This window comes from Girardinichthys multiradiatus, chromosome 13, assembly GCF_021462225.1.
Source record: "Girardinichthys multiradiatus isolate DD_20200921_A chromosome 13, DD_fGirMul_XY1, whole genome shotgun sequence".
NCBI lineage: Eukaryota > Metazoa > Chordata > Actinopteri > Cyprinodontiformes > Goodeidae > Girardinichthys > Girardinichthys multiradiatus.
The window spans coordinates 2,477,044-2,608,246 of record NC_061806.1 but is presented as its reverse complement, the minus strand read 5'-3'; the positions used below and the strand labels follow the sequence as shown (position 1 = coordinate 2,608,246).

Here is a 131,203-nt window from a genome sequence, read left to right as displayed (position 1 = left end):
CAGTCATTTTCTACCGCTTATTCCATAGTGGGTTGCGGGGGAGCTGGTGCCCATCTTCAGCAATCTATGGGCGAGAGGCAGGGTACACCCTGGACAGGTCGCCAGTCCGTCACAGGACAACACACAAACAACCATGCACACACTCATTCATACACTGGAGGGTAATTTAGAGTGACCAATTAACCGAACAGGCATGTCTTTGGACTGTGGGAGGAAGCCGGAGTACCCATGCATGCACGGGGAGAACATGTAAACTTCATGCAGAAAGAGCCCTGGCTGGGAATCAAACCCAGGACCTCCTAGTTGCAAGGCAACAGTGCTACAAGCTGCGCCACCGTGCAGCCCCGTTTTTTAACGTTCTTTTCCAAAATGGATGGATCAACATGAAGCTTCAAAAGCAAATGCTTCAACAAAGGCCATGTATAATCTTGGTTGAATATTGAGTTGGGTTTTCAGCTATTTAAAATATGTCCATATTTAGTTTGTGATTAATAGCAAATTAATGTTGGACCACTTGTTTGCTGAATATTGGACCATTTGCATGTTGTTGGACGTCACTATGCCTTTCCAACGGCATCGGCCATTTTGTATCCAGGACAGTCCGCTCCTACATATCCCGTCGAACACTACGACTGATATGACGGGGCGCCCCAAGTCTGACGTCACAGGACGTTATATATGAAGGCACCCAGTTTGAACATACGCTTTTCAGCTGGAAACCGGGTCCGGTTACCAACATCTGAAGCATCACCTGGAGAAGAATCCCGAGTGGATCTCATTTATTCTCTCTCGTTGGCCAACGAAGAATTCACAAAAGAGGTTTCTGGACTAAGAAGGCCAGAAATTTCACTTTGCCGATCGAAGACATGAGTTTAACACGTATCTAAAAAACCACGGAGTTTCAAGGAGCCACCATGTTTTGTCCTAGTCGACTTTGATGGTCAGATCATATTTTCCCTTTCGCCAAGGAGGCCAGAGGACGAAGATTGACCGCTTTTCCTGAAGTTAACTGTGGACGCACAGTAACTTACAACTCCCCCCTCCATTCGCTCTCGACTCCGCTGAGAAAGAAGACAATGACAAGTAAAGCCCATCCTTTATTTTTATTTCTTTCTTAGAAAGTCTGGGCAGGGTACAGGAGGTTTTAGTGCGATGAGATTCGCCATTTAATCTAATGTGTTCTGAATGATGTGCATGTAACCCTTTTATTGAAACTTTGATGTGCCGTGTTTGACGTCTGGAGGCCTCTGCGCTACCCAGCTTTGTGTGTGTTTTGCGGGATTATTTACCACCTGAGAGTCAGCGCAGATGCGCTGTGAGACTGGACTGTTAAAATAACCTCATGGTGAAATTCCCCATTTTCTTTGTCTTCAACCTCACTGCTTGCTAGCTTGCCACCAAAAGTTTTATAACTCTTTGTCTGCTCAAGAGTTGGGGAAGGTTTTATGACCGAGTATAACTGAGTTACAGTGGAGCTGCGCCCCCACCTCCACTCACAACCATTTCCTTTTGTCATATCATTTTTGCCATAACTGCTAGTTGATCCCATTCGCACCCACTGCTGTTTTGCTTTATTTTTGTTCAGTTAGATATTTTACTCCTTTTGTGTAGATTTGTGAAGATTATTAAATCGGAAGAACGGATTGTATCAGGCTGTGATTTAATAAATATTCACATAGATAAAGAGAAGGCGTTCTGTGTTTATTTTGTGCAAGAGTGATTCGTCAGTCAAGATAAGGTTAAAAGTTCCAAACATTTCAGCAGAAACGGTCGATTAAACAGTGACATATCTGGTAATAGTTATCAATTATTACTGAGTTTTTAACGGTTGTAATTATCAAAGGCGTTGAGCCACAATTACAACACCAGAAGACATCTCTGGTCTCGATTCATAAATGAGGATTTTGGTTAAGAAATTAATTTTGTCAAATCAAGATTTTTAATTATAATTATTGATAAGGATTAATCAATCAATAATCATACTTCCAACATTAATATTACATATTTTTCATCTAAATGTATCCTGGAATATGTTGTAGGCATGCAACAATAACTATTACTGTCCACAAAAGAAACTGTTGCTGCCAGCTCTAAAATATTTCCATGTGTTGTAATTATTAATATGAATATATTATTTACAGTAATGTTTAATATTAACACTTTAATATTTTATTAAATAATATTCCAGTCTGTTAAGGGTTGTCCTGTGAATACCAGCCCAATAAGGCGGTGGTATTAGGACAAAATAGAAAAGGGTTAGCCAAGCTCTGACATTATTGAACAGCATAAATTCTGTACACAAACGGAATGAATTCACACAATTTCTTAAAATACAAGAATTTATTAACCAAAAGAAGTCAACTCAAAGTCAAACATATTTCAATCAACAAACTCTTTACTATTCTAAAACAATCCAACTAATCTACCAAGCAGAATTAAAGAATAATGAAGACTAATGGGCTATGTACAATATAAACAAGTTGATTAAAGATGATTGATAATTATGACCAAAAGAGTGATGCAACATTACCATGCAATGTTTATGTTTGAGAACCAAGGATTATCTTGAAGAATCTGGAAGTGAAGTGAAGTTAGTCTTGGAACTAACTTAGGCAATAATCAGTAAACGTTTAGACAACCCTTCACAATGCAAGATCAGATAAAATAATATTTTAATAAAATGTTTCAAATAATGATCTGCTGAATAAAACCAGTCTGGATGACTAACTCTCAATGGTGTTTAATTAGCTGCCTTTATTAAAATAATATTTAAGGAAATATTATTTTGAATAAGAACCAAATCTTTAAGAAATGGGCTTAATTGTGTTACTTATCAAATTTAGCTAAATAATATTTAGGGAAATATTATTTTACTAGATTGAAAATTAACAACCGTTTTGCATAAATGATCTTTAGCAGGCAAGCACATGTTAGCTGTTAGCGGTTAAAGCTAATAAAAAAAGCTGATAGCTTATCATCAGAATCAAACACATACCTTTAAAATACCATTAATGAAAGGGTTAAAATGCATAAGCTTTGACGGCGTGTGACGGCCGATCTTCTGTGTTTAAAATCACCCTTTAAATAAAGTTTGTCTTAACTTTAAAAAACAAAAACACAAACAGAACACAAACTGAGCACATGTGCTGAGCAGATAATCTGGTAGCACTAAGATGGCTGAGTTTCAACACAAACAAAACCAAACATCATAAAACGAAAAATGTTTAGATTATTTCATTCTAAACTACTTCTCTCTGCCCAAAACACAACCTCTTACGTGAACCGTTCTGAGGAAAGTTGTCCGGGGCGACAAAGTTTAGGAAAGCGTCCACAGTGAACAAAGGGTTAACTGCAGCAAACCTTTGTAGCTGTGGGGTGGGGGGCGGCTCGTTCCTTCGGTTGGCCGGCCAAACTGCAGGTTACTGCTGTAACCACGGTGATGCGGTCCCGTTGTCCTTCCTTCAGACCGGGAAAACTGCTCCACTCGGCATTGTAGAGACAGGGTCTCTGCTGGGAACTCTCTGGAACACAGTTTGCTTCTGTAGACCTCGGAGAGAAAGGCAAGCAGCGCTTGTACCTTAATTACCCCCGTTCATGAATGAATACCGGATACACAAACAACAATTAATTCCTACTTAACTTAGTGCATATGATCGCTGGATCGTATGACACTCTTGAATCCAGTTTGAAGAGTTATGTCTGTTTGCCAACAAAGAGACATTAGTGCGCTGTGTCCCTCCGTCCAGTTCCTCTGGGGACCTGCGTGGAAGAGGTCAGACTGTTGCAAAAGTGAAGTCCGCTGTTATTCCCCGTTTCTGGCTGTGCTGGAAGTAGGTAAATGCGATTTATTTTGAAATTCCAGAAAAATTTGTACTGGCCATTCATTTTGTACCCATGGCTGTGGTCCCAACACATGTCTATAATTGGCTCTGTCCACACATTTCTCGATATAGTCCTCCTTTTCATCAAATAAAGACTTTGGGAAAGCATGGTCTTTTCTTGGATGGCTTAGATGTTGCTGGTTCATGCTGTTCAGGCCTCTGCCTCTCCTTCAGCGAACCAATGATCAAGCACCACACCTCAGCCCTCTCTGGTCAACTCAGACACTTAATGTTCTTTAGACTCGGATCAAATGGTGTCCTGTTTCTCCATTTCTGCTTTGGAGGTCTCCTTGAATTTTACCATGTATGCTGGGTCACCCTTGTTGACCCACATACATACAAGTTGTGTAACTTGTTGACCTGCAACAAGTTACACAACTGTGGCAGCACCACTGAGCAGGAAACAAACTTCTCTTCTCTCAGGAGTTCAGTTATGTACCTGCAGTTAGAGAAAAGCACATCAGTGACTTGTTACATTCATGCACAAATATAGACAACATACGGACTTCTAACCCTTTAAACACAAAGGGTCTGATCTTCAAAGATCCCAAATAGTGGTTGCTAATTTGTGTGTCCCATAAATAAATTGCACATGCAATAGGTGGGCCTGTTGCGTGCGATCTTCAAAGATTGCAATGCGTAACAGGTGCAGACCGCCCTATTTAAATGAGGAACCTGCGTGTGCTGCTGGATGGAACAAGAGGAAAAGTAAACAGATCCTCTGCTGTGTTGCTAGAAATATGCAGTGGTTGTTACGCAGCATCATTATAAATGATCCAGTTGCTGATTTTTTTCCTTCTGTTCTATTCGGCCTTTGCTTTTCTGGACTGTTAAAGTTAGTTAACTTTTGTTGTGGTGACAAGATTATTTCTCCAATCTTGCTCGACGAAACTTGCAACAAATTGCCAATCAATATTAACAATGTAACAGACAAACTGTTAATTTATTACAGGTTTGCCTCCCTTGATCTTTTAATTATTTTCAGAGACTCACCGGGTTCTTTTGTTTTTTTGAGAGTCTGTGTTTGAAGAGTTCTGAGTTTATCATAAACAGCCACAATATTTAAGCCTGAAAGTAATATTAGCAACATAAAAATAGTTTGTTGTAGGAGTTGACAATCGGTATATTATAGCTTTGCTAATTTTAAAACATTACGTCACATAACTGTCCTGCAAATAATTTAAATCTAATATGTACATTTTATGTACATAAAAATAAATTATTTTCCAATGATTTTATTGAATTTGTTTTGTTTGTTTTGCGTGTGTTTGATTGTTTAAATTGTTTTGTGGTGACACAAAATATTTTTTTACGGCATAAACAAATCCCTCCCTGGCATATGTTCACATTCAAAGAACATAATCAAACTGATCCAGCTCCAATTGCTCTACAATGACATAACGCTATTTTTCACCTGCTAAGAAGTGATTTTAGCATCCAGTTTTCAAATGAAAGATTTAATCTGCCTTATAATGTCTTTAGTTCTTTCCTATTAATTATATTATCAACATCAAAGCACTGTGGGTCTTTTGCATGATGTGTGATTACAGGCTGTGTGCGCTTGATCAGTTATGTGCGCATTTTGCCATGGTCAGGTTTGTGTGTTCAGCAGATGATCACTGACAGCAATGTTACGCTGGAATGATGTTGAATAAAGTGTTGCAAGGGGCTTTACCATAGAAATATCATGGCTTTTGTTTGTGATTGGCTCCAAATCAGAGCTTAGATAATCCTACATAGAATCCTCTATTATTGTCTATTTTTCATATTTTTATTATTGACAACCCAAATCTGTTGTCACATGTACAGAAGATTCTCTCTCCCTGTCATCTGTCATTCTATCGATGCCTCCTTCTGGCCAAAGTGACAGCAGACATTTTTGCGCCCTAGTTAGCACCTGAATTTCAAACGTGCTAAATTCACACACAAACATTGCGCCGCAAACCGTTACATGCTTTGAAAATCGCAATGCGAGTAGTAAGAGATGAAATTTCCTCCCATGAATTGGCGCGTCTGGGTCATTATCATGTGTTCTGCATATTCATGAAGGCAGATACACTTAAAAGTTTGTGCCCGAAGTTCTGCTTCTTTTGCATGCGCAATCCGATTACCACCTCCTTTGTAGACCAGCATTGCGCACGCAAACCTTTTGAAAATTAGGCCCTAAGACTCAGACATATTCTTTCATGTCCACTCAACCAATTTATTGGCTTGTAAGGATTATGATTATTAATTAATTAATATTCATCAAGAATTATAATTTAAAATCATAATTTGAAAACAATTAATTTCTTAACAAAAATCATTACTTACGAATAGAAATCAGAGATATCCTCTGGTGTTGTGATTATGGGCTCAAAGCTCTTTAATAATTACAAATTATTAACCAAAACCACCAACTGTCACTGTTTATTCAACCGCTGAACTTCGACCTTGTTTTGACAGATAAATCACTCTTGCATGAAATAAACAAAAACGCTTCTCTCAATTATATATATGAAGATTTATTGAAGCCAAATAATCCTGATTTACCATTATTCTGGTCCAAAAACCTTCACCTAATTAACAAGCACCATTCTACACAAAGGGGGCAAAATTGACTACCTGACAATAATAATGAAGGAAAAATACATGCGCATTTAGTGTCTATGAAGATCAAACCAGCAGTTTTATGGACAAAATGTACAATTTGGGTTAAATGGAAAGAGAAGTCCTCCTGGGCTGTTGATGTCTCGATTGCAGCCCCAAATCTCAAACAAAGAGTCATAAACTCTGAGGCGGGAACTCAGTGGAAAATCTCCAGCAATAAAACTGGAACAAAGAGTGGTCAGGCGAGGCCCAGACCGCAGTTGCTTTAAATGAAAAACCTTTAAAAGTCCAACTTCTAACTCCTGGCTGATTTGGGATCAGCCGGACAAAACATTAACCACGCACAATTCAGCAGCCAAAACACCACTCAGCATAAAACACTTCAATCAGTATTGCATGCAACAAATTAATACCTTAAATTAACTACTGGTGATCCTACATCACCTTAATTCTTCTTCACCCTGCCCAGACCTCTAAATGCACCTATCCGGTTTAATATGAAAAGAACAAAATCACTTTGACATTGATTTCTTCTCTCCACCGGTTGAGAAGGGGTCAGGTCTGAAGAAAAATGAGGGGGGAGGGTCACGCATCCGTGATCATCTCAAGGAAAAAACGGTAAACTTCTCATCTGTCCAGGAGGGGAAAATATGAAGAACCGTTAAGTCGACTGAATCAACAAGGAGGAAACTCATCTCCTTGGAAATAAAACCTCTGTGGGTTTTCACCTGCGCTGGGTGTCGGCAGGGTCTTAGATCGGTATATGAATCTTCTGACCTTCTCGTATCAGACAGATTTCCAGCTTTCAGGCTCTTCCGGGAATGGCCTTGTGGAGCAAGAGTTCGCCTGCCTCTGTCCTGTGAGATACGCGGGAAATGGCAACTAAACTTGATTTCTTGCGGGTTTTACAATCCCAGTTGATGTCAGAGCAGCGACGTCTGTTGAGCTGCGCTTGTCAAAATGCGCAACCAAAATGAAATGGATGACTCCAACAGGCTCAATGGAGGCTACACGCGTCACAAGGCACATGCTCAAAGAGTAGCTGCCTAATCCTAGCCTGCTATCAGTGGTCAGTGTGTTGACTTTATGTTCAATGTCCTACTCTCTGGCTCCTTGAATGAAGTGCTCAGTGAACATGTTGGTGAAGTGCCTCTTCAATCTTCAGCCAGAGCATGAGACTGATTCAAGATGGCGCCGACGATGTGGTAGCCTCAGAGTTCAGCTTTCTCTTTGTTTTTGTATTTTGTGTGTTTTTATGTTTTTCGAGCCACAGTTGTGTGGTCTCGGGCCACAATCCTGTGGTCTCATTCAGTAGAGAGGAACTTCTCAACATCAGAGAGTCCTCTCTTGGGTTTTTTTCACCATCTTTCATCGATCCGAGGTTCACTGAGATCCTGGCGAGTGGAGCTGCGGCTCTATATGGGATTCTGCGCCGAAAACGGCGGAGAGGAAAGCATGCTGGCGCGCTGGTAAAGCTCCGCAAAAGAGGACTTCGCACACCACTGCCTTCAATCCACCTGGCAAATGTCCGCTCTCTCAACAACAAGATGGACGAGCTGCTTCTTCTCACCGGTAAAAACACGGACCTCCGCGGATCAGCGGTTCTCTGCTTCACCGAGACATGGCTGAGTGAAAACATCCTGGACCGTGCACTGCTGTTGCCGGACTTCCAGCTGATCAGAGCGGATCGCAGCGCGGAGCTATCGGGGAAGAAGCGAGGTGGCGAAATCTGCTTTTATATAAATGAAAGTGGGTGCAGAGACGTAAAAGTACTGGGGAAAACATGTAGCCTGGATCTGGAGTCATTTTCCATAATCTGTAAGCCGTTTTATTCACCGAGAGAGTTTTCCTTGTTTATAATAATTGGCTCATATTTTCCACTGCATGGCTGCACTTCTGCTGCGGAAAAACATCTTGCTGAGCTGATTACAGACGTGGAGAAAAAATACACAGACTCTTTCATCATAATACTGGGAAATTTTAACAGCGCAAACCTCTCAAATGAACTCCCCAAATACAGACAGCATATTAAGTGTCCCACCAGAGACAAAAACACACTGGACCATTGTTACACAGCTTTAAAGGACTCATATCATGCTGTTACCAGGGCTGCTCTGGGTTTTTCAGATCATTATCTAATCCACCTCATCCCAACCTACAGACAGAGACTAAGGGCTTCCAAACCCAAGGTTCACACTGAGGAATCAAAGCAGATGCTACAGGCCTGCTTTGAATGCACAGACTGGACTGTTTTTGAAACTTCAGCCACTGACTTAAACCAACTAACTGATGTGATGACATCATACAGCTCAGGAATCTGTGCAGGGAAAAGGAAGAAGCTCACAGCAGTGGAGATTGGGCGCGGTACAGGCAGGCCAGGAACAGACTAACAAAAGAGATCAAAGCAGCTAAGAGAAGCTACAGTGAAAAGCTGAAGAACAACCTTTCTACTGGTGATACTTCGGCTGCATGGACCGGTCTGTGAAACCTGACTGCCTACAAGAGCCCCTCCACAGGAGCTGCTGGTCATCTTCTACACGGCCATCATTCAGTCTGTCCTGTCTTCATCCATCTCAGTATTTGGCTCATCCACAAAACAGGACAGGTTCAGACTGCAACGAATAATCAGGTCTGCAGAGAGAATAATCAGAGCTGACCTTCCCTCCATCCAGGACTTATACAGGTCTAGGGTCAAGAAAAGAGCTGCTAAAATCTCTGCAGACCCCACACACCCTGCACATAAACTGTTCAGAGTTTTACCTTCAGGCTGTCGCTACAGAGCGCTGTTCACTAAAACCAGCCGCCACAGAGACAGTTTCTTCCCCCAGGCTGTTTCTCTGATGAACATTCAATAGAGTACAAAACAACAACATACAGATGTTGCAAATGCACCTTTTTTATTATATATGTGAATATTGTACATTGTAAATTGTAAATTTGTATATTCTGTAATGCAAAAACAACAACCAGAGAGCAAAGTGTACCGGAGTCAAATTCCTTGTTTGTATGTACGAACTTGGCAATAAAGCTGATTCTGATTCTGAAGTTTCCCCTCTTGTCCAAAATAATGTGTGGTTACCTCGAGGTAGCTGAATAGTTACAGAAGCCCATTATTCCCTGGTTAGCCCCACAGTGCTTGTCCCCTCCAATGCTTATCTCACTTTGACTTTCTCCTCTTGTTATAAGCTCTCAAAGATATTTCATATGTGTAGTCAATGGATGCTATATATATTATTTCAAGTAAATCATCCTCCTTCACAAAGTTAATCAGCCAGCAAGCTGTAGCCAACCACCATTTGTTTGTTGGATTTTTTTATGTGTCCTGACTGGCAGAGTAGCACTCAGAATTGTTGTCTGAGTGCCAAGAAGAAGACCAACAGATTTACTTTCACAAGTGGAGCATTACGGTTAACACTACATTGTTCCACTTGATATACACTGCTCAAAAAAATAAAGGGAACACTTAAACAACACAATATAATCCCAAGTAAAGCAACACTGATTGGCAATCAATTCTATGGAGAGCCATTTAATTCAAAATTAAATAAATAAATAAATACTGCTATTGATAAATTATTAATAAATATTCCATGAAGTAAATAAATAAATACTTAAGTAAATAAATCTTTAAGTAAATTAAATAAATCTTGAAATGAATTAAATAGAAAGGTGCCTATTAAATAAAATGTATATATATAATTAAAATAAGATGAACATTTCTATAACATAATTATTTTGTTTTATTTCATGGGGATATTTATTAATAATTTATCAATAGCTGTATTTATTTATTTAATTTTGGATGAAACGGCTCTCCATAAATTTCACATGCTGTTGTGTAAATGGAATAGACAACAGGGGGAAATCTTTGGAGATTAGCAAGACACACTCAATAAAGGAGTGGTTCTGCAGCTGGGGACCACAGACCACTTCTCAGTACCTCTGCTTTCTGGCTGATGTTTTGGTCACTTTTGAATGTTGGTGGTGCTTTCACACTCGTGGTAGCATGTGGCTCAGGTAGTGCAGCTCATCCAGGATGGCACATCAATGCGAGCTGTGGCAAGAAGGTTTCCTGTCACTGTCAGCGTAGTGTCCAGAGCCTGGAGGCGCTACCGGGAGACAGGCCAGTATACCAGGAGACGTGGAGGAGGCCGTAGGAGGACAACAACCCTGCAGCAGGACCGCTACCTCCACCTTTGTGCAAGGAGGAACAGGAGGAGCACTGCCAGAGCCCTGCAAAATTACCTCCAGCAGGCCACAAATGTGCATGTGTCTGCACAAACGGTTAGAAACCGACTCCATGAGGATGGTATGAGGGCCCGACGTCCACAAATGGGGGTTGTGTTCACAGCCCAACACCGTGCAGGACGCTTGGAATTTACCAGAGAACACCAGGATTGGCAAATTCGCCACTGGCACCCTGTGCTCTTCACAGATGAAAACAGGTTCACACTGAGCACATGTGACAGACGTGACAGAGTCTGGAGACACCGTGGAGAGCGATCTGCTGCCTGCAACATCCTTCAGCATGACCAGTTTGGCAGTGGGTCAGTAATGGTGTGGGGTGGCATTTCTTTGGATGGCCGCATGGCCCTCCATGTGCTTGCCAGAGGTAGCCTGACTGCCTTTTGGTACCGAGATGAGATCCTCAGACCCCTTGTGAGACCATATGCTGGTGCGGTTGGCCCTGGGTTCCTCTTATTGCAGGACAATGCTAGACCTCATGTGACTCGAGTGTGTCAGCAGTTCCTGCAAGATGAAGACATTGAAGCTATGGACTGGCCCGCCCGTTCCCCAGACCTGAATCTGATTGATCACATCTGTGACATCATGTCTCCATCCATCCACCAACGTCACGTTGCACCACAGACTGTCCAGGAGTTGGTGGATGCTTTAGTCCAGGTCTGGGAGGAGATCCCTCAGGAGACCATCTGCCGTCTCATCAGGAGCATGCCCAGGTGTTGTAGGGAGGTCATACAGACACGTGGAGGTCACACACAATACTGAGCCTCATTTTGACTTGTTTTAAGGACATTACATCAAAGTTGGATCAGCCTCTAGTGTGTTTTTCCACTTTAATTTTGTGTGTGACTCCAAATCCAGGCCTCCATTGGTTAATAAATTTGATTTCCATTGATGATTTTTGTGTGATTTTGTTGTCAGCATATTCAATTTTATACAGAACAAAGTATTCAATGAGAATATTTCATTCATTCAGATCTAGGATGTGTTATTTGAGTGTTCCTTTTATTTTTTTGAGCAGTGTATATTAAAAAAAATAACTTTATTGGAAACTGTTTTGGGATCATTTCCATTACAATGGACACGGAGACAGAAACACAAAGGAAAAAAAAAGCAAGAAAAAGAGAGAGGTTGGGCAAAAAGAAAAAAGGAAGAGAATGAGAGAAGAATAGAGGAGAGAAAGAAGGATGAAAAGAATACAAGATACTAGAAGAGTGCTTCTACACCTACAGAAGCATGTGCAATGACAGCAATGTTACCTAAAAGTGCACAGTACTCATAAATGCAAGATTTATTTGGTGGTTTTTATGTGTGGCTCAATATAGAATATCTGTGTATCTTTTAACACCTTAAACCAAACACCAGTAGGTGTAAGTGTGAGCGTACTTGTGTATATAAGGTTGTTCCATAAAAACATTCAATAGCAAGTGTGAGGAGCCACAGACATACTCTCCTAGACCCGAGATAGACACAGAAGAGATCTAAGCCACAGACATCCATAGCCCCTCCCCCATAGCACAGGAACCTCGAGAGGACCACCACCGAGACCACCACAACCCACAACCTCCCCAGAGAAGAGCAGAGGAGAGCTCTAGAGGAACAACCAAGTAGCCACTTTGCAGAATCCCCATGGAGCTGCAGCGACAAGCCCACAGGCCCTGCTGGCAGCCATCTATGCCGGAGCAGATCCAGCCATGGACCCAGAGACCCGAGACCCCGGGGCACATTATCTCCCAAGCAGAGGGCCAACAGAGCCAGGGGGCCCAGGCCCCGGCGAGCAGCTACCGGGAGTGAGCCGGCACACACCAAAGCACCCAGCCCCTGATACCGAGAACCACCAATACACCAGTTGGCAGAGACACCAACCACCGACAGGGAGTGTGGCGGGGAGGAAATAGGGACCACATTTAATGGAGGGCCTAAGCTTATCCAGGAGACCGAAGACCTAACCTGACACAAAAACAGGACAGTCACAATCACACACTCCCACCCTCATACCTACACATAAAAACACTCACACCCAACATAGTACACTCATTCACACCGATACCCCAGAGGGGCATCTAGTCCCCGGACCCAGGAGGTGGTCCCCTTCCTTCAAGATGGGACAAACTCACCTGGCAAGAGATCCTCGGCCGGCAGCACCCACCCGGGGCTAATGGTCCCCACCATGCCCTCACATCCACACAAACACACCACATAACCGCTACTGCAACAACAGACCAGGGAGAAACGCCAACCAGCTTAGCTCCACCGCCACAGCTCAGCCAAACCAAATGCTGCTGACCACACATCCATAAAGAGGATTATCTTTGACATCTCTGTTGAAAGCGTTGAGGATGGGGCTCGACATCAGCTATGTGCTTGGCCAGCAGGTGATATTTAAGACACTACAGTGGCAACTCAGGTCAGACAGCAAATACAAATAACTTTGGTCTTGTTCAGAGAACAATCTGGCAGAACTTTATAGCTAAAGTTTCTGTTAAAAGACCGTATCCTTTATCCATTTCTGCTACACAACTACAATGTTATTTCTCCGTCATATCCTGATAACATGGGATAGCTAAAGGTCACCAAGCCTGTTAGGATGCTAAGTGCGCATCAAAGAAATTAATAGAATAGAATAGAGAAGTCTTTATTGTCATTGTACTGAGGGGTAAAACAAAATTGGGGGTGCTCACGCTGAGCTACCATACACCACAGTTAGGACAAGAACAGCACAAGGGACAAAAACAAAAAAACAAAAAATTACACAAGGCATTAAGGTGCCGTTAAAGCTGTTAAAAGGAATTTGCTGTGATGCATTATTGCGTTAACTTTGACAGCCCTAATATTGACCAGTCCTTTTTAAGATGTTTCTGGCATTATTGGGTTTTGTTGAACAGTAATTTAACAGAAAAGAGGTGGAAGAGAAAATATTAAGACATACAGGTCAGGAATCAAACCCAGGACTGCTGTGTTGAGGACTATAGTCTCCAGACATTGTGTGCCTGCTCTACTAACAATAAACAATAGTTTATTTACTTAAACTGGTTGGTTTATGTATGAAAGCTGTGTAGAAAATTAAATACTATGCATAAACTATGTATAAAAACCAGCTCAGCTTCTATACATAGTGTATAAACGTTTTCTTCTCCCTCTTGAGGTCAGAGCCGTCCCAGAAGCTTAAAATCAACCACCTCTATCCCTTCCAAACCCAGTGTTGCTGTATGTTTGTGATCATTGTCCTGCTCCTTCATTAATCCATCTACTTTGTATAATGCAGTTCCTCTCACAACAAAACAGTTCCACAGCTGATGCTGCCACCATCTATTGTTTCATAGTTGCTACAGTCCGTTTAGGTCTAAAAGCCTCACATTGACTCCTCCTTACATACTTTTTGTCATTGCGAGTACCTCAGTATATTGTTTGTATATCATATCATATAGTTAGGTTGATCCTCTGTGGTTCCTGGGTTGGTTCTGAACCATCTTCCTTTCATCTGAGGCAACACTTTTGGTCAGATGGTTGAACCTTCCACACAGTTCAGTGTTCCGACAGGAAGATGATCCCAACTATACATCAAAATCAGTTTTGGGAGACTTACAGTAAGGTTCCTGAATGGCTTTCCCAAAGCCCCTGCCCTGCTGAAGGTTTGTGTACTATGAATAAAAGTTGGTTGGTTTGGGCGTGGCGCTGGTGGTGCAGGTGGTTAGGCGTGTGACCCATGTACAGAGGCTTTAGTCCTCCTCGCAGACTGTTGGGGGACCAAATCCTGGCCAGCTGACATTTTCTGCACCCCTTACCCTGCTCTTTCCACAACATTTCCTGTCTCATTACTGTTAGAAAAATAAAGGCCGCAAGAGCCTAACAATATCTTTAAAAGCTGGTTTGTTCCGAGGAACAAGAGACTTTGAACAGTGTGCTGAAAGATCCAGCTGTATGTATGTATGTATATATTTCACCCTGTATGTATCCCACAATGCATTTAAACTGCACCAAATTCTTGTTTCTGAATTTCATTTGAGTTGTTTGTTGCATCATCATAATTCCAACCAGGGGGAAAAAAAATTTTCAAATGTATTATTAAAACTCCAGAATTAATGTGACATCGATGCCCATGATAGGTGTATTTAGGGCTGTCAATTACTGCCCTACTGCAGCATAATGAGCGCTGTTTGTGACTTCAGGCAGACGGAGCTGCAGTTAAAACTGCAGAGGAATGTAGGCTTTAAGTGTTGCTGTTTATCCACCAGAGGGCAACATGTGAACTGGAATCCACACACTTTCCTTCCATGTCTCCGTCTACATGCACACAGCATTCTTTCTTTCAATTTGTGTCCATTGGATTTGAAAATCCTTTTTTTTAGTGTGTGTGTGTGTCTGTGGGTGTGTGTGTGTGTGTGTGTGTAAATCAAGCAAACATTGCATATCGTCTACCTTTAGATGTCTCTCAAGCTCTTTGCAGGCTGTGCTGTGTAAACTGTGCTATTAAATGGAACCTCGTTAATCAAATCTGCATGAGTGCACTCAGGTTGCCATGGCAATAATTATCAGAGCTGCCTAATTAACTCTCAATTGCTTAATGATATACGACCCTCTGAACTCCATCGTTTTTTCCCTCTAATCCGAGGTGTTGTGTTTTTATTCTTCCGTTTTCTCTCCCCAGCGTTAACCCATGACCACCAACATAATAAAAGCTACGCTGAAATTAAATTCAGCACCACATCATTTCCTGTCAGCCCACGCCTGTTCCCTTCCCCTTCCCGGAGCTGGATCGAATGAGTTGCTCTGAATGCCAAACTTGTGTAGCTTATCGTGTGTCCGGGCCCGTACGGCATGTGTGACTTCCATGCTTTGCCTTTTGCTGTGACCTTGCATGACAGCTGACTGAAGGTTGGGAGCAGCATTCCTGTCGTCCCTGAGCAGCCAGGCGAAACTATCCGAGTCATGGGGAAGACGGGGGAAGGGTACCTGGTGACACCCACCCAGCCTTCTTCTGTCACAGCTGGCTCTCTGAGCAGCCTCCTGTCAGCCAGGAGCCCCCTTGCTATATCATGTCCACACCGGTCCAAGTTTGTCTCTGTTCACTTGTCATACTTTGTACCTGAGATGGAGAGAGGACCAGTGTTCATATTTGGATATTTATGTCCCAAAGCATCCCACTGTCTTTTGTTCTGAAATAACTCATAAGAGTTAAAATCTTACAGTTGAGTATTTTTTTTTTTGAAGCCTGCCCGGACAGAACAGATTACTGGACTTCAGTCCTGGGTAGTTTGATTGATTCATTGATTTATTTAATTTTTTAGTCTGTGACACAATTTACAGAACACATGTAAACAAACAGAGATTAAGTTTAAAACCAGTCACATAAGTTAAAGACCATAAAGTGTAGACAGAAGGGTTAGCTAATTATGCCTACAACATTTTACAATCACTTTAACAGGTTTGCAAAGGATCCTAACCTTTGTCTGGTCTGTAGGTGTACAAGATTTGTTCAAAATGGACAATTTTTTCAAGGTCTCTAACTTGGCGGTTTCTTTTTTTTAATCAAGGAGTGTATGTGCTTTCTGCACAACTGCTTTGTATGCACCACTGACGTTCTTCTTTTTAAGACTAGGCTTAAAGCTTTCCTTTTTTGATAAAGTTTATAGTTGCAGTGGCTTAGGTTATCCTGAGCTATCTCTGTAGTTATACTTCTATAGGCTTAGGCTGCTGGAGGACATGATGACCCCTTTTCCCCACTCTGGTACATTCTCCTACTACTTCCCAATTTCGCATTATTTGCAGTTATTTCAGCTTTTACCTTTAAGATCTCTCTTTTATTTCTCTTCACAGAAGCTACATCTGGCCTGGTGTTCTGTTCAGCTGTGACACCTTCCTGGAGGAGAGAATTGACTGAGCTACTGCTGCCACTAACTTTTTGTTCTCCTTCTAGAGATAATACTATAGAAAGTTCCTGTTCTGTTCATTCTGAAGTTACACATTCTCCTTTACTGACAAACCACACAGGATTGAATTCCAGACCAAAAGTGGTGCAGTATTATCAACAAACCTGGTGGTATTCGAAGACATAACATGTCGGTAAAGTAAAGTCTATTGGTCTTCTTATACCAGAAACTTTTTCTCATGAGTTTGGCCAGTGGGGAGAATTAATGAAAACCCATGTGTGAATTTCTTCTCCAGAAGGATGCGTGCCTCTGTTGCGTGGTAACCGGTCTGTTTCCAGCGGGGAAAAGCAAAGGTGGGCGTCTCCAGTGTCCTTATATAGTCCACTGTGACATCAGAGCTGCGACGCCCCTTCCTATCAGCTGCAATTCCTGCTGGGAGTTGTGGTAGCAGACCATACTGGGGTATATACAGGTCCTTCTCAAAATATTAGCATATTGTGAAAAAGTTCATTATTTTCCATAATGTCATGATGAAAATTTAACATTCATATATTTTAGATTCATTGCACACTAACTAAAATATTTCAGGTCTTTTATTGTCTTAATACGGATGATTTTGGCATACAGCTCATGAAAACCCAAAATTCCTATCTCACAAAATTAGCATATCATTAAAAGGGTCTCTAAACGAGCTATGAACCTAATCATCTGAATCAACGAGTTAACTCTAAACACCTGCAAAAGATTCCTGAGGCCTTTAAAACTCCCAGCCTGGTTCATCACTCAAAACCCCAATCATGGGTAAGACTGCCAACCTGACTGCTGTCCAGAAGGCCACTATTGACACCCTCAAGCAAGAGGGTAAGACACAGAAAGAAATTTCTGAACGAATAGGCTGTTCCCAGAGTGCTGTATCAAGGCACCTCAGTGGGAAGTCTGTGGGAAGGAAAAAGTGTGGCAGAAAACGCTGCACAACGAGAAGAGGTGACCGGACCCTGAGGAAGATTGGGGAGAAGGGCCGATTCCAGACCATGGGGGACCTGCGGAAGCAGTGGACTGAGTCTGGAGTAGAAACATCCAGAGCCACCGTGCACAGGCGTGTGCAGGAAATGGGCTACAGGTGCCGCATTCCCCAGGTCAAGCCACTTTTGAACCAGAAACAGCGGCAGAAGCGCCTGACTTGGGCTACAGAGAAGCAGCACTGGACTGTTGCTCAGTGGTCCAAAGTACTTTTTTCAGATGAAAGCAAATTCTGCATGTCATTCAGAAATCAAGGTGCCAGAGTCTGGAGGAAGACTGGGGAGAAGGAAATGCCAAAATGCCAGAAGTCCAGTGTCAAGTACCCACAGTCAGTGATGGTCTGGGGTGCCGTGTCAGCTGCTGGTGTTGGTCCACTGTGTTTTATCAAGGGCAGGGTCAATGCAGCTAGCTATCAGGAGATTTTGGAGCACTTCATGCTTCCATCTGCTGAAAAGCTTTATGGAGATGAAGATTTCATTTTTCAGCACGACCTGGCACCTGCTCACAGTGCCAAAACCACTGGTAAATGGTTTACTGACCATGGTATCACTGTGCTCAATTGGCCTGCCAACTCTCCTGACCTGAACCCCATAGAGAATCTGTGGGATATTGTGAAGAGAACGTTGAGAGACTCAAGACCCAATACTCTGGATGAGCTAAAGGCCGCTATCGAAGCATCCTGGGCCTCCATAAGACCTCAGCAGTGCCACAGGCTGATTGCCTCCATGCCACGCCGCAATGAAGCAGTCATTTCTGCCAAAGGATTCCCGACCAAGTATTGAGTGCATAACTGTACATGATTATTTGAAGGTTGACGTTTTTGGTATTAAAAACACTTTTCTTTTATTGGTCGGATGAAATATGCTAATTTTGTGAGATAGGAATTTTGGGTTTTCATGAGCTGTATGCCAAAATCATCCGTATTAAAACAATAAAAGACCTGAAATATTTCAGTTAGTGTGCAATGAATCTAAAATATATGAATGTTAAATTTTCATCATGACATTATGGAAAATAATGAACTTTATCACAATATGCTAATATTTTGAGAAGGACCTGTAGTAGTAGATGACACTGGGAGGTATAGTTGCGAACAAATGGTCCAACACTTGCGGCAGTGACTAAGTGTCTGCAGGTGCTGACACGGAGATCTGAACCCTGCTTCCGCTATAAATGGTGCAGAGAAAGAATCGTTTTCACAGAAGGACCAGGCTAGCTGGTAATCGTTTGATTATGTTTGCAACTTCTGCTATGAAAGCGACAGCCACAAAGTGGCTTGTTTTGGTCTATAGTGATCTTCATTTTTTAAGTAATCTCTTTGTAGTTTGGCTACATTTGTTCTTTGTCTTTTATAATAATCAGACACATGCTGCAACTTTTATCAGATGAAACTTAGCTAGTAGCTTCAGGAAGTGTGTAAGATGCACCTAAAGTGAAACGGGAGGATTGATGAAAATACACTATTGTCATAGCCTCTTAGATGAGGTGCAATAGCAAACTAAACACAGCATTGATGTGAAACATCCATCCATTTATCTATCCATTTTCTATCCCTGCTTCTTCCGTACAGGGTCACGAATGACCGTCTCCAGCTGAATACTGGCAAGAGGCAGGGTACACCCTGGACAGGTTGCCAGTCCATCACAGGGAAACACAAAGACACACAGGACAAACAACTATGCACACCCCCATTCACACAATTAACCAAACAGTCATTTTTTTTACTGTAGGAGGAAGCCCTAGTACCCGCAGAAAGCCCATGCATGCACGGAAAAGAAACGTGCAAACTCCATGCAGAAAGACATGAATTCAACTTTTTGACCTCCGTTCTTTGCAGTAGAGTTGACAAGGTAGATAAATATGCTGATATACACAATGTTGGGACCCAAAGCCATGGATACAACATTAAACTCCGGTATGGACTTTTCAGGAACTTTCAAAATAAAGTGCATTAACCTTCTTCCGGCACAGCCAGGAAACGGGATAACTGCGGACTTCCTGTAACGTCACTACCCAAATAAAAGCACAGCTGTTGCTACATCTGCCCTCTTCCACACGGCCTTCGAAAGGGACCAGATAGGGGAGACAAGCGCGCTGATGTCTTTTTGCTGGCAAACAGACATAAACTCTTCAACTGGATCCAAGGATGTCATATGATCATCGATCATATGCAAAGTTAAGTACGAATGAAATACTGTCTGTGTATCCGGTAATTAAGGTGTAAGAGTCGCTTACTTTCTCTCTGAGGCCTGCAGAAGCAAATTGTCCCAGAGACGTTCCCTACAGAGAAGCGGTCTCTATGAAGCCGAGTGGAGCGGTCTTCAAGTCTGGAAGGAAGACAGCAGAGACCGCACCACCGTGTTAACGTGCAGTGTGGTTGGCGGACACAACGAGCCGTTTTTCATCCACAGCTGGAGGTTAGTGGGAAGCTAACCCTTTGTTCACAGAGCACCTTCAAACCCCCCACAGCTAAGGAGGTCAGCTGTGGCTAACCATTGTTCACTGTGGATACCTTCTTCAAACTTCATCGTCACTTCGACAACATTCCTCACCACATTTCATGAGGTTAAGTGTTTTGGGCAGAGAGATAGAAGTGATTTAGATTGAAATGATCTAAACGTTTTTCATTTTATGAAATTTGGTTTTGTTTGTGTTGAACTCAGCTGTCTTGGTGCTAGCAGGCTATCTGCACCACACGTGCTCAGGTTGTGTTCTTTGTTTGTATGTTTTTAAAGTTAAGACAAACTTTACTTGAAGGGTGATTTTAAACAGAAGATTGATCATAACGCGCTGTCCGCACTTATGCATTTTAACCCTTTCATTGACCCTGGTATTCTAAAGGTCTGTGTTTGATTCTGGTGCTAAGCTAGCCGCTTCTTTGTTAGCTTTCACGGCTAACAGGTAAGGACACGTGCTTGCTGCTAATTAATATTTACCCAGAAAGGTTTAGTTTTCAATCCAGTAAATAATGTGTCCCTAACATCATTTTACTAAATTTGATAACTAAGTAAACACCATTAAGCACCATTTCTCCAGAAAGATTTGGCTCTTTCCAAAATATTCCCTTAATATTTCTTAAAATATTATTTTAATAAACATAGGCAGCTAAGGAGACCCCGTTGAGAATTAGTCATCCAGAAGGTTGGTTTTATTCAGCAGATCATTATTTAAAACATTATTTTATTAAAATAATATTTTATCTGATCTTGCATTGTGAATGGTTGTCTAAACGTTTGCTAATTATTGCCTAAGTTGGTTTCAAGACTAACTTAACTTCATTTCCAGATTCTTCAAGATAATCCTTGGTTCTCAAACATAAACATTGCATGGTAATGTTGCATCACTCTTTTGGTCATAATTTCTAATCATCTTTAATCAACTTGTTTATATTGTATATAGTCCATTAGTCTTCGTTATTCTTTAATTCTGCTTGGTAGTTTAGTTGGATTGTTTTAACATAGTAAAGAGTTTGTTGATTGAAATATGTTTGACTTTGAGTTGACTTATTTTTGTTAATAAATTCTTGTATTTTAAGAAATTGTGTGAATTCATTCCATATATGTGCAGAGTTTATGCTGTTCAATAATGTCAGAGCTCGTCTCACACCTTTCTATTCTGTCCTAATACCATCGCCTTACTGGGCTGGTATTCACAGGACAACCCTTAACAGACCGAAATATTATTTGATAAAATATTAAAATGTTAATATTAAATAATATTCTCAAATTTGTAATCACAACAACAATTATAGTCCATTTCTTTAGATTATCCTTCCAATATTTAAAGGATGAAGGTGCAGCAATGTTCACACTATCCTGTTTAAAGTGTAAAAGTTGGTATTCTGTTTCAATTCACACATGCCCAGTGAGAGATTTGTTTATTTTTTTGTTTGCATTGGTAAGAATTCTGGTCCAGAAGTAGCAAAGAGAATTAACATAAAGCTTCACGGGTTTTCGGAAGAACATTAGTTGACCCGAGGGCCAGAAGTATCCCTTGGACAATCTCTATTTACCTTTTGATTTTAAACTCAAGTGTTGTTCTAAAGTTATTTCCTAGTATTTACTTCTGGAATTAAAATGTTGCCTGGCCTTGGTTTAAATTTCAAGTCCAAACTTTAAAACATGGGCTGCACGGTGGAGCAGTTGGTAGCACTGTTGCCTTGGAGCAAGAAGGTTCTAGGTTCAATTCCTGGCCAGGGGTCTTTCTGCATGGAGTTTGCATGTTCTCCCTGTGCCTGCGTGGGTTCTCACCAGGTACTCCGGCTTCCTCCCACAGTCCAAAGACATGCCTGTTAGGTTAATTGGTCTCTCTAAATTGCCCTTAGGTGTATGAATGAGTGTGTGCATGGTTGTTTGTGTGTTGCCCTGCGATGGACTGGTGACCTGTCCAGGGTGTGCCCTGCCTCTTGCCCATAGACTGCTGGAGATAGGCACCAGCTTCCCCATGACCCACTATGGAATAAGTGGTAGAAAATGACTGACTGACTTTAAAACATCTGAATTACATTGTCATCTTTAATCACCAAAATGCTAATACACAATAAATACTCCAGGACAGCTGCAAAATAGGAAGTATGTTTCTAAGATTTCTCTTTTATAGGTGAAACAGTGGCAAAATGGCAAAATAGCACTTTTTGAGGACTCTATATGAGCGCTGAAAAGACTGAAAACTTCCTTCCAGACCCGTGTCTGACTTGTCGGATCAGTGCTGGGTCAGCAGACCAAAAGGCCTGGAAGTGTTTGTGGGATTAACTCTCTGCAACCACCATAAGGAAGTTTTAAAGGATTGGGTCAAATCAAGTGTTGGCAAAAAATATTCCAGTATGGTTACCGCCAATGTCTGCCATATGTCTGGAACTGCATGCTGAAACTGTGTGATACCATTCCCTCCTTTTTTTTATTCCTCATAGCTTAATCTCATAAAAAACCCATACCTCTCCATATATTGCCCCTATCCAGTAAGACGTCCCACCCTTGTTTTAATTGCAAGCGCTTTTGTTGCTTTGAAGCCAATGAAGAAAAGTGTCAGGGGAAAGATTATCTGTGTACCACCTCTGCACTGCATCACTGTGTATTTTCCCTTATGTGAGTGGATTTCATGGTTGAGAGTGCAGTTTGAAATAGGATTAACAGTAGGTGTCAGGTAGTGCTAGCTAAACCTCTTTATGTCAGGTATGGTGGAAATAAATCTGTCACTGCGTCTGGATGAACCCTTTTACCATTAAACATTGCTGGAGGGGAATTCTTTAAATATTACTGCAACTGTATTTGTATTCATATAAAGCCTGCAAGGCAGGAACAACACAATGGTGTGGTTTCTATTTATTAAAGGAATTAACCATGTGTGTGTGCTGCAGTATTACAGAGCCATAGCATGCACTACCAATTTGTGAACAAAATCTGACCATTTGTTTTTCCAAGATAAGGGCAAAACCTAACAATAAATAGATCTTTTCTGCATCTGAGTGACAGTGGGAGGCCCCATGGCTAGCATCTCTCCAGACTCACCAAAAAAATGCATTCCTAGGATGTCCATAAGTATGGGGTTGATATGCCCAACCCTTTATTTCCAGAGTTTCCACACGCAGATGTGAGTCCTGCTGGTGAGCAACAATTTCATTATTATGAAACTGAGTTGGTTGGAAATACTTTACAGGGCTGAAGGGATGACAATGGTTAGAGAGAAAAGAAAAGATGAGGTTGCTCATGCAACAAAGTTGTATACAATAACTGACTTGCCAATATTATTTATAGCCCAGCCTGAAAGTTTGCATTTAATGGGTACAGCGTAAGAGGTAAAAAAGATACAATGGGTTTTGAATTTCAAAACCCATTGCCTAAAGCATGTTGATGCTAATTGTTTATTGTTGAAGTTAAACATTTGCAGAATAAAAATGTAAGCCATGTTACAGTCATTCCACCCATCCATGATTCCATCAATTCAACCAGCTTTCCTGTGCCAGCTGAAGAAAAGCATTCCACACAGCATGATGCTACCACCACCATGTTTAATTGCATGGCTTTTGGGTTCAGGGTGATGGAGAATGCACATACCAATGTGCTTGCAGGCCAAAACAGGTCAAATGTGTTCTCATCCAACAAAACCTACTTATTTCACATGTTTGCTGTGCATCCTACATGGCTCACTGCAAACTTTACACTGGACCTCTTCTGCCTTTCTTTCAAAAAATGCTTTCTTCTTACCCCACAGATTTTTGAAGGGAACAACAAACATTTGTTCTGTTGACAGATTCGTCCATCTTAGCGGTGGATCTCTGCAGCTCCTCCAGAGTTATCTTGGTCCTCTAGGCTCTGAAAAAAAAAAATGGCTTAGCGGTTTCGGTTCGCAAAGGAAAGTAGCTTATTTACCAACCCCTTTATTTTCACATCTGCTTAAAATATCATTAATAGAAATATTAAGATTGTTTGAACCACTAATTAAAACAAAGTTTGTCGTAACTTTGAAACATGACACAGAGCAAACAGACCAGGCTCAAGGCTTAGAGGCCTGTTCGCATTAGCTAAATCAGGGAGCCGTTTTTCCACCCCAAACAAAACAGAACACCATGAAATAAACAGTCAGTCAGTCAGTCATTTTCTCCGGCTTCTTCCATAGTGGGAACCACCGGAAGCTGCTGCCTATCTCCAATAGTCTATGGGCAGCAGGCGGAGTACACCCTGGACAGGAGTGGGGGCCTCCTGCTACCTTGAAGACGTGCAATGCTGGTGGTTCCTACCAGAGATGGGGACTCGAGTTTGGGACTCGTACTCGAGTTGCACATATAGTGACTTCAGACTCAACTTAGGCTTGCACTCAAAAGACATCAGACTTGACTCGGATTTGCAATTTAAGACCTGTGAACGCTTTTTAATCTTTCATTGTTTTTTTTCTGTTTTGTGCGACAATATCTTCTCCATCTGATCACCTGCCTGCTGTTTTTTATTATGTTTCTTATAAGTACATATGAGGAACATATTTGGGGGTGGGAAAACTGCTTTACTCGATGTGATGACAGGCACCGTGTCATCTGGGAAAATCTCTGGCTCGGATTCCATTTCTGCAAAAGCTCATAAAGACTGGTTCAAGACAAACTTGTCTTAAATACCAGTCTCTTTGTTCGTGTACAGTTCAGTCCATGTTTCATCCCATGGCTGGGCCACAACACAGTTGTTACTTTAAGGCTAGACAATTGTTAAATTTACTATTATTGTTGCTTCATATGTAACTGCAGCCTGACTGCCACTCCCCTTACTGCATTTACTTTTACCAAGACCAGCGTCTCTTGAACTCTGTCTAAAAACAGTTCTGTTCCATCATAAATGCCAAAGTTTCTCAGTTCTAGTTTCCATCCACAAACCAATGTTCAAACCAAATACATGAACCAACAACTCTAAGCTTCCCTCAGATGTGTTACCTTGTGTTTAACCACTCCAACTGGTGCATCCATCTCCCCTCGATTGTATTGCTCACAACTTGCATGTCTACTCCGCTACTAGTCTTTCCCCTTTTGAAGCTTCCTTTGGCTACCATCCTCCTCAATTCCCATTTGATGAAAAAGACATCTCTGTTGCCTCTGTTCACCGTCACATTTGCAGCTTCAAACACATCTGGTCCATCACCACCTCCGCAGTATGAGAGTTTCTCTGAGTTGTTGGTTGGTTGTTGGTGAAAATCCCGGTTAATCACTGGTTTCTGAAATGCTCAGATCAGCCTGTATGACATCAACATCCATGCCACGTTCAAAGTCACTTGAATCCCATTATGATCTGGAGTCTAAACTTTAGCAGGCCATCTTTGCCACATCTAGACGTCTAAATACATTGTCATGCTGCCATAGGATTGGCTGATTCCCAGTTTGTGGGAAGAAGCAATTAAACAGGTCTGTAAGTTTCTATCCACACATTAGGTGTGAGACAGGGTTGATAAGACTAATAAAATCAGGTGCCACAGTTGACAAACTATTCCATTACTTTGCACTTCATTGAAAATGAACACGTTTTATGTGAGTAGGTATTTTAAGCTTCCACAGAAAGGTTGTATTGACAGTGAGGCTTAATTACTTAAATTTTTGTTAATCTGTTTGAAGAACATCAGTAGATGTTGCTACACGTTCATGGCAGGGCAATTACTGTAACTCAGTGGGTATTGTTGTTATTGCCAGTAATCATGCAGAGGACCTGGACCAGAAAATGTAATTTTATGTGCTTTCTAGTTGCAACACTTTGAGGGGGGTCTTTCCACATTCAGTGTCTTTGTGTCGTCAGGAAAGTGTGGAAACACCAAGAGAGGATTTAGTCTTGGGTATATGTTTAAATCAAATGAAACGGGTGAGCCAAAGTCTGGGTGAGACCATTGCTCACTCTCAGCTTTGGCTCATTATGAGCACATTCTAACTTTCATGATTGGAGACGGCCGTGGCAGCAGTCAGTATTACTCAACAACTGAAAGCCTCAGGGTTTCCCAACGTAGGGAGTGGCATCCCCTCTCCACTGGTAAACACATCAATAATACTGCAGGTTGACTGACTGGCTTGGTGGAAAAGCAATGAAAATGAAGGAGGGAGACCTGTGGAGATGAGGCAATTAGTGTTCATATCGAGTCCTGGAATATTCAGTGATATACTTGAGCCCATGTTGGTGATCTACCCAACTGAAGTCAGAGCAATGAAGAAATCAAGATATTTACCTGTTTAATTTTTAGCACAAGTGGTTTAGCACAATATTTTCATAACAAATCTTTGTTTTTTTTATTTATTTATTGAAACCTAAAGTAGAGGTATGACCTGGAAGGAGTTTGGCAATAGCTGTAGGCAGAAGAAGCTAATCTAACTCTGCTCCAGAATAAGTTATGCCTTTTAACAAGTTGCCGTCTCATGCAATGCGGAAACAATGTCAAAACAAGATGCTGTGGTTTGTGTCACAAGTCTCCATTCCTAAATGACAAAGTAGGGCATGTCAGCCCTACAAACCCACACACATGACTTCTTTTGAGGCCTGCTACCACTGTGGCTAAAGCTGCATGGATTGGATAGTTAGAAGTTTTTGTGGTTGTGTGAAGAGGATATGAGCAGTTAGTATTTTACTTCTAGTAGATAGCTTTCTGAATAGAACTGGATTCCCATCATACATCTATATATATCTATATGTATATATATATATATATATATATATATATATATATATTTTTTTTTCTTTATTTTCATGACTATGAATATTGTAGCTTCACACTGAAGGCATAAAAACTACAAATTAAGACACGTGGAATTATATACTGAACAAAAAAGTGTGAAACAACTGAAAATATGTCTTATATTCTAGGTTCTTCAATGTAGCCACCTTTTGCTTTGATTACTGCTCCACACACTCTTGGCATTCTGTTGATGAGCTTCAAGAGGTAGTCACCTGAAATGGTTTTCACTTCTCAGCTGTGCCCAGACCTGAACCCAAAAGCATCTCTGGGAACTCCTTCTAGACTGTTAGAAGTGTTCCAGGCACGTCCCACTGGGAGGAGGCCCAGGGAACGGCCCAGGACACGCTGGAGGGACTATGTGTCTCGGCTGGCCTGGGAACGCCTTGGGCTTCCCCTGGAGGAGCTGGAGGAGGTGTCTGGGTGTCTCTACTGAGTCTGCTGCCCCCGCGACCCGGTCCCGGATAAAGCGGAAGACGACGAGTACGAGTACGAGATATATATAAACTTTATTAGAAACTGCTTTGGGATTATTTAAATTGCAATGGACACGGAGAAAGAAACAAAAAGGAAAAAAAGAAGCAAGAAAGAGAGTGAGGTTGAGCAAAAAGGAAAAAGGGAGAGAATAATAATAGTAGAGGATAGAAAAATCCAAAGAACAATAACAATAAGATGTTCAGTGTTAATAACCATGAACCACTACACAGTGCCTTGCACAAGTATCAATACTTTTCACATTTTGATAAATTAACTAAATTAACAAATTTTATTGGGATTTTGTGCAATAGACCAACACAAAGCAGTGCAAACTTGTGAAGTTGAAGGCAGATGACACATAGTTTTCAAGGTTTGTTGAAATATGAAAGGTGTTAAATGCATTTGTAGCTAGCTCCCGTGAGTCAGTTCTTTGTAGAACCACTTCTTTCTGCAGGTGTTTTGCTTTATGTCTCTATAAGCTTTGAACATCCAAAGACTGAAAGTTTTGTCCATTCTTCTTTGTAAAACAGGTCAGGCTCAGTCAGATTGGATGGAGAACATCTGTGAACATCAAATTCAATTTATTGTCTCATTAAATTGTTGAGTTTGGAGTGCACTATTATTAGTTGTCCTGTCAACAGATACTCCCACCTAAGCTGTGGACCTCTGCAGCTCCTCCAGAGTGATCTTGGACCTCTAGGCTGCTTCTATGATTAATGCTCTCCTTGCCCAGCCTGTCAGTTTAGGTGAATGACCATGTCTTGGTAGGTCTGCAGGTGGTCCATCCTCTTTCCATATTCAGATGATGGATTTAACAGAGCTCTGTGAGATGTTCAAAGCTTAGGATATTGTTTTAGAACCTCAGCCTGCTTTAAACTTCTCCACTACTTTCTCCTGTACCTGTCAGCTGTGTTTCTTGGTCTCCATGATGCTGTTTGTTCTCTAATGTGTTCCTGAAAATTCCACTCTTGTGTTGTTCCACTCTATGATTCCCTGTTTGTGCCGTGTAGCGTTCGGCCATGTGACTCATGTTTGTCGTATTTACGCTGCGGCTCTGCATCACCTACTCGTGATGATGAGGGCTTTGCTGTAAGCTGCAGCTGAACACCCTATATCCACCCTGCTGGCACAGCATCAGTGTTTTCATTCCATATTGTAGGAGTCACCACATTCCTGTTACAACTCCTCTGCAGCACATAAAAATCTCCTGTGAAAAACCGCAGAGCCATGTGTTTTGAATTTTCCCTTTGTTTGTTCCCATTTACAGCATCTCTGTCTCCTTTCTTCAAATCTGTCTCTCCCTCACACAAACACACACCTCCTTCCTTTTCTTGTTGATAGGTCCATTTAGTCCTCATGAAAGCTTTCCATTTAGGTGCATTTTGAGGTTATGGTTGTCACTGACAACCGGCTGTCAGAGAGTGGCGGGCTTTATCTGTGTTGGGGCTTTCCAGAGGAGGATACAACACAGAGCAGCTATTGATGGAGGCTGCTTTATGGACTCAAAGACACCAAAGGCAATGGGGTGTGACAAAGACAGCAAAGGGAGGTTGATTCTTTGACCCAACAATATTAAATCCCATGGTTTGATGATCTGTATTTTTAGAAGAGAAGGAACAGCCTCATCTAAAAAACTTCAAGTCTAGATCAAAATTACAGACATGTTTTAAGACGTGAATAAAATCATTCAGCACTTACCATGTTTTAATACAATAAGGATAAGCTAAGATGAACGACAACACAAAGCATATCACACAGTGTCATTCCTTTAAACATAAACTAAGACCACAAAATACTGAAGACCAAACTAAATCAGTAGGAATCAAGGGGCTAAGTAGCTGCCAGGCAATAGTGATCAAAGTCATTGATTAACTGGTTGTCACTAAGTGTGACCACCTCTTTAAAAGCACGTCAGTCTGCGACACTAGAGCATTAAGGTTAACACAATGTCAGGGCGGAAAGACATGAGCAATAATCTCAGAAATGCAGTTGTATCTGCAAATTCATCTGAGAAGGGTTAAAAGGACAATCCTAAATTACTTGCTGCCCATCATTCTACATTAAGCAGTGTTCATTTCAACAGCACATTTTAATTTAGTTTTAGACAGTTTAGTCGTTTGCAGTTATTTTAGTTTCAGTCATCTAAATTTATTGTAAATTTAGACAGCTAAAATATGAAGTCATAAAGGAATGTTTTAAAAATTTTAAGGAAACTTAAAGCACAGAATGAAATTTATAGAATGAAAGTTATATTTTGCAATACAAGAAGACAGTTTGACCATGGATGCTCGTACAGTCTTAGAAGGTCTATCTGGGACCCATTAAAAGATAGATGACTCACATAACACAAGATAGTACATCAGTGTTCCCCGTGTGTTTCCAGCATGCACTAAACCTCTGCGGTTAGGTTGTGGTGGTTTATTATTATGACGACTGCACTGAGATGGCAGCATGACACTGGCATGGCATGCACCTGCTTAAAAATGAAAACCATGAGCCCAGGCAAGATGCTTCTGGCTATAGATTCATGCTAGAGTTGGGATTTCTTCTAGTGCCCAGCTTCAACATCATATTATGTCAGAGAGTGGTACCAGTATTTATCTTCCCATGAAAAGATGAAAAAATGCCTAAATACAAAAACATCAACTGACATGAAATGGTTTGTGTACATGGGAATGAAATGGCAACAGATAATAAATGCTCCTTTAGCAGGAGCCATATTTTACATATGCACACATTTTTTTAGACATAATTATTCAAATTGTGAAACAAAAGAAATTTCAGTCATTCTCTGCATGTCTATAGTCTGCAGTTGATGGAGCGCTAATGAACTGAATATAAGAAAAATTAGAGCTGATTTTTGTATTAATAACGACATAAATTTTATTCTTGGGCATACTGAGCAGTATTAGTAGAAGATTGTAAAGATAAAACAACTGGACCTCTTTAGAACCAATGGCCCCAAAACACTGGAAGCTGTAAGTTACTCTGAAGAGGCCTGATTGGATGCCCAGTCTGTTGCTAATTAAATGATTAAAACCAAAAACAAAAAACCTAAGGCTGTAAAGTAAGTCTAGTTTATCTTTAATTTGCAAAAATTGAATTCAAACACAGTTGTTGTGCCATTTGGATCGAGTGAAAGAGACAAAAAGAAAAGACAAACTTGCACGTCTGTGATTGAATTCGGCTGCAGTATGTAAATGACTGCCTTTGGAAATGGGACTGGGAATATCAACCACACACACACACACACACACACACACACACACACACACAAAGAGCCGGTCCCTCCTCCCACCCTGAAACCTGTTCTGGAGGGAGTGACTTGATCCAGGCGGCGTCCAATTATATGGAAGCAGCACTTATTCCACTTTATTCCTTTCTACAGTTAAGTGGCTTGAAGCCTTCAGAGACACACGGGCGTGAAGTATAAAGCAGAGCAGTAGGCAAAGAGACGCTTCCCATGTGACATGTTCACGGAAAGCTGCAGACAAAGGTAGAAATCTCCACCACGCCGAGTGATCCGGAGACAGAGGATGCTCCAAATCTAATTCACGAGGAGCTCTGTTTTTTCTCGTGTGGAAACTCCACGACTGAACATAAACGATTCATGAGTCTGCTTCTGTTTCTAACAGAGTAATACTGAATTTCAACTGAAGCAATCTCCAGGAAGGGCCAGATCTCGGAGTCAGTCCGTTCGTTTGAGAGAGTTTGATCAGGAGCTCATCTGTGACAAGGATCAACTGTTGCTCAGCCCGATCCCGGAGTCTGCGCAGGTCTCAGCATGGATGTCTGACCGCCACATGGTCCTAATCGGGCCAGCTGACATGGACCAGAGGGTGATTTTCCTCCCGATGCACCGGATACACATTTATCTGTCCTGATGTGAAGCCACATTGTTGCGCTGAGGGGAATGATAATATCCCACACCGCAGCCGGCTTTTTTCCACGCTTCATCATCTCTCTGTGTGACACAACATAATCAGATTCCCCTTTCTACCCACTCCAGGGAGCACTTTTGGACACTCTAACCCTCATAAAGGCGTAAAATCTTACAGGCTTAGTGTTAAAGTGACCTTGCCAGGTTCAGCGGAGGGGATCATCATGCTGATGATGATGGAGACCAGCGGCATGGACGCGCATCAGGTTGATATCGATTCGGAATTCGAGCCCCACGCTCGGTCACGGTCGTGCACCTGGCCGCTCCTGCCGTGTCCCGAGGGTTTCCCCCCCGGGGCAGAGGAGGCGAGCCGCGGGGGTCTGGCTCTGGCGTCCGTTAAAGTGGAGGGCTACGACGCGCCGGCGTGCCGGGCCGATAGGAAAGGCGGCGCGCCGGCGGAGATCAAGCACCCAGCCGGCGCCCCGGCTCCGGTCGTGGCCGCTCCCGCCTGTATGTCCGGAGCTGCGCTCGACGTGGCCGGCCAACAACGCAAAGTCAAGTCGTCACGCAGGAACGCGTGGGGGAACCTGTCATATGCAGACCTCATCACCCGTGCCATCGAGAGCGCCCCGGAGAAGAGGCTCACCCTGTCCCAAATCTATGACTGGATGGTTCGCTTTGTTCCTTATTTTAAGGATAAAGGCGACAGCAACAGCTCGGCTGGATGGAAGGTAGGCCACACGAGAATAATTCTCCTCACACCACAGGGGGACGGCTTACTAAATTTAGTTTGAGTCTGGGACTGCAGCAGAACTCCCTTTGTGCATATTTCAGAGCCACATAATTGACCCTTGACTCCCACGATTTATGTCTGTAGCATGTCTCCGTGTCTTTCCACATGACACAGTGTGTGGAAATGGGCGTGAGTGCGCCTGGATCAGGGTTCATTGGGTTCAGGGTCGAGGGTTTGCATCCTGTGCTTAGAGGAGCAACCGCAAGGAACCGAATTTCCATACTTTTCTTTTGTGTTAGAAAAACAAGCTGTGACGCACTGATCCGGTCCGCTGTTGGGTCACACCGGGGACAGTGTGTGCCTCGGGCGTCTCAACCTTAAGCCTCACCACAGTTTAGGGTTTAGTGCTCACCCCCACCCCACTTCTCCAGGTCCTCAGACCTCTGCTGATCCGCTGCGCCCGTCAAATTACGCACAGGCTGCTGGAAAAGCATGCCACAAGCCAAGGGGTTTAAAAGCACAATAACAAGAGATGATGACGCTGGGTGTTATAGTAAACAGATGTAACCTCAGATTATCTCTTACATTCAAACTAATATAAAGTTAATCTAATAGATTGGTTGCTTTAATCTTCTTAGATTTACCCACCATTCAGTGTTGGGATTAACAGTCTTGTTTTCAAGGCAATAATTGCAGCTTCCTTTCATTCTCATCTTTATTTATTTTGCAAACGTTGCTTTCAGGGTTTTTACCCTTCAGAGCAAGATGATGCTGTTACACCGTGTCCTCCAATCATGCAGCAGTTAGCATTAATTCATAAGAACTGGGAGGTTTGATTGGTGGTCTATCACTTTGGAAAGTGAAAGTAAATTGAAAAACTCAAGACATTTTTATCGCGATATTAACTGAGCACTCAGCCTTAAGTCTCAGTTCATTTCTCTAGTTCTTTAACCTGAAGACATGATTGTGCTCACATTACATCTGGAATTAAAAACCAATACAAACTTCACCTGCTGTCTTCCAGAAGTCGAAGCAAACATAGTTTTTTCTTTGATGTTCAACTGAGAGAGTCAAGCCTTTGTATTTTGCAGTGAAAAAAGAGCTTATTCCAATGTTCATCCATGGCCAGGAGATAAGAATAGTGACCAAAAGCTTGAGATCATGGATACAAGCAGCTGAAATGAGTTTCCTAAACTTGATCATATAGATATATGATGAGCTCATATGGAGGAAGCCAGCTGTAGAACCTCTATTCCTCCACATCAAAAGGAGTCAACTGAGGTTTTTCCAGTATCTGCTGAATGGCTCACTGTAGATGTTTTCTGGTGTCTGCCACTCAGAGTAGATGCCATGGCAGACCCAGACCTCGCTAGAGGAGCTATATTATTCTTTTGGCCTGTGATCACCTCGGTATCCCCATTGAGGAGCTGGAGAGTGTTGCTAGGGAAAATGATCCATTTCCTCCTCCATCATACCAAGCCTACAAATACACTATATTGCCAAACATACTTTTTACATGTACATGAACTTTGATGATGTCCTATTCTTTTTCTGTAAGGTCCAATTTGTTGATGGACCCACTGTTGCCAGCAATAGCAACTTTAACTATTTTGTAAACATCTTCCACAAGGTTTAGAAGTGTGTTCAGAGTCAGAAGAGATAACCAGAACTGCAGCCTCCGCTCTAACTCATCCCAAAGGTGTTCAAGAAGGTTGAGGTCAGGATTCTGTGCAGACCAGTCAGGGTTCTCCGCGGCAGACTTTATACACCTGCAGCCATGGAAGTGATTCGAACTCTTGAATTCATTGATTTGATGCTGTGACCCAATACCATGAGGCGACTGTGGCTCAGTAGGAAGAGTAGTCGTCTTGCAATCAGAAGGTTGTGAGTTCGATTCCAGCTTCCTCCTGCCATAGGTTGATGTGCCCCTGGGCAAGGCACTTAACCTCAAGTTGCCTACCGATCTGTGTATCGGTGTATGAATGTGTGAGCATTCGTGAGTGCGATTGGGTGAATGTGGCTCTAGTGTAAAGTGCTTTGAGTGGTCTGTATGACTGGAAAAGCGCTATATAAGTTCAGTCCATTTACCTTTGGCAATATAGTGTACAACCCTAATACCAATGAAGTTGGGATATTGTGTAAAACAAATGAAAACAGAATACAATGTTCAACCTATATAAAATTGAAATCACACAAAGACAAGATATTTAATGTTCCAAATGATAGATTTTATTGTTTTATTCACTCAATTTGAATTTTTGATGCTTGCAGCATCTTCCAAAAACGCTGAGACAGAGGTATATTTACCACTGTGTTACATCACCTCAATAGGTTTTTGGGAACTGAGGACACAAATTGATAAAGCTTTGTAAACCTGTGCCAGTTACCCATACCATGAGCACTAACACACCCCCATACCATTAGAGATGCTGGCTTTTGAACTTTGCGCTGATAGTCCTTTCCCTCTTTGGCTGGGAGGACGTTATCCATGATTTCCGACTATTTGTTGGACTATTTGCTCACGCAGTTGTTCACAAAGTTGTGAACCTTGCCCCATCCTTGGTTGTGAATGACAGAGGCTTTCAGGGATGCCCCTTTAATCATGACACTCACCAGTTTCCAAGTAACCTGTTCGCCTGTGAAATGTTCCATTCTTCAACTTTCCCAGTCTTTTGTTTCCCCTGTCCCAGCTTTTTGCAAGCATCAAATTCAAAATGAGAGAATTTTTGCAAAAAAAAAAAGTTTATCAGTTTAAACAGTTATATATCTTGTCCTTGTAGTGTTTTCAATTGAATGTAGGTTGAACAGGATTTGCAAATCATTGTATTCTGTTTTTATTTACGTTTACACAACGTCCCAACTTCATTGGAATTGGGGTTGCAGATGGATAGATGTTAAGGAAGTAGGAGTTGCTGTAGCTTACCAGACATTTTACAGCGTAAGAGAATGACATCAAGTAGGCTAAAGTTCTGTCAGATTCCCATCTTCTCACAGATGGTTTTTTAAGTGCAACAATCTTTTCGATTGTCCATTTACAACCAGCAAAAATAGATGGCTTTGCCTTCCATCTAAACGATGTGTATATTTGGTTTAAAAACTGGAAAATGTAAAGATATTTACAAATACTTGGTTTAAATGTTTTCAGAGTTGATCAAATGGGCTAACCAAGCCTGTTGTTCAATCTATTTATTTAGGTTACATTTATGTCACACATTTAGGCTAAAAAAGTCATATTTGAATGTACTTTTTTTGCGATAGATAGGAACAATGACTATCCAAACCTGAAATAGCCCCTAAATAGATTGCCCAAGGGCATTCTGTGTTGAACAACAGTCAGATGAAGAATAATCCCCATATTAAACACTGGATTTAAAGTAGGAGTTTAACTGTGCAGGGCTTGTTTATGGTGACTAGGGATGCCCGGCTCCATGTAAATGTTTGGGTGGTCCTTATTAGCAGATTTGTGTGGATGTTTTGATTGGGCGCTCTGAAGAAGAACCTGAGTGCTGTGTCAGTGACACGGGACAAAAAAACACAACAGCATCCCTTTATAACAGCTTTCAACAACAATAACAGCATCAAAAACAAAAAAGAATAAGAGAGAGGGAGAGACAGACACATGTTGGGCTGAAGCATTTTCTATTGAGACCTGAAACATGGATGTAAAGAATCTGTGCACACCAAAACAGAAATATCTGGTTCTGGATACAGAATAGCTCTGTTGGTAGTTGGGAGAGGGAGGGGGCATGATGGATGGATGGTTAAATGCAGTCAGATTGTTGGTATTTCTACCAGCCTTTAGGAGCAGTCAGAGTTTAGAGCTGCTAAGCCTTGATGTTGTCCTGTCCGTCAGCTCCACGCTCCAGGACACAGTCCTGAGGTGTCAGCTACTTGTTAGGGTGTCAGGTGCTTTATGGGTGCAGCGTAGGACTCACACATTTAACACATGCCTTGTCTTCAGTGATAGCTAAAGTGCCTGTGATACGCTTTTCCCACAAATGCAGAAATGAAAAGAAAACATCTTAATATTGAAGGAATTGGGGAGTAATTGACATGATATTAGGATTAAAGACGTGATAAACGACAATTGTGACACAAAATAAGCATATATCTCAACAACTGTTCATTTCAGCGACATAAATTTACTATTTGAAATATTTTATTAATGTTTTCTTTTCAAAAATGTAATTGGAAGGAATATCATTAAAATTTGATGTCACAGGCACTTTAATGGATTCCTTGAAATGTTGCCACAGATACTCTAAATTAACGCAGTAAGTTGGTGTAGCTGAAGTGTTGCAGCCAGGTTGGCGTGCTGACTATGTATGGATTTCTGAGTGTGGCTTAGTAATTGTGGTCAAGTGTTTGTTATTGTAACTGAGGTGGGAGGCTTTGTTTGGTCATATGAAGTGAGTTCATGTCTGTAGGTGGTCACAGTTATGATGGTGGTGGAGGTGGAGGGTTGCTCTCTGTCTCTCTCTCTTTCACACACACACATACATGCACGCACGCATACACACACAGACAGGGACCTTGCATTGACTTCATTCACTGCTAAAGCCTAACCCTGACCCTAAACCCGACCTAAACTCAATTCATACCTTAGCCCTAAACCTTACCATTAACACACACAACCCATGTTTTCTTGTGTGGACCGAGCAAAATGACATGCACGCACACACACACACACACACACACACACACACACACACACACACACACTCTGTTATGTTCATTTCACAAGTGGCTCTGCGTGGGAAAGGATGTGCTGAGCAGTAGCCTGCCTGCAGGCTGTACTATATGCCCATTCAGCGGAAGGCAGGTAGGAGCTCTCTGACTACCTGAAGGCTCCATAAAGCAGCGTGATGAAGGCACACTGTGGGTGTATGGCTGTTGTGATCAAGCTGGCATGCAGTGACACACACAAAAGGAGCAGCAAACATATGAGGATGAATTATGCACTAAGAAACATCCATTCTTTTTGTGGTGTGGGGTGCTTATATTCTCTTAATAAATCAGCTGCAACTATTTAACCTGGTAGATCCAGAGAAAACACAGAGTTTAGATTCAGATTAAAAACATAAAAATAGACAATGCTTTGGGTTATTGGACAAATCATTTTAATAGCTTTCTTATGGCTGCACAGTTTATTGTTGATGTAGCTGCATCAGGTTTCTCATTTTCATTCATTTTGTCCAGCAATGACAAAAATAATGATGGAAAGACAGAAATCTGCCATTTTTAGGGTAATTAAATTGATTAATTAAGGTACAGTCTGTAAATACAAGATACATTTAGTGTTGTCAGTGGCTAATTGTTAACAGCACTGAAGTTAGAGTCTGCATTAAGCTTGCAGACCTAAAGAGCTATTTAAAGCATTTAAATTAGCCTAGACTGCTTTGTGTCATTAAACATCTAAAACAGACCATTACAACCTGACCTGGATAATTCTGCAATAAACAGAAATTCTTTAAAACACAGCTTGCAATTTTTGAAAACCTTTTCACACTTATTAAAACAAAAAATAGGAAAATCTTTGATGCTTGTTTGAAGCATAAAAGGTGCAACATACTGTATGGACCACTAAAACGTGGACTAGAACATCCTACACTGATTACATATTCTTTAAAACACAGTTTGGGATTTGATAAACCTTGGCTTTATTTGTGAACCCAATCTGCATCCTTAGTTTCTCTTAGCTTTCCCAAAGATTTTACATAAAATATTATCTTGTCTCGTCACATGAGCTGGATGTTGTGGAGCACAATTCTGACCACAGTGCAAGACTACTAAAAGTGTAGAAAAATGTATATCAGCATTCATAATTTTTACTGATGTAAGGACTGAATATTTACGCTATGGAAAACTCAGTATGAAGGAATGCTGCAAGACACTGACTCGATGTATTCTGCTGGGTTTCCTTAGATAAAAATCTTTTTAACCAATTTCAATAATAAACTGAACTTGACTGAATTGTTTTGATAACTAGTATCTATTGGGATGCATGTGCTTGACTTGGAATCTGTCTGTATGATTGGATTGAATGTTTGCTTGTAAAAGGCTTTGAGATAACTGTTGTGAATTGGAGCTATATGGACACTTAAAAATTAGTGGGGTGGGTTTGTAATAGAAATCTACTAGCAAGTATGAAGAGATGATGATCTAAAGGCACTTCTTGCATTTAATAGCAATTATAAGAAATACTGAAACTACTCATTTCATAAGAGAAATGTAAAATACATTAAACAAAATGAAAAGAAAAAACAAATATATATATATATATACACTACTGAAAAAAATAAAGGGAACACTCTTAACACATCCTAGATCTGAATAAATGAAATATTCTCATTGAATACTTTGTTCTGTATAAAGTTGAATGTGCTGACAACAAAATCACACAAAAATCATCAATGGAAATCAAGTTTATTAACCAATGGAGGCCTGGATTTGGAGTCACACACAAAATTAAAGTGGAAAAACACACTAGAGGCTGATCCAACTTTGATGTAATGTCCTTAAAACAAGTCAAAATGAGGCTCAGTATTGTGTGTGGCCTCCACGTGTCTGTATGACCTCCCTACAACGCCTGGACATGCTCCTGATGAGACGGTGGATGGTCTCCTGAGGGATCTCCTCCCAGACCTGGACTAAAGCATCCACCAACTCCTAGACAGTCTGTGGTGCAACATGGCATTGGTGGATGGATGGAGACATGATGTCCCAGATGTGATCAATCGGATTCAGGTCTGGGGAATGGGCGGGCCAGTCCATAGCTTCAATGTCTTCATCTTGCAGGAACTGCTGACACACTCCAGCCACCTGAGGTCTAGCATTGTCCTAGCATTGAACCCAGGGCCAACCGCACCAGCCTGTGGTCTCACAAGGGGTCTGAGGATCTCATCTCGGTACCATTACTGACCCACTGCCAAGCCGGTCATGCTGAAGGATGTTGTAGGCAGCAGATCGCTCTCCACGGTGTCTCCAGACTCTGTCACGTCTATCATATGTGCTCAGTGTGAACCTGCTTTCATCTGTGAAGAGCACAGGGCACCAGTGGTGAATTTGCCAATCCTGGTGTTCTCTGGCAAATGCCAAGCGTCCTGCACGGTGTTGGGCTGTGAACACAACCCCCATTTGTGGACGTCGGGCCCTCATACCATCCTCATGGAGTCGGTTTCTAACCGTTTGTGCAGACACATGCACATTTGTGGCCTGCTGGAGGTCATTTTGCAGGGCTCTGGCAGAGCTCCTCCAGTTCCTCCTTGCACATAGGCGGAGGTAGCGGTCCTGCTGCTGGGTTGTTAACCTCCTATGGCCTCCTCCACATCTCCTGGTGTACTGGCCTGTCTTCTGGTAGCGCCTCCAGGCTCTGGACACTACGCTGACAGACACAGCAAACCTTCTTGCCACAGCTCACATTGATGTGTCATCCTGTTGTAGAGTCCGTCTCATGCTACCACGAGTGTGAAAGCACCACCAACATTCAAAAATGACCAAAACATCAGCCAGAAAGCATAGGTACTGAGAAGTGGTCTGTGGTCCCACCTGCAGAACCACTCCTTTATTGAGTGTGTCTTGCTAATCGCCAAAGATTTCCCCCTGTTGTCTTTTCCATTTGCACAACAGCTGTGAAACTGATTGTCAATCAGTGTTGCTTCCTAAGTGGACAGTTTGATTTTATTGAAGTTTGATTTACTTGGAGTTATATTATGTTGTTTAAGTGTTCCCTTTATTTTTTTGAGCAGTGTATATATGCAAAAATATAATTTGAATATAATTATAACAATAACAAAATGGAAGCCTGACACCCCCAAGAAGCTTTAGTCTCATCAGTTAACTTTTATCTCTAAATCCCCCCATTACACAAAGCAAAAGTGTTTCTTTACCTGGAACAAGCTATCATACCTCATTTAGTGCATCATCATGTCCTGCATCTAAAGTGTCAAAACCCACTCTTGTGGCCATCACCTTATTACACTGAGATTCCTGAAGACAAAAAAGGAAAACAAGATGCATCTAACGCTGAGGGAAACGGAGACGGGGAGAAGAAAGGAGACAAAGCAACACAATAGAAAAAAAGGTGTTATTTGCCTTGCCAGCTAAACCCTTTTTTTCAATTGGATTCCAAATTGAGTGGGAGAGGAAGAGAGAGGCGGCAAGAGAAAAGATAGAGCCGGTGTGTGAGTGGTGGCAGTGGCCCCTGCTGCTGAGCACATTGATAGCAGCCTGAGTGCCTGGGATGCTCCAGTGCCAGCCCAGACTGAGGGGAATTGGTTGGAAATGGTGGAACAAGCTTGGAGAGTTCCCTGTGCCAGCCGGCCTGGCGCTGGATCAACACAGAGTCCTCTGAACTGCTACACAGTTATTGTTATTATCACGAAGGTGCAGCAGAAGGGGAGGCAGCTCTTGAGTTGGCGGGCTTGGCAGTGACTTACTGTAGGTGGAGACAAGGAAAAGAATTTGGAAGGCAAGCGAGGTTAGTTGTTAAATGTGAGACTTGACTAAAACTCATGTGATCAGTTCTGAAAATGAAATGGAAAACAGTTCAAAGAGCGAATGTTACAGTTGCCTGGTCAGATGATAAATAAAGTTTCATAAAGTTTCTGAATTTACAAAACGTAAGTCTTGAGAGGGCCTGGGATCTAAACAAGGGTGCACCGTCAATGGAAGTGGGATGTTTGTGGCATGAAATGAATCATAGCGGTTAGAATAGAACAGAATATTCTCACCTTCAGACCTCACACTTCAGTCAGTTGGAATAAATCAGCTGGAAAAAAACGCTGAGAAACACTCCGCAGACAGAAATTCCAAAGAGAAAACCAAATCCAGACACGGAGCAGTCAGAGAGGCAGGGGAATCTTGGGAATCGTGCCTAGTGATGAGTTGTAAATGTCAGCCCAGATCACATTCTTTCTGTGTTATCTAAATGGGCTTTAAAATATTCTGATGTTTGGCTCACATGAAGATACCCAGTCAAAAAATACAATGCTGTGTCCTTTGTGCCAGATATGAATGATGAAGAGGCCAGTGCATAATGTTTGTTGATGGCCAAGAAGCTCTTTAGGGCAAACACCAGGGTTAAACATACTGTAGCTTAAACCCAACTTTTTTATTTTTTATTTCTTTAAAATAAACAAAAAATCTCAGCTGTAGTTACTGACATCCGCTTAGTAGCACCTCTCAAAGGTTTTTGGTAAATCACAGCATTTTTCACATTTTTCCAACATTCCTAGTCCACAGAAAAGCTGCGTGCCAAATCTTTGTTTGAATTCCCAGTTTGAGACTGACAGCTAAAAAGTGAAGCAGCACAGAGGGAGTTCCATTGCAGTCAGTCATCCTCACATTCCCTCTCCATCAATTCAAGGCGGCATCAAACCGATCATGATCCCTCTGGGATCACAGAGGAAATGCTGGATGTAATCATGCATTTGAAATTTTTATGTAATTAATGACAGAGTTGCTTCATAAAGTATTCACACCCCAATTTTTCACATATTGTGCTCATTATGAAACGCAGCAGTTTGAATAAATCATTATGCTCTCACAGTGTGTTTATTTTGGGCATCTGAGGCCTCAAAATGTCTTGTGAGGACCACTTCAACTAAAGTGTTGTCCTTATTCTTGATGCAGACAGGATTACATCTAGAGTATCTGCACATGTTAAAACTGGCTTGACAGATGTCTGCACAGACCTGAAAATGTGTTGTGTGTCTTAACTTGTCGTTGTGTAGCTGGGCCCTGATGGGAGTCCAAGTCCGGGGGGTACAGCTCTAGTCAATAATTCAGTTGGCTCATTATTAAGGCAGCGCGGATCTGTCTCTGATTCCACCTTAATTGCAGGCAGGATGTGCCTCTCAGACACTTCTCCTGATTCCTGTCTGCTGCTGTAAATGGCTTCCATACACCAACATGATCACGCCTTGATCTGTGCTGGTTCCCAGCAAGGCATTGCCTCTCCACAGCAGCTATTCTCCCACTGATCCAGCCGGGTTCACATAAGTGGACATTTGTAGATGATCTTGGAGCTTTATTGACTCAGAGGTCAGGCATGTGCTTCGATTATGAGTCACTTACATTTTTAATTAGCTCTTTATGAGGGCTTTCTCCTTTCAAATGGCCTCTGCAAACTAAGATTGATGGTGGGTGATCAGTCAGACGACAGCCGCCTTGTGATTAATGCTGCAGCAGAGTAAAGCTCTCATCACCACGCTGAACATCTTGGACCAGGGCCTTTTGAGCCCAAACAAGGGGAAATGAATAAGGAGCCGAAATATTTGTCATGTTTCACAGACAAACAGTTTTACTGGCATTTTATGTGATAGACCATCACAAAGTTGTGCATAATTGTAGGAAACTCATACATGGTTTTCATATTTTATATGAACAGAAATCTGAAAGGTTAGGTGTGTGTTTGTATTTAGCCCACTGGAGTCAATACCTTGTAGAACCACCTTTGCCTGCAGGTCTGTTGGTTTCTGTCTCTACCAGCTTTGAACATCTACAGATGTATTCTCCATTCTTTGTAAAAAATCTCAAGCTCAGTCAGACTATGTAGAACATCTGTGAACATCAGATGTTAAGTCTGGATGAGCATGTAGAGACAGAGGACAGTTGCTCGCATTGTGTTGTTGAGTTTGCAGTAATCCCTCGTGCATAGTATGCATTTAGCAACAGTGGACTTTGACTGGGCCATTTCAACACATGAATATGTGGTACTGTATATTCAGGATTGTTCTTCTGTTGGAAGGTGAACCTCCACCCCAGTTTCAAGCCAGGATTATCCTGTTTATATCCCAATCCATCTTCCCATTAATAGCCTCCTTGTCCCCACTGAAGAAAACATCTCCACTGTGAAACAAAGTAAAATGACACTATTACTGTTTTTTCACACTTTTCCGTTCATGATGACATCACTTTTAACATCTTAACCTGTTTTAAAATGTGGTGTTAAATTTGTCTATAAAGTCAGGGGAGATGTTGGAAGAAATGTATAATAAGATCTTATTAATTTGAACCCCGTACCCCTTGCATGGTCTTTCAGGGTTCTCTTCTCTAAACCTTGTGTTTCAGTTTCACCACTGAAATCTTAGGGACATGACCTAAAAGTAGATTGGTAAGGGTAAAGTTAATGTACATTCTTAGATGGCAATTGCAACAGTGAATGTTTAAAGGTACAGTGATTCCTCATCAGTTGTGCTTATCGTCACTTGATGTGAACTCATATATTGTCATCTGGGTAGGTTACAAACATGTCATAGTAAATATTAAAAGTCATTTTTATGCCAATTATTGTTGGCCAGTATTTAAAGTTAATGTTACATTGCTATGGTTGATAGATGTTAACCTCAAAAGTCTAAAAACAAACCCATTCTCAAACTGTTATTAATAATTAAACAAAGAAAAAGCTTAAATGAAATATCAGTGTAAAACAGTAAATCATTGCTGCATCCATGTGATGTTAGAGGGAAGAGTAACAGCCAGGCACTGCTAATCAGAAGCAATGATTGATCATTATCAGTTTGAGCACCTCTATACAAGCAGTGGTTTTGGCTGTTTGACTGTATGAAGCATACAGGGTGTACTAAGACAATGCTGATTCTGAATGAAGCACAGGACTTCTGGGACAATGTCCTTTAGACATATGAAACCAAAGTAGAGATGTTTGCCCATAATGCACAGCAGGATGTTTGGAGAAACATGGCATATTAGCACAGACGTCTTCTACCAGCTTTCAAATATTGGTGGAGGAATGATGGTTTGGGCTTGTCTTGCAGCCACAGTACCTAGGTACCTTGGAGCCGTTGAGTATGTGATGTTCACAAACAATAAACTGCATTTTATTCATAATTTCTGCAAAAAATATGATGCATCGGGACGAATACTGACAATTTTGATTAGCTTTTGACTCAGCTAAGTTAGCTAAAGCAACAATCCGCTTGAATTTATCATGTTACTTATAAGATGGGAGCTGACATATCAGTGGCAGAAGTTTAGAAATGCATTTGTATACAGTGTGCAAACTTCTAGATGCTGTGTTTAAAAAACTACAGTAATAGGGAGCTTCTCCTGGGTAATTTTGCCGTCCAATTGGTCACCTTTTGTGTGTTTGGTTCTGAGTGTTTCTCAGTCATGTTGAGGTGATATTCAGCATCAGTCAAGCACATTCATTTGCTGACAATTGAATCCATTTTCATTAAAGAAGCCTGCTACTGCACTTTAACTATGGTTGATAAAAACCACGTGAAAGTAGAAAGCCATTAGTGTCTGAAGAGTCATATCATTTACTGTTTTAACCAGTTATTTGCCTGCTTCCTTTGTCAAATGTCTGTTAAAACACTGACTACACTAGAAAGGGTGTCTCTTAACAATGTCAAGCTGAGCCTAGAGGGTATATTGTCAGGAAAGAGTATTTCATCCAATGAATATTCATCAAACTACCACATATTTATACAAATTAGTATAAAAGCCTTTCATGTTGAATAGGAAGGATTTACAACCTTGTCATTTTAGAGATGATTAATCAAACACCAAAGAATGCTTTAAGTCATATCTAAAGAGATTTACATTATGGTATCTAAAGTTCAGAACATGTGTGTATATCTGTGTGTGTCTGTGAGAGATGGCGTTTCAAGAGGCAGACAGAGGTCAACAGTGTAAAAAAGCCTCGCTGTGGATTTCTCTGTCAATTTGATGAAAATAGGTCAGGATTGAGGGCATGACGTTTAGCATTCTGATCACGTGATGGCGGACGCTGCGATGATGATAGCCTTGTATGAACTCAAGACTCTCCCTACTTTTAGCCCCCACACCTCACCCTCATAGCGCACTCTGCTGTGATGTGAACTCTGCCCTTTCATCATCTGTCTCAGTGCCATGGCTCCACTAGCTTCAAACTTAAACGACATAAAGAAATTAAAATCTAAGGGCTGCAGATTAAGAAGCCTGCTCTCCTATGCTCTCCCACAGAATTTGCACTCAAATCCACAGACTGGGCCTGGTGGAATTTATCTGATTTTGATGTAGTTTTGAATATTGTAGCTCCATTTTATGGAAAGAAAATAGATATTTTATCTGGATAATACTCAAACTCAACCATGGTATATTTGGTCACCATTATGTATGTATCACTTGGTTTATTATATTTCAGAGCAGAGCATACTCTCAAGTATCAGTACAGCCCTGTTGGTTCAGTATGTATGCATGCTGAACAAATGCAGCGATGTTTTAAACCTGAAAACATGCAGGAATTTTATCTTTGGAACTAAGTGCGCAAAGCTGAGGACTCGAGATATCACTAAACTATGCTATTTGGAAACATTAAGGTTTCTCATGCTGCTACAGTGGAGAAAGAAAGGTGTACTGAACCAGAACTTTATGACAGCGTATGCATCCTTCAACAACAATAGGGTTCAAAACTTAGTATGTGTTCTTTTAACACATCCAAGTAGTTGTTTGATCCGACAAAAGACATACATGCAAAATAAACATATGTATATTAGGTATATAAAATAAACATCAGTCACAGCCAGGTACAAGTCAGTTAATAACCCTAGTGGTTAAATGTTAAAACAGTTAGACATATACCTCTGTTATTGTGCAAAGGTTTCCAATATCTTCTTCCTCCTGTGTCAGCTTCCACTACAAAGTCTCCATAACTGATTTATTATCTTCCTCAAACTCTGACTTTATCAAATCCTTAATGCCGACAGTCATATATACTGGCCACCCTAATCAATGTTTTTAATGGCTGCATTAATTTGCCTGTTTAACGGTGTTGCTGAGTGGAAGGTGGTCACTGAAACATGTAGTATTCAAGGATGAGTTATGGTCCCTGATGCCCATTGATGAAGGAGCAAAATGCAAAGCAGTGCAGTTCTGGAAGAGAGTTGAGGATTTTCAAAAGACTGTCTTTCAGACTGGGCAAAGAAGGTGACAATGGATGAAAAACAGTCATTCTACATGGTGTGTATTTCAAAAATGTTTAACGGTATTGTCAGAGTACTAACATGCCTAAAGTGACATTTTACTTGTCTGCACAGTTAGAAATTATTTCTAATATATTTCCTGATCATAACTCTTTAAACAGCTAAGTCTGACCAAATTAGCATGATCAAATATGTTTAGACTAACCATCAAACAACTTCTATCCCCCCCCCCCCCCATGTATATCAGAGCTGTCACATTGTGGTGGGTTATTATTTTCTAATGGGTCAGAGAGAACATAGTGATGATTTTTTAATCAGGGGTTATTCCACAACATAGGAATACAAGAAATAGGCTTTAGTCATGTGTTCCTGCATGCAATATTGCGTTCATCTAAGGATAAAACATTCTTTTCATGCAACATACACATTTCACTTATATTACATCAAACCTGATACTTCTCCAGTTCTTCAAATTCTAATCCCTTTAAATCAAATTGACCAAACCAAATAGTTATTTAATGTTGTGCAACACTAGGTTTGGTTTGGCTTTTAGCAATTATTAATAATTATCAGTTAATTATTAACAGAATAACTAATGAACTTAGAATACAACATTTTCAGTCAGACTAATAGATCTGGGCACCATTAGTAATCACTAGCCAAACAACTTTCAGTCTGTCAGGTATAATCCTGTTAATCCCAGCCCAGTAGATAAAAGAGGAGATTCAAACACTGGCGTTTGGTTACCAGGGAGGCCTACACACATATACAGAATAAACACGCAACAACTTCTCTCCAAAATATAAACAAAATTTATTAACAAAAATAATTAATCTTCAAGTTAAAAATACTCAATTTAAAGTTGTAGTCTGTAACTGTTAATTGTTAAAATAATTTAAGAAATGCCTAAATTTGATTCTCTGACAGTGTTCTATGAAGCAAAGTACAGGGGTTGGACAATGAAACTGAAACACCTAGTTTTAGACCACAATAATTTATTAGTATGGTGTAGGGCCTCCTTTTACGGCCAATACAGCGTCAATTCATCTTGGGAATGACATATACAAGTCCTGCACAGTGGTCAGAGGGATTTTAAGCCATTCTTCTTGCAGGATAGTGGCCAGGTCACTACGTGATACTGGTGGAGGAAAACGTTTCCTGACTCGCTCCTCCAAAACACCCCAAAGTGGCTCAATAATATTTAGATCTGGTGACTGTGCAGGCCATGGGAGATGTTCAACTTCACTTTCATGTTCATCAAACCAATCTTTCACCAGTCTTGCTGTGTGTATTGGTGCATTGTCATCCTGATACACGGCACCGCCTTCAGGATACAATGTTTGAACCACTGGATGCACATGGTCCTCAAGAATGGTTCAGTAGTCCTTGGCAGTGATGCGCCCATCTAGCACAAGTATTGGGCCAAGGGAATGCCATGATATGGCAGCAAAAACCATCACTGATCCACCCCCATGCTTCACTCTGGGCATGCAACAGTCTGGGTGGTACGCTTCTTTGGGGCTTCTCCACACCGTAACTCTCCCAGATGTGGGGAAAACAGTAAAGGTGGACTCATCAGAGAACAATACGTGTTTCACATTGTTCACAAGATTTGCACTCCTTGCACCATTGAAACCGACATTTGGCATTGGCATGAGTGACCAAAGGTTTGGCTATAGCAGCCTGGCCGTGTATATTGACCCTGTGGAGCTCCCGACGGACAGTTCTGGTGGAAACAGGAGAGTTGAGGTGCACATTTAATTCTGCCGTGATTTGGGCAGCCATGGTTTTATGTTTTTTTGGATACAATCCGGGTTAGCACCCGAACATCCCTTTCAGACAGCTTCCTCTTGCGTCCACAGTTAATCCTGTTGGATGTGGTTCGTCCTTCTTGGTGGTATGCTGACATTACCCTGGATACCGTGGCTCTTGATACATCACAAAGACTTGCTGTCTTGGTCACAGATGCGCCAGCAAGACGTGCACCAACAATTTGTCCTCTTTTGAACTCTGGTATGTCACCCATAATGTTGTGTGCATTTCAATATTTTGAGCAAAACTGTGCTCTTACCCTGCTAATTGAACCTTCACACTCTGCTCTTACTGGTGCAATGTGCAATCAATGAAGACTGGCTACCAGGCTGGTCCAATTTAGCCATGAAACCTCCCACACTACAATGACAGGTGTTTCAGTTTCATTGTCCAACCCCTGTAGGTAATCTGTGATAAATTATTTTACTGTAGTACTTCCCCTGGCTTCTACAGCTAAACAAATGTGAGACACATACCTACAACTTTGACCAATAGACTTGTATAGTCGTCTGGAGGGACATGCCAATTAACGTGAATTTGCACCTGTGTGCGTAAAAGGGGTCATGCCCCTCAGTCAGCTAGGAGGTGAGCAATGGAGCAACCAGAAAAAGACCATTGTTACCAATTCCTTGACTACTTTCTACTTCTCAAAGAAAATTTAGACTATGTAAAAGTCCTTCTATGTGAAATGTTTACAACTTTCTAGTAGAATTTACATTGGAGATGCTTTTAAAAGATGAAAAGAACCTTGTAAACAACAAGGGCTCAAAACTAGCGAAAAGTTGGTAAAGTTTCTTTTAAACTGGCAAAAACGAAATCATTTACTGTATATAAGCGAGTTATAATGAAGATTGTTTTAAAATAACACAAATATTGTTGTAGATCATTGTTATACGTTGTGTTTACAATAGGCCAGTATGGCTCTAGCTTGAATGCTACATTCCGTGTAATGTCAGTCTGGAGATTGAAAACCAAGCTAACTGTTGTATGTAATGTAGACTAAAGGCTCAGTTATACTTGCACTTCTGGTGTCGCGTATGACTCTGCTGAGGGCCTGGGAACCTGAACAAGCGCTGTAGGTGTTTATACTTGATGCTGAAGTTGCTGCAGTATTCTCCAAAAACATAGGGTGCAGTGTGCTAGATAACCAGTGGAAATGTAGTAACAGAGAGAAGTGCTTCACGTAACAACAACAAACATTTCTTATCAGCGTGATTCTGTTTCTTGCAAAGTTTCAGATTCTTAAAACAATGAAGAGAAAAACCCTTTTTGACCGCTTTGTAAAGTATCTAAAACCAGCTACTCCTCCACATTGAGAAACACCAGGATGACAGCGGCCGTTTATGGGATTTGGTAGTATAACAAATGATAGCATTTTAAATGAATGATTATTGGTCTACAAAGGAATGCTTACAATCCTGCCTTGGTGAAACAGACGTCAACATCCAGAAAGAGTTCAGGTTTTATTTTCTCCAAAACAAAACATCTTTTCTACACCACAAAGCAGATTAAAATACAGCTCTCCCCTTGTACCTAAAAGCAGAATTTGTTTGGGATGATGATTTTGTAAATCACTTAAAAATGTTCATTCTTATGTAAGATAAATTTCTTTTTTCAGTAGATTTGAATAAATTTCAGACTTTGTTTTCAAAAGAAAAATAAACTGACAACAATGCTGTTTCAAAGAGCAGGAACCTTTCTCATCATTAGCAGTCTGATCCTAAGTGAGTTTTATGATTCTGGAGACTTTCAGCTAAAAACATTTTAATACATGAATGCAAACAGATAATAGGCAAAATAAATGAAATACCATTAATAAAAGGAAACAGCTGCAACTCAGAAACTCAATAAATCAACAAGTCATTGATAGAGCAATTTTCATTGAATCAAAGATAATGCAAAGTGCCTTACAGATTTTAAAACCAGAAAAAAGCATCATGCAAAAAATGCTAAACTAAGTGAAGAAAATAATGATTATTAGAAAACAAGTAAAACAAAATGTAAACCATTACATTACATGACATTTGTTTTGAAATTTAAAATAGTGATTAGAACTAAACTATCCAAATTGATTTCCTAAAATGCATTAATATCAACTAAAAGATGCACCAGAAGTAGCACCAAACACAATAAAGCTGATTAGTATATGATGAACAGATAAATAGATAAGAAATAAAATGTGGCTAAAATAAAACAAAAGTAGTGCAGTTCAAGTAAAAGCCATGTAGGCTGAAAAGATCAATGTTTAATTAGCCTTTAAAAACATCAACAGTCTCAGCTGCCATCAGGTCTTCAGGAAAGCTGTTTCTAAGCTGCGGGCTATAAAAACTAAATAATGCTTCACACTCAATTTTAATAAAGGAATCCAAGATGAGTTATTGTTTCCACACTGTGTTTTCAATCAGAAATTTCCAAATGGACAGGTTTGTCTTTTTTTTTAAGCAAGGGAAAACATAATATCTTTGTTTTAGCCAACTGACTGGCAGTCTGCAGCAACAGACTGAAGAAGGAGTAGCCTCAGACAGATTAAACTTGAATCACTCCAGTACTATTGCTACTGTCTTGCCAAAACCACATGAAATCATTGGAATTTTTGTAGAAAATGGTGGGGTTTTTAAGCCGTAACTTCTTAAAACCTTGGTATACCCTGGTGCTACTAACTGGCTCATGTCATGGCAAGGCACTAAAATATGTGTAGCTGCTATTCAAAGTAACTATTTTCCAACTACAAGACTATAATCTGAGTTGGCTTTCCAGTTATTTACCTCTTGCAGATGCCGTATAAGCGTCATGAAACTGGGAAAGCTTTAATTAGGTCTGAACAAAATGTCTAACTTTCCATAGATGGTTTAGCTTGGACACCTTTTCCACTTGATCTGTTTGCTTGCATTCTTTCACTCTTAACTTCTTATCTCAGTTAAAACTATGGAAAAGTTGGACTAAACTACTTTAAATCAGTGACACTCAAGAATGATTTTTTATTCTAATCGATTTCCACTGAGCCCAGACTCCCCTCTCCTGGATTTCACTGACAACATGAAAAACCCTGTCAAGATTGGACTCCAACTAACGCCATGCCCAAATCCCACATTTTCTCCACATAATACCTATCATTGTCCAGCCCCTGAGATTAAGCCAGTATTTCCCCAAGACCCCCACCTCCTGTACATAACCTATCTCCTCCACGTATCAAGAATGACGAGCCTGTTTGTGTGTTCAGCACGTTCCAGAAACAACCTGATATATACAGGGCCCAGATGATAACACCACCAGCAGTGATTATATTCAAGAAAAGCTTGGGCCCCCGTTGGGAGAATGCTCTAAAATCACTGTTCTACTGCCTAACAGAAAAAAAGCTAATAAGATAAGAAATGGTAGACAGAATTTAAATTTGAAAACTATTCCTTGTCAACTTGCCACAGAAATATTACCAGCCACTCATTTACTTAAGCTGGCATTATTAAACATTAGATCTTTGTTAGGAAAATCATTTTTAATCATTGACTTCATTACTGAGCATAATCTTGATGTTATGTTTTTAACAGAAACATGGTTAGATGAAAATAATGAGACACCTACACCTCCCAATTAAAATTTCCTACATAAGAGCAGGGAGGAGAGAAAGGAGGAGAGGTGGCCACCTTGTTTTTAGGTCTTCTAGGGCAAATTTGGCTCTTGATTATCTGGCTATCCAGGTAAAGGGCCCTGCTCGAGCCATTTTTACGAACGTTTACAGGCCTCTGAAACCCAGTGCTTACTAAAACCTTAAATTGAGTTTACTCTTTCACTTCAACTTTGTCCTGTAACTCAGTAAATGAGCTGATAAATAACTTCTGAAAATTAGAAGGTCTTCCATTTATCAGTAAAGTTATTGAAAAAGCTGTGTTTAAACAGTTAAATACCTTGTTATACTAGCTGCTTTGACTTCTTCCAGTCAGGTTTCCATGCTCACCTCAGGACCGAGATTGCCCTTGTCAAGGTGTTCAATGACATCCACATAAAGGCAAACTGTAGAAGAACCACAATGCTTGTATTAATGTACCTCAGTGCAAAATTGACTGTTGATTACGGTACATTACTGGAACGACTTAAAAACTGGGTAACTAATTAACTCAATTTATGGACCAAAGAAGGAGCAATGAAGAGTCAGCACACAGTTTCAATTACTACAACTAGAAACCACAGATCAGGCCTGAAATCTAGGTGTAGTGATAGACTCAGACTTGAACCTTCAGAGGTACATAAAGACAATCACAAAGTCGACTTATCACCAGAAGAATATTTCCAGGATTAAAGGATTGATGTCCCAGCAGGATCTTGAAAAGCTCATCCGTGCTATTATTTTTTGTCAAATTTACTACTGTAACAGTGTCTTTGCAGGTCTGGCTAAATAGTCAATCAGACAGCTGCAGCTGATCCAGAACGCTGCTGCCCACGTCCTCACTAAAACTAAGAAAGGAGAGCAGATCACCCCAGTTCTAAAGTCCCTGTCTCCCTGTATCTCAGAGAATAGATTTTAAAATACTTCTATTAGTTTATAAATGACTGGTTCAAGTCTACTCTGCATCCCCAGAATCAAAACCACACATAGAGAAGCAGCATTCAGTTCTTATGCTCAACTAATCGGAACAAACTTCCAGAGAACTGCAAAAATGCTGAATCCCTGAGTTCTTTTAAAACAAGGTTAAAAGTACATTTGTCTAGGGTTTCCTTTGTCTGTTCTACTTTAACTGTTAACTGAAACATCATTAATTTAACTCTGTAGTCAAACCCTTTTAACTTTCCTTTTTTGTTTTTTATCTTTTTTTATGTTTTCATCATGTAAAACACTTAGAGTTGTCTTGTTGCTGAAATGTGCTTCACAAATAAACTTGCCTTACGTTTTCTAGTAGAAATATTGCCAACAGCAGGAATATTAAAAATGGTATCAATTGCTTTAGTGGAGATTTGAACAATGTACACATTTATTAGGATTAAGAAATTAGTTTGAAATGACAAGTGTTAATGAGTGAATGAAATGCAGCCATATTGCAGTCTCTATTGACAGACGTGATGTCTGTTGAGGTCTACTGAAGCTGGGAGAGCTTAAGGAGGACATGATGGCAGAGCAGTGGTTGCGTGACTGAACAGTGCATAGGTCTGCTCGTGTAATTCTCTGAAGAGGAATATTAAAGACGCAGTGCTAAGACTTTCCCTCCGCTCTCCCCTTCCCCTCTCTGTCTCTGCTAATGATCTGCTCTGCCTGTCGCTGCCTGGCTGACTGATACCTACTGACAGCCCCACTCAAGTGGAAATCCCCCCGCCTCACACAAACACACACATACAGAGAGAGAAAGAGTAATGAACTCCTCTACATCACAGCACTGCATACTTGCTATGCATGTGTGACACACATGCACGCCAGCTTGCATAAGCGCTCACGATGAGATAGCTCTACATTAACTAATCACGCCCATTTGTTCAGTCACATGTCAGCAGACATATATGCAGAGCAGAAGACAAACACACAAACAGACCGCACATGTGTATGTTATCCCCAGAGAACACCCCTGCTTCCTCCTTCCGTCACGTAGCGTGCCTGTTTGGCAGCTGACTCACCGTCCATGCATTGTTATGCAAATTACAACATTTGAATTTGGCTGAGTAGAAGGAGACACATTTCCCGTGAAACTCCTGCAGCATCGCAGAATTCTTTTTAATTACTTTCTTGAGTAAGAAGGCTTGAATGGAAACTGTCCATTAGTCCAGTAAATAAATATGCTGGTTGTTCTTAATGGGTCCTATCAAAGTTTTACAAGATTACAGTACATGCTGATGACATTTGTCCGATAAACAAGACTTCAGTCAATAATTCTGTATATCACTGTAAACAGCACAAATAAAAAGAGAACACAACAATATCTCAATGATGTGATTGACAGACATTTAATATCTGTCTTAAATATGAAGAATGTCAAACGTGGACTGTTTACACAGCTATATATAAATAACCTTTAAGCCCAAGCCTGGTCGTCCTGAGTTCAAATGTACATACAAGAGTGAAAGACTTACATGTATATTTGCACGTCTACAACAATGAAAGACTTAGAAGTTTAGTTTCAATCCATGAATACTCTTAGTGCTGAAATGAACTTTAATTAGACCTGTTGGGAATTGTGTCATACATGTTGCTCAGTGTTCAGCCGGGTAGGTTTGGTTGGAGTGTGAAGCTGGTTTAAGGTTTGATCCAGAAACTTTGGACTGGCCAGTAAAATGCTGAGAAAAAATACTGTGGTCAGATGAGACCAGAACTCTTTAGATATCATTGGACATCAACATCAAAAACACCATGCCAGGAGTTAAGTTTGAAGGTGGGGACATCATGATGTGGGCTGTCTTACAGTATATAGTAATGGAAAACTTAATGTAACTGATAAAAGGATGAATGGAGAAATGTAGCACAACATTCTTGATAAGAATCTGAAGAGGAAATGAGTCTGAATTTCCAAACAACTCAGCTGTACTAAACAAACAGCCAAGAAAGTTCTTACTTGGTTTCAGAAAAAGAAAGGTAAACTGCTAGAACGGCCCAGTTAGGCGCCTGACGTATATCCAATTGAAAATCACTGGAAATAACAGAATGTAAGAGTGCATGGAAATGACCCTCAGAACCTTTAAGATGTGAGGATAGTTTGTGTGAAAGAATGAGTCGAAATCAAAACGGAGCAATAGATGTACCAAGTTTATTTATACTGGAGACATCTGGAAGCTGTCATCACCAATAAACAGGCTTTTATGCAACATATTTAATACATACTGTTAATGTGTTCAATATTTATTTCCTGTGCAATTTACATTTTGTATCCATAACTTTATTTGAGGACTAATTTGCTTTTGGTTTCTTTGTATGTTCGGGTTACTTGTTGCCGACATCTCGGGTGAATTTTATGTCAATAGAAATACTGGAAATATATATACACAATAAAAAAATAATATTATGATGTCTGCTAAGATAAATGTTCAACGCTAATTTTACCCACTATGTATCATGGCATTCTTGTGAAAGAAAGTTGTGTGAAAGATAATGCAATAGGTATATTCATTGTCACAAAACATCCTTCTCATTCTTAATTCTAATTTGAAATGTATCATATAAAACTGCATTGTAATAAATCAACACATAAAATGAAACTGAAACTTGGTTGAATGTATTGAATCTGATTGAATCTGTGTTTGCTGCTCATTAGCTTTAAGATTTCAGATCGCTTGCAGCGTATTGCATCATATCATGTCATGTCATATATCATGTCATGTCATGTGTCATATATCATGTCATGTCATATCCTATCATATATCATGGCCAAAGCAGACAACCCATCCCTGGTCTCTGTTAATTAACCAAGTGGCCTTCCAAACTCAAAAAGTCAACCCCAGAGGGTAAATCAACAGCCACTTTCTTTCCTAATTCAAAAACAAGAGTGTCATATAAAGATGCACAGTGTTGAGCTTAAATGTTTAATGACTATCACTGGCTTCAAACTTCTTCTACGGGGTTACTTTCATCACCCAAAACTTTGTCTTGTGTCTGCCATTACTCCAAACAATCTCCAAACAAGAGACAACTTAATGTTGCAAATTCAGCTTTCCTCCATACTTGCTGTGCCTTTTATGTCTCAGGATTGATTCATTGTTAGATGATTTTTCTGCACCAACACAAGTTTTCACACAAATTTTCCTCTGTTATGAAATATATTTAGGCACCCATCAAGTACCTAGGACGTGGCAGAAAACCCATCCTTGGTGCTTAGGGGCAAATGGCTGCCACTTCACATGTTCTGCATCACCTTCAAACTGCAGCTTGAGGATGTAGCCTACTTTCTAAACAAAATAACAACTTTCAGTTCTTTCATTAGTGCATACTTGAGCACTTACTGAGTATTCTCCTGCTGAGCTTTCTCCTAATTGCTAATTGGCTCTTACTAATAATAAACAAGCATGCATATGGAAATGTGATCAAAAGTAGTTCAGGGTAACATGTTTTTATAGACCGGTCAACACTGCGTTCAATTCACTGTATACCAGTGTACCACACATTGCATATATCATCTAACATTGAATAACAAAAAGATTCAGTATATAATAATTATGACCTTTTCTCTCATATCAGCCTCTTCCACATTACTGCAGCACCAGTGGAGTTCAGGGGGTAAGAAATGGGGTCAGTAAGCAACAGTGTGAACCCTCTGGGCTCCCCCTGTAGTCCCACCTTGTGTGGAGCTCACACTCCTTCATCTGATGGCTAAGCCCGGCCATTATGCTTAATCAAAGGGGTTGTACAAGGTCCACGAAGGCCTGCTGGCTTTGGCACAGCTTAAACTGTGAGACCTGGTCAGGTACTGGGCTGAAGACCAACAGTAGGAAGTTCCAGATGAATCAAAAACAGCAGAGTCGTTTTCCGTCAGCCCTTTTAATTAGTGTAATTGATTCTGTGGTTATGTATTTTAGAATTTTATATTATTCTTATTAATATGAATTATTGACTGCTTGCTTTTTATAGTAAAACAGCAGTACTGCTCAGCTCTGCAATGGTAAACACGCTGCTATGGTACACACCCTAAAGAACTAAAATAGAAATAGAATGATCTTATTATTATCTTATTTTGCCACTTTGGAGTAATTCAGTGTTAAAGGAAAAGGCACTCACAAACATAAAAAACTATAAAATCAAAAGGTAAGAGTAGACTGCACAGTAAAGGAAGAAAATACAACATAAGATAAAGAAATAGGTACACTTAATAAAAATGGCATATTAAGATGAAATGAAATGAGCAACTGAGTAGTGATTTGAAAATTTACAAAAAGCGCATTTGTAATTATGCATGGAAAAACAACACACTATTTACTACAAAAACTACAAATAACAGCAGGGATGTAAACACTTATTTAGGTTGTTAGTTGCAGTGATGGTTATAATGTATAACAGCTAATGGGAGGAAGGATCTGTGATAACGCTCCTTTGTGTACCTAGGATGCAGCAGTCCTTCACTGAAGGAGCTCTCCAGCGTCCTCATGTATGAAAGATTGCGCAGCTTTCATACTAAAAGTTTGCGGTAGGGAGAAATTCTGAAACTTGCGGTGCACAAAAAAATTCTAATTTATGAAACTGTCCACACGTGTCACTGCACACGTAGCCTTTATACATCCTAATTTGCGGTGGATTTGGCGCAGCTGCACCAGGCTCTTTGACCGCTCGGTCCCCGCCCCTAAACACATATGTAAAGTAGTATAAATAAATAGAAGTAACCCAACACCTGTCCAAATGATCATGGCAACGTTGCTGTGACAGTCTGATCCAGTTCCTTTCAGCGGAAAAATGCTAAGGGAAACTGTGTCTACACACTGTGAGGGATGTTTGTGGTGAATTGCAGCAAACCAACACCTGACTTGAATGACATCTGCCACTCAAACCTGGCCGAAAATAAAATGTTTGTCGGCTTGAACACATTTAGTTCTACAATGTGTATTTTTAAACTAAACGTTGCTGTCTAGTTGCTGCACATAATCATAGCTCAATATTGATCTTTATAATGACGTGAATATGCCTCCCATTTTTCCATTAGAAACACTCACCACGCACACTATGCGAAGTACATTAAATCTTTACAATTAATCAGGATGTCACATAAGAAAATACAAAATTACCTTAGAAGCCAGCCATTGCGCACAGAACATGCTTGAGGTTTCTTCCCAACACAACTATTATTATTAGATTCATTATAATTATTTTTATGGTATGAAGGAAATGAGTTGAGAAGGCCCTGGTGCCATTACATTAGTGAGACACAATTGTGCATCACAAATACATTGCACATATATTGAATGAAAATGCCTCCCATTCACAAATGTATATTCAATTACAGATGGGGCCCTTATAGCATATGAGTCCAGGCTTTGATTACATTCAGAAATCGGCTCCTCACTGCAAATGAGATCCACAGTTTAGGGGAATTTTATATATCTGAGCAACATATGGATGAGACCGACCCATATGGCTGGCATGGCCCAGCACAGGGATAACGGTTAAAAACCCGACCTGTAAGTCAGCTCCCTCTGAAAAGCTTTAACTGGCACCTGCGATGCATGGTTCCTCCTGGTTTCCCTCTGTAACACTGAGGCCAGCTCCGTGCAGAGCTCTAGAATAATTGCCCCGGGCAATCTAAACCGGCTAATAAGACATGCATCATCATGTGCCAGCAGATCAGTACCGTCTCTGAAAAAAAAGCTCCCTTCGACTTCTTCCATTGGCAATGACCTCCAGCTGTGCCAAAGCTGCCATCGTTCCACAATAACATGCAACTTTATGCAGCTATTTAAGGGTATGTGTGAATGTCTCCAGCTTGTCAACCATAGAAATCAGTGCACCTGACTTGTTAGGAATGAATCTGCTGATCTGACATAGTTTTCTTTTTTAGTGAGAGTGAAAGTGTTCCTCAGATGATTCACATGCATTTTATCTTCCTCAGTGCACAGACCGATAAGCCAAAACATATAGACAAAACTAGCAGATAAATTAATATACTTTATAAATGAATGAATACATTGTGTTTCATCAGGTAATACATTCTTTAAAACAATTGAAACATAGCTCAACATTAATGTTACCAATATTTTACTGGCTCATTTAACAGTGACCTTACAAAGAGAGGTTCCATGAAAAGGGTTTCCAGATCGGTTTGTGAAGTCTTTTAAAAAATAATTAATAAATACAGAATCTTCAACAGAAACTGGGAATGTTTTGGTGCAATTGAAGTAAACATCTTACAGAACGTTTTTAGAATTTTAACATGTCCCTGCTGCCATGGGTCAAGAACTACAACAATAGGACCAGTCTTGATTTAGTCTTTCTTTCTACCTAAATATTGTTTTATCCCTTGTGAGACAGAATAAAACTGATGTCAGACCTCTAAATCATTGCTGTCAGTATAGCTCAGTGAGAAATATTGTAGCATTTAGATATATCTTGAATTTCGTTCTTTAACAATTGATTAACAATAATAACAATAGAACTGGACTTTAGGACTTCTTAGAGCAGTGAACAAACTTCCAATGAAGTTTTTCATTGAGAGCTCCGCTTGACTCCACCCCTCCATTACCAGCTTGACCCATTCCTCTATTCACACATACACACACACACACACACACACACACACACACACACACACACACACACACACACACACACACACACACACACACATACGTGCACGTGTTCAAACACTGCAGGGAAAAAACACACATTCCAGGATTCCAATTTGCAATTCATGAGCGGCGTCTCATTAGACTTTAAGTTTTACCATAGGCCTCTGAAGTATATGGCTGGAGCAGTTATTAATATTTCATAGCCCCCCATTGAGGAGCTAAAAACGAAGTCGACCCGCTTCCGCTACAAAGTGACTCGTGCGTCTGTTTTTCCCCTCTTCCTCCTCTTCTTTCTTACCCTCTCTCCTCCCTGTTTGTTAGAATGTCTTTCTCTTCCTCTCTCTTCAGTTTGCTTCTCTGCTGCTGCTTTTTCTCCTCAGCTTCCTCGCTTCCGATCCCTCTCTGTCGCACAGACCCTAACTCAGACTGACTTAATTGGGCTGTCTTTGTTCTGGGAAATGTGGGCATACCTTCCCCATCTTCCTATTGGAGTCAGAAAGAGCGAGGAAAGCAAAGAGTTTTTGGCAAAGGAGAAACTGAACAGAAGATAAACTATAGAGGAGAACCCTGATTGAACTCCAGTTGCACAAAGAGGACCCCGTGTGCCATACTGGGCTACTAGGGACTTAGGAGGTCAGAAGGTGGAGGATAAGTAATGTGTGTGTGGGTGTATATAGACAAAGATAAGGGGGGGAGTCTCAGGGGTTCACAGACTGTCAGACAGGAGTTCTGCCAGTCTTAAAACAAACCCATGCATGAATAAGTCAATAAACCTGTGTGTGTTTGTGTGCATACGTGCGTGCAAGTGTGTGAGCGAGTGAGCGAGCGAGTGAGTGAGTGAGTAAGTGAGGGGAAGAAAAAGAAGAGAATCACACAAGGATGGTGGTTCCCTCTATGTCTCAAAAAAGGAAAAAGACGCTACATTCTCTCACAATGACAAACAGGTGGAAGGAATGAGAGACATTCGCTCATGGAGAGATACAGATAGAAAGACAGCGATTAAAGCCAGACAGAGGAAAAGACCAATCCAGAGAGGAGAGCTAGGATTGGTTGGGACGGTTTAGTTTGTTTGGGTTTTGCTTTTTCAGTATGTGTCAGGGCCTAAAACACCCATTTAAAACTAAACCCCTCCCACGTCGTACTCCGGTTTAAAGTGTTAATACCTATATGTTTTAGTAGAATTTTATTTGATACATTAACACAAAGTAGCTCATAAATCCAAGGGACAAATTTATGGTTTTTATATTTATACAAATAAAAAACTGAAAATGTGGTATTTATTTGTATTCAGCCCCAATGAGGCAACACTTTGTAGAACCACGCTTCAGTGCAGCTCCAGCTGCAAGTCTTGTAGGGTATGTCTCTACCGGCTTTAAATTTCTACAGACTGAGTTTGTCCCGTTTTTTCTTTTCCTAAGTAGCTCAAGTAAGTCAGATTGGATTAAGGTCATACATGAACATCAATTTTCAAGTCTTGTTACACAGGTTGAATACTGTCTACTAAAGAGATCACTACTGCACTGCATTTTATTTTGTGGTGTTAATGGGTCTGAATACAAATGTAACACCACACATTTCAAATCTTATTTTATTTGTCCAAACGATGTGTCCCTTTTCTTTCAACTTCACAAACATATATGCCTCACAGCTCTGTTGTTGTGCATCACTATGCAGCCATTTGCTTGATGAAATCACAGCATTATAACAAATTACCATCATCAAATGGTTGTAGCATGCTACGAATACTTATTGACCAACTCCCTCTGCTGTCATGGACATGCTGTCATCATGATAATAAACACAGACTCTTCTGTTAATTATATATATGAATATTTATTGAAGCCAAATAATCCTGATATACCATTATTCTGGTCCAAAAACCTTCCCCTAACTAACAAGCACCATTCTACACAAAGGGGACAAAAATGACTACCTAACAGTAATAATAAAATAAAAATATATGCACATTTAGTGTCTATGAAGATCAAACCAGCAAAACCAACAAAATGTACAATTTGGGTTAAATGGAAAGAGAAGTCCTCCTGGGGTGTTGATGTCTCGATTGCAGCGATGGTGGCCACGCCCCTTTAGCCTCTAGCAGCTGATCGCCCCAAATCTCGAACAGAGTCATAAAACTCTGAAGCGAGAACTCAGTGAAAAACTTCCAGCAATAAAACTGGAACAAAAGAATGGTCAGACCACGAGGGCTAGACCGCAGTTGCTTTGAATGAAAAACTTTTAAAAGTCCTGGCTGATTTGGGATCAACCGGACAAAACATGAACACGCACGATTCAGCAGCACTCGCGCAGCAAATCAAAACACCACTCAGCATAAAACACTTCAATCAGTATTGCATGCAACAAATTAATACCTTAAATTAACTACTGGTGATCCTACATCACCTTAATTCTTCCTCATCCTGCCCAGACCTCTAAATGCACCTATCCGGTTTAATATGAAAAGAACAAAATTACTTTGACATTGATTTCTTCTCTTCTCTGATTGACGATAGGTCAGGTCTGAAGAAAAATGAGGGGGGAGGGTCACGCGTCCGTGATCATCTCAAGGAAAAAACGGTAAACTTCTCATCTGTCCAGGAGGGGAAAATATGAAGAACCGTTAAGTCGACTGAATCAACAAGGAGGAAACTCATCTCCTTGGAAATAAAACCTCTGTGGGTTTTCACCTGCGCTGGGTGTCGGCAGGGTCTTAGATCGGTATATGAATTTTCTGACCTTCTCGTATCAGACAGACTTCCAGCTTTCAGGCTCCTGGCCTTGTGGAGCAAAAGTCTGCCTGCGAGCTTTTGTCTCTCCAGATATGCGCCTCCGTTGCGTCGTCCCGTGAGACAAGCGGGAAATGAAAACGAAACTTTATTTCCTGCGGGTTTTACAATCCCGGGTGACGTCAGAGCAGCGACGTCTGTTGAGCTGTGCATGTCAAACTGCGCGTCCAAAATGGATGACTCCAACACAGTTGAAATGATTGAAAAGGTTCAGTAGATTGATCAGCAGAAATAGAAAAACAAAACAAAAAAGAAATAATTGTGGTACAGGGACGGCCATTTTAATATTAGACAGAGGACTACTTCTTCCTTCTCTTGCTTTGTTTGACCCCCTCCTCATCCTTCTTCCTTGCTTCCCAATCAGTTTATGCTCTCTCTGCTCATCCCTCACAGATGTTCTCCTTCTCTCACTCTGTTCATTACTGCTAACTCTCACAAAGCAAATTTCTTTCCATGATGGATGGGCTCCCAGGTCACTCCTCCAAAGCTTGCTCAAATCTGTGGTAAAACCTAGGAAGCAGACGGTTAACTTTTGGCCACGCATGGTGGTTTAGAATAGGAAATGAGGTAGTCTCTAAGGGTTTTGTTTTTGTTGCATTTGTCAGTGTTTGGATTGTATTGCAATTTATACAGCAGCTTATATTGTTAGCAGTGAGAAGCTTGCTGCATGCACAGATCTAAAAGAAAGATGGGGGTCATTTCTCAAGGTCCCACTCTTCTCTGTCTTGCCCCAATCAATTTTCTCTCTCCATTATTGTGTCTGTAGTTTTCTAGTAAGCATGTTACCTTGTAGGTATCCTTATAAGTCCTCCACTTTCAGCATCTTCACCACCGTAATGGCATATAGCGTTTCTCTCCTTCCATTCTGCCCTCACTTCTCCTCACTGTCTCAAATTCTCTCCGTCTACAATGGTCAGATCTCATGGGGAAAGACAGTTGGAAGGATGCAGGGTTGCTGCCATGGCAACTACAACCCTCCCTCTCCCTCAGGTCTCCTTAGCAACAAGTTGCTTGGCATTGTAGTAATGAGCTGTCCCAGCATACCATGCTGGGAAAGCAGGAGATGTGTGATGGCTGAGCTGCATGCTGTCAGAGTGTGGTAATGTCAACTTATAAATCCGACCCCAAACTTTTGTTAGGGACTACATTTGAGTGCCCAGATATTTCTTTGTCCTGAATGTTTATCATTAAGTTTAAAGTTAATATGTGATTTTTTTTCTAGAAAAAAAAACAAAAAAACAGTCAATGCCATAAACATCCTGATCCTTTCCTCAGAGGGATACTTAACAAAAGCACATCTGGTAACTGTCAGAGTTTAGGGATTGTGTTTTATTACAACCACAGTCAGATGTTTCAGTTCATTTTAAAGCTGGAGATCCACATACCTGCAACAGGCCAAGGTCAATAAAAGCTCCAACAGTCCACACATGTTGAAACTTTATCAGTTGGGTTGTGGCTTTATCTCCTTTCTTTCATGACATGTGCTGTAGGATGTAATATGTTGGCTTGTTCCTGTCGTTCATGCTGCTGGGGTTTAATTGTTTCAACCATCTTTGTTCTGTTGAACCTTTCTTCTTGTATCATCTTCCTGTGCAGCTCATCTTGTTTCACAGCCATTGCCTTTGTTTGCTGATTGCTGATCTCTCGCCTGTTTCTTCCTTCATGCCATATAATTAGTGTTGGACTAGTATTGACAAGTCTAATCACATTTGGTCATCAATGTGCAAGGTTTAAAAGATTACTGATTACGAACCACTAAATTGTTCTGTTGTGCCATTCTGATAGTTCCAAGTCCTTTTAAATGAGATGCCAGAGAAAGTGCTGGAGGACTTGAACCATACAGTCACAGCCACCAGTAACCATAGCTGTAAATATCCCACTTGATTATGTAATTTCACATGAAAAACTATATTAGACTGATCCGGATGATGATGACCATGATAAGAATCAGAATCAGCTTTATTGCCAAGTTTGTACAGACAAACAAGGAATTTGACTCCGGTACACTTTGCTTTCAATAATAAATAATATCTTTTTAAATGTACATATATACACAAGTGACTTTACAATGGAATATAATGTGAGATCAGTCCAAGTATGCATGGTGTTGTTCTGGAACTCTGACTGCCAAGTGTTCATCAGAGACACAGCCTGGGGGAAGAAACTGGCGACTGGTTTTAGCAGACTGCACTCTGTACAGCAACCTGAAGGTAGAAGCCTAAACAGTTTGTGTGCAGGATGTGTGCGGTAATGGCCTACTTCTATGTGAATAATGTTTGAATGCAAAGTGATGTTTATCTCTCGCCATGCTGAAATCAAGACGTCCTATCATTGGTTAGAGCAGGCTGGACTGCAGGACAATACAAATGCACTTATCATGGCAGCACAGGTACAAGGCACTTGACAACAGCAATTGAAGCCATGTTCTACCACACCAGATAGGGCGTAAGATCAAGGCTGTGCAAAAATGCCCCCTGAACAATTTCTGCACAGGTAGGTAGATCCTGGCAGGTAAAGCTTACATGGAACACCACCAGGTGGTGGGAATAGTGTACAGGACATCTATGCCAGGTATAGATTAGAGGTCCCCTGTCCCCCAGTCAAAGTGAGAGATAACACTGACAGTGCTGGAGAATGATAAGGCTAAGATCCTGTGGGACTTTCAGATGTAAACTTATAAACAGGTGATGGCCAACCAAACAGACATTTGTGTGGTGGACAAAGCTGAAAATAATGCAGGAGTTATAGATGTAGCAATCTGGAGCAACAGCAACATCAACAAGAAGGAAAAAGAAGGAAGCCTGAGTAATACCGAAGGCTCAAAGAGGAAATAAAGAAGCTGTGGAGATTAAAGGCCTCAAGGGTGCAACTGGTCATTAGTGCACTTGTAGCTGTAATTCCTCATATTATTTTAGTGGTTGCAACAGTTTCCAGGAACAACCTCTAAAAAGTCTGTCCAGAAGAGTGCAGTCCTAGGAACAGCTAAGATACTGGCAGAACACTCAAGCTCCCGGGCCTCTGGTAAAGGACCTGAGCTCAGTCAGAATCGATGGAGAGCATTTGTGAACATTAATTTTCAAGTTAATAATTTCAATAACTTTCAAGTGCCATACATCCCTCTTGGATTTAGGTACGGACTTTGACTAGGCCATTCTAATACATGAACATGCTATGATCTACACCATTCCACTGTAGCTTTGGCTGTATGTTTAGTTATTGTCCTTCTGGTAAGTGAACCTACACCACAGTCTCAAGTCTGTAATGTAAAAAAATATGCAAAGGTTTAAGATGTATGAATACTTCTGAAAGCCCCATTATACTAAAGTCTCATATTATCTTGTGCAGCAAATCTAGGAAAAAGAATTGAGTGAGTATACAAAGTTTCCATTTAGTGCAGTGATGCATGCTAGTTTGTCTTGAATTCATTGGGAGGCTTGTGTTTTCCTAAATTCATAGGCCATCCTGCTCCAGTCATTTAGGGGGACTCCCTGTCTTTGGTTTCTTAGAGTATAGATGCTCATTCTGTGAATCCCATTATAATCACTATGAACAGATATGATGGTAATTAGAACAACCTATAAGTCCGTATGTGGCAATATCCTCAATGTGATATAATCTGAAGTCTTCAGCTGATTCAAAATGCTGCAGCGAGAGTTCTGATGAAAATCATGACTAGAAGAACACAGCGTAGTGCATGGGAAGAAAAAAACTGCAGAGCATGGGACCACAAAAGAAAGAGTCAGGTGCATGGAAGATAACTGGGGAAATGGAAGTCAAATGGAAGAATCAAGCGGAGAACAATGAGAACCACAGAGTTTATACAATGTACCGAGGAAGGTGTGGAGAATGACATGTCATGACATGACATGAATAGATACAGGGATATGTGGAGCAGCTGAGGCAGAAGGTAAGCAGGGAGAGTAAATAACACAGAGAAGCTGAGGGAGAGACCAGGGAGAAAGACAAATACTAACTTAAGGTGAATAAACTTTAATACACAGTAAAAAGAACACAGGAGTAAACTAAGACACTAATTACAAAGAAATTAACTAATACGGCTCACATTGAACACAGAGAAATACATTTGAATACAATAAGACCTTAAAAACAATAATAAAGAACTTGGAAGTGATCAAGACAGAAACACAAATGAAAACCAAAACACCTGTGAATCATGACAAAGCCCATTTACTTCTGTTACTATAATTGAGAGGATTTCTAGCATTAATTAGGTTTTATTGGAATTGTTGAGTCACAAAACAGTTGCATGAAATATGAGTACTACCATGGAGGTTACGGTACAATAGGTTAAATATGCTTTTAAAGTAACAAAACGTTGGCCTTCCTGGCAGTGAATAGTTACTGGTGAAACCCAGCTACAAATGAGAAAAAGTCAACCTGTACTGTTTTTATTTCTTGCATCATTGTTACTGAACCCATCTTGTACTCAATTCAACATGTTTCCCACCGTTAGTTGCTCAACAATGAGTACCATTAGGTGGATTTAAACTTAAACTGAGAATTTTTGGTCTTATGGGCTTTAATATCTGGACATAAATTAGGTTTTTTCATATTTATACAGATATTTCTATGCCAGAAAAAAAGTACTAAGCCAATCCTCAAGGCATTCAAAGCCTGGATAGCTGATATGACTAGAAGAATTATTAAGCAAACTACAGCTGACAAGAACCGGAGTTGTCATGTTTGTAGTTAAAACGAATAATGAGAAGAGGGAGACGTGAGTTTACTGTTGGAGGTGCATGAGGATTTCCTTAAGGATGTGAGCAATCCACAGAGTATTGGACTATAAAAGTTAGCTTCTCAAGAATGTTTCTGCAGTCTAACCCCACAGGATGGATCCTGGTTACCAACTGTCTCAACTGTCTGTGATTGGTCATTCTAAACACAGTGATAGGCAGGTCGCCTGTCCAGTAGGATCTGTTTATCTGTTGGTGGGCAGCAGACAAAAAAACACACTGGCACCATCCACTGTGTGTGGCAGAAACACACATCATTTGCTCACACACATAGCTGTAGATATTTCTTACTGGTGTCAAGACATTTCCAGACTGTTCTAAACATGCACAAAATGTCTGTGGTGAGATCGTAGCAGCTCATTATGGTGCTGCTGCGTGGGAACAAGTATAATCAGGATTATTTTGGTCAAAATCACTCAAATGAATTTGAAGTGATAATGGCTTTGTTGCACATGGAGAAAAGTGACTTGCCTTGAAAATAACATTTTTCCTGAGAGGTTCTTGGAGAAAATTGTGTTAACATACACAATATTTATTCAACCTTCACAGGGGCACAACTACATGTTTTTGAGGTGGATGCGAACATGTCACTGCCCCCCCCCCAAAATAAACTTGTACAAGTGAGCCAAAGAGCCTCCCTTAGTCATGCACTTATAAAATACAGCAGTCATATTATGGAACTTTTTTTATGTTACTTATTATATCAGGTGATCAATTCAATCATAAGCAAATAAGAAGTTTAACAAAGTACAAATATATAATAGTAGTGGCACTCAGTGCTCAACATTTTCTGTAGCGGACATATGAAATCTTAACAGCCTGGACTCCATGTCAGAGTTTGAACATTTATGACATTTAAACTTTTACATTCGGTGACTTTGCACTTGCCCATTTGTCAAGTATAGCATCAAATGAAATAGAACGTGCCACACTGTTTTCAATAGAGATCACTGCTAACTGGGACAAGCGATCATTGCTCATATTTGAACGAAGGTATGTTTTGATGAGCTTGAGCTTGCTAAAAGATCTCTCTGCCAATGCAACTGTCAGAGGCATAGTTAAAAATACTCTAAAGGCTACTGTCAAATTTGGAAATACCAAATCAAGGATCTCTTGAATGAGGAAATTTAACTTTTCTAGAGCCTTGTAACCCTTCAGTAGACGGCTTGCTGGTTATATTTCTTGAATGATATCTCTTGACACATCACAGGTGGTCAGGGCATATGTTGTCACTGATTCCTCCAGCTCAGCTTTAGTCATGTGCTCCATTTTAGTGATGAATTTAAATTTCTCAGACACAAGTTGAAAAGTTGAAAACCTCTCAATTCTATTAAATTCAATTCAGTTTTATTTATATAGTGCCAATTCACAACACATGTTGTCTCAAGGCACTTCACAGAGTCAGGTTCATACATTCCTATTAATCCTAACCATTGAACAGTTCAGTCAGATTCAGTTATTTATTCAAATTGGATAAAAAGTTTTTCTGTCTAAGGAAACCCAGCAGATTGCATCCAGTCAGTGACTTGCAGCATTCACTCCTCCTGGATGAGCATGTAGAGACAGTGGACAGTCACTGGCGTTGACTTAGCAGCAATCCCTCATACTGAGCATGCATGTAGCAACAGTGGAGAGGAAAAACTCCCTTTTAACAGCAAGAAACCTCCAGCAGAACCAGGCTCAGTGTGAGCGGCCATCTGCCACAACCGACTGGGGGTTTGAGAGAACAGAGCAGATATACAAAGAGAACAAAGAAGCACTGATCCAGGAGTACTTTTTATGGGAAGGAAAAGTAAATGTTAATGGATGTAGCTCCTTTAGTCGTTTCACCTAGAAAGACAGAACAGATAAACTCTAAGCCAGTTTTCAAGGTTAGAGTCTGAAAGAGAGCACATAGAGTTAGTCACAGTAGAAGCTCAGTCAATTGCCATGTCTAGGAGAGAGAAAGGGTTAAACACTAAAAGACAGGGCCATGTGGATCATCGGTAGAGGGTGAGCATTAAGTTGTTGCCAGCAGAAGCTCGGACTCCAGAAAGGTGTCACAGGTAGACACAGAGCCAGGCCATGTGTAGCTTCTAGGAAGAGAAAAGAGAGAACAAAGTTAAAAGCTGAAATAACAGCAAATAATGCAAAATTGGAGAGTAGTGTGAGAATGTAGCGAAGAGGGTGAAAGTGGTCATTATGTACTCCAGCAGTCTAAGCCTATAGCAGCATAACTACAGAGATAGTTTCAGTTCAGATTATTTAGTTAAACGGCGCTTATTTACAACAATGTCGTCTCAAGGAACCCCACAAAGGGTCCCACTGACGGTCATTGTTATACTAAAAACCACAATGATTGGGATATCTCTCTCTGTCAGACTGATTATAACCATTGGAAAAGAGAAGGGGTCATACAGGTAGCAGAAATGGAGGGTGTGTTTGCTCCTCAACCATAACTAAACCGGTTTAGGCTAAACCTGACTCCTCCTTACTCCAACCAACAGGGAGGGAGCCTTCCTCCCTCCCTGATAAACTAAGCCACTCTAACTATAAGCTTTATCAAAAAGGAAGGTTTTAAGCCTAGCCTTAAAAGTAGGCAGGGTGTCTGCCTCACAGACTAAAACTGGGAGCTGGTTCCACAGGAGAGGAGCCTGATAACTAAAGGATCTGCCTCCCATTCTATTTCTAGAGACTCTAGGAACCACCAGTAAACCTGCAGTCTGAGAACGAAGTGCTCTGTTAGGAACATATGGACCAATCAGATGTCTGATGTATGATGGAGCTAGATCATTAAGGGCTTTATATGTGAGGAGGAGAATTTTAAGTTCTATTCTGGATTTAACAGGGAGCCAATGAAGGGAAGCTAAAATAGGAGAAATATGATCTCTCTTTTTAATCTTCATCAGAACTCTTGCTGCAGCATTTTGAATCAGCTGAAGGCTTTTAACTGCATTTTGTGGACATCCTGATAGTAAAGAATTACAATAGTCCAGCCTTGAAGTAACAAATGCATGGACTAGTTTTTCAGCGTCACTCCTGGATAGGATATTTCTAATTTTGGAAATGTTCCGGAGGTGAAAGAAGGAAATCCTCAGACAGCTCTTGCAGGAATGTGTCAACAATAACATTGAAAACCATGCACCTGAAGTGCCTTGTGGGTTCCTTTTCATGATGACCAGAGCATGAATTGTCATCTGGGAACTTATTTTGCTTCCCAAGTCGTTTCTCTTTGAATTCAGGAGAAGCATCAATTCTCGATGGCTATCACTTGTCTCTTCCATCACTGACCTCATGTCTGCCTCTTTCACCCCTTGTCTGTTGCATTCTCCACTAAGTCATATGGTCAAAAAAGCATTCTATATTAGTTGTAGAAATTACAGATCTTAATACAGTTTTTAAAAAAAATAATTTTTAAACATTTTTGCTTGGGATTAAGTAGCTGTTCCTTCACTTCCACCTAATATTAGACCAACCTGTCACCTTCCCCTGTCTGTCCTGATTCTTCCTCTGTCATCTTCTTTCTCTCCATCCTCACAGCTGAATGACATTAATTTTGTGTTAAGTAGGTTTAAAAAATACAGCAGTCAAAATACAATAAAATGAATCTTTAAATTTAAATGATCTCCTTATTGGATAACAGTTACTGACTGGACATTGCATCTGATCTGACTTATCAGATACATCACACCACCACTGTAGTGATATTAAATAAGACATTTAAACTCAAGTGTCACCCTGCCAAAAAGGTTGGTAACATGGGTCACCGACCTTTTTGAGTGTAAGGGCTATAGTGACACTGGACTAATTTGTCTGATACACACATAAACTTGTACAACTGATCTTTAATTAAAGAATCAATAATAATAAATATACATATGAGTGAATAAATTGCAGCCTAGGGGGCTAAGCGTTGGACTATAGCTGGGCACTGGCGCCATGACAATTTAGCTTTCCTGTGTTAATATTTCTTGAGTTTTATTTTGGTCATTCTTACACTTAGTGTGTGGATATGTGTGTGTGACAGGCTTATGTATCAGATATTCATAGAAATACCGAACAAATCAAGTCCCTTATCGGTTCAATAGGGGAGGTAACATTTAACAGTCAAATATGGGACAATTCCGTATTAGGCTAGCTTTAGCTAACCTGAATATTTACAACCCTCTTGTCCTGTTGTCGATACACTGACGGTACTTACCTACTATCTTTCAACCACTTGAAAGGCTTTTTTTCATCCCGCCAACATCTTTATCCTTCTCCCTTTTCCTTTTTCTGTTTTGCGCCCCGGATAACGTTGTTTTCTGCCGCTCCATGTTGTTGTCAAGTGCACTACGACTGGTAGTCTAAATTTAAAAAAACAAAAACAAAAAAAACTCGCCTGAGAGCGTTCTCCTAGGGGCGTGTGCCCAAGCCACCTGTGTGGGAAGGGAGAGCGATAGGAGGGGAGGTGAAGGAGCAGAGGGGCGCCTAATCAGTGCCGTTACTCTGTTATTGATCATTTCATGCTGTTAAATATAGAAAATGCCAACTAGAAAAACATTTTTTCTATGGGGGTTTTGACGCCCCCTCTATTGCAGCGCCCCTATGCGTTGCATACAGTGCATACCCACTTTTTGCACCACTGAACCTTCACATATATAAAAAAAACAAATAAATACTAAGAAAATAAGTAGTTCAGTACTTATTTTATTAACCACTACATCAAACAAAAATTAACTGATAGTTCTTCTAGGTGGGGAGAAGCTAGTAAGCATTTATATTTTTAAGATTTACATACAATTTTTTTGATACAGATTAAACTTCGTTCCTCCTCTTCCTGTCAGCATAGCATCCTCTCTGTCACAGTGATGCTGTGTGTCACAGTTCTGCTCATGATTCTTGCAATACAATTAGCATTTTATCATGCCAACAAACTTCATCTCTATGAACAGATGTATTATGGACTCATATCTAACTGAGGTCTATGGATGGCTTTGAGGGTTAAATCAGGTCATTTGCTCACTGGGTAGAAATACATGTTCGTAATCCTATTTGTTGGTGTGGCACGGAGCATAAACATGATCTGATACAAAAAACAGCTCTCACATCTCTACAGGACATCTCTCCATGAGGAACACAGTGTAAAACCAGCCCCTGTTATCACACTCCTCCCCAGCATACCCTTTTCCCTCAGGTAGGGATTCGGGAGTCTGAAGTTTAAACATCCAGCCTGTTGGGACCCACAGCCATGGATTACAACATCAAGATGAGGTACAAACTTTTCTGGAACTTTCAAAATAAATTGTATTAACCGACTTCCAGCACAACTTAGGAAGGGGGTGGGGGTAACAGCGGACTTCCCCATGATGCCACTGTCTGTATAAAAGCACCCCCTTTCCAATGAATCGCTCTCTTCCACCCGGACCCCGCTGCAGAGCTGGCAGGAGAGACACAGCGCGCTAATGTCTCTTTGCTGGTAAACAGACATAACTCTTCAACCTGGATCCAAGAGTGTCATAAGATCACGCGATCATATGCATTAAGTTTAGTACGAATGAATTGCTGTTTGTGTATTCGGTATTCATTCAAGAACGGGGTAATTAAGGTACAAACGTTGCTTGACTTTTCTCTCTGAGGTCCACAGAATCAAGCTGTGTTATAGATAGTTCCCAGCAGAGACCCTGTCTCTACGACGCCCAGTGGAGCAGTTTCCCGGTCTCAAGGAAAGACAAAGGGGACTGCATCACCGTGGTTACGGCAATAACAGCAGTTTGGCCGGCCGACAGAACGAGCTGCCTTCCCCACCACTACGGAAGTTAGCTGAAGCTAACCCTTTGTTCACAGAGCTTTTTTCAAACTTCGTCGTCGCCCGGGAAACTTCTCCTCTGCACAGTTCATATGAGGTTAGGGGTTTAGGCAGATAGACGTAATTTAGGATGACATGATCTAAACATTTTTTATTTTATGAAGTTTGGTTTTGTTTGTGAAACTCTATCTTAGTGCTAGCAGGCTATCTGCTCAGCACGTGCTCAGTTTTGTGTTCTGTGTTTGTGTGTTTTAAAGTTAAAACACAGAAGATTGATCATAACGCACCGTCCGCGCTTATGCATTTTAACCCTTTTATCAACTGTATTTTAAAGGTATGTGCTTGATTCTGGTGTTAAGCTATCAGCTTCTTTTGTTAGCTTTAGCTGCTAACAGCTAAGAACACGTACTTGCATACTTGGTTCTTTTTCAAAATATTTCCTTAAATATTTTACTATTTCCTTAATAATATTTCTTTAAATATTATTTTAATAAATAAAGGCAGCTAATGAGACACCGTTGAGAATTAGTCATCCAGAAGGTTGGTTTTATTCAGCAAATCATTCTTTAAAATATTTTTTTAAAATAATATTTTATCTGATCTTGCATTGTGAATGGTTGTCTAAAGGTTTGCTGATTATTGTCTAAGTTAGTTCCAAGACTAACTTAACTTCATTTTTAGATTCTTCAAGATAATCCTTGGTTCTCAAACATAAACATTGCATGGTAATGTTGCATCATTCTTTCGGTCATGGTTTTCAATCATCTTTAATCAACTTGTTTATATTGTACATAGCCCATTAGTCTTCTTTATTCTTTAATTCTGCTTGGTAGTTTAGTTGGATTATTTTAGTAAAGAGTTTGTTGATTGAAATATGTTTGACTTTGAGTTGACTTATTTTTGTTAATAAATTCTTGTATTTTAAGAAATTGTGTGAATTCATTCCATGTGTGTGCAGAGTTTATGCTGTTCAATAATGTCAGAGCTTGGCTCACCCTTTTTGATTTTGTCCTAATACCACCGCCTTATTGGGCTGGTATTCACAGGACAACACTTAACAGACCAAAATATTATTTAATAAACTATTAAAGTATTAATATTAAATAATATATTCATATTCATAGTCACAACAAGCCTGAGAAATCAGGATGATGCCTTTCTCCAAACTTATTTAGATATGAGTCAATAATATGCCTGTTCATAGCTATGAGTTCAGCCTATATATTTAGATACTAAGCAAAACTATCTGGTCTAACACTTCTCTTAGCTTAGACTTAAAATCAAAAAGTAATAAAGTTCCCAAAAATCTAAGTGAACAATGCAAAAATGTCAGAATGCAAAAACTGAAACTGGAACGACGATCTAACATTATTTCCTAATTGCATCCTTTTTGTATTTGTGATGTTGCAGTGAGAATATAAAGTTGTAGAAAATACTTCTATATTGTGGATGTATTTTGTATTGTGGGTGAAAAATAAAGAGAACGATGAGGTATTTACATATATTTTTAATACAAAGTGTCATTAAACAGTTGAGCTGCACAGGAACACAAGATGCTTTCTCAATATCAGAGACCAAGTTCAGTTTGTTGCCATAAGAAAAATCTCAGCTGTGCAGCAGGAATCATAATTCCGAACAGAACTACACACAAGGACGACGCGACACTGACAGAATGTCACTACGGATGATAAAAAGCGTTTCATTTGGTTTAAAAACAATAACCTCATCACAACAATAATAAAATCATAAGGCATGTTAAAAAGTCCCAGAGTCATCTATCATATGAACAATGTCAAGTAACCTGTTTGATAGCTTAGTCAGTTAAGTAGACGACTGGTGATGAAAGGCTATCACGTTGGAGACTGGTTGCTTAGCTACATTTACTTTTGAGTTTTTGGTATTTCTTTTAGGCACTAGCGGCCTTTATTTTATTTTAAATTTTTTTTATATATTTGACAGGAAACAGAGTGGAGAGAGATAGAGAAGGGTATGCAGTAAACGTCGACAGGTTTAGATTCAAACCTGCAACAGGCTGCGTCGAGGCCTAAGGTCTCTGTACATGGGTCACGTGCCTAACTCCCTGCGCCACCAACGCCCCATCCACAGGTCTACATTTAAACTTCAAATAAACGTCTAACCATGTGGCTGATGGCTCCTTGTTTTGGTGCATCTTTTTTAGTCATGCACCCAAGTCGGGCTTGAGGACTTTAGGATCCAAGTGTCGCACTGAGATTACAACTGAGGGTCAGAGGTCCCACAACATCCCAGAGGACACAACTAGAACACCAAGTAATCTCTGGCTCATTTTTGGCCTGAGGTAGGAATGCCACTGGCATATGCACCATAAACAAAAGTGTAGATGCAGATCAGGTCTGGTAGTAAGGCTAGCATGACAACCTCACAAGCCACTGATCCCAAATATCCTCCTGACCAACAGCAGAATTACTGCTACCAAAAGGACCAGGACAGCTGTGTGATTATTATCACAAAATCCTGGCCACATCGGCACATTCCAGACGCAGTCGTACAGCTGGCAGGCCATAGCCTACACCACTGCGATAGGAATGCTAACTCCGGTAAGAACAGAGGAGAGGGCCTCTGCATCTACACACACAAGAACTGCTGTACAAACAGCAGAATCATCCACAACCGCTTTGGGATGACCACGGTGGTGTCGTCTGATCACGGGGGGAGATGAATTGGCCTACAGAGAGGAAGTACAGGAGCTGGTGGAGTGGTGTTCCATCAACGACCTGGAGCTGAAGACCAAAGAGATGGCCACTAATCTCAGAAAGCAGGGGAACATGCTCCACTGTCAATCAACGGAGCTCATGTGGAGAGGGTAATCTCATTCAAGTTCCCAGGAACGTACATATCTGAGGACCTCACCTGGTCGGTTAATACATCAACACTGGTAAAAAAGACACAGCAGAGACTCCACTTCCTGAGAGTGCTTTGGAGGAACCATCTTGTGTCTTTCTACTGGATGACCATAGAACCAGCGCTGACAAGCTGTGTTACTGTGTGGTTCGCTGGCTGCTCTGCTGCAGACAGGAGGGCTCTATAGGGGGTAAAAAGGACTGCAGAAAAGGTCATCAGATCCCTGTCTATGTACAATTTTAGACAATGATCAGACATATTCTTTTATCTAAAAATGCTTACTGTGTATCTCCATATTCTTTTCAAAGCATTTAAATGCATCTGCTCATATTATTTTATTTTATCTCATTCCATCCCTTTTTCCTTAATTTGCTTTTTAATGTTGTTGCTAGATTTTGAAGGAAAGCATGTCCTGGTCACAAGGGTGCTCCCATCCCATCACACTTGCTTATCACATCTGATTCCTCTCAATCTGTTTCATTTCCCTCATTTTAGTTTGAGTCTCACTCAGGATGAAGGAAGCAGGTGAAGGAGTTTTCTTAAATTCTAAATAGAGCGCTTCTCTCTGCATTAACTCTGCAATAATTTTAACTCTACACACTGCTGTCTGGTCTAACACTTCTCTATATTTAGACTTAAGATTAAAATGAATAAGAATCCCTAAAAAGTCTGTAAAAAATGCAAAACTCATAGAAAGCTTAAACTGAAACTTTAATTTAGTATTGTAAAATTCATAATTAAAAGTATACATATACATATCTTTCATTTTAATCCTTTTTTCCCTTGTTATATTGAGGTAATGATATCAATGTTTTTTGTATGTAGGTGAAAAAATAGAGAGAATAATGATAAATTTAATAAGGGATAAATATATTTACACTGAATATACTGAAAGATGGAAACATGTATTTTAACCTAACGTGTTGTTAAGCAGTGGAGTTGTTTAGGCTGTGCTCTGACAGCCACATACACTACCTGGATATTATCAGACAGAGACCAAGTTCAGCTTGTTGCCATAATAAAATATCAGTTGTGTGGCAAGAATGATGATTTCCAAAGAGACCCGTTACACACAGCACTCTGTAATAGAAAGGATGCAGGAATAGGAGTTTATTCTGGATAAAAAAATATTATAACGTTATCACAACAAAAATAAAAACTTGAATAATACATGTTAAACAGTCCTGGATTATTTATTGTTTGCCCTGGGCCTATAACCTGTCAGATAGCTCAGTCAGGAAAACATTGGCTCAGTAACTGAAAGGTTGTGCGGCTGACTGCTGCTAGCCAGTCTTGGCTAACACAGGTGTACATTTAGATTTCTAATAAATGACATTTCTGAAATAATTATCCACCACATTTAGCCCAGACATTTAGGAACAATTAAACATACATCATTTAGACATTTTTCCTACTAAAAATGCTCATTGGATAGCTTCATGGTAGAACCCACTACAACACCTATATGATAGCTGGTGACCCTGGTTGCATGTACTTTAGAAATAAATTAATTATGGATATATGTGTAACTTAAAAAACAACAACTGATACATGCCACTACCTATATTGAGACATTTTTGACTGTCAGATTAATATTTCCTAGAATTTAAATTATTTCTGTTCTGAAATTGAAAGTTTTAGGAGGATTAAATAGTATTAATAAAACCGTATACATTTAATTGATATAAATATAAAATAAATATGCTAATAATAATTAGCTAGACAATTAAACCCACAGAAGAAGGGTTATTTCCTGTGGGGTTTAAATGGAGTGAAACAGTCTCTCGTCTGATTGGCCAGTTCAATTTCTGCTCTGGCTATACTCAGATGTTCTCAAACCACACAAATAATACTTTCAACACAAAACCCAGTTTCTCAGGCATCATTTTTACAAGCCTGTAAAACCATATTTATTACTTATGCCCATATTTTTAATAACAAAAACATTTTATGTCACACCAGAAAGACCTAGCTGGAAACAAAAGAGCATTGATGAAATCCATGAATAATTATTAAATGTTTAGGTTTAGGTTCATAATTAGACCATCAAAATAAGATATCTAACTGATCTGATGATGTGACGGTTTTGGAAATCTCTTCAGATGGATCTGCATGTGTTTCACTGCTGACATTCAAGGACACGTTTATTCCAACATATTTTACATTTTAGATAGATAGAACAGATAAAAATTTAAATCCATAAATTGTGTATGGTAATTTAAAACTGATATTGGCTAGGTGAAGCGAATACGGGACTGAAATCTGTGAATTTTATTTAAAAAGAAAAGAAAAAAAAAACAGTATTTTCAACATGAAATATAACTACTGCAACAGGACTGCAAAAAATATTAAAGCGAAACCCTCAGAGTGGATTTCTTTAACCTTTTGGTTCTAATCATGTTAGGTAGTCCAACAGGATGGAAGTTCTACCCAGGTCCAGTGTGGAACCATCAAGCTTCCCAGAACTGACTGGAGCCCATGGACACGCAGGGAGGATTTTCCAATCTCCTTCCCCGCTTTCAGATGCTCGTTAATCTCCTCGCTCTATTTATGTCTGCCCTCTCCTCCTGCCCCCAGGCTCTCCGGCTCCGGCTCGGCTCCTTGTGTCCGTCCGCACAGGGAGAGCCTGCCTCAGCAGGCCGGCAGCTCCAATTAGAGGCCTCTTCGCTGGGAATTGAGCTTGCCGTCTATCCCTTGCCCCTCAGGCTCTTTTCTCAACTACATTTTCTCAGGTTAACCCCAGACAGTGCTTTACTTTCTTCCTCTCCCCACTTGTCTTTTCACTCCCTGTGTTGCTTGTTTCCCTGCCTGCAGCCCCCACAACCACTGCTCCACAGGGAGCTAGGGGGAATGAAAGGCCTTCTGTCGCCTAAGGGCTGGCTGTAGTCCCTCGGCTGTTCTTTGAGGAGAAGATAACTGATGGAACGTTTAGGAGGCAGCCTCAGTATAACTACTGGACATACTAACTCTGATCCAAAACATAGTTCCCACGTCTCAACCAGAAGTGCGCAACTCCCTTTAGCTACCATTATAGTAGGCAAGCACTGGACAACAAGGATCACGATGGCTTTCAAACGGACCAAAACAGTATGTTGATACTCTTGACCATTGTGAAAGAAAAATATATTTCCAGAAAATGCTGCTGTTGGAATTGACTGGTTTGAGGTAGAGAAAGGAAACGACATGGACAATTTGTCTCCGATCAGTATTACTACATTATGTAGTATTATTTCTTTACTATTATTGTTATTACCACCATTATATATATATATATATATATATATATATATATATATGCACACACACACACACACACACACACACACACACACACACACACACACACACACACACACACTGGCCACTTTATTAGGTACACCTTGCTAGTACTGGGTTCGACCCCAGTACTAGCCTTCAGAACTGCCTTAATCCTTCGTGGCATAGATTCAACAAGGTACTGAGAACATTCCTCAGAGAGCTTGGTCCATATTGACACAATAGCAACACACAGATGCTGCAGATTTGTCGGCTGCACATCCACGATGCAAATCTCCCGTTCCACCACATCCTAAAGGTGCTCTATAGGATTGAGATCTGGTGACTGTGGAGGCCATTTGAGTCCAGTGAACTCATTGTCATGTTCAAGAAACCAGTCGGAGATGATTCGTGCTTTGTGACATGGCGCGTTATCCTGCTGGAAGTAACCATCAGAAGATGGGTACACTGTGGTCATAAAGGGATGGACATGGTCAGCAACAATACTCAGGTAGGCTGTGGCGTTGACACGATGCTCAATTAGTACTAAGGGGACCAAAGTGTGCCAAGAAAATATCCCCCACACCATTACACCAACACCACCAGCCTGAACCGTTGATACAAGGCAGGATGGATCCATGCTTTCATGTTGTTGACACGAAATTCTGACCCTACCATCCGAATGTCGCAGCAGAAATCGAGACTCATCAGACCAGGCAAAGTTTTTCATATCTTCTATTGTCCAATTTTGGTGAGCCTGTGTGAGTTGTAGCCTCGGTTTCCTGTTCTTAGCTGACAGGAGTGGCACCTGGTGTGGTCTTCTGCTGCTGTAGCCCATCCGCCTCAAGGTTCGATGTGTTGTGTGTTCAGAGATGCTTTCTATCAACTCAAACCAGTCTGGCCATTCCCCTCTGACCTCTGGCATCAACAAGGCATTTGCGCCCACAGAACAGCCGCTCACTGGATATTTTCTCTTTTTCGGACCATTCTCTGTAAACCCTAGAGATGTTAGTGCGTGAAAATCCCAGTAGATCAGCAGTTTCTGAAATACTCAGACCAGCCCGTCTGGCACCAGCAACCATGCCACGTTCACCTCTCTTCTCTGTTCTGATGCTTGGTTTGAGATGCAGCAGATCGTTTTGACCTTGTCTATATGCCTAAATGTATTGAGTTGCTGCCATGTGATTGGTTGATTAGAAATTTGCTTTAACGTACAGTTGGCAATAAAGCTTTTCTGATTCTGATTCTGATATGTATCTATATATATATATATAGCAGCTATTTTACCATGAAGGCCTGATTCACACAGTCTCCTCTTAACAGTTGTTCTAGAGATGTGTCTGCTGCTAGAACTCTGTGTGGCATTGACCTGTTCCCTAATCTGAGCTGCTGTTAACCTGCGATTTCTGAGGCTGGTGACTCAGATGAACTTATCGTCCGCAGCAGAGGTGACTCTTGGTCTTCCTTTCCTGGGGCGGTCCTCATGTGAGCCAGTTTCTTTGTAGCGCTTGATGGTTTTTGCGACTGCACTTGGGGACACTTTCAAAGTTTTCCCAATTGTTCGGACTGACTGACCTTCATTTCTTAAAGTAATGATGGCCACTCATTTTTCTTTACTTTACTGCTTTTTTCTTGCCATAATACAAATTCTAACAGTCTATTCAGTAGGACTATCAGCTGTGTACTGTATCCACCTCCTGTACAACACAACTGATGGTCCCAACCCCATTTATAAGACTTGAAATCCCACTTATTAAACCTGACGGGGCACACCTGTGAAGTGAAAACCATTTCAGGTGACTACCTCTTGAAGCTCGTCAACAGAATGCCAAGAGTGTGCGGAGCAGTAATCAAAGCAAAAGGTGGCTACTTTGAAGAACCTAAAATATAAGACATATTTTCAGTTGTTTCACACTTTTTTGTTCAGTATATAATTCCACATGTGTTAATTCATGGTTTTGATGCCTTCAGTGTGAAGCTACAATATTCATAGTCATGAAAATAAAGACAACTCTTTGAATGAGAAGGTGTGTCCAAACCTTTGGTCTGTACTGTATATGTTGGGACCACAGCCATGGTTACAACGTGAAAGGCCAGTACAAATTTTTGTGGAACTTTAAGAATAAATTGCATTAATCTACTTCCGGCACAGCCAGGAAACGGGGTAACTGCGGACTTCCTGTGATGTCCCTGTCCAAATAAAAGCACCGCTCTTGCTACATCCTGTCTCTTCCACGCCAGTGACAAACGGGATAGGAGGGACACAGCGCGTTAATGTGTCTTTGCTGATATAATTCTTCAGCTGGATCCAAGAGAGTCATACAATCACCGATCATATGCACAAAGTTAAGTACGAATGAATTACTGTCTGTGTATCCGGTAAATTCATTCATGAACGGTGTGATTAAGGTACAAGCATTGGTTGACTTTCTCTCTGAGATCTACAGAAAGCAAACTGTTTCCAGAGAATTCCCTGCAGAGACCCTGTCTCTACGACACCGAGTGGAGCGGCTTTCCAGTCTGAAGGAAGGACAGAGTGAGCTGCCTCACCGTGGTTACAGTAACTGTGCAGTTGGCCGGCCGACAGAACAAGCCAACGAGCCAACACCCCACATACCCCCCCTTTTGCAGAAATGACTGCTTCAATGCGGCGTGGCATGGAGGCAATCAGCCTGTGGCACTGCTGAGGTCTTATGGAGGCCCAGGATGCTTCGATAGCGGCCTTTAGCTCATCCAGAGTGTTGGGTCTTGAGTGTCTCAACGTTCTCTTCACAATATCCCACAGATTCTCTATGGGGTTCAGGTCAGGAGAGTTGGCAGGCCAATTGAGCACAGTGATACCATGGTCAGTAAACCATTTACCAGTGGTTTTGGCACTGTGAGCAGGTGCCAGGTCATGCTGAAAAATGAAATCTTCATCTCCATAAAGCTTTTCAGTAGATGGAAGCATGAAGTGCTCCAAAATCTCCTGATAGCTAGCTGCATTGACCCTGCCCTTGATAAAACACAGTGGACCAACACCAGCAGCTGACACGGCACCCCAGACCATCACTGACTGTGGGTACTTGACACTGGACTTCTGGCATTTTGGCATTTCCTTCTTCCCAGTCTTCCTCCAGACTCTGGCACCTTGATTTCCGAATGACATGCAGAATTTGCTTTCATCCAAAAAAAGTACTTTGGACCACTGAGGAACAGTCCAGTGCTGCTTCTCTGTAGCCCAGGTCAGGCGCTTCCGCCGCTGTTTCTGGTTCAAAAGTGGCTTGACCTGGGGAATGCGGCACCTGTAGCCCATTTCCTGCACACGCCTGTGCACGGTGGCTCTGGATGTTTCTACTCCAGACTCAGTCCACTGCTTCCACAGGTCCCCCAAGGTCTGGAATCGGCCCTTCTCCACAATCTTCCTCAGGGTCCAGTCACCTCTTCTCGTTGTGCAGCGTTTTCTGCCACACTTTTTCCTTCCCACAGACTTCCCACTGAGGTGCCTTGATACAGCACTCTGGCAACAGCCTATTCGTTCAGAAAGTTCTTTCTGTGTCTTACCCTCTTGCTTGAGGGTGTCAATAGTGGCCTTCTGGACAGCAGTCAGGTCGGCAGTCTTACCCATGATTGGGGTTTTGAGTGATGAACCAGGCTGGGAGTTTTAAAGGCCTCAGGAATCTTTTGCAGGTGTTTAGAGTTAACTCGTTGATTCAGATGATTAGGTTCATAGCTCGTTTAGAGACCCTTTTAATGATATGCTAATTTTGTGAGATAGGAATTTTGGGTTTTCATGAGCTGTTTGCTCAATAAAAGACCTGACATATTTCAGTTAGTGTGCAATGAATCTAAAATATATGAATGTTAAATTTTCATCATTACATTATGGAAAATAATGAACTTTATCACAATATGCTAATATTTTGAGAAGGACCTGTATATATATATATATATATCTCCTTAGAGAGCAGAGAGCTGCCACTGTGCAGCACCAGGGAGCATTCAGGGGCTAAGGGTCTTGCTCAGGGACCCAGAGTGCCCAGAGATACAATGGAATGCTGGAATGCAAATGAGGATCTGTATCATGGCATAAAAACTGATGTTCACAGATGATCATCCAAAACCAGCTGTTTTGTACAGAAGAATGGACAAAATTAAGTCTGTAGATGTTTTAATGCTGGTAGAGACATAAATGAAAATACCTGAAGCCAAAGGTAGTTCTAAAGATTATTAACTCAGAGGGTCTAAATAAAAATGTACACTACACTTTTCAGATTTGCATTTGTATAAAATAACAAAAAAATCTTTCCAGTTACATTATTATTGTATTCAACAATTAACAACAAGGCACCAGCATAGTGAGTAATGTGCTGGCTGACAGCTGCTGCAGCACCTTCCTACAGATATTTATTCAAATTGATTTGTCTATGTGCTGGCCTTACACTAAGCCATATTATATATTATTATTATTTTATTATGTCCATCTCACATTCCAAGCTACACTTGCATTCCTCTGGATATTTTAAGCTATTATTATCCTGCAATGTACTATAAGAATGAAATCTTTTTTCTCAGCTTGGCCCCCACCAAAATTCCAAATGCTCACACCTTCTTCAACCCCATTAATCCCTCAGCCTCCCACTTCTTTCTTTCTCTTCAAAGAGACAAGCACTAGCCGTGACATCAGTCACAGGAAGTGAATCTTTAACGTTGACTAATTTCCATCGATTGCCTCCAGACAGGCTTTACAGACGAGACCCATTCCCACACAGAGCCTGGATGCTCTCATTTAAGTCTCCCCGCCTGCAGAAAGCACTCCACAATGAACACAGTCAGCGCTTTTATCTTTTCCCCCTCTCCTGCTTATTATCAAATAAATACGCGGCAAAGAAAGATACCCATTGACAGGACCGTGCATAATGACTCCTGGCTGTGTGAAATGGATTAATAAATAATGGTTGAGCAAGAGGAAGAAAGCAGCTTTGCCTAGTCCCACCACTTCTCAACAAGGCAGAGCAGAACAATTCCTTCAACACTGAGGCGGATTGTGCTGAGCCACATTTAACAAGAAATTTCAAAACAAAACTTTCCCATTTTTGAATATATTGTCGAATGAGTTAGAAAGTAGAGGTGGGCTACTTAAAATATGAAGCCGAAAGCACAATGATATTGCCTAGATGATGTAAATAATCTCTTCCCAGAGGTTTTTTTCCTGTGAGAACGGAGAGGTAAAAAAAAGCTAAAAAATGTCCAGAAGCAGAACATCTTTACATCCTGTTCCTTCACCACTCTTCTAGCAGAGATTTAGAGGGTAAATCAGTTTTCTTTTTAGCTTTTGCTTTTATGAGTATAGATATAATTGGTCAAGCAGTTGTGATTAGAAGGAAACCTTCTTGTTTTTAGCAAAGGTCAATGTCCCCAACCCTCGGTCAGCCGTTTCACCTATTAGTGTTTAGGCCAGTTTTCTATCTTCAGTTTTTTGAAAGACTTGACCTACTGATTCTAATTTATCTCCAAGAAGTGTGAACAGCTTTTCACATTTCTGCTGCCACAAGCAGTTATTAATTATTCATATTATGAGCATGGGAGATGTTATACCGTGTGACAGAGAACAGACACTGTGTAAAACAAGATTTCAAAGCAAAAACAAATTGATCATAAAGTTGACATTTTTACTTTTTTTAGCATATTATGCTTGCGATTAGTAAGGTTAACATTACTTATTGTAAACAGCAATCTTTGTGTTTCCCAAATAATGTAGACCTTTACCTTATCTCTGAGATTTCCAGCGTTCCAAAATCCAAAATGTTTGCTCTGAAACAAGGGTTGACATTTTGCCTCTTTGCTATTCATCATAACTTCCCTAATGCTGGTGCGAATTGCCCTGTAAGTGACTCTTTTTGTAACCCCAAAACACCAAAGCGCAAAAATACGAAACAGTGAAGGAAGGAATTGACCAGTATATACTACTGTCCAGTTCTGTGTTGCAGCAACCAGACTGATCAAGATAATGTTTTTTTTGTCAAATACCAACTTCTGTGCTTCCTCAGTGACACTGATAATATCTACAGTATAAACCATATTTACTTAAAATGTCTAAAAACACACAGAATGGGCCAGTCAAGATTACCAGCATTATTCTTGCTTGCCAAATGTCAGAATAATGTGTGGCACGTTCCACTGCAGGAGGGATTGGTGCACTTCACAAAATAAATAACATCATGAAATTAAGTATTTAAGCAACATTTTATCACGTCAGCCAGGAAGTTAATGCTTGGGCACAACTGGGTCTACTGAATCGACAATCACTCTCAGCATGCTGCCAAATTAGGTACAAGCTGGCTTAAGGACAATAAAGTCAGAGGTTTTGAATGGCCATCACATCACTGACCTTAGTCCCATGGAAAACGCGTAGGCAGAGATGAGAAGGTGGGTTGGCCTACAAACCTGACCCAGTTATATCAGTTCTGTCCGAAAGAGTGTGTCAGAATTCCATCAAACTATTATGAGAAGCTTGTTGAAGAACACCCAAAACATTTGACCCAAGTCAGAATGTTTACAAGGTCATTCTACCAAAATATAGAAGACATGAATGTAAGTTCTAAATTGAAAGAAAGCTTTCAAAAATTCGTAATTCTGGCATTTAGCAAAAATAAATAATCTAGGTTAATCTTAATGGTCTAAAACATGAAAAGTTTAGTTTGACAGTGTAATGTCAGAAAGTGAGAAACCAGATATGTTATATAGGTATGGTGCATTCATAGACTGGAAAAAGATCGGAGTTTTGAGATTCCCAGATCTGGGTGGGTCGAGCAAAATCTTAAATCCCACTCAGCACCAGAACCCTTGTGGCTTTATGGTTTGGACACCTTTGGCTCATAATGGCAGAAAGTAAAATGGTTCCTGTTGTGTTCTGTGCCAAATGGCATAAACAGACTGTAAAGCACAAAGAAAAGCTATAATAAGGACAGTGTACCCCAGTGCCAATGTAATAAGTGTCTGAGACGTGAGGTGAAGATGTCTCTATCTCCTTATCACCAGATCAAGGTGTCCTAAGTGCTTCATTTGGAATCAGGATCAATAGCCACTAAGAAGAATTGAGCCAGGAGCTTCAGTAGGTACAACTGATTGAATAAGGAGTAATGACTTCTCAGTAGCCCCTTGTAATAAATGACACGCTGAAACTCTATCCCACTGGTGTTTTGTCTAGTCTATTAGGATTTTTACATATATTTTTAAATTAGTAAGAACATTTGCTGCACCCTTCTCTATGTTCTCCCTCTGTATCTCAAAACAAGTGAGCAGTGTAAGACAGGCTTGTGTTAGCATGGGCAGGACAATAAACGGACTCCAGGGTGGTGTGAAAAAACATGTTTTGTTCTTCGCGCTGTGACAACAGAAAGGCCAGGGTGTGACAAATAGCAAGGGGGTCAATCCAGATGTAGTTTTAAGACGGTCAAAGCCTGTGCTTGTTTTTCTCGACTCCCGATAACTGCCTGACCAATTATGTCTATCAACGGCACGCCCACCCTGAATCGCCATGATCCAACCAATCCCCACCCTGTGTCTGTGGTTTCAGGGTGAAACCACAGAGAGGAGTGCCCAGCATTAACCAGGATTAGCCTTTGGATTGTTGGGGATTACTCAGGCTGGAGAGGGATTAAGTATGATTGCCAGTTTGGGGGGTGGGAGGGTGTTAGTATGTTGGGTGTGTTTGTTTGTGAAATATGTAGTGTTTGTTTGTGTGATAACAGTGTCTTGACTTAGCTCAACTTATATATAATTTTGTTCTACATAAAGATAGATAATGTTTTGAACAGGTGTGAACAAAGTGAAGCAGACCATAAAAACTCTGTTACAAAAAAACTGAATATGATAAAATTATGTGATGTACATAACTACTCCGGGTAAAGATATATCACATCAACAGGTAACATTAACAGACCAAATATCCATAGCCCTGGCAAATTTAGATTTAAAATTAGCTTCCTTCAACCAAGAAGTCTATTACTGTTAGTAAATGAGACAGGGATTCCCCAATAATGATAAAATAATGTAAAAGGCAAAGTATCAATTTGGAAATCTTTTTATTGTTTAATTTGTTTGTATTTATTTATATTTATTTTTAAAATGTCCTTTTAAAAATTATCTAAAACTTTCTCCATAATCCATTGAAATATTACATTAAAACAATCCAACCTTCATATAATTGCTGCGCAACATTTTTCATGTTTTCTCTGGTATTTGCATGATTTATCATTGGTGACGAGCTCCACATCTTCGAGGCTGAACGGCCTCCTTGCCATCAACCTTATTCTTCCACAGTTTCTCCATCAGATCCAAGTCAGGACTGGGTCGATCCAAAATGTTCATATGATTTCTAGTCAGAATAAACATGTTGGTAACATTAAAATTAAACCTATATCTGACATTTAGCTCACAAGACAAAATTAAAGACAATATTGGATTCACAAGAACAACACCAGATGGGATGAGATTTTGCTGTATGTTTTGGAAATTTAAGATCCCCCTTTTTTCTTCTTTTTTTGTACAATATGGAGTTACATTGTTGCAGATCTCAACCTGTAAAATCTGTAATCAGTGTAGAATGTTCCTCACCTGGTTTGCTGTATCCAAACTGTAATAAACTGTAATAAATGCTGTGCTCGCTTCATCAGATTAAGTCATGTGCTGACAACAATTGAATGGCACATAGCAAGACTTTCAAGAGAAATGTTGTGGCTTTTTAATATTGTCAAATCTCATGATACCCTTGAGTAGGTATTGGTACCGAATTTGGCACTTTTTTAGGTACCGACCAAATTCCGTCGATACTACCGAGTACCAATTTACGTAAAATCACGGTACCATGTTTCGGTACCTAAACGCATCATAGTGACACTGAGTGAGTGTAAGAGTGGGCGATTTTCCGTGCCGAACATGAACACAGCAGTGCACGCACAAGAGCGTAATGACGTCAGTGGCCGCTGGTACCGTCAACAAAGCCAGCATGGCTGATAGAAATCGCTGGAAAGTATGGCTCCCCTTTTCAAAATGCGGTGCAGATTACGCTCACTGCAATATTTGTGATGCAATGTGCAAATCCAGCGGCGGGAATTCTTCTAATCTGAGGAAGCATCTGCAGCGTTTACCCTACATCTATTCAAGGAGGCCAACCAGAGCGCACGTAACTCGGTGTGTCAGCGTTGGTGACACACCGAGTTACGTGCGCTCGCACGCAGGTGAACACAAGCTCCTGACAGCGGACAGAAAAACATGCCGCTAAAATCTAGAAACAGGCAAGAATATCTGCGGTTTTAAAAAGCGCCAAATTTAGTTTTGATGGCAGCACTTCCTCTCCTGCGTGCAGCAGCAGAGCTAACTCTCCTCCTCCAGTCACTGCCGAATAAAGGTTTTTCACCTGGCTTGGTGATATTATCCCCCAGGATCTATAAAACTAGCTTGGTAATTAAACACATACACGACAGAGAGAAAAAAGAAAGAAAGATAGATACAAAGATGCAAAAACAGATAAAAGATGTGATAACGAGACAAAGATGAATATAGACATAATATATAAATACAGTAGATAAAAGATAAACATTTCAGAGTTTTTTTTTGTTTGTAAGAATGTTCAGTTGAACATGTAGACAGCTTAAACAGGCTGCTGTCAGAGGAAACCATGGGCCCAGCCATTTATATATTCTTCTGAGTGTGTGTGTGTGTGTGTGTGTGTGTGTGTGTGTGTGTGTGTGTGTGTGTGTGTACATACACTGACCTGGTTAAGCACAAGATTTTTGTCAAGGCTAAAGAGACAATTTTCTTCAGCCTCAGATCTACGGCTACAACTGCATTCAGCACCGTTAGCACGCCTGCATTCGTTAGCAACTTGACTGCAGCCAACAACATGGCTGGGTTTTAATTTGTACATTACACTGCGTAGTCAGCTAAGGGTTTTAATGTTAAAGAAATGTTTGAAACATCTGACATGTTACAATACAAACAGCTGGATGTTGTTTTGATATATTCATTAAAGTTTATATATTGAGAATTGAAAATTTCTGAGGTTATATTATTAAATGAATTAACATTTATTACCACATAAACAAACACAAAAGTACCGGAAACTGGGACCATTGAGTACCGGTATCGATTCCCAGATACCAAGTATCGGTACCATATCGATTCAAATTTGAAAGGTACCCATCCCTAGCAAGAAAAGTGCTTGGAATGGAAAAATCTGAGTAAAAAATAAAACTCAAGATTTTTACTTTAATATATAATGTAATTTTCTTTTTGTTAAAATTGAAATTATAAAACTGATATCAAAAAAATCGTTCAGGAACCGATATCGAAGTGAAGGTATCGGTATTGGTACCGGTATCGAAAATATTTGATTGATACCCAGCCCTATCCTTGAGTAGGAGAGTTCCTTCCCTGATCTCCACCATCATCTAATTATTCCCATTATTCTAGATAAAATTTTTATATTTATTAGATGTCTAAAAGTCAGTTTAGACACAATTTAGCCCAATGATAGCAAGGGTAAACTGCAGTGTTACGTAATTTTTAACCGAAGAAAATGCTCAGAGGATGATAGGAGGAGCAGGTATCAGGCCAGGCATGTTTATTTATATAGAAGCATTCATAAACAGGATGATTCAAAGTGCTTTACAGGAAGAATATTAGAACACAGACAAAAAACACCCTATACATGAAAAAGACAAATCAAGTATCACATAAAAGCAGAAAAACATGACATGTTCACATAAAAAGAACGTAAACCTAAATGACAAAATGTAAAGAGATAAAGAGCTGTGACTTTGTAGAAATGACAAAGTAATCTTTAACCTTTATGGGTAAGCTACAGTACGCAGAAACATTTTTAGTCCCAGTTTAAAGGAAGCAACGGTTTCTGAACATCTCAGGTTTTCAGGGAGTTTGTTCCAGATCTGAAGAGTATAAAAACTAAATGCTGCCCCATTTTATTTAGTTCTGGTCCTGGGGACACCAAGTAAGCAGGGCTCTGAAGACCAGAGGGGTCTAAATATTCATATTTGAGAAGCAACTCTGAAACGTATTTAGACTTTGAGACCATTTAGTGTTTTATAGACATATTAAATAGATTTTAAAATCTAATCTTTGATAAACATTGAGCCAGTGGAGTGATTTAAAAACTGGTTCTGATGTGATCCATTTTCCTGGTGTTGGTTAGGACTCTGGCAGCAATATTTTGGATAAGCTGCAGTTGCCTGACTGATATTTGCACAGAGTCCAGTAGGGACACTGTTGCATTAATTGAACCTACGGGAAATCAAGGCATGTAGCAGTTTCTCTTTGTATTAGACAAATTATTGGAAATGAGCTATATTTTTAATCCTCTTCAATTTGAGGAGACTTTTTCTATTTTTATTAGACAAAAAATAATCTTAACATTTCATTAAATATTTCTGATATGAACATAATTGTGATTTCACCTTGTACCCATCAGTAGGCCAGACTGAGATAAAAAAAAAACTAAATTCTTTTGCTAGTTTCTATTTCCGTTTTCAATTTTAAAATAATTATGAGACCTGTAAGTCTGGTCTATTCTGAAAAGTATCAATGGTAAATATATCAAATTTCACACAAAGACAGCCACATACTTATTTTTTATCTAATCATTGCAATGCCAGATATTGTCTTCAAATGTCTTACATTGTGCAAGATTCAAAGAGTGAATTCAGTTTGGGTTTTAGTAGCTGATGGGCTCATGTCCTGCAACGGTTTCTCATCAGCAAAGACATGTAGGAATGTTGAAGAACTATTTTGTCAGCTACAGTGTTATCATATTGATGTTTCTTACTACTTACACACAAGGTTTCATTGTGAGAATAACTTGCAAGTGGAAAAGGAGTATTAATGCTTCCTAAATTCTTGTTGCTATGCAACAAAACTAGATAATTTGCCATAAGTACAATTAGTGTTAGCTTGGTTGACCAGAAAAAAGGGACAAGGGGCTATGACAACAATCTAGAAAATTAACCTGTGATTGCTTGTCTGAAATGGAAGATGTGGGCCTTCAGCACCCTCTTAATGGAACATGCAGTGAGTCTCTGGTGCATGATTTGGGCAAAAAAAAAAATCAAGTCAGAGTCTGAGACATGCTCAACCGGCTGGACACATGCCTGTTGGCCTCTATAACAATGCACAAATGATCCTGCTCTTTTGTTTATTCTCTGTGTTTTTGCTTAGGAAGTTTCATTGTTTGATGAGCTAAACCCCTCCCTCCTACTTCTCAGTTCTGAGATGATTGCTCAAACCAGCTCTCCATCTAACGGGTCTGGATCTTAGTAACCAGACAAGTATTACACTGAAGAATCTATTTAAGCAAGGTGTCAGGAAATTACTCACCTAACCTCTTACAGCCAACATTCAGAAGTCACACCCTTCTTTAACCAATGGATTTGCCGAAATAAGTAGGTGACTAAGTAGCAGTCAGTCAAATCACAACGGTCACATCTGTTAAAGGCTGCTCACTTCCGTAATTTACAACTTGCACTTGATAACTGGGCTAGATTAGTTTTAGTGACTTGGAATTGAGCCCCAAGGATGTTGTTTTAACACGTTTGGGATTAAGGCAGCCCTTAAAACAACCTCTTATAGCTATTTTTGAACCATGCACCAAATGTTTTTACTACCATTGAAGAACTAATTTCTAAGGTGATACAAATAATTGACTCTCCACAACTCCTCTAAAATCTTGTATGCTCTGGAACTAGTTTTTTAGTCATGCGTTTGCAGAGATCAGTAACAGCATAAAATTTAGCAACACAGAATAATCAAATAATACAAATTAATCAATCAATTTAACCTAAAGTTTGTTGAAGCTGAGCCTGGGGAGTTTGAAGTAGAGCTTTGAGGGATGGAGGATCTTCCGTACACCTGCTCCGATGGGTCTTTCAAGTGACAGCAAGTTGATTTCTTGGATGGAAGGCAAACTGAAGTCCTTGGTTCCCTTTCTTTGAGTAGATTTGCAATGATGCCCCAGGTCTTGTCAGTCAGAAAGACTGATGTCCCAGGTATCGATGATCGCAGCTAATCAAACCTTATTGCATTTTATTCATTTAGCATCAGTTTAAAAAACAATATTTCATCAACAATCATTGATACATGTTTAACATGATTTTCAAAGAAATCATCCTTCATAATGGGAATGTGGGAACATAATGAGAATGTTACCATGTAACATTCTCATTATATCGTCTCTTGCCAAATAGTGAGACAAATCTGTTCAACTATATATTTCATCTAGAGTTGCTATATTAAACATTTTCGACTAAGTTACTGCCTTGTAAACACAATAAGCATTTGTAAACATATATTTTTAGCATATAATATGTACCTTGTCACTGCATTATAAATATCCACAGCTATCAAAGGGAGCCTTATTGTAAAGTGTAAAACACCATTTATTATGAATAATAAGCAATTAAAATAAAAAAACTTTCAAAACAAAATTACAATAAAATAAACTAACGGGAAAATGTCTCAGTTGTGTGGAAACGTAACACATAAGTAAACAGATCTTTCAAAAATGGTTGGTTTCACATATCTTTTCTTTAGTTCAATATGCTCAAAACAAACAGAACAACTTAGAACAAAGTAGGCTTACAGACAGACTTGGCTCTTCTAATTGCAAGCAAAGTACCAGCACTCTTCATATGTTCTATTTTGTTTTTCACTTCATCATTGTCCTGAATTGCAGCCTCACATTGCTTAACAAAAGCTAGTACTGCCTCTCCACTGAGCCTGTTGGAGAGTAGCTCCTGGTAAACATTGGGAACCGCAATAGCAAGCTCCCCAACTAATGAAGTGGACACAACAGTGTTTCTGTACAACACAGACAATATTGATGAAGATGTGGAAGATGAATCTGCGTTTTCAGAAACATTGGAGGGAAATAGATCATTGAATGGTTCATCTTTAGGTTTCTCTGCAGGATACAAACAAGAAAGTGGCTGGTTTTAGAAATAAGATATTTTGCACCTGTCAGGTTACACTGAGTGACAAAGACGAGCAGACAAGCTGTTGCTTCAAACTCCCCCTGTATTTCATTTACACAATTGATGATTTTGTGAGCATAGTGCTTAAACAGAATGAGTATTTTGTTAAAGATGAGCACCATGCGCCCTAAAATTATTTACAAATGACCAAACTTTTTTCTGATTTTAAGGCTGCAAAATTATTTAAAAAAAAAAATTGTAATGGGGGCGTGGCCAGTGGTGCAGGAGTAAAACCTGTCGCTGGTTCAACTCCTTGCCCATGCAACCTTTGCTGCATGTCTTTCCTCTCTCTCCACACTTCACCTGTCAGCTTACTGTTGAAAGGCCATTAGTGCTACTAAAACAATAGTGCAACGAGTGAGCGCTTTTATCCAATACGACATCAGGTTTCAGTATTTAGCAGTTACAGTATTAACTATTAATGTGTGTTTTTTAGTCTGCAATAAATGTTTAAATGCCAAGAAAAAAAACTCCTGGTAAATCCTATTTGTGCTAAGTTGATGGTTATAAGAGGGATAAAATGTGACACAGCTACAGTCTAAATGAATGCTTTGCAGTCAACATTTTCCTTTTAATTAAGCTATTAAAATATGTGAATGACAATTCAGCCATTATAAAATTATTTATGAGAGCAAAGACAACAGAAAAGATTAACAGAATAAAAACAGATATATGCCAATTAGTGAATGACATCATAAACTGTATTTTTTAGCTTTGTTTCTGAAAGATTTTGATAAATAAATTAGAACAAGTTCAAGTTGGAGCTGTGAACTTATTCTGGAACATTTATGTAATGAAGTATGAAAATTAATCAGTCAATTTAGACCTGCATAACTAAATCTGGAACTTTAGGAATGAACTGGCACAACACTTCAAGTTAACTGACTCAAATCTTTTAATCAACACATTGACAATAAGGAATCTTAATGGATATTTATAAATTATCTGATGTTTATCTGAAGAATGTAAAATTAAAATAAGTCTTATTAAACTACTGTAGTTTCGTACATGTAAGGATGACCCTCCCCAGCTCTCTACTGGTGGTCACACACTGATAGGAGGGAGCTTCCTTAATAAGGTTAACTTTGATTGGGTGTTTATATATATTCCTCTGTGTGTGGATTGTTGTCATGTTACCTCCCTTTGGCACCAGGACAGTTTTTATTTCTACGTTTCCATAAACCCAGCTGGTAGAGCTTCACAACTGAGTCGGAGATACATGAGATCAGGTGAGAAAACCGTATGTTTTTGTGTGGGACGGTTTTTTTGACAATAGGTCATGTTTTAAATGTTACTTTAGCTGATAATGGGAAATACATTTCAAGAGTTCAAAAGCTATAACGAAAGGCATTTGTTCTGTGTAAATCTAACTTTTTTGTGTGTATTAACCTAACTAATGAAATGTTATGTCCCTGTTGTGTTCTCTCCTTTTACATTTTCTTTAAAAACAAATTAGTTAACAAAATGTATTGGATTATTTAGATTTAGTGAAGTTTTTTAAGTCTTAAGTTACTGATTTGCACTGCAATCCCATAGAGCCAGTTAGCGTGTTACGATGCGATAGTAAAATAAATAAATCACAAATTTTTACCACCAGAATGTCTTTGGGAATGAAGTTGCACACCCGAATAGAAGGAAAACAAACTAAATATAAGGCACTGAAGCTAATTAGATGGCTGCAGAAGAAACACCTTCTAAAGAAGAAGCTTAGATGCCCTGTTTGCCACCACAGAATAAAAATGATATCTGTGGTGAAGAAAGACGAATACATGTGGTATGTATAATGCATTATGATGTAGTGGATGTAGTAAATATAACAAAAATATTTCTATGTTATTATTGCAAGAGACAGTATTAACCCTTTCCATTATTATTTTCTTCATACCTAACTTTGTGATTATCATTGTGCATGGTGAAGGGTCCATTTCTTTTACACATTGGTATGTTCTCAGGTGCTCCAAAAGAGCAAGTTATAGTAAAGTCTTCAGAACAATGAGAACAGGCTCCCTCTTTGAAAAATCAAAATCTTCTCTTTTCAGTTGGATGAAGTTCATGTACAGGTATATATAGGTGTAGACATGAATGACAATGCACCTTTCATAATTAAACCAATACAAGACATTTGAATTACAATAGGGGCCTCAGTGAGTTATAATTGTCTCAATTTCTGACACAGATTTTCACAAGGGCTCAGACAAATAGATATGAATGATGATGATGTGGCTGGCAGCTCCAGAACACAGTAGCATGGCAAGATGCATTTGACATGTTTGTATTCGTGCAGTTGAAAGACACAGAGTAAACAATGAACACTATCTTGGTGGTCACAAAGAATTTGTGGTTATAGATAAAAACTGTCTCCGTCATCAGTAAAAGGTTGGTAAACTCTCAGACCAGTTTGTCTGAATCAGTCAGGTCTGCATGCGTCCTCTAAGCATGGGAGCCTTTACCATTACAAGTTAGAAATTAGTCTTCAATGTAGTAACTATATATATATATATATATATATATATATATATACATACATATAAATATGAAAAATTATTCAGTTTCATTTTATTCTTCTTTTTATTTTCAGTGTGCACGTGGACGCTTTGGAAATGCATGGAAAAGGAAGAAATGGGTCTTTGGACTAACGGGAGTTAAAGCCAAATGGAAGAAGGCTCGTGTTAAAACTTGTTGAAAAACGATCAAGGCGCCACCTTGTTCCTCTCATCAGACAGCATGTTAAGACTGGTAGTGCCATTATCAGTGATGAGTGGAGAGCCTACAAGAATGTTTTGACAAACATGGGGTACAAACATTACACTGTAAATCACAGCAGGTGGTTTGTAGATCTTCATTCTGGCAGTTATACACAACATATTGAAAGAGCTTGGATGACCATCAAAGGACATGTCTGCCAACTAAGAGAAAATCATACTGAGATGTTGTTAGAGGAGCACCTCAAGGTTCTTGAATGGTCATCTTGGTTTTGTTTGCAACACCCTGATGGACCATTGGGACGCTTATTCAAGGATATACAAAAAACATTTCCAGTCTGAACCTAAATGTCTTATAATAGCATGTTGGCATGAACTTTTTTAAGGGGGCTATTTGGTGTTTTATATAACACATTTAATGTTACACGTGTTGGTCTTACATGACATTGCCATTTTTGACAGTAGTGACATGTTTGTACAATTATTTCGCAGGCTGATTGCAAATTAAGTCTAACTTTCATAAATGGTGCATGTTTTACATTTAAGACTCACTTTTGGCATTTAAAAATGTTTATTACTCATAATAAATATTATTTTACACTTTACAATAAGGCTCCCTTTGATAGGTGTGGATATTTATAATGCAGTGGCAGGGTACAATATTATGTGCTAAAAAAATCTGTTTACAACTGCTTGTTGTGCTTACAAGATAGTAACTTAGTCTGAAATCTTTAATATAGCAACTCTAGATGAAATATAGTGTTTTCAGATTAGTTAATAACCTATCTATAAACAATTTATTAGCCATCTATAGGTTGTAAAGCGGTATTGAGCAGTTAATTGTGAATGGTGGCAGGCCTGGTTCGAGTCGTTCTTCAGTGCACAGGACAACATGCAGAGTAACAGTCTGAGCCATGTCTCCACGGACTTCCTGTTTCAGTTAAAACAGTGCGTCAGGGTCATCACTCTTTATGTAAATTATACAGTCATGTAGGTGGTTTTAGCGCATTGGAAGAGCTGGCTGGATGAGAAGACAAATCCATTCAAAGTGTGTGTAGCAATAGTCCATCTCCTCCTCCGTTAGCAGAGAGCAGAGGGAGCAGGCTCCTTACCTCTAAAGCAGTTAACATGGACGTACACAATGATTTACCACAGAGGGCTAAACATCTGCAGCTTTTACCAGAGCTAAAGGCTCTGTTGGAGGATTCCTCTAATCTGTTCCTCTATGTGCTAAGGATGGCTGCAATATACAGTAGCTCGTGATTGTCATTATAACAAGAAGACTTCTTACCTTCCCCCTGCATTATTCAGAAAGGCCTGCTAATGTTTAACAGCCTGCAAGTCAACAGGGCCAGATCAGATCCAGAGTGCAGTTCTGGCTGACTTCACACAGTGATAGTTCACTGTTGTAGAGTTAAGGCTCAGTTACGTTTACCTACCAACAGCTCACTGTAATGGTGTAGGAGCCTGGGAAGCCATGACGACAAACCGTTGGAGAACTAACCTGGCAAGTAGATGTGAAGTGGGAAATAGCATACATCTAGTGAAACTCCATAGAAACAGATAACAGTCAGTGAGACCCTGATACACCTGATATACCTATCCTCCCATCAGCTCTCTAGTGGAAATGTGGCCACTGAATTCCTTTAACACAGGAACATTCACTGATGTAGAATTTTATCCTGAACATGGAGAACTGAAGTGCCTTTTATAGAAGAAGACAGAAAATTGAACTTTTCTCAGATGAATATTAGATAAAGGACCTCATGTTTTTGAAGTGATGTTGATGCAGTTTTTGATAAGCAGTAGGTTAATAAAGATTGAGCTTTGTCCAGGCTCCAGGTCAGTTTGTCTCTTTGCCAAGATGACCTTAATATCATTTCCAACGAGTCTCTTGGTACCTCCACTTCATGCTCATAAATAAACAAACCATTCTGAGCACATGTACTACCATTCCACTGCAAATTAGCTTGTTTTTTTCTGTAATCATGTATATTCAGGAATTATGGAGATAAATAACTATGAAAATTCTTCAATTCCATGTATGATTTTATTTGCATTTTGTTTTCTGAAAACAGTTTTTTTTCCATTTATTCCTGTGTTTAGAGATGTTTCCTTTAATAAAATATGACAGGTTAAAAACTCTAAATTATGTCCTGGTAATAGATAAGATTTACTGTAGTCACTTTGGTGCATGAAGTCACATCTATATTTCCTTACAGTAAGCTATGAGTGGAACAATGATTTTATTGCAGTATTTTGATTGATACATGGATGGTTAGCGTTATTGTTTGGGTTGGGAGGTTTTAAACACTTTTGCTTTAATAATGTTAGCTTAAAACTGGCAAAAAGAAAGGAAACTCTTTATTTATTTGTCAAAAACTCTTTTTGTGTCTAAGGTATGTGAAAAGAAAATCAAAAAACAAACATACATCCACCGTGACGAGTTATGGAAGAAATCAGATACTTTACATTTAGTAAAGTCATCTGGCATCTGTAAACCGTGGTATAAAACATTAATATCTGAAACTTAATTAGTCATCGAAGAAGCACCGGGAATAAATAAAGCATCGTCCTGTTTTTTGTCAACTCCGTTATGAAATGTTTGATTATGCTCCATATTCATCTTGGTATTTAGGTTTTGTTTTCTTTGATGAGTTGTGCATCGTGGATGCGTAACGAACTCCATACGTTGATTCATCTTGATCAGTTTTCCTACATATGAATACAAATGTTTTGTAAATCAGGATTAAAGAACTCCAGAAGCTTCATCCAGTTTGCTTATGATTTATTAGGTCTTTGTTGCTCTCTGGTTCTGACAATCAGAAGCTATCACATATGAGCACAAAGAGTGAAACACTCAACAACAGGCGTCAGATTCAGCTATGCCTTTCTCACTTTAAATGTGTCCAAAGAAGAGAATAAACAGTGATAGATACATATATACAGGTCCTTCTCAAAATATTAGCATATTGTGATAAAGTTCATTATTTTCCATAATGTAATGATGAAAATTTAACATTCATATATTTTAAATTCATTGCACACTAACTGAAATATTTCAGGTCTTTTATTGTCTTAATACGGATGATTTTGGCATACAGCTCATGAAAACCCAAAATTCCTATCTCACAAAATTAGCATATCATTAAAAGGGTCTCTAAACGAGCTATGAACCTAATCATCTGAATCAACGAGTTAACTCTAAACACCTGCAAAAGATTCCTGAGGCCTTTAAAACTCCCAGCCTGGTTCATCACTCAAAACCCCAATCATGGGTAAGACTGCTGACCTGACTGCTGTCCAGAAGGCCACTATTGACACCCTCAAGCAAGAGGGTAAGACACAGAAAGAAATTTCTGAACGAATAGGCTGTTCCCAGAGTGCTGTATCAAGGCACCTCAGTGGGAAGTCTGTGGGAAGGAAAAAGTGTGGCAGAAAACGCTGCACAACGAGAAGAGGTGACCGGACCCTGAGGAAGATTGTGGAGAAGGGCCGATTCCAGACCTTGGGGGACCTGCGGAAGCAGTGGACTGAGTCTGGAGTAGAAACATCCAGAGCCACCGTGCACAGGCGTGTGCAGGAAATGGGCTACAGGTGCCGCATTCCCCAGGTCAAGCCACTTTTGAACCAGAAACAGCAGCAGAAGCGCCTGACCTGGGCTACAGAGAAGCAGCGCTGGACTGTTGCTCAGTGGTCCAAAGTACTTTTTTCGGATGAAAGCAAATTCTGCATATCATTCGGAAATCAAGGTGCCAGAGTCTGGAGGAAGACTGGGGAGAAGGAAATGCCAAAATTCCAGAAGTCCAGTGTCAAGTACCCACAGTCAGTGATGGTCTGGGGTGCCGTGTCAGCTGCTGGTGTTGGTCCACTGTGTTTTATCAAGGGCAGGGTCAATGCAGCTAGCTATCAGGAGATTTTGGAGCACTTCATGCTTCCATCTACTGAAAAGCTTTATGGAGATGAAGATTTCATTTTTCAGCATGACCTGGCACCTGCTCACAGTGCCAAAACCACTGGTAAATGGTTTACTGACCATGGTATCACTCTGCTCAATTGGTCTGCCAACTCTCCTGACCTGAACCCCATAGAGAATCTGTGGGATATTGTGAAGAGAACATTGAGAGACTCAAGACCCAACACTCTGGATGAGCTAAAGGCCGCTATCGAAGCATCCTGGGCCTCCATAAGACCTCAGCAGTGCCACAGGCTGATTGCCTCCATGCCACGCCGCATTGAAGCAGTCATTTCTGCAAAAGGATTCCCGACCAAGTATTGAGTGCATAACTGTACATGATTATTTGAAGGTTGACGTTTTTTGTATTAAAAACACTTTTCTTTTATTGGTCGGATGAAATATGCTAATTTTGTGAGATAGGAATTTTGGGTTTTCATGAGCTGTATGCCAAAATCATCTGTATTAAGACAATAAAAGACCTGAAATATTTTAGTTAGTGTGCAATGAATCTAAAATATACGAATGTTTTCATCATGACATTATGGAAAATAATGAACTTTATCACAATATGCTAATATTTTGAGAAGGACCTGTATACTCTTCAATACAGCAGGAGACGGAGGAGCAGTCTGCTGTTGTAGTTTAATTGTTGGTCTAGTAACTTTATCTGCCTTTCTTTTCCTCTCTCTCTCTCTCTCTCTCTCTCTCTCTCTCTCTCTCTCACACACACACACACACACACACACGCACGCACACACACACACACACACACACACACGCACGCACACACACACACACACACACACAGAAGCTAATCACAGCTTGGTACAGGTAGTGAGGCGTTGGGACTGCTGGTGATTGAGCCTCCCTGGTGGATTGGAAGCAGGAATCTGACAGACTCAGATAAAAGGCTGTTTGGAGTTGCCTGCAGCATCAAACAGCATCAGCTGCCTCCTCCTCTTTTCCATTCCCCAACATCACCTCCCCTCTTCCTCACTTCTCCCTCCTTTGGTTTACTCTGTTTCCATGGCTACACCCAGCCAGAGCCATCGCATTGTGGAGGAGCCTGTCAGGGTTCCACTCTCAGATCACCTGATGCAGGTCGCCTCCACTTACATTCAGTTTTGATTAAGTCCACTCTCCCTCCCTGGAACTGAGTGTTTGGTCTGCAAGCATAGAGTTCGTGCAGTTTTGTCGACCTAATGTTTTAGTGAGTGGAGGGAGAAAAAAAGAGCATAAATGCGAATCTCTAAATCCAATTTTCACATCTGTGAAGAGAGTCTAGTCAGAGGTGTGTGATTTGAGTGGAGGATGGGTTGAAATTACCTGTTGGAAGTCACACTGTGGGGATGGATGCTTTTCTACATGAATGAAAATTGTGGCAGGCAGGATACAAGAGTGATATGAAACCCTCTTGGAGCTGAATTTCTTCTGTAAACACTTGGCGGCAAACCTATTATCTGCTGTTCTCTATGCTGTGGTTTCTATAAAATTTCACAACAACAAAGTTAACCCCCGTCTTCTAGCTGCCTGTCCGGTTTGCAGCCATGTGGTTCCATGTTATGCCTGCTGGCTTTGCTTTGAACTGTACTAGTAGGACACCACTTAGTCTTCTAATTCCCCTAACATTTCATCAGGCTTGGAGGACACAGAGAGAGGAATCTTTGGCCACAATTTCCATCTAGATCATTTGGCCAGATTTGAATGATTTGATGGACTGGTCGATTGGGCCAGAACCTTTGGATAATATTCCTGTTGAAATACGCAGTGATGACCCAGTTTTTCAGTTTACTTGTGGAGTTCACCAGATTTTTAGATTTTTATTAAAATCTTGTAGTGTTTCAAAAAGTTCATTATTTCATGGGTTCTTAAAGGTTCTTGGTCCCTTAAGAAGAGAAACAGGGCCACAGCATCAGATCCTTCTGCTGTACTTAACGATGAACATGAGAAGTTTTTCAGTGTTTGTTGCTAAAAAGGTCAATCTGGCTTTCATCTAACCAAAGCCCACAGTTCCAGGCATTGTGGAGGATGACATATTCCACATTTCCATTTGTGATGGAGGACAGAAAATACTTTTTTCTTGCATCACACCCAAGTAACCAGTTTTTCAGTTAGATTGGGTCTAATGGCTGCAACTCTTTGCAGTGAGGCTTGGATTTTGAAATACCTCCCTTATCACACCGGTCACTGTGCAAGCATCTAGTTCTCACTTGCTAAAAGAAATGCGACTGTGTCACAACATATCTATTCCCCAGAAAAATAGGAAGTCAGTAATTAGACGTTCCTAGAGATGCTGATTAACTTAAAAAAAAGTACAGTACAAACTTAAAGATACTTCACTTACATTTACTTTTAAAGGATCATTACGGGTGCCAATAATTAGTAGTTTTATTTTTCAAAATTTTTGGTGTGAGATTATACCATTGTAATGGAAGATGAATTTAAATAAGGCTTTGTACACATTTTGACCAGGAGTGCCAATGAATGTGACTGGCGTTGTGTACCCTACACCAACCCCTTTCTTCTTAATCCTGTTGAGCATAGATTTGCATCTCCTATTGTATCTTTGCAATGTTTGCTGTGTCTTAGTGTGAAAGGATGAATGAGTGAAAGGAGAGGAGAAGGCAGAAGCTGCAGGGAGGTTTACGAGAGCATGGATCTGGTGAGAGAAGGGGAGAATGAGCAATGTTGTGATCCAGAGAGGCTGGGACACTTAGAGGGAGATGAATGGGGCTGAGAGCAGGAAAATTGGACAGGAGGCAGAGAGTGAATGAAGATAGAGAATAGCCCAAGATATCAGCAGACAGAGATTGTGAGCTATGTGCTGGTAATAAACAAGGCAGAATAGATAGATATCTCCAAAGAAGAAAAAGAAAAGGTGTGTGATTGCACACTCAGATGAGGTGGTTTAAAAAGTTTGCTTTTGCCAAAATTTCTCAAAGGAGAAAGGAAAAGCAAGAGGGAGGAAAGGAAATGGGAAGACATTTTGAATAAGAATAATGACACAAGTGGGAAACATTTGGATGAGCAAGCAGCATTTAAACTAGCTTGGCCAACATAGATGATGTGTATGCCTAGTAAGCTCTCCTTTAGGCAGGCCTAGATCTCATCAACTCGCTCCAGGTTGGCAATGCCTTCAAATACCGCTGCAGAGCCAGAGATTAACTCTACAGCCATCATTCAGACACTTAAACATGGTTCTGAAGAGGCCTAGTCTTTAACCCCAACACACCCCGCGCTCATCCATAGTCACCCCCTCCATCCTGTCTCACAGAGAGACTTCTTCAAAATGCCATCCTCTGTAGTTGCCTACGGTCATGTTAATTGTGCCATGATTTTAAACGAAGTTTAATGAGTATGTCACTGGCCCGCTTTTCTCCCCATCTTTCTTTTTCTAATTGTCTGTATTACTGTTTCTTTCATTTTGGTTCTTGTCCATAACCTCTCCCACCAAATCACAACCCCTCTCTTCATCCCTCCCTCCTCAGCTCTGCCTGGATCTGAGGCTTTCATATTTGGAAGCCTCACAATCGATATGGGCTGTCTGTGAGTGGGTTCCCTTATGTGATTCATTTCTGTAACCTTGGTGATAGTTTGATGTGGAGGCTGCACCCATGTCCATATTATGACTCAGTGAGCGTGTGTAAAGAGGAGAGGTTGGTCAAGGGAGATATCGATTGGTCCTTCACACTCGCTGCCCTCTCTCCTCTCCCCAATATCTCCTAGTTTTTCTTTATCCCTCTTTTGTCTCACTTGCCATGAAGGCTTGATAGTTTAGCCATAATTTCAATGACTTTGTGTTCTCAAGAACTGATTTAGCTGTACATGTTAATTTAAGGAATCCAATTTATCTCCCATTCTGTCTCTTATTTCCTTTGTCTCACCATCTTTCAATTTTTTTTCTATCTTTACAGAATTCAATCAGGCACAACCTGTCATTGCACAGTCGCTTCATCCGAGTGCAGAATGAAGGGACAGGCAAGAGTTCATGGTGGATGCTAAACCCAGAAGGGGGTAAGATGGGTAAGGGACCCAGACGACGTGCGTCATCTATAGACAACGGGACACGCTACTTGAAGACTAAAGGTCGCATAAGTCGAAAAAAAGCAGGAGTTATAGGACTTGGACGGGTACAGGTTCAGGAAACTGGTCCAACAATGCAGAGCTCCCCAGAGCATGGCAGTCCAGCAGGGAAAGGAAGTGTCGGCATCAGTGGTGAAGAGTATGACACTTGGACAGACCTGCATTCCCGCACTTCATCCTCTGCCTCCACGCTGAGTGGCTGCCTCTCCCCAATCCTTGCAGAAGCAGAAGCTGATGAACCTGAGGAGGGTGAGCTGTCTTGTTCAGCTTCCCCTCGATTATACCACAGTCCTACCAGCACCCGCTCACCAGCCTTGGGTACTGCGGGCCACTGCCCAACTGTGGAATTGCCTCAGTTGACCGACCTGACTGGAGCTATTAGTCTAGATGACAGTGGCTACTCCCAGCAACAGCAAATCAAGTGCAATGGTTATCCCTTTGTGTCTGGGCCAAAACCAGAGGAATCCTACTGTGGGCCAATTTATGGACAGTCTTCCATGTGTATGTTGCAGCACCACACTCCAATGGAGACCATTCAGGAGAACAAACCAGTTAGCTTTCAACACCCAATGAGGGGCTATTCGGAAAACAATGCTCTGCAGAGTCTGCTTACAGGAGGTCCTTACTGCAGCAAAGACAGTGTGCTGGGTCAAGGACGAGAAACACATGCACTGTTGCCACAGGGTAATAGCGTTCACAGCCAGCACAATCACAATCAGAATCCCAGTCACAATCAAAACCATGATAACAGTAAAGAGCAAGCTCACAATCCCAGTCTATGTACCGGCAATGGCTCAGTACATGACCAGAACACAACCCACCATCGAAACCACAATCAGGGTCATAAACACCCAGCTAGACTTGACTACAGCCATAGTCACAAGCCCCACACTGCCCATGACTATGGTCAAAGTCATGGTCACAGAAGCAAAGTAAATTCCAGCCATGATCACAACCCTCACACTAGTCAAAGTCACCTGCACAACCACACAACCCAAAACCCTCATAACCCTATGCATAGCAGGCCTCACCATCAGGCTCTGTCCCCTCGGGTGAGCACTGACGTCCTGCAGCCCTATATTCTTAAGAACTCTAACCACTATGGGCCACGCCCCCACCTCCCAACATCTCCTTCTCTGCCCCCAAACCCTGCAGGCATCATGGATGTTCCTCAGGACCTTGCATCTGCGCCTCACTCCCGACACCAGTCCTACCCCAGAGATCACCATCAGACCATGGCTGAATCCTGGCAAGCCTATTATCACAACAACCACAATCACCAACAAGGGAATGCTGGATATCAGGGACAACAGCATAGCTCACACAACAGAATGGCTGCCCAATTGGAAATGGAGAATGCCTCCAACTGTATAGACTGTGACGTGGACCCAATCCTGCTTAGTGATTTTATGGACACAGATAATATTGACTTCAACTTTGATGGTTCTGTTTCACAAGGGGTGGGCATGGGTACAGGCATGACTTTAGGGGTCTTTTCCTGTCCTCCACCAGCACATAGCCACCAGGGTTGGGTGCCTGGGTGAACTCGTATCTGAGGGTTTGAATAGACCTTAAAAGTCATCCACTGGGCAGGGCTCTGGGTCGGCTGTACACTGATTAGCTGTTATTCTGTGTTTCTGAGGCATATTGTAATTTTATTTCCTGGGGACTCCCTAATCTTTCACACTGTACCTTTTCTTGCTCTTTCACTATGTTTAATAAGCTTTCTGTATCTATGTTGTACTTGCCCCAAATGAGTCCAATGGTAAAATCTGCCCTTCTCCCAGTCATGCCCTTTAGATTTTTTCTCTCTCTCCTCCTAATCACCTTGTTTGTCCTTGGCTCTCAAGCACTTTACAGCCATCTTTTTTATACAGATGCAGTAACTCGAATATCAGACAAAGTCATGTTGTATGTTTGCTTTTATTGTATGTAATCCACTTAAAGTATTATCTCCTCCTTCAAAGGTGTTGTTCCTGACATAAGAACCTGTCAAACAGTTGCATACATTTCCTCAGTGCAGAGGTGCTCACAGATAGGAATGTAAAGGGCAGGGGTGAGGCTTGTGGTTTTCAGGTTTAAGAATAAGGATAATTTTTCTTGAAAGACTAAGACACAAAGGGTTGGAGGTGAGAAAAGAGAGAGGGATTTGTCCTCTCCCTGGTGAACAGTGCTGGCTCCTGCCGCATTCAGGAGTGGAGGACAATCATCCATCAGACAGCCATCAGCACCACTCCATTGAAATGCAACGTCCTTTCTTTAATCTCCAAAGCAATGCCAGATTGATGCATCATGATTGCTAATCTAATGTGCTTTTCTGTTTTTTCAACCTCCTCCCCTCCCTCTTCAACTCTGGACACAAGGGTTTAATGTGTTTTGGTGAAAGTAATGATAAAAGTCACTCGACACTAAGTGGGGGGAGAAATTGGAAGGGGATAGTGCTAGAGGAGGTGGGGAGTTCATGGAGAGGAGAGCATAGGAGTAGAGAAATGCAAATATTCCCTCTGTGCCTCTTTCTCTCCATTTTGCAGATTTATGTAGATTTCCTCTAATGAAATAAGCAATGATCAGAGCCCGGTGTGCATCCTGAGGAGCTATTTGATTGGTCAAAGCCGGATTTCCTCAGCTTGGCACCTTCAATGGCCGACCCTAGAGCATTTTAGCCAGCACCTACGACCAGTCCAGGATACTGGTGAAGCTGCCCATTCTCCGAACCTTAGCAACCTTGTCTATATCAGTAACAGCCAGGTTAAAGCCCACTTTTTGTTTTTAGTCCAGCGATTTCCTCATTGATGAACAGCAATTGCCGATTCCTATTTTGTGCTATCTCCTGTACCCAGGCACCCTCCTATCACACCACCCCATCCCGAGGTTACTCTGAGGGTAAACAGGAGTAATTAACCGCCAAACATGACGGATGATTTATGCAAGTACACGTATTCACTCATTGGCACAAAGTCATAATTCTTCTCCTTTCCAAGCACAAGGAAGGTGTTTTTTAAGTAGTGGTGCTAAACTACAAGGTAAAGAGTCTGGGAAATAGTGTGTTTACAGTGTCCTTCAAGTTTTTCAACCATTTGTTTTACAATTATTCTCGCCCCATCCTGGCCATAGATTTATGTTGCTATTGTCTTTTCCTGTGCTTGTTCTGTGATTGTGCAGTTGTCTGTCCAATGTAGTGTGGATTAGAGCGTTCTTGTGCATTTAATTTACTTTGTTTTCATTTGAAGGGGGACCGGAGGGTGTGTTCCAACTACAGGGGGATCACACTCCTCAGCCTCCCTGGTAAGGCCTACGCCAGGGTATTGGAGAGGAGAGTCCGACCGATAGTCGAACCTCGGCTTCAGGAGGAGCAGTGTGGTTTTCGTCCCGGCCGTGGAACACTGGACCAGCTCTATACCCTCTACAGGGTGCTCGGGGGTTCATGGGAGTTTGCCCAACCGGTTCACAGGTGTTTTGTGGACCTGGAGAAGGCATTCGACTGTGTCCCTCGTGATGCCCTGTGGGGGGTGCTCCAGGAGTATGGAATCGGGGGCCCTTTATTAGGGGCCATCCGGTCCCTGTACGAGTGGAGCAGGAGTTTGGTCCGCATTGCCGGCACTAAGTCGGACCTGTTCCCGGTGCATGTTGGACTCCGGCAGGGCTGCCCTTTGTCACCGGTCCTGTTCATAACTTTTATGGACAGGATTTCTAGACGCAGCCAAGGGCCGGAGGGGGTCTGGTTTGGGGACCAGTGGATTTCGTCTCTTCTTTTTGCGGATGACGTGGTCCTGCTGGCCCCCTCTAGCCAAGACCTACAGCATGCGCTGTGGCGGTTCGCAGCCGAGTGTGAAGCGGCTGGGATGAGGATCAGCTCCTCCAAGTCCGAGGCCATGGTACTCGACCGGAAAAGGGTGGCTTGTCCTCTTCAGGTTGGAGGGGAGTTCCTGCCTCAAGTGGAGGAGTTTAAGTATCTCGGGGTCTTGTTCACGAGTGAGGGAAGAATGGAGCGGGAGATCGACAGACGGATCGGTGCGGCTGCCACAGTAATGGAGGCGCTGTGCTGGTCCGTTGTGGTGAAGAGAGAGCTGAGCCGGAAAGCAAAGCTCTCAATTTACCGGTCGGTCTACGTTCCTACCCTCACCTATGGCCATGAACTTTGGGTCATGACCGAAAGAACGAGATCCCGGATACAAGCGGCTGAAATGAGCTTCCTCCGTAGGGTGGCCGGGCACTCCCTTAGAGATAGGGTGAGGAGCTCGGCCATCCGGGGTGGGGTGGGGTGGGGGGCTCGGAGTAGAGCCGCTGCTCCTCCACATCGAGAGGAGCCAGTTGAGGTGGCTCGGGCATCTATACCGGATGCCTCCTGGACGCCTTCCTCGGGAGGTGTTCCAGGCACGTCCCCCCGGGAGGAGGCCCAAGACACGCTGGAGGGATTATGTCTCGGCTGGCCTGGGAACGCCTTGGGCTCCCCCTGGAGGAACTGGAGGAGGTGTCTGGAGAGAGGGATGTCTGGGCGTCTCTGCTGAGTCTGCTGCCCGCGCGATCCGGTCCCGGATAAGCGGAAGACGACGAGTACGAGTACGAGTGTTTTCATTTGGAAAAAGGGCCAAGGGGAGCTTTTGGGCTCCCAAAAGGGGGCAAAGAGAACAACACCATGGGAGAGAGGAAAGGCACATAGACAGTGAGACACAAAACATACACATTGAGGCACAAATACAGGACGATAACCGGTATTTCCATACACTTTTCTTTTCTTCTACTTCTTTTTTGTGTGTAAAAATGGTCCATTGTTGTAACCCAGCTGTAATTTGTTCTCTGGCCCTTGTGCACTTGTATGTCAAGTTTCTTGTGGGCGTGAGAGTATGTGTGCGTGTGTGTAGAAGTGATGTACTGATTAAGGAAAATTTGTTAAGAAGTTCCCTGCTCTGGCATTGTCCATGCTTGGCTGAGTGCAACATACATTATATTTACAATTTATATTTATTGGTTGGGGAGCTGGTTCTAAACAGGACCCCTCACAGCTTTGTCTTACTGTTGACAGAGACAAAATGCATTTCAGTTTGACTACATTTCATCCTGTACATAATCTATATTTACAAAATTGTATTCTAATTTTTTTTTTGTTTTTTGCAAATTTTGTTTTCCAAAATGGTGTATCTGCTCATTTGGTGACCGTCAAATAAAACATAAAAGAAAACAAGTTCCTTTTGTGTCTCAGTTATTTACCCAGACGCCAAGAGTTTGTTTAAATGTCTTGAAGTGGAGGTCTGTGCCGTTATTGTCAGTAATACTGTAGTATTAGTATTGCAGTAATCTCAGTGAGTTTTCTAGAAAAGTGAAGAAATCCTCAGAGCAACGGAAGGCTAAAGGCTAGTTAGAGGGCCTCCCTGTTTTAGCTAATATTAGCAAATCAAAACAACTCAAACTGAAAATGGTCATATCGTTGGGATACAGCACTATATTAGCAAACAAGAAACAGTAACATGACACAAATGTTATTCAAATGGCTCAATTACCACCTTAACATGTCATCAGGGTCTGCAGTAGCCTACTAATAAAGCATTCATCTGATAAAGGGGTGTTGGTGATGTGACATCTGTCTATCACAACTGTACCTTTAAAGGGGACATATCATACTTTTAAATAATGTTAGGTGTGAAAATACATTTTTACATTTAAATTATTCAGTTGTGATCTATATAAAGTGAAACTGCAATGCTTTGATCTGAATTCCTTGTTATTGTAGCTCCAAAGGCTCCTCTTTTACCCCTGTTCTGAGATGTGTCTGAGAGCAACTTGTTTTGGTGCGATCTCTTTAAATGCTATTGAGGCATTCTTGTATAAGATCAGTCTTGATCTTATACATTTAGTATTGGGATTGTGCAATATGCTAAGGGGGAAGTGGGTATGAGTGAATGTTATGTGATGTCTATTAATTTTTGTAGTGTGCAGCAGTTAGTGATTGTATCCTAGACAAATTTCCTTTGGACAATAAAGTTAATCTACTTCTATCTATTACTTTACACCCTGCCCCCCTCAAGGTCAAAGAGCATTACACTCCACCCCGTTTGGCCATTATTGTATATGTTTGATAACAAAGATGCAATTATCTGGCGCTGCAGAAACAAGACAAAAACGGCAAAAACAATGTAAAACTTTATCAGAATCAGAATCAGCTTTATTGCCAAGTTTGGGCAGACAAACAAGGAATTCGACTCTGATACACTTTGCTCTCAATGAGGATTATTCATTTATTTTGGTATATATAATAGTGGAAATAAAGAATAATTTTGTATATATGTACATATAAAAATGTACATATATATACAAAATTGACTTTGCAAAAAAATATAATGTGAGATCAGTCAAAGTATGCATGGTGTTGTTCTGAAACTGACTGTCAAGTGTTTATCAGAGAAACAGCCTGTGGCAGCTGGATTTAGCAGACAGCTCTCTGTAGCGCCACCTGAAGGTAAAAGCCTAAACAGTTTGTGTGCAGAGTGGGCGGGGTCTGCAGAGAATTTAGCTGCCCTTTTCCACATGATGTATTTTTGCATGAAAAATACAACTTAACAAGGCACTTGGAAGAGGTTCTGATGCTAGGGCTTCGTGTACTGAGTTGTGTGGCTTAAAACAACCAACAGCTGAACATTTAGACTTATCCACTTACATCCTCGGCATACTTGAGCTTGGACTACAAAATTTCAGTTAGAAATAAATGTGACGGATATGCAAAATTAGTAAGCCGGAAGTCCATGACCTTGTTAAGCTGTTGCGCAGCAAATACTGTGACATAATAGATCAAAAAAACATAATAGAGAATACTGAACAGATTGAAAAATAGGACTTAAACAGAATATGAAAATATCTTTGCAGCATCTGGAGATACTAAATAAAATTTTTGTTTTGTACTCTAAGTACACAACAAAATCTATTGAAGGCCTAAATTGATTTTGCATATGTCCCCTTTAAGTTGCATTCACTGTCTTTTAATCAAGGTAGGAAATCCTAAAATATGTGAGATTGAGTCTTGGATTGAAATGCTTCCGATGAACTGGATTGTAAATGAATAAGTAGAATTGAACTGTATGTAAATCAAACTTAAACTGAACTTTGCCTTATCTGTATAGTATATTGGTATCACTTTCATCGTAAATATACAAGCAAAATGATACCAAGTTGTACTAAATAAAATAACATGGAAGGTGAATCACTCAGTGAACCACTTAAGTAATATCATCACAGGTCAGCTCTTTGTTTGCTGTATAACATATGATTTAAATAACAGCACCTGCTATTTATTATATCCATGCACTATGGTTATGTACACCTGTTCAGAGGTTCTGGTGCCTCATATGTGAAGACTTATCAAAGTGTCTGAGATGTAATATTTCACCTTCCCCCTCTGCTTGTTGGGCAACTTAGATGATGTGTCACCTTAGAGACAAATTCAGTTCACATGGTTTTCACTGTCTTATGTATCGCTACAAAAACTATCCTCATGAATTGGAATAATAAACCTTCTTAATATTAACCAGTATAGAAACCATCAGTTGGATATCAGTTATATAAATCTTGAGACAGCCTCTGCCTCCACATCAGATCAATCTCCTTGGGCTCCTTTAATTGGCTCCATCGCCTAATGGGGTGGGGCACCTTTACCTTCATCCTGTGGGGCGTTGTGGCAGATGTGGGGGGGTTTCTGGGTTTGGGTCATTTGAGGTGACCCTGGGCTGGGGTCGCTGGGGTGTGTGGCCCCAACTGGGGTGGAGCTTTGATGGCTCTCGGGGTGACATCTGGTGGATGCATGCGATGATTTTGGGGAGCATGCGCTGGCTGACATAGTTTTACTGGCCTGGTGGCCGGGCTGCTCCTCGGCGGGTCTGGGGTGGGCTTGGGGGCTCTGGGTTCCTGGGGTGTGTCGCCCCCAGGCAGGGGTCCTGGCTGAACCTAGGGGGCTTGGGTCCTGGTGGGTATGTCACTGGGGTTTTGGGACGGTGCATGCTCTGGCACCCGGCCCTGGCCCAGGGGCCTTTGGTGCATTGGTAGGCTTAGGGGCCTCCTAACCTGGTGGTTAGGTACCATCTCATTGCAGGAGCTCTCTCCTTTAAGGAGTGCATTCTGCTGGCGGGGCGGAGGGTCTGTGGGAGGGGGTAGGGCGGAGTCAACCTGGGTGTTCTGGGAGTTGTTCGAATGTTGGGGTGGGTATAGGTTTTCTTCTAGAGTGGAAGTGGGTGGTTGGCCTTGGGTGGGGATAGGCATCGTTTGTACCTGGGTGGTTCCAGTTCGGATTGTGGTTCCTTTTCCAGGTTCTGGTTCCTGACACCTGTCCCGGTTCTGTCTGGGGGAGGCTGGCCGGGCTTGATCTCGGGGTGGACTCGGTCTCGGCTTCTCGTGGGATTTGGCTTTGGCTCTGTGGGCTCTCTGCCTTTTGTGGGCTTTGGTGCGGGTAAGTTTGTCCCATCATGGTTTTGGGTCGGGGGTCCGTTGTGGGTGCGGTGCTCGGTGGTGTCTGCCGTGTTGCGCCTGTGTGCGGAGGCTGGGGTAGTGTTGCGCAGGGTCCTCCCCTTGCCATCACTGTGCGCTGTGTGGTGGCGGTGCTTGGAGCGGGGTTGTGTGTGGAGCTGGCGCTGTGTTGGTGTGGCTTCGTTGGCTTTTCAGGGATGAAGCTCACCTGCGGAGAGGGGATTCATGGTGTTTGAGTCTGGGGGCATGTGTTGGACATCTGTGTCCTGGTTGGGGGTGGTCCTGTGGGGAAATTCATGTTGGGGTTCATTGGGGGTGGGGGGCTCATGCGGCTGGGATCAGAATTCATTGGGGGGTTGGGACTGTTTCATCCTGTGGCAACTCAGTCTGGTGTCGCTCAGGTTCAGGTACCCACCCTGGCTAGACCAGCCCAGGTTCAGGTGCTAGGGCTGTCTGCTTTTTTGGATTAAATCAAGACAACTTACTGTGGGACTTACTACTTTTAGTGTAGATGGTGGATCTTTGCTTCTTCATGAAGAAATGTAACCATCTGCTGTTAAGTGGCTGCTGTAGCCAGGTGATATGCAAATCCCTTGGTAACCATGGAAACACCTGAATGGCTTTACCCACCTATTATAATTATTTATTTACTTGCACCTGTAATAATAAAGCTTTTACCCAGTTTATAAAAAAGTCTATAAAGCAGACCTTTGGGCAGTTTGCTGTTCTGGAGCATACTGGAATGTGTTTGCACAATGCCACGAAGGAAAGATATCTACAAAGACTTAAAGCTGCAGTAGGTACCTTTAGTAAAAAATAATACTTCTTACATATTTCTTAAAGGTTTTTCTATGTCTTGACCAGTGTTGTTTTTGGTAGCCATCTTAGTTTTAGTCTTAGTCTTTGAACAAAAATGCTTATTAGTCTCAGTTACATTGAGTCATTTTTATATGTGATAGTTTTACTTAGTTTTAGCCAACAACTCAAAAAGGTTTTAGTCTAGTTTTAGTCAGCTTTAGTAAAAACAAATTGTGCATTCTCTATCTCTGTATACAAAGTACACCCCCTGTACAGCTGAATACACATACATACACACACACACACACACACACACACACACACACACACACACTCTTGTTTTGCTATATGTAGTGAGGACCATGCGTTGACTCCCATTGACGTCCATTGATTTTCAGTTATTTTCAACCCTTTCTATGCCCTAACCCTGACAGTAACCCTAAACCTAACCATTACCAGTGCATGCCTAACCCTAACCTTAACCTAAATTCAATTCACACCTTAGTCCTAAACCTAACCGTTAGCAAAATAGGTCGTGAGGACCTTCAAAATGTCCTCACTTTGGTACAAACGGTCCTCAATTTGATGGTGAAATCGGGAAAATGGTTCTCACTGTGATGCCAAGACAGGAACACACATTCACACACACACGTATATATGATGGTCGGTAGTGCTAGAATACCTGCCGTGAAGTGAATACTCTTAGGACTTCAAACACCAGTGAGCTGCATTGTGCATGATATAGTTTGACCCAAAGATATGAGCATCATATGACAACAAATTATCTCCAATGAACTACTTATGCAGAAAAGACGTTTTGTGGAGTGTTTTTATAACTCAATACTTTTGGTGACCCTGATGTGATATGAGATAAGGCTGATGTGATCCAAAGTCACATTTCAATCAAGAGATTTTTTTTCCTCCTCTTTTCTCCTCCTCTTTTCCATGTATTCTGGGTGCCACACCTGATGAGCTTGGTCACTGGGTGGCAGTTTTATTAAATGCTGAAGAATATCTTGTCATATTGTGCAGTGTTTATGGGTATGCAAAAGTTAATACAGGTGAGTGCAAAAACAGAAACACAAACAGGTGCAGATCATGACACACATGATTAAACAAAAAAATAATTGTAATATATTCAGAAACATGAAACCTAAGGACTTTTGTTCATGTGAGAACAAGGTGAAAATATTATATTAAGAAAACAGTTGCAGGTTTTAGAGAACATACTATATTAATTTATGGACATTGTTTTCCATGAGTTGTGTTCTTAGAGCTAGCTATATCCAGAAACATGACTGAAACTTTTAAAGAAGATCTTCAGCATTCTGTCTGACCATTCCCAGTGGCCCTCTCACCAAAGTGAACTCCGGCATCCACTCAGCAACGTCAGAAACACCTGGTTCCCTCCATTGCTGCATGACACAGTTTGTAATGACTTGTTTTTCAAGAGTGGGTTCTCCGGGGGCCTTGAATGTAGTAACAGAGGGCAAAACCAAAGACTGTGGTGAGATTACAACCAATCAGACTTAACCTACCAGCTGCGCCAAAGGTTGACATGTTTAAAATAACTGCTATCTTGTTGTTTACACCTTTCTCATGTTAAAGTAATCACCTTTAAAAACTTCTCTGTGCCTCATTAATGATTTATCTGATTTGTCAGAAAAAGCAAATAAGGTTTATTTCTGCATCTTAGACATCTTATTATTCTTTCCAAAAAAGCATATAATTAGTATAAATGATAGACAATAAATTTAAAAAGAAATACTTTTTTAAAATACAGTAAAAAAAGTTGACTTCTTTGTTGCTTTGTGAGAAGATTCCATGCAAATGGCCAAAGTAGGCATTACAAAGACTTTATCAACAGATAATGCTTTTCAGTTAGCTATAGTGATTTATATCAACATATTTCATTAGGTGTAGTCACTTGTGTATGCATGTTCATGTGTGTTCTCCTGTTTTAATGTGTTTCCAGTCTATCGCCTGTGTTATGAGGCTCGTTAGCAACCCGATACCGTGCCTGTCCCAGTGGAAGCCTCCTCACTGGGGGAATGACTGCATCAGCGTCTGCACCGCCAGACTGTGTAGTGAGGACCATGTGTTGACTCCCATTGACTTCCATTGATTTTCAGTCATTTTCAACCCTTTCTATGCCCTAACCCTGACAATAACACACACACACACACACACACACACACACACACACACACACACACACACACACACACATATTAAAAGAGCCAAAAACAGCTCTCCATCATCTCCAGCTTATGACATTCTTTAAAATATGCTAGTTAGTTCATCTGCAAGGGAGAGGTAAGTTAGTGTGAGACAGAATGCATAATAAGCACGGCTCCTGCTGTAGTTCATGCAAATGGAAGCCTGACATGTCAGAAGCTTGATGGATTTGTTCTGACAGACACGATGACAGCCAGGTGACAGCAACTTAAAAACCTGCACTCCCTCACACTCTGCCTCTCTCCCACCTTGACTATTTCTACAACCAAGTTATATTAATGCACCTCTATACAGTTTTCAAAAATATCTTTTTTGCATCATTAGCTGCCTTCATTTTTCAGAGGTTAGCAGACAGGAAGTGGGGTGGAGAGAGGGTGAAGGCATGCAGCAAAGGTCATCTGAGCCAGGAGTTGAACCAGTGCCGGTTATATATGTATGTATATATATATCAGTGGCGGATACTGGTCTTTCAAGGAGGGGAAGCTCAATTTCAAGATCGCTGATTTCGCTGTCAATCAAAAAGGGATTCAGCCTCAGACAGATCATCCAATCATCATGCAGAACCTGGGCGTCCAGGCCAGCCACTGCCCCATAGACCCCCAGAGACGCTGAGCATCCGATGGGCGGGACAAAGCCCAGCATTTTTGCTTCGCTATTGAACTCACTGTTTAAAGCACTGTGAAGCTGCGGGATGAGTGAGAGGAAAGCCTCGTCGTTACCAGTGATAAGAAGCTGATTCTGAACAAAAGTTGAGTGCGTTGTAGCACATATTTAGTCAATGATATGTACACACAACAGTATATATTTGACCACTTATTTTTTGACATTTTAGGGGAAGCTGAGTTTCCCTTGCAATCGCCACTGATATATTTATATATACATATGCATTTGTGGTTTGAGTTCCTCAAACTACAAATGTACCTTCCTAACAAATGTGGTGTCATTTTCAAGAAAAATATACAGGCTTTCCACTGGTATAGAATCTCATACTAAGAAGCACTGTGACAAGTAAATATTCAAGTATACACAAATTTCCTCATTTCTGTGCTAGGTTTATATTGTTACATGATACTGAAACACACCTGTGAGATAATCAGAAATATTAAGCAGTGGTAGACAACAGAGAAACCAGGAATTAATCAAGTTTCAGTGGCCATGTAACTCCACGTAGCTCCCAGAGTGCTGCTGGTAAGGGCTGAAAGGACTTCCTGCTGGTGAGTATGTTTTAGTGGGCTCGCTGCTGTGGTTTATTACAGCAGAATCTCCCCAGGGATTCAGCTGATGGCAAACATCAAAGCTTCGCCTGCCATATTAGAACAGCAACGATGTGGGTGGAGGTCATCTCCAATGAATTCCGCCTCATATATGGGACAAACGCCTGCAGCACGTCGCTTGGATGCTCATTATCAATTCATGGAGCATTTGAAGACACACAGTCTCTCTGTAAATTCTATTTTTTCACTGTCTTTTAAGAGAGCTCATTTTTTTAGCCTGAATTTTGACAATTCAAACTTCCGCTCAATGACAAGCTTCGAGTCCCACGCTGGAAAAAGGTCCCATGTGTTTGAAGCATCTAGGCCGCTCCATCTTTTTGATCAGCAGCTCGGCTGTGAATTGTGCAGATCAGAAAGTGGATCAGAGGCTCCCTGGGGACTGCCATTTATGCCTGCCACAAGCACAAGATAGAAAACGTAATTAAGAGTTTGTTAAGATGCCCAAATTCCTTCTCATTTCCATCCGCCTCCCATCCCTCCTTCTCCTGCTCCCAGTAGCTCTGATCTCGCCTCAGATTAAAACTCTCTTTCCTCGAGAATACAGAGCTACGGAGCCAAAGAGGGGAGCCGCATCTCGAGCCACACAGGCTGATTATCTTAAAGAGTAATTAGCAAGTGTGACAGTGCTCTGTGTCGACATGATGGAGATGGATTATTTTGACTGTGGTGTACACAGGCTCCTTTGAAAAGCATAAGAAAGAGGAGTGCATGTGCTGCATGTGTGTTAATTATCAGTGTCACTCAATCTTTATGTATGTCTTAACGTGCTTGATAGTAATTACTGTTCATGTATGTGTATGTATCATTGTCATTCAGGCAGTCAGCAAGCAACTTCAAACCTCCGCAAGGCAGCAATTATCCCCTCAACAATATGCAGCTTGGGCTTAGTACACTCTGTGTGAGATTTGATGCTGAATGCTAATTCATCTAGAGGTTGATTGTTACTTCTGTGGGGGGAGGACAAGATTGGAAAAACACTTGCCTTTTCCGCTACTGGGTCCATTAGTATGAGAATAATTCATTTTTTATTAGCATTACTGGTGACAGTAACAGGGAAAAAATCTAAAGCAATGGATGTAAAGCTAGATGAGGTGCTTAGAAAATGCTTTGTTTTCCTTCCTCCCTTGAACCTGTTGGACACATTGGAAAAAGATAAAGTTATTAAAGTAATTTCAAATATAATGATGTAAGGAAATGTGGAGGGATATCACAATCAGGAGCTTTTGTCATTTAAAAAGGACCCGTTCGCCAAGTCTCAAGGCTATGCATCATTAAAATCAGTGTCATGTACATCAGGAAAATAACACTGCATCCCATCAGTAGGCTATTACATGGCCTATGCTAGGACTTTGTGTAATACCACCAGTGACCAGTGATGTTCAAGATTCTGTAGTCTCTTTTATCCATTTTTGATAACATCCAGAGATATATTATTTTAGGTCACTAATAAGGTTGTTAGGAAAATGCTTAACCTCTCTGTAACAGTATTGCAAGCTGTGGTTTTCTTTAACATAATTATTAGTGGTGTCAAAATTGGTTTGCTGAGTGTGATGACAAAAATCGGATGTAGACTTCCTCACAGTTTCCTCACAGACTCAATGATTAAAAAAAGGCTTCATTAGGACCCCAAGCCTATACCTGGGAGAAAGAAGACTACTTCCAACCAAATTTATGAAGTAGTCACATTAGATTCTTGGCAAAATAACATGCCAGTGAAGGCAAGCACCTCTAAGCTACCTAGGCTTCTCACAAGTCAACGACTGCAGCATTTAGCATCCTGCAACAATTCCTGATTACAGAAATGGAGTTTATATAATGGTGCAACACAGTGACAGTAGCAGTTTTGGTTATATGGAAGGACTGCATGCATTACCCACTACTTCACAATTACTTACTAACCTGGGATTTTAATTGCCTTCCTAGTGGCTCAAATGTGTAGTAGCACTGGTTTACCTGTAATCTCACCCCATCTCAGTCTTGATACAAGTCACACTGAGACAGCAAGAGGGTGTTTCAGACCTGGTGTGAAGGTTTCTGTGAAGGCAGCTGACTGGAACTTTTATGTATGGCAGGGAACCTGTATATTAACCAAGGAACATTTTCAGTGAGCTTATAACCATGAGAGTAATTTAAATGGAAGAATTATTAAAGAAGGTATGTGACTCAGTAATCGGGTAGACTCTTTAGTGCTGTCTGGCTTCTAGCCACTCTCTTTAGCCTCAGGGACATTTTCTTGTAGAACTCATGCTGACATGCCAAAACAACAACAACAACAAAAAAAACAGATCAATGAAAATGAGCGAGTGTGAGAAAGAAAAAAAGAGTGTTGAACGAAAGGAGCTCAGATTAACAAGTACAGCATTAGAACGTTCTACATATTTTAAAGGCACAAGCCTCACCTTAAACATGGGTGTAAATATGCTGTTATTTACTTTTGTATTCAAAACTGTTAAATTAGTAAAACAAAGAAATTGTGAAATTAATATTTTAAAACAACTTTACAGGTAAATATTTTATACTGGATATTTCTTTATTATTGTTTTGTCATGGCTGGTGTGGTGGAGAAGCCCAGAATGCAGATGAGTAGGAAGCTTCCTAATGTATAAGAAGATTTAATAAATTAAACTCACTCCAGCAGGTGGTGGCAAAAACAGGCTTAGCATGAACAGGACAGACTTGGCAATACAGGCTTTGCATGACCAGAGTGATCACAGAGTGAATGTTTCCATGAGGAGTAAACAGAACAAAGGTGTATATATGGAGCATGGTAAAGGTGAACCGAGAAGACTGACTACATGATGCAGGTGGACTGAATGAAGCTGATTGCTATGATTGACAGAGACAGGGAGAAGCTAAACATAACTGGGCAAAACAGAGATCCAAAGATACAAAACTGATTGGGAAAACATGATGTACAGAACATGAACAAGACTAAGAAACTAAAGCCCAGCCAGAAAAACACAAGCAAGACCCAAAAACGTAAACTGGAAATAAGAATAACTAAAACCCAAACAAAAACCATAACACCCTCAAATCATGACATGTTTATACTAGTTGATAATGTAGTTTTTGAATATCCTCTCTGCACCAGTCACAGCTTTATTCCCTTATTAGTTATGTACAGTGGCTTTAAGAGTTTACACACTCCTGGTAAAGTGCAATTTTTTTGCTGTCAAGAATCCAGATGTGTGCTGTCTGTATTTTGCTTCTGTGTTCCGGAGAGAGGTTCCATTGGTGGACGGAGCTGAGCTGCTGCGGTGGTCACACCGGTGGTCACACCTGCAATTCATCAGAGTAAGTCCCATCTCCAAGAAACCTAATAGAACTGTTTGTTTTTGTCACTTTTTGGTTTTCCAGCTTGTAAAATCTTCAAAAGAAATTGCAGACAGCAAAACTGTGTTGTCTTTGTCAGTGAAAACCTGCCAAAATCATCCCGGACAGCTGTTGCTCATACTGTTGTAAACACATTCTTAGGCCACATTCTGTTATGGAGAAATATACTTTTCTTTTTAAAAGCATGAAAAATGTGGCAAAGAATTGTTTTGCTAACCCTTAGCCCTGCACTGAGCTGATACTGTCAAGAATCCAGGTGTATGTTGTCTGTATTTTGCTTCTGTCTTCCGGAGAGAGGTTCTGTTGGTGGGCGGAGCTGAGCTGCTGGGGTGATCGCACCTCCATTTCATCGGGCTTGTCATTGGAGTTTAAGAGGAGCTGGCTGACGGGCATTTGACTGTCAACTCTAGTGGTACCTCTAGCCCTCCTTGTGACCTCTTTGATTACAAACTGTGTTTTTTGAGAAACCTAACCCTGATCTTCTCCTGGAAGGTTCCTGGTTCTTCTCCTAGATGAAGTTCAAGTACTCTGGCTCAGTTCAGCAGAACAATAACCTCCTGGATCTCTGTTTTCACGTCCGGCACACCCAAGCCTAGTCGTCAGCTCCTTCCTCAGGAAAGACCTGTCCGCCCTCCAATGAATTAATCCTCACCCTGCTGCTCAGACAGCCAGCATGGACTCCATTATCTCCCCCTAGCCTGGATCATCACCTTCATTAATAAGCCCAACAACCAGACTCATTCTTATCATTCACACCACTGTTCAACCTACTCACCAATTTTGTCTCCTTCCTCCACTGGCTTGCCATACCTGAACCAGATCAGAATCTACTATATATACATATAAAATATAAAATAAAGAAGAGATACTGAATTTGAATCAAAGGTATTTGCTGCTATGCAGATATCTCTGATGTTGAAGCTCTTGCTTGTCATCTCATGATCCACACCTTGATGCGCCACAGCTTGATGCCAGTCTGGATGAAAAATGTTTAACCCAAATCCTAGACATTTTAGCTCACACATCCATGTCTTGCATGCAAAAACAATCAGAAATGGCTAAGAAGCTTTGAAAGATGTCTTATGTTTTTTGAACCAAAGAACAGATTTCCATTCATAACAAAGTCATCTCAATTTTCCAGACTGAAAAAAATTTATTCTGGTTCGTATAAATATTGTTCAATTCATCCATCCTTCCCACTGATCCTGGAAGGGTAGTGGGGGGTTGGCCACTAAGTCCAGCAGTCATTAAGAGGAGGGGTACAGCTCGGACAGGTCTGTCTAATTTATGATGATCAATAAACCATGGACTAATAAATTATGTCTGAACATTCAGTCTCCCAAAAGTTTTTCATCGGTATAAGAGACATTTTGGTTTCAGTGTACCGAACAACAGACGGTTCGTAAAGAAAGCAGAGGTGATTAAATACTGCTTGTACAAATGAAAAGGAGAGGCAGGACAAAAAGAGGCATGCTGTCCCACAAAGGCCAACCAGTGTGAGTACTGTTCAGCCTGGTAAGCTGCAAAGGGAAACAAAACCATCCACCAGCAAAGCCAATTTTATATGTCCCCCAATGTGTCATCTGAAATCAAAGAGATGCGTTCTAACATGGTGTTATTAAAAGACAGAAGTGTCCCAAATTAGAGACATGATTCCAAAGAACACTATGGCACTGCCAAAGCAACCCGCACAAAGTTCAGAACAAGTGTCTACTGCCAGTCCAGTGTTCTCATCTGCAGAACAGTCCTTCAGGTCTATGTCACCAATGTTGCCATTTTACCCCTAGCAGCACCCAGAATTGCTACAGGAGTGCAGGCCTCTGTATGGTCCAGGACGGATGAGAGAGACCACACAATTTCAACAAAGGTTTGCTCCACACCGATATTACCAAAAACCATGCCCACAACCCAGATGCTTTGCTTTTGTTCAAGCCAATGAGGAATATTGTCAGCATTGCTTCAAATGTGGGAGTACTTAGCATTTCAGGGCAGGTTGTAGAGCAGAAAAAACAGCACACTCTACACTTAGGGGACCTTTAAACTAAGTAGGGTTGCCTCAGTGGGACACGGGGCAGCTAAAGCTAATCTTAAGTCCCATTTCTGTGTGAACTGTGAAAAAAAGGGAGTGAAGAAGGAATTAAAATGCTGTTCAAGTTGTAAAACTGCACTTTATTGCTCAAGAACGTGTCAGAAAACGCATTGGCCTGCTCACAAAATTGACTGCAAGCCACATTCATGTTCAGGTGTTAGACAACAGGTCAGACAGCCATGTGAACGATCTGAGTCTAAAAAGATCAAAGCCACTGGTAAAGATCAAACTGTAAGAGAATTAGTAGGGAAAAAATGTCTTATTGAGTGCTGCCTGAATGGACAGAATATTCAAGCACTCTGGGGCACAGGTTCACAAATGTGTGCTATAGATGAGATCTGGAAAGAAGACCACCTACCTGAACTGCAGGTACTGAACTGAGATGTTACTGAGCTAGTGGACCCTCTAGACCAGTGGTCCCCAACCTTTATATCACCGCGGACCGGTCATCGCTTGATATTTTTACTGCGGCCCGGGGTGTGGGGGGTTGAACCGTCATGTTGGTGTGCCTGCTGAGACTAGCTGGGAGAATGACGGCTCGGGCTTAGTATCGCCCAAATCCCCGCTAATGTTTGAAACATGTCCAATATGCCTCTGTTCACACGCCGTCCCGACAAATCCAATTTGGCTTTAAATGCAACTACCTTATCTGCCAACTTGAAAACAGTTGTCATTTTTCCTTGAAGTGACAGATTGAGTTCGTTTAGCTGGTTGAATATGTTGCACAGGTAAGCCAGTTTTGCGACCCATTGCTCGTTACTGAAATGTCCAGCCAGCGGTAACTTCTTTTCTGAGAGAAAACTTTGCAGCGGCTCTTGTAATTCAAACACTGGCCAGTGATTTCCCTCAGGATAACCATCTTATTTCTGTTTATAGGAGAAGCCTTCTGTGCTCTGTGTCCATCTCCTCACAAAGTTGCTCAAACAGGTGCAAGTTAAGGGCCTGTGCTTTGATGTGATTAATAATTTTAACAATATCATTCAATATGCTGTTCAATTCTGGTGGCATTTTTCGGCTTGCCAGCATTTTCCTGTGAATGATACAATGTGTAGATTCACATTCTTGTGCAACTTTCTTAATCCGAGCAGTTAAACCAGACACTCCTACGGTCAAGGCAGCAGCTCCGTCTGTGCATATACCGACACAAGAGGACCATTTCAGTTTTCCTGATATATAACCATCCAGCGACTTCAACAGTTCTGTGGCGGTGGTGTAGGTTGGCAACGATACTGCACATACCATATCCTGATGCACATCCTCCTGATAAAGATATCGCACATACACAAGTAGAATTGCCTTGTTTTCAACATCTGTAGATTCGTCAACCTGGAGGGCGTACCACGATGATGTACTAATCTTCTCCAACAATTGTGTCTCAATGTCTTCTGCTATTTCTTCAATGCGCCGAGTCACGGTGCTAGCCGACAGAGGCACCCGTGCGATCTTTTTAACAGCAGCCTCTCCTAGAAGTTCACAGCAGATGTCTTCAGTAGAGGGCAATATTTTCACCAATAGTGAATGGCTTTTTAGGCTTAGCAATACGGTTAGCCACCAAGTACGATGTTCTCAGTGCATTTGCATTTACTGATGTGGTGGCCCTCAGTAATTTCTTCAGTCCATCGTGTTCCTGTTTTTTTTTTCTTTTAAAATACTCCAGGGGCTTGTCTTTTAATCCAGGGTGCTTGGTCTCCAAGTGGCGAAGCAGTTTTGAAGGCTTCATTGCCTCATTCGCGAGCCGGTCGCCGCATATTATGCAGAGCGGGCTTGGTATGTGGGAATCACCTACTGGGATAAATCCATATTTCAAGTAGGACTCCAGGTATTGTCTGTTAAAATCTTTCTTTTTCTTGGAAGTGGGCTCTTCTCCTGTCTCTTCACTGTGCCTTTTCCCCTTCACAAAGAAACTTCCCAAAGACATCTGTTCCTTAGTCATTTTGCTAGCTTGTGGGTTCAATGTAGGCGCGAAAGACGTAACTGAGAGGTTTTTCAACATAAAAGATTGTTCTGACTCAGATAATACACAAAACGGAAATATTTAATTATTTCTTGTGCGGCCCGGTACCAATTGATCCACGGTCCGGGGAATGGGGACCACTGCTCTAGACCCATTACATATTGAAGCAGCTAATGGTCCTGACATGCCATACACTGGCTGGCTGGAAGTCTCTTTCAAGCTGACTGCCATGGACGACGAGCTGCTAATACCTGTGCTTGTGTTGAAAGGCAACCAACAGCAACGTCCAATTATTGGCTTCAATGTAATTGAACATCTCGTGCAGAACAGCCAGGAAAGCCAATTTAATTATGGATACATGGACAAACTTGTCACCGCAGCGAGAACTGCATTCCCTCATCTGAGAAATAACAAAGCAAAAGCCTTTTTTCTGCTGTCAGCTGGTCAAACATGTGAAGACCGTGTGAGGACAGTCAGGAGGAAAGTCAGTGTGCCGAAACACAGCGTTATCCAGATTGAGTGTCATATTTAGGCTCCACAGTTTAGGGAGGATAAAGCTCAGCTTTTTGAGCCTCTTGTGAACCCACAGTTGCCTGAAGGACTAGAATTCTGTGATACCCTTGTGTCAGTTAAGACAAAAACAGCCACAAAGCTTGTTGTAAGTGTTAAAAACCACCAACTATGATATTATACTTCCAGGCCGAACAGTCATTGGAGCTGTGCAGTCTGTAACGTCTGTGTACTCAGCTGACTTATTCAACACAACCCAACAACCAACAAGTACATCTATCAATCAATCACATCCAGGCCCAGAAAACCAGTGAAAGTGCCCCTGAAGATGCACCGTGGGATCCCCCCGTTGATTTGACCCACCTGGATGAGGATCAGAGAAAAATAGTAAGTCAGATGTTAAGGGAAGAATCAGAGTCTTTCTCAAAGTCTGATGAAGATATTGGTTGCATACCAGAGTTGCAAATGAACATTTTACAGAAGGATGCTGAACCATTATCAAAAACATACTGTTCTGTGTCAAAATCCTTGTACAAAGAAATGAAAGACTATCTGCAGGATCTCATAGTGCAAGGGTGGGTTGAAAAATCCACATCATCTTACTCCTCGCCTGTTGTGTGCATCAGGAAGAAAGATGGCACCCTGGGTTTATGTATCGATTATAGAGAGCTCAACTAAAAATCACATCTTGACTTTCACCCAATTCCTAGAGTCCAAGATATAATGGATAACCTGAGAGGAAACACCTTCTTTTCATTTCTGGACCAGGGAAAACCATATCAGCAGGAATTCATGGACAGAGATAGCAGGCATTTAACTGCCTTTGTGACTCCCTGGGGTCTGTATGAATGGATACAAATCCCATTTGGCCCGATGAATGCACCCACAGCATTCCAGCGCTGCATGGAGCAATGTTTAGCAGATCTAAGGGATGACATGTGTGTACCATATCTTGATGACATTCTGGTGTTTAGCAGAACATTTGCAAATCATGTCAGCCATGTCCGAGCAGGGCTGCAGAGCCTGAGGCAGCATGGGATCAAGTTAAAACCTAAAAAGTGTGACCTGTTTAAAGCTGAGGATCGTGTCTGTTGAAGGTAACAGGATTGACCCAGCTGAGACTGCTGCTGTAAGAGCCCTAAAGCATAAACATCCTGCAAATGTTGGTGAGTTGAGAGCAATTCTTGGACTTTTGAGCTATTGCAGGCAATGTATAAAGGACTTCTCATGCATTGCTAGTCCCTTATATGACCTGCTAAAAACACCTACAGGAACTGAGATATTACAGAGCAAAAAGAGGTGGCCAGCAAAAAGTAGCAACAGAGTTGTCCCATCCACCACAGTCCTTCAGTGGACTGAAAAGCACCAGTTAACATTGGAACAACTCATTGATTGCCTTGTCAACCCCCCAGTTCTTGGCTTTCCAGACTTCTCGCAGCCATTTGTCCTTCACACGGATGCATCCAATCTCGGACTGGGTGCTGTATTGTACCAGCGGCAGAATGGAAAGCCTGTGATTGCCTATTAACTGCTGCAGGAAAAAATGATCATTTACATTCTGGGAAGTTGCAGTTTCTCGCCCATAAATGGGCGATAACAGAGAAATTCAGAGACTATCTATATTATGCCCCGTTCTTTACAGTCTATAGTGACAACAACCCACTCACATATGTGTTGTCATCTGCCAAATTAAACGCAACAGGATGCCGTTGGGTTGCAGAGTTGGGAGATTTCCATTTTTCCGTGAGATATAGACCTGGAAAGGAAAATATTGACACAGATAGTCTATCCAGAATGCCTTTAGATGTGGAATCTTTTATGAAGGAGTGTTCAGAGGAAATGCCATGTGATGTCATTGGGGCAACTACAGAAGCTGTGAAACATCAGGACAAGTCCAGTGTGTTATGGTAAATGTGTGTCTCAGCATCATCTGCAGATATGACTTTTGACATGCCTATCATCCAATTGACACCAGAACAGATCCAGAATGACCAAAGAAATGATCCGGTTCTGGGACCAGTGATCCAGTTCAAACTAATCGAAAGCAAGCCAGCAGGTCCACGACTCAAGCAACTTAGTCCCCAGGTGAGAGCACAGTACATGTTGCATCACTGAATCCAAGCAATGCACATTTTCATTGTCTGATGAGCTAGCCCCTCCCTCCTACTTCCCTATTTCTAAGGGGATTGCTCAATCCAGCTCTCCATCCAATGGGTCCAGACTTCCCTAAACCTGAAAGATCTTACTAAACAGGTTTATTGAAAGTTCTGTTTAAGCTGGTGTCGGGAAATGACACGCCTAAGCCCTAACAGACTGCATCCAAAAGTCTCGCCCTTCTTCAAATGGTGGTTTGGACGACTGAGAAGCCCACAGCAGTCATCCACTCCTCGACAGTCACTTCTGTTAACAGCTGCTCGTTCCCTCATATTACAACTGCTCTTGGTATATGGGTTAGGTTTATTTTAGTGACTCAGCATGAGGCCCAAAGGCGCTGTTTTAACTAATTTGGCTAAGGCAACCTATACAAATCTCTTAGAACTGTTGTAATTATGAATCTGAAAATATTATTTAATATTTAATATTAATATTTAAATATTTTATCAAATAATATTTCGGTCTGTTAAGGGTTGTCCTGTGAATACCAGCCCAGTAAGGCGATGGTATTAGGACAAAATAGAAAGGTGTGAGACGAGCTCTGATATTATTGAACAGCATAAACTCTGCACATATATGGAATGAATTCACACAATTTCTTAAAATACAAGAATTTATTAATACAAATAAGTCAACTCAAAGTCAAACATATTTCAATCAACAAACTCTTTACTATGCTAAAACAATCCAACTAAACTACCAAGCAGAATTAAAGAATAATGAAGACTAACGGACTATGTACAATATAAACAAGTTGATTAAAGATTATTGAAAATTATGACTAAAAGAGTGATGCAACATTACCATGCAATGTTTATGTTGGAGAACCAAGGATTATCTTGAAGAATCTGGAAGTGAAGTTAAGTTAGTCTTGGAACTAACTTAGGCAATAATCAGCAACATCTAGACAACCCTTCACAATGCAAGATCAGATAAAATATAATTTTAATTAAATAATGTTTTAAACTATATCAATGTGGCTAATATTACATTCAGGTTTAAATATTGCAGTTATTTATGTTAAACCTCGAGCTATCTAACAAGCTTTATATCTTTATATTGTGGGGCAGCAAAGTGCGAGGTTCACAGTTCTAGACACCTGGGGCCTCATGTACAAAAGTGTGCACAGCTTTTATATTAAACGTTTGCGGTACAGAGAATATGTGAAACTTGCAGCACACAAAAAAAGTCAGATGTAAGCAACTGTGCGTAGACATGCCACCACACACGTAGCCTTAATACATCACAATTTGCTGTGAATTTGGCATAGCTGCATGTGGCGCTTGAACCGCCTGGTCCCCTCCCATAAATACATATGCAAAGTAGTACAAATAGGAATAGAGAGACTTTATCTACACACCACGAGGGATGTTTGTAGTCAATTACAGCAAACCAACAACTAGAGCGACTCAAACCTCATTGAAAATAAAATGTTTGTTGGCTGGAATCCAATTAGTTCTGCAATGTCAGCATCAATTCCAAAAGGCGCCATGGGCTATGGGTGGGGCTGCACGGTAGCGCAGTTGGTAGCACTGTTGCCTTGCAGCACAAAGGTCCTGAGTTCAACTCCCAGCTGGGGCTCTTTCTGCATGGAGTTTGCATGTTGGTGCATGTTGGTGCATGTGTGGATGTCACCGGTACTCCAGCTTCCTCCTACAGTCCAAATACATGCCTGTTAGGTTAATTGGTCTCCCTAAATTGCCCTTTTGTGTGTGCATGGTTTTTTGTGTGTTGCCCTGCGATGGACTGGCGTGTACCCGCCTCCCACCCATAGACTGCTGGAGATAGGCAACAGCTTCCCCGCGACCCACTATGGAAGAAGTGGTAGAAAATGACTTGACTGACCTGCTATGGGTGGACCAAATCATGATCAGTTAATAAACTACCAGGCAGCAGATGATTCAAATAAACCATGGAGCAGAATTATCTCTCCCACCAGAATTGTTTTACAATACGATTTTAAAGAATGCACCAATTATGGGAAACAGAAAATATGTTGGATTCAACATAGGTTCAATATAGGAAGCTCAGGTTAGAGATGAGCGGTTAGGGAGAAATAAAGGCTAGACAACAATTTCTCCAGCTCCTGTACTATTTCCAGATCATTAGGAAAATACACACAAATTAATTATAAAGAAATGTAAGCTTTATGTTCAGAAATAGTCTCCTTACTTTTAGGAATCTCATGTAAGAGTCAAATGACAATAACTTTTGTGTTTCCTAAAAAACAAATTATGGAAATTCCTACATTTCCTGGACAATATTTAAGAATACAGGTTAGATGAATTTGAGTGTGCCATGTTTCTCAAAGTCTTCTGACCCACATGCAGAATCACACTCTGAGACTCAGAGTTAAAGAAGAGTTATTATAAAAGTCTGTTGAGTCTGGGAAAACTAGAATATAATTAGAGGAAGCAGGTTTGACGGGACAGATCATTGGCATCATTGCAAGAAAAACAAACAGCTTGCTGTTCGTTGCCAAAGAAAAGAATTCACGGAGAGGTCAAGATCCTGGCAATGACTCAGATTATAACAAACAACAAGAAAAGTTATCATAACTATGCAGATGACACACAGCAAACATTACAATGTCACCAGGTGACTATGAACATATTAAAGCATTGGTTAGATGCATAGAACAAATCAATATGTGGATGTGCCATTCATTTTCTTTAGTTGACTAAAAACAAAACTGAAGTAATTATTTTTGGGCCAAAGAAGAAGTGTTTAAGAGTCAGCACACAGCTTCAAGTACAACAAGCTAGAAAACACAGATTAGGCCAGAAATCTGGGTGTAGTGACCTTCAGAGCCACATAAAGACAATCACTAATGCCTGGTTCACACTTCAAGATTTTTAAATTCTTGGCTGATTTTCAAAACCCAAGAGACCCCACTGGTGATGAAAAAAATCATAGATATAACAGGTTTCGTCCTACAGTGTCTGGTGTCCAGCTACACAGCGAGTACACCGCACCACACACAAACAGATTTCATTCACAAACATTTAGATGTCAGATGGGAAATCTCGCAAACCCTCTCGAGATCAAATGTGAGTTCAGAGTAAATCCTTTCCATTTTTTTTCCTCACCTCGCTTTTTGATTGGCTGTACATCACATTCAACAGGCTGCATGCCCGTTTGTCCTTGGGGAACACCTCACACGGTAGGATATCAGGCCAAGAAAATGCAACATGTTGTATATCCTTGATTTGATGTTCGAGCAGTCCCGCCGTCCTTCAGAGCAGACTAGATCACTCTTAATACACCACACACAGCAGGAATATCTCATAAGATTGCCTTAAGAGCCATCACTTCCCTTCCACCTGTGTGTCACAAGAAGTCAGGTGAAGATGCAACTGGAGAGACTAAATTGGAAGAAGGCTGCAGGTCCAGATCGTGTCAGCCCTAGAGTCCTGAAGGGCTGTGCAGAGCAGCTCTGTGGGATTCTGCAGCACCTCTTTAACCTTAGCCTGGCCCAGAAGAAGGTTCCAGTGTTGTGCAAGACCTCCTGTCTTGTTCCGGTATCAAAGAAAACTCACCCATCAGTCCTCAATGATTATAGACCTGTTGCCCTGACATCCCACATCATGAAGGTCATTGAGAGACTCCTGTTGGCCCACCTGAGTAAGCAAACAATAAACTATCCAGATCCCCTTCAGTTTGCTTATCGCTGTGGAGTTGGAGTTGAAGATGCCATCATACACGTGCTTCATCAAACCCACTGTCACCTGGACAAAGCCAGCAGCACTGTGAGGATCATGTTCTTTGATTTCTCCAGTGCATTTAACACAATTCAACCTGATTTGCTTTGTCAGAAACTCCAGAAGACTCAGATGGAGGCCTCAATGATCTCAAAGACTACCTGACAAACTGAGACTGAAGGGTTTTGTGTCTAACCAGGTAGTCAGCAGCACAGGAGCACCACAGGGGACTGTACTCTCACCATTCCTTTTCAGTCTGTACACCTCAGACTTCCAGTACAAGACAGACTCCTGTCATCTGCAAAATAAATATCTTGGTGCTCACCTGGACAACAGACTGGATTGGAGATGCAACAGTGAAGCCGTCTACAAGAAGGGACAGAGCAGACTGTACTTCTTGAGGAAGCTTAGGTCCTTCGGTGTTTGCAGCATGATGCTGTATATCTTCCATAAGTCTGTTGTGGAGAGTGTGATCTCTTCTGCCATCATCTGCTGGGGTAGCAGCATCAGAGCCAGGGATTAAGAAAGCTCAACAAGCTGATAAAGAAGGCTGGCTCTGTTCTGGGGACTCCTCTGGAACCTCTGGATATCATTGTGTAAAGAAGGATTCTTCATAAAATGAAGAACATTATGGAGAACGCTGAGCATCCTCTTCATGAGACTGTCCTACAACAACAGAGTGTCTTCAGTCCAAGGCTTCTTAAGATCTGCTGTAAGACGGAACGCTACAGGAGATCCTTCCTGCCCACAGCCATCAGCATCTGCAACGGCTCTTTGAAGAAACCTACATAATGAGATACAACAGCATTTAATTTCCCTTTGGGATTAACAAAGTATTTTTGAATGGAATTGAATTTGAATCCCGATAATCACAGCATGTCTGATGGGGAAGATCAGGTCAAAAGTCGGAAAAAAACTCCTGCTGTGTGAACCAAGCATAAGTCGACCTTCTATTCCCAGAAGACAATTTCCAGTTTTAAAGCACTGATGTCCAAACAAAATCTTGAACAACTCATCCATGTATTTATCTTTAGTTGAATTGAATACTACAACAGTGTCTTCACAGGTCTGCCTAAATAATCAAGCAGACAGCTGCAGCTGATCCATAACGCTGCTGCCACGTCCTCACTAAAACTAACAAAGTAGAGCAGATCTCCCCAGTTCTAAAGTCCTCACACTGGCTTCCTGCATCTCAGAGAAAAAACGTTAACTTCTGGGTCAAGTCTGCTCTGCATCCTCAGAATCAGAACCAAACCTGGAGAAGTATCACTCAGTTCTTATGACCTGGATTTCCAGAAAACTGCAAAAATGCTGAAACCCTGAGTTCTTTTAAATCAAGGTCAAAACCCCATTTGTTGGAGTTTCCTTTGACTGTTAAACATCATTAGTTTCAACCTGTAGACCAACATTTTTTTTTTTACTTTCATTTAATAGGCTAATGTAGGCTATGTACCAATGCTATGTACATTTTTCCTATGAACCACTGAACAAACAACAATGGGGACATAACTACAACATCAAGGACCAAATCTGAGCAGAAAGGAACATTTTTAAAACTTAGAACAAGTTAAGGGTCTCTGAACAATTTTGTTTAGCCTTACAAACTTTAACCAAATGGCACCTTATTCTAGTAAAAGGTTTTTGAATGCTCTTTGTTAATATCGTGTGATACTGTTAAATGTTGAAACCTATTCAG

At 40.9% G+C, this 131,203-nt stretch overlaps 1 protein-coding gene and 1 long non-coding RNA gene across 2 annotated transcripts; both read left to right on the top strand.

Annotated features, from left to right (window-relative positions):
• Nucleotides 1-29,865: 29,865 nt before the first annotated feature.
• On the top strand, nt 29,866-106,334 carry foxo6b (forkhead box O6 b). Its single transcript, XM_047384123.1, has 2 exons — nt 29,866-31,876; nt 102,840-106,334. The coding sequence occupies exons 1-2, from the start codon at nt 31,370-31,372 to the stop codon at nt 104,550-104,552; spliced, it is 2,220 nt and encodes a 739-aa protein (XP_047240079.1). The 5' UTR covers nt 29,866-31,369; the 3' UTR covers nt 104,553-106,334.
• A 9,109-nt stretch (nt 106,335-115,443) lies between these two features.
• Nucleotides 115,444-120,500, top strand: LOC124879511. The gene is made up of 3 exons (XR_007041042.1): nt 115,444-119,060; nt 119,393-119,511; nt 119,592-120,500. It is a non-coding gene; the product is annotated as an uncharacterized LOC124879511 (long non-coding RNA).
• The last annotated feature ends 10,703 nt before the right edge of the window (nt 120,501-131,203 follow it).

Bases quoted from the DNA above. Each gene is read 5' to 3' on its own strand.
- foxo6b (XM_047384123.1), top strand. From the start codon at position 31,370: ATGCTGATGATGATGGAGACCAGCGGCATGGACGCGCATCAGGTTGAT. The intron at 31,877-102,839 runs GTAGGCCACACG...CTATCTTTACAG, and splicing joins ACAGCTCGGCTGGATGGAAG to AATTCAATCAGGCACAACCT.